The sequence below is a fragment of the Bemisia tabaci genome, chromosome 5 (genome assembly GCF_918797505.1).
Source record: "Bemisia tabaci chromosome 5, PGI_BMITA_v3".
Classification (NCBI taxonomy): domain Eukaryota; kingdom Metazoa; phylum Arthropoda; class Insecta; order Hemiptera; family Aleyrodidae; genus Bemisia; species Bemisia tabaci.
The window spans coordinates 25,397,390-25,519,285 of record NC_092797.1 but is presented as its reverse complement, the minus strand read 5'-3'; the positions used below and the strand labels follow the sequence as shown (position 1 = coordinate 25,519,285).

General features: G+C 41.0%; 3 protein-coding genes and 1 non-coding gene across 6 annotated transcripts; 2 read left to right on the top strand and 2 right to left on the bottom strand.

Moving 5' to 3' along the window:
• The first annotated feature begins 1,882 nt into the window (after positions 1-1,882).
• LOC109037465 (uncharacterized) lies at positions 1,883-49,963 on the top strand. The gene is made up of 17 exons (XM_019052153.2): positions 1,883-2,052; positions 15,568-15,645; positions 18,805-19,003; positions 19,910-20,075; positions 22,397-22,785; positions 25,472-25,591; positions 27,609-27,823; positions 28,795-28,959; positions 29,762-29,937; positions 31,143-31,260; positions 32,003-32,126; positions 33,153-33,295; positions 41,342-41,545; positions 43,878-44,012; positions 44,588-44,748; positions 46,199-46,433; positions 47,874-49,963. Exons 2-17 carry the CDS (start codon positions 15,591-15,593, stop codon positions 48,032-48,034), a joined length of 2,766 nt encoding a protein of 921 aa, XP_018907698.2. The 5' UTR covers positions 1,883-2,052; positions 15,568-15,590; the 3' UTR covers positions 48,035-49,963.
• A 1,189-nt stretch (positions 49,964-51,152) lies between these two features.
• LOC140224612 (uncharacterized) lies at positions 51,153-62,922 on the top strand. Of its 2 annotated transcripts, none has more exons than XM_072300475.1 (6): positions 51,153-51,294; positions 53,126-53,292; positions 54,272-54,448; positions 54,998-55,090; positions 56,263-56,514; positions 60,936-62,922. In XM_072300475.1, exons 2-4 carry the CDS (start codon positions 53,218-53,220, stop codon positions 55,088-55,090), a joined length of 345 nt encoding a protein of 114 aa, XP_072156576.1. In that variant the 5' UTR covers positions 51,153-51,294; positions 53,126-53,217; the 3' UTR covers positions 56,263-56,514; positions 60,936-62,922. The 2 variants fall into 2 exon arrangements, with proteins under 2 accessions (XP_072156576.1, XP_072156577.1); XM_072300476.1 differs by having other exon boundaries at positions 53,111-53,292.
• A 16,245-nt stretch (positions 62,923-79,167) lies between these two features.
• On the bottom strand, positions 79,168-87,207 carry LOC109034000 (uncharacterized). The gene is made up of 3 exons (XR_011899892.1): positions 85,492-87,207; positions 85,102-85,254; positions 79,168-84,861 (listed from the first exon to the last, which is right to left on the bottom strand). It is a non-coding gene; the product is annotated as an uncharacterized protein (transcript).
• A 19,374-nt stretch (positions 87,208-106,581) lies between these two features.
• On the bottom strand, positions 106,582-116,833 carry LOC140224610 (uncharacterized). Of its 2 annotated transcripts, none has more exons than XM_072300471.1 (2): positions 109,847-116,833; positions 106,582-107,897 (listed from the first exon to the last, which is right to left on the bottom strand). In XM_072300471.1, exons 1-2 carry the CDS (start codon positions 110,175-110,177, stop codon positions 107,728-107,730), a joined length of 501 nt encoding a protein of 166 aa, XP_072156572.1. In that variant the 5' UTR covers positions 110,178-116,833; the 3' UTR covers positions 106,582-107,727. Both variants share the same exon structure in this region; 1 of them encodes a protein (XP_072156572.1).
• Between the last annotated feature and the right edge of the window lie 5,063 nt (positions 116,834-121,896).

Here is a 121,896-nt window from a genome sequence, read left to right as displayed (position 1 = left end):
GTGAAAGTGGCAAAAATCTGAAAGAGAAAGTGGGGAGGTGGAGTAAGAGGATAGAAGGATAAGAGGTAGGGAAGGGGTAGCGGATTGAGTAGGCGCATTCTGCGTGTGGGGGGGGGGGGCATGCAGTGGAAGGGGTAGGTAGAGGACACGCCCAGCGTCAAAAGTTACGCGTTACGGTTTCGCATTTTATACTATAGAGTATTGTACAATTTGCATGATCCAACGGTGTTCTTCCTCAGCGTGGCAGAGAAGGGGCGTGTGGTTGCTGTTCTTGGTTGGCGAATTTTCTGCCACTGTGCGTTACGGTGCGGCGCGACATGGTGGTGAGAAGGAGTGGCTCAACAGTCGATACTGAATAGCTCATTTCGAAACAAATAGGATGCAACTAATCTTATCAGGTGTTTACCTCGGGCCGAAACTGGAAGGTGTGCCGCCGGCCGTGGCCGTCTGCCGCTACGGCTCAAGCTCTCGAGTATGAGTGTAACCCCACCACCTGCCCGCCGAGCGCTTGTCGCACAGTTGACCTGATTTCCACACACCTGAAACTAGGGGCGTAGCTTCGGCTCAGGTTTACGATCCCCTTGGCCGAAGCTAGAGCAATTTTCTGAGGGTGGCCTGGCCTCATAGGCGGATTCAGGGTGGGGAAGCGTAGCCTCCCCCCCCCCCCCGTTCGCCCGGAAAAAATGAGATAGAAGAAATAAGGAAGGAGCAAAGGAAAGAAAAAGGAAAGACGCTTACATGTTGTAATTATTCATGACGAAATTGACTCAAACTGTATATTAGATGCTTCACAAAATTTCGGGGGAGAGACCCCCGGACTCCCCTTACGACCCCCTCCCCCTTTGAGGTGTCTGGATCTGCCTATGCCTGGCCTCCACTTTTCAGGAGGAGTAGAGGTCCTACCAATACAAGGGTGTTGCGGGGAATCTCCCCTAGGTTATCTCCGGAAATGACCCCAGGTTTAGACACCAAAACTCACATTTTATGTCTTTCCTTGGACTTTTCTTTCCCTGCCATTGGCCACAGAAACAAAGAGGTAGAGGTTAAAATCAAACTTGATTAGGGAGCTTACAATTGTGGGAGTACCTCCTATAAATTAGATTACTGGCCCAACTATTGCGCTATACTACTAATCGATTGGAAATGCCCATAGCTTTCAACAAAACGGAATAGTGCCACAATTCTAGGGGATTACCCCCAACACTTTCATTTCCGTGACAACTCCTCTGTGCCTATGAGGTACTGAAAATGAAGTCTCTCTAACAAAACATCTTAGTCCTACAATTACCAACACCTTTTAGTTCTACAATTATTTTAATACGCCTTTTTGTGCAGTAATCCTAGAAGCCACCTTTCGTGGAACTCATAACGACGAAAATACGAGGTTCACTACGAAAATCATTTCCACGAGCAAACATCATGAGTGTAATATAGTACTTGCGCTTTGTCTTTAAAAGCTTGAATTAACGTAGATTTCGCCTAAGAGAATCACTTGCTGTGAGTTCGCATGTACACTGCGTGAATAAGCAAGTGTCATTCAGGGAGAGCCAATCAAATGTTTGGGAGCCGTCGCAGGAATATCATAGCGTATGCGTGCATATTTGATGACATCCCTGTTGACGTAGCAACAAAGCAAAAACAAAACAAAAGTGTGATTCATCCAAGCATTCATCATCAATTCGGAGAGCGGAAGTGATTTTACTGTAACTTCAAGGAAAATTCTGGTTGTGCATTTTAGATGTTCCGACGTATGTTCCGATTCCCGTGGTTGTGGCGCCTGGTGACGGAAGCTGACGTACGGATACACTGAGCGGAGGGGCCCCTCTTTACCTCTCGCCCCCGCCCTCCCCGCCGCCCCGTGGGAGCTAAGTCGCGGCTCATTCATCGGCAACATTTTCTGTCATATCCAGTGAAATAATGACTGCCAGTTCTAGCCCGGGCAAGTACGCAGTTTACGTGCCTCGTTGTGAGTGATACTCGCCGTTTTGATTTGGATAATGTGATCTTGTGCATCGACTATAGTTTTTCCTTTTGGATTTTTCCTGCAACGTGGTAAGTCTTCTCCACAATAAAAATTGAAGGTTTGAAACGCTTGGGTTGGGGAGGGAAGGGCTTTCCTTGTTTTTTGTGTGATAATGGGCGGGGGGTGGAGGCACCTTGCTTTGAGATCGGCGGCAATTTGAAAATGAGAGCTCCAACGGAACTAAATAAACGAATGGAAAACATTATCTTAATTATCTTGGTCAAGAAATTTAAATTTCAGGGCGTCCAGCCAAACGGTGGGTAGAGGGCATCCATAAAGAGATGGAGAGATGCCAGCTTCCTGGAGGATCTCTACCATGACAGATTCCTGTGGAGAGTAGGCGTCGCAGAGCGCCCTAGCGCGCCGTAAAAGCGGCTTATACATATAAGAAATTTCAATTTCAATAAGATGCAAGTTAGAGGATTACCAGTGACGCTCCTCAAAGTAAAAAAATAGGTAAAAAAAGGCAAAAACAAATTCCGCAGAGATCCAGGATTCCTCCAGGAGGAATTTTCCAGGAATCAACCCAGGAAAATTCAATTCAAATTTCGCGCTAGATACGAACCTAAAGTCTACTTGAGGCAAGTTGGACACAAAAACAATTTTAGTTCAATAACATTTTTAGTGCAATGAATTTTTCTGGATACCTTTGTGAGTACCGTGTATCAAAAAAGGAGTGATATTTTTAGGGGAACAAATTTGTTATTCAGCAGACATATTATTTCTTTAATAATGTCCCGTTTAACCTGCGTTGATTCCTTGTTCTTCTTTGGCGGGAACTTTGAATTCGTTGCTTTTGAAGTAAAATTTTAATACTCGTTCCTCATTTGTAAGTTGACTTGGGACTTTTAAAATAAGTCCAACATGACTTTCGTAAAATTTTGTTAAGTAAATCGTATACGTTGATCCGTTTTTATTAATATACCGTCTTTCGATTGGTTGATTTAGTTCTAACATCACGGTTTTTATTTCTTACAAAGTGATATTAACTATATTAAACAAATTCACTTCGAAAGGAGAGGAGCTTGTGCTATTCACACTCATTATCACTTGGCCACAGAAGAAATTAGTGAAATCAATTTCTATCTCAATGTCATGCGTGAAAAAAATGGTTAAAAAATCACTGCAAGAGGATCAGGCAATGCAATTTTTTTCATGAGTGACACAAACAAATTCATCAATTATGTGCAACTGCAGACATTTTAGCCTCGTAATTTACGGTAAGCTAGCCGGCAAGGCGCGTCCCTCCACATGTTATTGACACCGCTTGCGCACTCGTCGTCTCTCTGACTTAAGGACGTATCACAATTTCTACGTGAGCCCTATTTTACGTATGGATCTATGCTTTTTGGGGCTCATGCGGGAACCGAGTTACGCCCTTACGCCAGAGGAGCGACGCATTATGGACACGCATGGCGAGTGAAAACGCCCATGTGACATGCTACACATATGATATGTATTACAGCATCGGCATCAACAGACCAGTCTCAGTTCCCCCAACGGATTTCAGGTTTTGGTGGATGACTGTACGGTTACGATGGCCACGCCAATCAAGAAAAAGTTACGGATTAATTTTTTAAAAAATCAGGATTTTAATCCTGATATATCTCGAATCAGAGGTAGACCTGACTGATTTTCAATCGAAGTTTCGGAGTGTTTTCACAGGCAAATGTTATTTAAATGAACGGAATAGAAGACAGTGCTAACCAAAATTAGTCACATTCCCCAGTTTTCTCGCACTTTTTTTCTTCTTCTTCATTTAAGAAACACGGGAAAAAATATTACGATCTCAACTATACTTCTGGCTGATTTTGGCGCTAGATAAAAGAGTGGTTACGCCAGCCAGAAGTACGGTCGAGTCAACCGAGAGCGTGGTCAGATAAATCATACTTCTGGGCTCTTATATCTGGCGCCAAAGTCAGCCAGAAGTATAATAATTGAGATTGTAACACCTTTTTTCAGTGAAACTATAAAATACGATGCTTCAAATTTTTTTCTGAATTTTACCCTGGAAATAACACCCATAGAATTTAAATAAACACTCTTGGTTTTCCACTTGAATGACTTAAACGTCAAATGAAATTAGGTAACATGCATGCATGTAGTAGGTTGATTTTGGCCAATGCTCTTAAGTAATGTTTTTTTTCAACCCAAAGTTCACTTTGCGCAAGGTTGAAATAATTTTTTGAAGTGCAATTCAGTGCAAAACTATAAATTAAGTCAAGATTGGAATCATGTAAGGGTTCAATTTTCCTGTATGTAGACGTTTGTTCTAGTCGAATTTCAAAGCTTTGAAGAAAATAAGAGCCAACTCAAAAATGACTGAAAATCGTTGGAAATTTGAAAAGGCTTGAAAAGCTGCCCCTAATCCCTATGTTATAGCCGCGCCTAAATATGTATTTCACTTTGAGTGAGATAACAGGAGACAGCACTAAAAGATAAAATGTCGAGATTCGAAACTTCCCGTCACTGCCTCTCCCGTCGAAGATGCGCCCTTTTGTGATCTCGTTACTCACTCCTCAAGCATGTTGTAAAACTTAACCCGATGAAAACGGATGAGACAATGCGTCATCGTTTCCGCCCACAAAATAAAGATCCGAGGTAATGACAAAACTTAAGTTCTGTCTCCTCTTTACGCGGAGATGAGGTCTGAAGATGTTAGACGCTCGTTTGTAAAGCCTGTTATAGAAATCAAAGGCGCAATTACAGAGTGCAATGTCTTCGATGCACCATTGAAAGTGCATTTTCAAGTCGATTGAGGTTAAGAATAGATCCATCGTGATCCTCTTGTAGAGATGCACTCAGAGTTGGTTTGTTGTGATTCATCATTCCACTCAAAGCAATTCTCTTAATAACAGAATTGAACGACTCATCAAAAACTGGCAGAAAGGAGTTAGAACGCTAGGATACCAATTAGGTGTAAATGAGGAGCATTCTTTTAAGCTCATGATCAATATCCTGAATTATTCACTTTACAAACCTTCCAGCTGAAAAATCTACAGATGCCTGATGGGAATGACCTTATTATGCACTTCTTCATCGAAGGTTCGCGGAGATCAATGGGAATGCTCGAAATTAATGACAAAAAGAAACCGTTGGCAGTCGATTAGGATGATAAGTAAGATGAAAATAGTTTAGGAGGAGGAGGTCATGTAATAGGACGAAATCTGTGCCTTGTGACTTGTGGATGGTAGGAAACCATGTATTTCCAAAAAGCCCATTTTTCAATATAGCGGAAACCCCGAGTTACTCCATTTTTAAACTAAGAGAATTTTTAAGATGTGCGGACCGTTCGCTGACCCATTAAAGTGGCGTTAAGTGTAAGTCAAGCAACTGTTTTGACCCACTGACTCAATTTCTGGGCTTCAGAATATTGGAGGGCAAGGGGAAGCGTAGTATTCGTGAGTCGTGACCTCTCGCCCGTGTCGAGTCCTTAGTGTGATTTTATACGCTTGGAATGGACATAGCGTTTTAATTCCTAGCCTTCGTTTCCGTTGTGCCTTAATTCCTGCACCGGAAGCGCTCATGAATTGAGGTGTTTAGAGATCAAGGTGCGGGTTCGTCTCGAAGACGTAAATAATCAGGGCGTTTAAAGAACATTTCTCTTCTGTTCAACTTCTCAGACAAAATGGACCGATTTTAATTGAAACGTCAAATTATATACAACAAAGTACATACTTCTGTTATACCTTTTACAACCAGCACGTTACTGATCAAACTTTCAACTCATAAATACCGCGCTTTTACTTTAATATCCAGACCTAATTAATGACCTTTCGTCCAAATGCATCCCTATATGCAAAAGGAAAAATTGAATTTTCTTTGTTAATAGCAGCTCAAGATTCATATTTTTGGCCCATCCGTGTTCAACAAAATGACCTGATTACTTCTGATTTTATCATATACTTACGTAGAAATAATTTATCAAGATTTCAGAAAAAAAAAATTATTATTAATGTTATTTTGAGGGGATGATAAAAATTAGATAGATGAATGTCACTACGGTAGGTAACAAATATGTCTAAGAGGATACATGAATTTTCCAGAATGGATAACTTGATGAAATTAGGATTGCTGATTCCTAAATTAAATCTCCGAGAGTGATGTCTGTAATATTCGGTTTGGAAACTCCTCTTCGTGTGTCACCTCCTCCGTTTTATTTTTGTAGACTAACGCGGCTCGAATATTAACACTTCTATAAAAAAGAATAATGCACAGGAAAGAAAGTGTGACTTTCGCGTCAACCGCTTCGCTGTCACGCCTCGAACGCGCCGATACAAACTACAGCACCCCTCCCCTTGCCTCTCCCAGCATTAAATCTATGAGTGGCTCTCTCAAGAATGAGTGTACCCTCAAGATTAAAATTAAATCCTGAAAATAAGTAAATTTTAAATAACTCTTGCCTTTCCATTCTGTAGAATTTATTCTTGAATGTCTAACTTTCACTCGTTGCGTGTATCAAAATCATATCTGATGGAATCATTAATCTGTAGCCTGATTTACAGCTGCTGCGCCACTTGTAAGTGTATATACAATTAAATGAGAGTTGCTAGGTATTTATCTTCAATTAGTGCCCCATAATATTCAAAACTGAAAAAAATTAATGATTCATGGAAACGAATTAATTATACTTTGCAATCTTTAATCCAACTTGAATACTACACAGTATGGATTTCATTCATCACCAAAATACTTGTTTAAAATGTCCCCAATTCTCTCGACTAGCTTACCTATGCCTCAAAAGGCACAAGTTTAATGGCTACCATGCTGTAAATATAAAGGTATCGAACTTATTCTTCTCATAAACTATTTTAACTCCACGGTGGGTCGGGTTACATACACTCGATTTTGTGGGCGAAATCTGAAGTTTGCCCATGGCTTTCGCGAAATGGGGTATGGGTTTGTAATAAGGGTTTTTCCTAGGGCCTCGGCAAACTATTTGGACAGCATCGGTGCGGATAAGTTGCGTGCATTTCGAAATTCATGGCACGAGTATTAGGAGAGCAGAAGAGAGTGGCAGGTAAAATGGTGGCAGGTGGCGGTTCTTGGTGGACGCTGATTGGACCGTGTCGCGGATTCTCTCAACCTGTTGACCAATAGGCATGAACCAAGCGAATAAACATGTATCTTCTAATTATTTATCCATCTATTATTTATCTATTGCCATTGAATATTTATTCTCTTTATCCATGCTATTGGGGACGCCAACTGTGAGCCAGATGTATTCATTATAGATGGATATAACATTAAATTGGATCCGGATACTGTTACGGAGCAGCAGGTCGCGTCGCGTCAGTTATCGATCATCGATTCTAGTCGGCATGATGATCCACGAGTAATTCGCATACCTGTCCTAGTTGGAGGATGGGTGACGTATTAGGACAACGGACCGGAAATTTTGTCCGTGGTGCAGCTTCCTGCATTCAGTTTTCCTTCATTTGGGAGGGTAGGCAATATGCGCTCTCAAGAGTTTGAATAGTGGTATCAGAATACTTGGTACTCTTGAAACGTGTTACTAGTGATTTAACCCTTTCCACAACAATACGTATTCTTCTCATAAAGAAACTAATGACATTGAAAGGTTAGAATGTGCGCCTCTAAAATGCTTTGTTTCAGAATACCATATTAATCCGGATTCCGGTTCCTACTCCAGATAGAGCGAACATTAGTGTTAAGTCAGAATTTTTCTCATAAAAACGGACTGAAAGCTCTGCCCTCCCTCAGACACAATAGTTTCCGCGACAGAGGTGTCACGGGTCACCTACTCTTTCTTGTAATCCTGCTGACCGCTACTCACGGATGTCAAAACTTTCCGTGTTTAAAGTTACTCTGTGCTACTTTGTGTTACTTTTTTGTGTCAGATCAACCCAAAAAATTTGGTTGCTCAACACAATTTTGTGTTCAATTGACTCGAACCGCATGTAGGTAACTCTGAGACATGGAAGCATGGAGAAATTTTCCTGCGGAACTTATTTATCCTCGTTTTCCTCCGAATTGTCAGAGGTCGTGGCTTGCGAATGGCTAACGCATCAGAGTACCAGAAATGCGATCCAGATTCAGCAGGGTGGCAACATTTCATGAAAAATAAAATCTTGAAATTTCACGTGAAATATTTCATGAAATTTCAGAAATTTATGAAATATATTGAAAAAAGATTGGTTCCTTTCTGTGTTTTTCAATATATACAAATCGTGAATTTCCTCTATTTAAGTGTGTTTGAGTGCGGGTTGCAATCGCAAATTCCTCACACATGCAACATCTCCATTGTAACAGGGGCGGAGACAGCGAAAGGAATCCCTCAGTTCCGATATCTGGCAATGTAATCAGGTGTGGCAAACGATATGTTCAGAGATCGACTATATTGTTTCCCTACATGGTAACTGAGCATTTTGAGCATTTTACTGTTCTATAATTGCAGATAATATTGTTGAATCGGGGGATTTGCAAAGCAAGTTGACAAAGTAGTTGATCTTGCTTGCGAAATAGATTACCTACTGATCATCAGGCATCATTAGGTGAATGTGAGCGTGGACCTCCAAAAATAATCCATACACCAAAGGAAAAATAGCAATGTGGAGTCTCTGCGGTATGCTGTCTCCAGTAACAGAAGTAGGCATAAAACTTGCCAAAAATCCAAAAGCCGCCAAAATTTGTCTACCGCTTGATGGTCGCAGACGGTCGAGGAACGGCGACTCGGCGCCATTTTGAAAGATTCTCCGAGCCTGGACCGTTGAATTTTGGAACAATATAACTCGAAACAGAGCCATTTATCCGGTAACACGTCCTCTCTCTTTCCCTCGCATCGGGGGGGGGGGGGGGGCCTCTGTTCCCCTCCGTTTTAACAGCTTTGGGTGATTAGTATTTTGAAAAATGAGACCATATTGTCACACTCGCGTGGAGGTGCATGCATACTTTGCAGAGGTCATGAACCCCGGCTCTCTTACCCCCCCCCCCAACTCTTTCCCCTCTCCAGTATTTCCCTTGCCTCCGGAGTCCCATTCTACTTTGGTTACACATAATGACTCTTTTCAACTTTCAAAAACGCGGAATATTCAGACTCCAAAGTGAATTCTTCACCAACGGCGCGGGGTTGGAGAGGAGATCCGGAGGTTATTTCAATGGACATACGTGCCGCGTCGGTGAAGGAATACTGCTGAATGGCTGGACGCCAGGGAAAATTTGGGCTCCTTCTACCATATGTCAGTTCCCTTGCGATATAGTAGCGCTTTTAAAGAAACAAAAATTGAGCTTTTAGCCGATTTTCTTTTAAAGAATAAGTAAACTTAGGCCATACTTTAAAAACAGCCTGTGAAAGAATGTATATTTAAAATTTACCTTCGCATGTTAAATTTGTGTTAAAAAGAAAATCGACTAAAAGCTCAATTGAGAGCGTTGAGGTCGGACAAGGCGCGTAAGTACAGATTTGAAAAAAGTGGGATTTTAATGATTTCAAGCACAACTAGTCTTTTGCAGATATTCTGTGAAAAATTTGCTCCCACATTTCAATTTTAAAGCATTGAAAAGTCATTTCGAACTTTCTTTCAGCCATAAGGACTCATGCACTTTCGAAACTTTAAACACGTATTTCTCGAAATAGCAACAACTGCACTTATGCACCTTGTCCTCCAAGCCCTTCCATTTTTGTTTCTTTCGTCACGAGCACGGAGCAGCCGAGAACCCAATAATTTTGTAGTACTTTTATGTATTATTATGAGACTATTCTTAAAACTCATGAAACTCCAAAAAGTCCTGCGTATAAACGGGCAAGTGCGAAGCTACAATCCAGAGTTTCGTGGCGGTAGAGATATAAAGGACCCATTAGCGAGTATGGGAGTTCTGCCTGTTAGGATATACTCGTCCTGTAACTAAAACATCTTCTGTCTAACTTTTCACTAAATGCGCCGTGGTATGTAGGCAAAAAGTCAATCTGGCCCCTAAAAAATCTTCAATGGCCCCTAAAAATCGAACTTGATGCACCATTTGGCTCCTGAAACTCAAAGGTGAGTTTCGAACACTGCTCCGGGACGAGTACAAGTGCTTAGTTTTAGAAGTTTCCGCATAGAATCATGATTGATCTCAACGCAGGCAGATCAAGGGCCTCGCTGAGGACTTACTCACAATCGTGCAATCTACTGGATTGCTGCGATATGCAACAAGCGACGTCACCGTCCGTCGTAACGCAGCAGCGTGTCCAGGAGTCCCCCTTCCCCTCGATTCCACAGGACAGGACAGTGCACAACACACCTTGAAACGTGAGCCGCGCGCCTCCGGCCCTCAGCCGTCGACGGGGGAGGGGCGGCCGCGGCATGGCCTCCGGGTCGCGGTTCGTTACCCGTGTCATCCCGCTTTTCGGCTGATTGTCGAGTGCGTTGAGTGTTGACCGATGCGGCACGCGCAGTGCGACGTTGCTGGGATACGTGCTCGAGTGACTGCGAATGTTGCCGGGAGTCCATGCGAATGCAACAGTGGCAATGCACCGAGTGGCGCCCCCCCCCCCCTTCGGTGCCCCCCGCGGGGGTCGTCACGCCCCACTTCCCGCTCCCGGGCGCTCCAGCTGTGGCTCTTTGATGCGCGTGCATGCCGCATCCAGTCACGCATCCCGCCTCCCGGGAGTATCCCGTTTTGCGGGATTGATTTCCAGACGATGAAAATTATTTTTTCCCGGAGGTTCCGTTCACTTTCCTGCGCAGTGAGATTCACTTTCGCATAACCTGCATCGGACTGCATTATTTGATGAGGAACCGGGGAAACCAATGAAACACATGTTATAAGAGTCGGAAATAGTGGTTTCTTATTGCAAAAAGTCCAACCAGCGGATCGCTCGTTGAAATTTATAGACAAAGCTATAGACAAGGAAGACATAAGTATGAAGCGAGCCTATTGGTTGAAATGGGTGGTTCTAATAGACTAAGGGGGTAAATGACGGACTTATATCGGTGGTCTCTCGTGGGTTGTTGTCAGTTACACTGGAAAAAAAAACATTGGATCTTGAGTCCAGACTCTTAAAAACATCGACAGGACAAAGTACCCTTGATTCAATCAGAATCTAGCTTAAATCAAGAACCAAGCCTCTTAATTTAAGCAGATTTCGTTTTAATTCAAGCAAAAATCCGATTGAATCAAGAGTAGTTTTTCTTGTCAATGTTTTCAAGAGTCTGGACTCTAGATCCAATGTGTTTTTTTCCAGTGTAGTCCATTATCTACGTCCTTTGTCCAGTGCAACCACCCGCTTCCACCGATGGGATACCTTCATATCCGTTTTGTCATCTTTGTCTATCGCTTTGTCTACCAATCTCAACAATCATTCCGCAGGGCCGAAATATAATGATAGCTGAATGTAAATTTTCAGCGCCCTAGGCTGAACTTTGGTCGGCGCCCTAAAAGTAAGCGCTCTCAAGGGGGAAGGGGGGTGCCAGCAAAATAGCTGGACTTAGAAAATAAAAAGTGAGAGATGACTCGAAAAATACACGAAACATACACAACATACAAATATATACATACATAATGCATAAGCAAACACGTTTTAGAATGAGGTCTCAAAAATTGTGCGCTCCTTAAAGTGTTGCGCCCTCAGGATACTGCCTATGTAGCGTTACTGCAAATTTGGCATTGAGTCCAACTATAGACTATGTTAAGAGATGATATTTTTGACTCATTTATGAAAGCTTCTACCTGTAGGACAATTAGTGGCATTTAATGTTTTCTGAAATGATTCAGAAATAGTGATGCCTGAGTGCAAAATGTAGTTCTGTTGGATGACAATGAACAAAGGAACCATAGTTTGCTAGGAAAGAGGAAGTCTATCCGTTTCGTGGCGACCGCTTTTTAAAAAACCGCGTAAGTGCGAATGGGAACTCATTAGTACGTACGCGGTAATTTATCGGGAACCAGCTGGGAGCTGGAGATTCATCGTACTTGCTTTCAACGTAAATCTCCGATGCCGCACTAAGCAAACAGGGACTTCGTCGCGTATTTGCCAACGGGTTTTTTTTGCGCTCTTGTGTTTTTTTCCAAAACACGGTCGCATCGAATCAGAGTCCAGCCATTCATTAAAATGCTGACAAGCTTACCACTTTTTTCCTAATACACATTGATTTTTCCTCTTCTTCTCCTCCTTCGTCTTCTTTTCGTCGTAGTCTTCTTCCTCCAGTTCTTCTCATTCTTGCATTAATCCATCCAATTGCCAATCTTGAATTACAAATGAAGTAAACATTTTGGGTTAAACGTGAAAATTGCACTGAACAATTAAGCTTACAAGCTCGAAGTATGTGTGTCAAAAATGTATAAGGTGCGTCACTTTTGGTGTACTCTGATTTTGAAGGCTCCGTTTTCGGGCAACTGCTGAACGGTCATGCATCAACTCTAGATACTATCAATACAATACAGAACAAAACTGAAGAATACAAGATGAAATTCGGTTTTCATAAAGGAATGCAAAGCCAATTATCTTTATATTTTTAAACAGAGTCTCGTGTGCACAACGGGTTGATCTTGAACAGAACATCGTTCATCATAATACAGTCAGAAAATAGAAGTTCAGATTATCCGCAAGTAATTTTCTCACTTCGGAAGAATATCAGTTTAAGGCATATTTGGACATATGTATTTCTGTCTCAGGTTAATAGTAATTATTCAGAACCTTGTGTCACGGAACCCATAAACACGAAGTCTTTCCGCAAATTTGTTATCTCTTACCCTTCGAATCAGACTGTCGGTCCTGAAATTTCCAGTTTTTTCTTTTTTTTCTTTTTTTGAGGAAGACGTGTGCGTGATAATTGATGAATGGCCCGTAGACAAACGAATGGGAAAAGTGAGCACGTTGATGAGAAACAAAATGGTATTGCTCACACGCCAAGTTGGAAGTCTCGAAGACCGGAATATACTTAAGCACCTGAATAAAGATGACCGTGTCCTACTAGTACAAGACGAACAATAACTAGTGTCGCAAGCCCCCCCCCCCCTCACACTTTTGGAGGGGCGGGGGAGGATACGGTGCAGGGCTCACAGCTAGATGAATCCATGCATGGCTGTGCACGTCTATTAGTTTTGAACAATTCACTATGCGCGGTTTCGAGGCATTACGGCCGGCGCTTCCCTACGCCCCGAAAAAACTCACCAGCATTGAGCGTAGCTTTGAGCTAGTGACAGTCGCGATGGACATGGGATCTTAAAGATAGACTTTTCTTGGTTATCATACTTACGTTTTGATAGTAGGAATAATATGCAACTTTAGCTCTCCGTCCATATTTTTTTTACAGATGCTGTGTGTATTAAATACTTATGAGACCGTCCACGAAGGAATTTGGTCCAAAAAGACTGAACACTCAGCTACGAATAACTACGCATAAAGGAGAGTTCGCCAAAAATTTGGAGACTAAAAGCGCTTGAAAAATTTAAACTAGGTTGAAACCATGCGATTCGAAGTTTTTAGTTCTAAGAAAGTATTTTTCAAGGAAATCTATTTAAAATTAAACGTACTCATGCTGGAAGGAAGTATGCAGCTCGCGAACGCCGTATGAACATTCGAGAGTTGCCAAATTTCCCCGATAAAACATGTATTTTTGACGAAATCTATGTATATTACCTCAAAATTTTCTGATGTTTTAGATTAAATTTCGTACAAACTGGTCTAAAAATGATAAGGGAGCGAGAGACGCAATAGCCCGAATGCAGACAACAATAAAAACACACTAAGATACAAAAACAAATGGGTATACAAGGCTATAGAGGATAAATAAACAACCAGGACGTTTCGGGCCAATAACATGCCCATTCTCAACTGGAACAAAAGCTAAAAAATGTAAAAATTAAAACAAGAAAATGAGCATGCAACTGACCGAAGTAGGAAAAAAGCTAGTCTAAAAAATTGGAGCAAAAACGTTTACAATTTCCCCAACAAATTCGTATCTTATCAGAGGAAATTTGGCAACGCCTGAAGGTTCATATGGCGTTCTTCCTTAGCATGGCAGTACAATTAGTGCACATGCGCGTGCACAGGCATCAATTAGTACACACACTGAAAAGCAACCGAGCGTTTCCCCGGGATATCCTTCCTCTGTTCATCCTCAAGTCTGAAAGTGCCCGGGAAATTTGAATCCCGAATTCTGAATCTTATGGGCAAAAGTTTTAGATACTAAATTGACACGCTTAGCTCCCCTCGCCGGGAGTTCGAGATCGATATCACTAATCGCTGCTTGCTGGTTTTACCTGCCCCGTTACGCGCCTAATCACCGGTTGCGGTGTGGTGTGACGTCGTGGCCGCTGTCCTTTCACCCTCCACCTCCACTAGACCAAATATTGTCGCTTAATTGATCTCATTACCTCATCATGCACCGGCACCGTCTCACTCGATATCAGCCGAGTTCTGTCTCTCTTCCTCCTCAGTTCGAGAGTCGCAACTTTAGACTTGATTCTATTGGCAAGAGAGAGAGACACAGCAGGAGTCCTGATTCCTAGCTCTCACTGCTGCTTCCTTCCCTTTCGAGAATTCTTTCGGTGTGCGTGCCTATCTCAACCTGTTTTTCGTCTCAGTCAGTGATGAAACACCTAAATATTCCGTCTCTATTCTGAGCTCTTGGTGTTTTTTTGTTTATTTTGTACGTTTCACGCTCATCTTCGGGTAAATTACTCTCACTAAGTACGGGGGGCTTTTCAACCGTTCGAATGGAGTGAAGGAAAAAGGTGCAATCGGATATAAGTGTGGGCACTTCTGGAATTTTTTACTGTGAAGCACTATTGACCTGGGAGGTATGCAAACACCCATGTTTTTAAGTTCCGTAGCTTACGAAATTGAGCAGCGTTCGGGGGAAGCGAACTACGTGACATCTTCAATTAAATTGGGTTAAGGGTACGGTCGAAATCTGCAAAAGACGTTTAGTGTAGGGAAATTCACCCTGGAGATCGTATTTAAATTGACACTCATAGACGAATGAAACTTTTAACTCATTTTTGCCCATTCTACGTTCATGTCACATCGTTGATTTTCACTAAAAGCCGTTCATTCCACGCATAGCGGTACCTCTCTGGCGTAAAAACGTAGGTATACCTCGATTCCTACATGAGCCCCAAAAAGCATGGATTTTCATGCAAAACAGGACTCACGGGGAAACTAAGATACGCCCTACGTTAGAGGGGCGACGAAATGTGTGACTTGTTATGTAATGTTGTATTGTCGCGCGTCTATTCAAATTTTTAAGCAATAATTAAGTCTCAATAATTGATTTTTTTAGTAACATAATGAAATCAGCCCCCCGTAAAGAGCTTGGTCGAACTAAGAGATTTTTCAGGACTCGTATAATTATAAGTTAAAGTTATTTAAGCGGAGACCTCGGATTAGTTAGTATTTTCCAAAGGCAACGAATCTGATGTCTGATGAAACGATCTATGTCTCCATAAATTACGTTTTTTTTGTTTTCGTGGAAAATGTCATTTACATTTCCCGGAGCAATCTTTTCATTGGAGAAATATATTTCACAAAGATAACTCATACCTCAATTTTCCACCTACACCGTCCATTAATTTGTACACCTTTTATTCTGTTGCAGGTCAATAGATCTAAATTGGTGCCATGGAGCAAGGCATAGTTGCTTTCCTCCTCACTTTTGTTACACTTTTCACATCAGGTACGTACAATGATCATGTAATTTCTGTCGAAAACTTTTACTTCGTGGCCTTTGCGTTTTTGAAAAATTTAGGAAACTTTTTGAATGATTGTGAAATTGCGTCTACATGCGATCTATCATACACAATACATGGTTATTACAGCCACACTTAAAAAGACATGAGCTCTAAGTCTGAATGAGTTCTAAGTCAAACTTTTGAAGAAGAGGCCGCAGTTAGGACTGGGGGCACTTTTAACAAAACGATGTAAATTGAAAAGGAGGAAAACATTATTTTGGCCCCTGAAACATGATCGTTCAGTTAGGCTCTTTGGACCTCAAGACAATCTACAATGCGGTATTTCTACAAAACGTTGCCTCTAAGAACTGCCAGCCGAAGCCGAGCTTCGCGACTTTCGTTGGACGCTGAACAAACGCAAACGGCGCACAGTGGAACGGGTCATTAGAGAAGATCTGACATAAGATTTTTGAGAAAAAATTGCAAATTTTTAGCTTCATTTCCAGAGACGGATCCAGCAACTTGGCAACACCGGATTTCCTACATTTAAACCTATGGAAATGTATCGATTCTTGTCGGAGCACCTGACCCTCCAAGATCGATACATTTCCATAGGTTAAATTGAGTAAATCCGGTGTTGCCAAATTGCTGGATCCGCCGATGTTTATTTCGCCAAAGTTTCAATTTCAAGAGGTGCTTCTGGAAGGAAAGTTGACGAAAAAAACTAATTGAACCACTTTTAAACTTCTCCGTTTCATATTTTCGATGATATAAAATTTGAAAATTCCCAAATTTTTTCCGACCTCTCCATTCTCTCGTCCCAGTGTGCGGCGTCTCAAAAACCAACGGAAACGCGGCGCTGATCGCACTGTGCTTTCGAGCCGGCGCCGACCGGGCCACGGCGGATCTTCCACATTTTTGCGTTATCTCCCAAGTCAAGTGGGTTCTCGCAATCTCCGTGACGCAACCCAATTTGAACCACCCCTCTGCCAGCGCATCGCATCGTGGCGGGTATTAATAACGCAGACCGGGTCGGGGCCGGGGCGTTATCGAGTGTCAATAGGTTGTCGATGTTCCATGTGCGCTAGGTCTCACTCTTTGTTGCTTGTCCGCTTCCTCTTCCGTCGGGTCGGATGGAGTTTCGTCACCTGACAATCCACAACCGCTGACTCACCAGCCACCGAAAAGACTCATCGCGGAGACCTTGAATCCTGAAATTATGGGGTCTATACTGCCAGGTAGAGTACCTGTATAGCGAGAGTATGGACAGATCGCTTCATGGAGGTCTTAGGGCCCAAAAGTGCAGCCATCCTTCTAACCAACTTCTACACCAAATTTCACGGCCAGTCTGCAGAGTCTGAAAATTCCAATTCTGACCAAGAATGTACAGAAATGAGCGTTCTTCCGCAAAAATGAGTAAATTTATGCAAAAATTGAGTCAAATACGTGCTTTATAAACGACGGTTCGTAACAATAGCACTAGTAATCGTTCTGAAAATTGAAATTCATAGGTTGGCTGCATTTTGGGCCTAACTTTATCGCAGAAGCATCGTGATGGCTTGATGGATTTCGGAGTTTCACATCTGTCCATACTCTCGCTTATAGGTACTCTACTATCATGCTAAGGAAAAACGCCGTAAAATTCGAATGCTGCCAAATTTCCTCTCAGAAAATATTCATTTTTGAAGAAAGTTATGGATATTTGAATCAGTAAGAACGAAAACACACCAACTCTGTAACTCGAAAATACTTAATTTTCATTAAAGACAGTCAATTTTCACAAAGGTCATTAAAGTTAGCGCATTTGATCCAGCTTGGACTTTTAAAGAATCCTTTCGTACTTGTCCTTCGAAACCAAAAATCTTCTTCTGAGACTAACTTTTTCAAGAACTGTGCAGTTTTGTGTGTATCTTGATTATTTTCATTTTTTAGAGTTGGTGTGTTTTCGTTCTCACTGATTCATTTTTCCTTGCAATTTTCAGACTTTTTAAATCATACTTCGAACAAAATGCTCCGAAAAATCGGAGGGGAAATATTCATAAATTTTCCTGAAAATTCGTTGTTTTTTTTTAAATGAAATTTGGCAACGCCTGATGGCTCATACAGCGTCCTTCCTTAGCATGGCAGTATAGTATGCTAACACTGCTGTGCTGAGGGAAAACGCCGCGCCGTATGTACATTCGAGAGTTGCCAAATTTCCTTCTCTCGAAATTTCCAGATACTTAAGATCTAGTAACGAATAATGATTCCCTCAAAAATTGGAGGTAACTGGTTCACGGATATCCCTGGAAATTTGTGTTTTAACAGAGAGAATTTGGCAACGTCTGATGGGTCATACGGCGTTCTTCCTGAGCACGGCAGAATAGTAACAATACTTGTATCAATGCGATAATAATACCGATTTTACTACTGGAAGGCCTTATCTTTACGGGACATTTCATGGAATTTGTCGTAGAGAAAAATCTCACTAGTGAAGTTGGGAAAAATATTGGGCTGGTCAATACGAGTCATTGTACAAAGTAGAGGCCTTGCGAGGTCTTAAGAACGACTCAGAGAGAAGGAGAAGAAATTTTCTTGTGTACCTATAGTTCAACGAGGGAAAAGCCCGGAGAGTTTCATTCCAGCTATTCGAACTTGGGACAAATCCCTTGAAACATACCAAGGAGACGAGGCATTACAGTGACAAGGTTGATTGACTGCGAATAGAGGGCTAATTTTGCTGTTTTATTGGAATCATTAGTGCGATTGAATTAAACCGGTGAAATTTTGAAGAAAACAAATGTGAGAAAAAGGGGAACAAAAGATGAAGTTTTTTATCATGGAAGTATACGCACTGGAAAAAAAACACATTGGATCTAGAGTCCAGACTCTTAAAAACATCGACAAGAAAAAATACTCTTGATTCAATCAGATTTAAGCTTAAATCAAGAACCAAGCCTCTTAATTTGAGCGGATTTCCTTTTGATTTAAGCTAAAATCTGATTGAATCAAGAGTCCTTTTTCTTGTCAATGTTTTCAAGAGTCTGGAGTCTAGATCCAATGTGTTTTTTTTTTTTTCCAGTGCATCAAAAGTTTGAGCCGAGGATAGGCATGACGTCATCGTCAAAATGGTCAATTTGTAAATTTCCTGTCCAGATACATTACGATGATTTGTCTGTTTGCAGAGTTAAATGCTCAATTCTCTCAGATCCGGTCGGAGATTCCTGCAGCACTACTCGACTGCTACAGGTATCCGGAGCTCCTCCAGAGGGAACACCTCCTGCCGATGACCACCAATGTCCTCATCGCACTCATCAGGAAAATCGAGCGCTATCAGGGCACCAATTTAGACGCTCGCACCACTTCCCTCGGCCTAATTCACAAGTATGATCATCATATAACTCAAACATGTTATAATTATTTTTTTATGAGGGGTCATAGACGGATCCAGCAAATGGCAACATTGTTTTTTCTCTATTTAATCCTATGGAAATGTATCGATTCTTTGAGGGGCTAGCTGCTCCGACAATCGATTATTTAGTATAGCTTTAAATGCAGAAAATCCGGTGTTGCCAAAATGCTGGATCCGCCTCTGTGAGGGGCTCGGAGAGGACAAGGCGTATGAGAGCAGTATTTGCTATTTCAAGAAGTACGTGTTTAAGGGTTCAAAAATACATGGAGCCTTAGGGCGAAAATAAGGTTTAAACTGACTTTTTGATGCTTGAAAATTGGAATTTGAAAGCGAATTTTTTCACAGAATAGCATTATGAATAGTTGCATTTGAAATCAGTAACATCTCAATTATTTCAAAAACTGCACTTATCGCACCTTGTCTTCAAAGGCCCTTATATGATGTTTAATGCGTGCTGACATTGAACGTTGTGTTCTGTTTCAAGAAGACCGGTCAGAATTTTTTTTTTAAATTGTTGATAATTATAATTCTGAACCTAAGCCCCTTTCACCTCCTATAACGTAGACTCAAAACCATTCTTCTGAAAGCTTTTCTCAATACTTGAAAAATCCTCAAAAACTGAAAGGGATTACTGGGAGCTGATTTGGTATGCTTTTTGTTTTGGATTCCCTCATATAATGTTCAGTGTGTGCTGATACTGAACGTTGTGCTCCGTTTTAGCAAGACCGATCACAGGTTTTTTTTTTTTGATTTTACTTGACTTAGCCTCTTTCCTTATAACGAAAAACTTGTTGATGATTTTCACTCTGAACTTAATGAAAATCTTCAAGAACTGAAAGGAATTACTGGGAACTGATTTGGTATGCTATTTGTTTTAGATTTCGAATTGACGGCATCGAGCGACAACCAAATGTTGAGCACACAGAGCACATTATACCTTACGCGACAAAGAGGCCGGAATTCTTTAAGCAAAAATTACTGCTCGAAAAATTCCTGCCAAGCAGATATGATGTTCTTTTAGACAGCCTGAGTCTAGTTGAACGGGTAAGTCACTTCATTGCAATCCATCTCTCGAGGACACAGGTTTTGCGTGGGGTAAAAAGCGCCTTCATTTACGGTGATACCGCACCGTATAAGCATTGAGGCCGCATGAGTCTGCATCTTTCTTTCATCGAAACCTCATGAATGAGTGGCGAGTGCAGATACAGCATTTTAATCGTGGAGTACACTAGATGAATGATTGACAGAGCCTTTGGTAACGTGCACAGAAGGTCTGATCCATTATTTTAGGGCAAAATAAGACGTAAAAAGGGCAAAAAAAACCGAGTATAAAAAAATAATTTAAGAAGACATTGATGTTTTAAGATAATTCTAAGCATTTTATCAGTTCTTTTAAGCATCATTTTGAAGATGACGCAAGCTATTCACCAAATCTTATGAGACTTGTTTAAACTCTACCATAGTTCAAAATAAATTTAAAATTGACATCTAATCGGAAAAAAATATGGTGAATGGACTATGATAGATACTGAGAAATATTATGGCAAATGCTACCAAACCTCAGATTACCTTCACCCAAAAGTTGTGGATTCAAATTCAGGTAGACGTGTAGCCATAATTACCATACTGTACTATTCTTACTATGTTTCTTTGCCGTGTAATTTTGATGAGACCGATGCCAGTGCATGTTTGATTATACTGTACAGCCATAACATAAAATTTCATCTTAAAAGTTGGCGATAGAGAGTAATACACACTGAGTTGTCCTTAAAATATAAAAGATAATTCGAATTTGGATATGTAAATCGAGTATTGAACTAATATGTGGGAACTCTCAAACCTCTATTATATTCGTCCGAAGCAATATGCTAGGAAGTATGCCACTGGGTTCTTCGGACTTTTAAACCACCTATTTGCGACCGATTATGCGGGCCCTAATATCACAATCGATCGCATAATACCCTCAGTTAATCATTTGATGAAATCTTTACTGGTAGCGTTTGAGAAAGTGATCGGTTGCCACTCTGCTAAGCCCTTCATCATCAGGAGGTGTCACCTGGCAAAATTTTTGACAGCATGCCATACTATCTGTACTTCGTGAGGCGAGGCTTCATGATTTAGGTGTAAACTGTTCAAGTGGTGACGTATTTTATTACCTATATTACGTCCTTCACTGTACAGAAGAGACCTGCATCTTATCAGTCGATATCATAAAACTATGATGACAACTAGTCCTAGCTTTTTGGAACATCATTTTATCTTCCACACGCACTCTAGAGATCATATGAGTTTCGTGAGGATTCACGGGCCTCAAATATACATTTGTAATACCTGTACGAAACCATTTGACCACGTTATTTAGATGTTTTGTAGCATTCTGCAAGAAGTTCAGATGAGATTTAATAAATAAAGACATTCTAAAAATAAAATGACTTGCAACTTCCTGAGGATTTTCTCAAGATTATGAAGATGGGAACCAAGAACATTCAAATGTTGCTAGGATTGTGCGACTTATACTCTTCGTAAAAAATTACTAACAGCATGAAAAAATTACATTTATAGAGGTAATTTTCGTATTGAATTCATTGGAAATAAAGATACAATTTGTTTAGATGATCAGTTCACATTTACAAGATGAAAAAATTCGCACAATCTTAGCGACATTGGAATGCTCCCTGTTTCTCTTTGCAAAGCGCAATCCAATTATCTTTCGCAATTTTAGGTTCAAATTTTACTTATTAGTTTTCTGTAAAAAATAAAATATCAGAGAAGACCAGATATGATGAGTATTTTTATGGGCATAAAATACCCAACTCAACTTAACGTAACTTAATTTTGTTTTATTCATATCATATCTAATGTTTATAAAATGATCTCTAGACTTTTTAAAATTTATGATCCATATACAATCTTTTCTAATTGAATCAGTGAGAACTAAAACACACCAACTCGGAAAAATGAAAGTACCTAATGAAGACACACACAAAACTGCACAGTAGATGAAGAAATTAGTCTAAGAAAAAGATTTTTGGTGCCGAAATACAAGCACTTAAGGACATTTTAAAGGTCCAAGCTGGAACAGATGCGCTAACTTCAATGACCTTTACAAAGATTGACAGTCTTTAGTGAAAATTGAGCATTTTCGAGTTACCGAGTTGGTGTGTTTTCGATCTCACTGATTCAATTGTAGTTTCAATTGATTCCCTAACTTCATTTTTAAGTTTCACTGAATTCTGATGTTTAAATTCTTTCTTTACTTTTATATTTTTTTATTTAGTGCGGCTTTTGCTTAAGAATCCATTAATATTTGGTTAATAATTTTTAATTAATCGACATTAATCGTGGTCCAATTTTGTGCCCGACAGTGCTCTCTACACTGGATGATGAGCAACTCGGTAGATCCGTGGGAGCGAGGTGATGAATCCTTCACCTGCAGTCGCATCCAGACAGGTGAGTACCGAGAAGGCGGCAGATTCAAGCGGTCCCCAAAACCGATCCCTGGGGACCCCGCTGTACAGCAGGGCTGGGACCCCCTCGCTTCCAGGGACCGAGACCCCCTTGGCTCCCGGGACCAGCAGTATTCCAGAGACTCATCCTTCTCTAGAGATCCTCTTTCTCGGGACCAGCAATACTCGAGGGACTCCCAGTACCAGAGGGACTACGAGGGAGCCCTCAACCGGGAACCATCCTGGGATGCTGGCTTCAGACAACAGCAGCCGCAGCAGCAACCTCAGGACCCTCAAGTCTTCCAACGGTGAGATTTCAATCAGCCGTAATGGAGATGTTGCATGTGTGAGGAATTTGCGATTTGACTATTCATTCTTATGAAAAAGTTGGCGAGAAACACGATGGTACCCATAGAGTACATAGAGTCGTAGTGTAAACTAGGGGGTACGCCCCCTGGCCGCTACGCGGCCCAACCCCCTGAAGGCGCTCCGCGCCATCAATGGGCCGCTTCGCGGCCCTATTTTTACCCTCCTATCAGTGTTAGTTTTATTTTTCCCGTAAAAAAATACGATATGAGGTATACTTTAATTTTAAACTTTACTTAAAATTACTTTAAAATTAAAAGGACGCGTTTTGGAATGACTGCTTGATGAAATAATGCAGTAAAACAATGAACAATGATAGTCAGGTAATAATTAAATTATACGGTTCGGGGATCGAACTCACTCTGCGATCAAAGCGGACGCATTTGATGTATTAGACGACTCGGCCACCGCTCGACGTGAAGTCGCAGGTGCGAATCTTGTGTAGATAAGTGTAGAGCTGATGCGCAGGCTACCTAGCTACTGCGCAACCTCCCGCGCATAGCGGTGGCAGTACCGGAGCATTCTGTAAACTCACTCACTTTTATAACGTGATTTTAAAAAAACCTGGGTCCTTTTTCCAAAATCTGATTGCAGCGGGCTCATCTAGGGCCTATTACCTGTCGATTTACGCAAAAATCATGGAAATCGGCCCGGTAGAACGCTCAAACGAACTATGACAAAAAGTATAAATTTACATTGTTTAAATGGAAGAATTCGCAACTTTACCACGTAATATAAAAAAACTTGGGCCATATTTTGAAAATCTGAAAAGAGTTGGCTTATCTAGAGGCAATTGCCCGTCGATAGCCGCAAAAATCATGAAAATCGGCCCGGTAGAACGCTGAAACTAAGCGTTACCAGTTTCGCAAAATTAGGAGGTCTTGGAGCTTATAGTATAGATGGGAGAGCTGGCGCCATGTGCTGCTCGACGAATCCCGAGCCCGGTGTGCGCCGAGTTCGGGTCGCTTTTTCGATACATTTTCGATCCAAAATGGCGGTGTGGAATACGTGGTAATTCCTATCTCCTTTGTTGTTGTTGTTGTTGTTGTTGTTGTTGTTGTTGTTGTTGTTGTTGTTGTTGTTGTTGTTGTTGTTGTTGTTGTTGTTGTTGTTGTTGTCATCGGATGGCCGGATACCCGTGTATCGTAAACAATCGATTATGTATCGAAAAAGTGACCCGGCGTCACACAGGAGTCTCGGAATTTGGGACATGGAAAATGCTTAAAAGTGGCGCCAGCTCTCCTACTTACATTACAACTCTATGTACTCTATGATGGTGCCACTGGTTTTCTCTGAAATCATCTCCCAAGCTCAAAAAAAGCTCTCAAGTTGAGGCCAAAATGGAGGGGATATCCCACGCTATCCCGAGAGTCCACCTCTACATCAAGACGAACTCTCCATGGAAAGATAGGGAGCAAATACATTAGCTTTTTTTTGAGCTTGACAGTTAATTTCAGAGAATACCAGTGGCACCATCGTGTTTCTCGCGAACTTTTGCATACGAATCAACAGTCAAATCGCCAATTCCTCACACATGCAACATCTCCACTATTTATTGAAAAAATCGAGCCACAAGCCAAAATAAATTATATAATAGAGTATTTCAAACTACATGTAGATGAAAACAATACAACTTACAAAAACAAAACAAAGCTTTTAATACTTTATTATATTACTCATTTTGGCTTGTAGCTCGATTTTCTTAATCAACGATTACGTCTATAAAGCTTAATCAGCCAAATTAGGCGCAAAAATGTATTTCAATTAGCTTTGTAGCATATTTCATTTCAACACTGAATTACACGATCAAGTTAGATCAAATTTTTGGTAAATTGTAAGACTACTGTTCAACGTTTGGGGTAAAAAACTAGAGCTTTGCGGATATTTATAAACTATAACTTTAATCAATCAATCATTTTTTATAATTTTCTGCGGCGATTCTGTCAAATGAGGCTTTTTCGTGGAACACCCTCATTTTTTTTAAATGCATTTCGACGGTGAAACTACTGGACCACGTATCTCGTTTGCGGTGTTTCAAAATCTCTGCTCCCATTTTATTTTTTCGACGGAAAACAAATCTATTTTATACCTTGAAGTTTTCGCAGAGTTTTCTTCGCAAAGAGAAGAAAAATTATGGAAGTTTTCAAGCATTGATGTTGAGTAGTTTTTCATTTAAAAAATGATGTATGACAGGAAATCTGCAACGCCGCAAACCGAGATACGTGGTTTGGTAGTTTCACCGTCGATTTGTTTTATAATCAAATAGTCAGAGTATCTAGGAAAAAGACAAAAAACAGTATTGCTAGGATAAAACTAAAATTTGCTAAAAATTGAAAATAATAGTTTTCGTGGAATTTTTTGAACTCTTAATTTCAGAATTGTTTTTTGTAGATCGAGCAAATCTTATCACTAGGAAAATGTGCAATGGCAGAGGTGTTTGATTAAATGGCATCATAGATTTTCTACATTTGTCAACTCATTTAAGGTGCAATATGTTCAACAAATTCAAAGCATGTCGATATTTCAAAGCAAAACGTCATGATTGTTTTGTATGATATTTTTTTAATCCGTCTGTCGGTGTGACTTTATTTCAGTAACTATATTCTAATATTAATTATCATGTTTCAGGGATCCAAGCTACACAGGGAGTAGTTTTGGATCAAGAGTGAATCAGGGGAACTACGAAATTCCGTACAATCAGGCTGGACTCAGTACATGCCCCACCGAAAACGGTGTCTTATTCAGCAAGTGAGTCTCCATATTTTCCATATAAGCTGATTCATACCATAAGGCTTTTTTCCAATTGCTCCTTTCATGATGAAGACGACATTTTACACAGTATTGATTATCATAGGATTCCTAAATAATTGAAGCTCAATTCAAGCTGTAACTCTCGTCTCAATTAATAAATAGGTGCTTGTGAATGTGAAAAGGAGATAAAACTTTTTGTCACCTTGATTCACAACATGCACACTCTTTGAGCTTTGTCTACTCCAGGTGGAAATTCTGGCGAAAAATTTGAACGTGGGTTTACACAGAAAAAAAGCATAATTTTAGGCTGAATTATCTTCAAGAGAATGTTTAAACCTTATTAACAATCTTTGTAAGTAAAAAATAACATTCATATTAAAGAGTCTTGATTTTCTTCGATTTCATTATAGCATAAAATCTCTAAGATCACTTAAAATTGATGGAAGAATTCAGAAAGTTGGCATATATTTTCTAATACGGACATTGCCGCGCTTGACAAAGACGTCGTAAGAAGATTTCAATGTTGCCAAATCTCCAGCTGAAAAATATTTAATTTAAGGAAAGTTTTCAGTAATTTCCCTAAAAATTCTTGGATTCTTAAGATAAAATTGTGAGTAACGATTTCGGAAAAACTGGCTGGGCCGGATTAAGGTGGTGGTCACGTGGGTCGCGGCCCATGGCGGCAAATCTAAGGGGCGGCGAATTTTGCAATTTTTTTAAATGTAGGTATAAAAAAAATCGGATTTAGAAAAAAAAATTACAAACGAGAAAAGGCTACAAAATCTCTCATTTCCTGAGAGTATAGTAATTTCTTGTTTCGTCGCCTTTCAGTGATAAGAGACAGCACCTTTAATTAGTCGAGTTAAGAGAGAAACCAAACACACAATTTGGCCTGGAACGGCGCGACTTGGGGAGAAATGATGACGAGGACTTGAGATGAAAAGGAGGAGCCCTCGGCGCGGCAATCGGCATGTAACACATATTAGCGCCTACAAGACTGCACGAATACTTCACGCATTGCATCAAATACAGTGCGGTTATTGTGGTCAGCGTGAAACGGATAGCGCCTACAAGAATACATAAATACTTCACGCATTGCGCCAAACACAGTGCGGTCAGCGTGAAACGCATAGCGCCTACAAGACTGCGTGAATACTTCACGCATTGCGCCAAACACGGTGCAGTCGGCGCGGCGCGGCGCGGCGGCGGAAGTTAAAATCATTGAACCAAATTTTATTTGTTCTTTCATAATTTTTTCGCTTATTTCTTATGAATGGAAGGCCTTGTCCATTAGAGATAGGTTTACGAAACTTGACTTTCGCGCAAAGTTCCGTGACCTTTTGCTAGTAGTGTTGACAGGCTTTCCCAAAAAATGTGTTCAACACGAGTAAACGCGTCTTATGCACCCCTCCCCCGCTGGCACGTCCAGTTGATGGTTTTTACTGATGTTTCAAAACGAATGAGAAGGGGGCGGCAAAATACAGGCGGCCCATGGGCGGCAAGTAGGGAAATCCGGCCCTGAAAACAGGAACAAAAAAATCTACAAGTTTATTTTTAAAAAAAATCAAAAATTGACAATATCTTTAGGCTCACACGTCTTTTATCTTCACAACGACATGATTCAGATTGATTGTCTATTACAAGTGCGCCATTTTTTCATTATTTTCCCCTTTTTCAACCCTTTATTGCACAGCATTGCATGAAAGCAACAAATGGTTTCCAGTTTTATTTTTATGCTGGAGTATTAAATTGAATCAAAGCAAAAAATGTTTTTTAGGGAGCATTATAAGTCTGATCTCCTAACTTTAAAAGAAACTACAAAGATCGATTCCAACTGACTTTATTGTCGAAAAAATACTGTATAATGTAGATTTTCTGTCCAAAATCAACGATTAGCTCATGCAACAAAGGGTTAATTTTCCCTTGGCGAATTTTGATGCTCCTTGAATGGGCTTGAGTTTGTCGAAATTACGATATAAGCAAGATGAATAACATAAGGACTTTGTTGTGCAAGATATGGGGCTTACAAGGCTGGTATGGTGATAGCAGGAATAGCAGCCGGACTCCAGCCGCAGAACGTGACGTTGGGCAACGTGCTCTCCAGCCGGGAGCCCTTCGGTGGCCGCGGCACGAGCAGCCTCTACCAGCAGCAGCGCCCGGGCTCCGTGTATCGAAGTCAGCAGCAGTATGGACTCTCCATCGACAACAGATGGGCCGCCACAGTTGCAGGTATGCTCTTAAAAAAAAAAAAAAAAAAAAAAAAAAAAAAAAAAAAAAAAACAAGCGGGAAAGTTCTAATACTGTCGTATTAGAAAAGCGCTCAGGTGTTAGTCAATGTATTTAGTGAAGAAAGGAAGTATAAACTCCGTCGACTTGGCTGGGTAATGGAAATAAAACATCAGCTGATAGCAAACAAAGGTTGCCAAGGAAACCGTAAACGCGTTTTTTCGTTTCCCGAAAATGATAGTCACCGTTGAGCTCATCAGGCGCGTTTTTTTTAGGCTTCATTTGAGTTCAACGATCAATTTCGATAAGAATTACTCTACTGCTAAGGAATTTTCTTATAGACAAACGATCGAAACTACCTGCGCATTACGTTAAAAGCATAAAATACAGTTTTCACAGCTTTATTTATTTTAAAAATGGACCCCCCCCCCCCCAAAAAGCCTACACATCGATGAGCTGGTGCGCCATTTAAACGCATTAGCACTAGTATACTAGTACTCAGAGGCAAGTCGAAATCAAAAAGCGCTGCCTATCGGCTGAGCGCTTAAAAAGGGGGGAAAACCGCCTGCGAAAATGTGTGAAGCAGCCATTCCGACACGCTCACTCTTCTCTTGAAGATAGGATAAATCCCTAGGGGTCATTGCTATGAATTGATAATGTGGGCCTGAAAGTACGGAGCGAATCATGAAGATGTGTCAGCCCCAAGAGCGTTTTACTCTTATTCTCAACAATAGATTTTACATGATTGAATGAACTCCGAAAATATCTTTTCTCTCGCATCAGACTTGCATGCTGACCAATTATATTTTGATCGTTGAGTATTAGATTGATCATGAGTAATCAGAATAATATAATGCACAATTGCACATTCTCAGAGACTTCTTAGAGACTGCGCTTGAGGAGTTTTTTTTTTTTTTAAATTCGGTTACCCAGACTGTGAAATTTAATTGGAAAACTTCGTAAAATTTTTTCAGGTGAAGTAGCTCTTATGGTGCTGCTGAAGACACCAACTGGTTTGCCGAGCATGCGTGTGGGTTTGAGCGGCGGATGGAACGACACTTGTGTGCCCAAATGGTATTTCCTCAGAGAACCTTACCATGAGACCATCACCGACACACAAGTCCGTGGATCCGTCGATGGTAAATACATTTTATTGTTTGTCATTCATTTTTCTTTTCTTTTTTGACGTATGGACTACAGATGCGCGTCGATCGAAAAAAAGTACATGCTTTCGAAAATTTATCTTTAGATCATTGCGTATCGATTATTCAGATTTGTGAATAATTTTTTTTCTTTCCATGCGAATGTATGGGTGTTTCGTCTTCTTCACTGGTACCTTCAGACATCCCCCTGTTTTCCCCGTTTTCTCCGTTTTCTTCCCTTTTATCCTTTTTCCCCCTTGTTCACCCTTTCTTTCTTAATTGTTTATTCAATTTTCTCCTATTTTTCCCTTTTTCTCTCCTTAACTCTTTTTTATAATTTTTCAGACAAAGTTTAGAGTGGACAATTCTCTACGGGGGAAAAACCGTGATAATTTTTCTCTTTATATGCTGATATTTGTTTTTCCAATGATCAAGTTCAAAAAATACAATAATTCTGATACAAAATTTTCCCGCAACTGCAAAGAAAGGACCAATCACAACAGACTGAGCCAACCAACTTAGTTATAGTCGCACGTAGCCATATTTGAAGAGTCATGTCTGAATACTAAGTTCCACAAACAAATTTTTCCACCTCGCAAAGAAAGATGAATCATTTTTAAACGTGTTGGGTTTCGTGGGAAAAATTTCAACTTGCTCACAAAACCATTTAACGATGGCTCATTAAAATATAATTTTACACTCTCAGACTTAAATCTCACAAATTAGAGTCCAATAATTTTGTTTCTACATAACAACGTATTGAGTCAGCGGAGGCTAATTTAAATGCTGTATTGAACAGGTATCGTGCTAGCTTACAAAATGAACGACATCACCAGGATTGACAATACGATCAAACTTTCACAGATTCTGGACATGTACTACTCTGAGCAAGGAGTGTTCGATTCTTTGATCAATGCTGGAAATCGGGCCCAACTTTTCGCCAGTCTTGCTCCACCGTCTTACGTCCAAGACCAAGTACTATAATTTTTTTTACTTCAGCATAGGTTTAATTTAAAATACTTAATATTTGGACGTATTTCTGCGAAACGGAACTAAGCGCCATTGGAGGAGGAAGGTAGCGGGGGGCTTGGATTGGCGGCGGAACCGGGCGTCGGGCTCGTTCCGTCCTATACGGACGCGGAACGAGCCCGTACGGTTTCCGTAACGAACGTCCGGTTTCCGTAACGAACGCACGGTTTCCGTAACGAACGTACGGTTTCCGTAAAAAACGTACGGTTTCCGTACTCGCAATGCTTTTCCATGGCGCTTAGTTCCGTTTGACAGAACGCGCTTCCCGGCATTCTAAATTCCTCAAAAGGAACTCAAATTGGCGCTTCGTTCCGTTTGACAGAAATACGCCCATTAATGAATCGTATTGTTAAAGAAACGTATTTTTTGACGGAATTCCCTCTTAAAACAATAAAAAGGCTGATTTTCCTGTTTTACGAATAAAACCAATTCCCAAGGTACGTCGTTATTGAAACGAATGTATCATATCAATAAAATCGTGCATTTGAAGAAGATCGCAGACCCTAAATGATGGAACGGTGATGTCAAACCATACAGGGTGATTGTTCCTGGTAAATTACATCATCGACGAAGGATGATGAAAAGCTTCATGCAATTGCAAGGGAACAGAGGAAGGGAAAGTCAAAGTCGCATAGCAACTGTAATTGTTTTACGATCATATACCCAAGATCATTTGCTGCAAAATATGACTATCTGCTACCAAAAATAGTATCCAGCAGTAAAAAAAATTGGAACATTAATGAACAAACTTGCTACGGAAGATTAATAAGTTAGATATTTCTAGAAAGAAGGGCTAGAACCGCCAAATGTAGAAAACCCTCGTTGCGCATCGACAAGTTTTTTGAACCCTCGCACTGTAGAAATTTTATTTCGAGTATTCATGGCTAAATTGCTACCAAATCTTAATAAAAATAGGCAAAAATTGATGAATCTAAATGGAACGCATTTCGTTCTACTTTTCATGTTGTAGAATATGGGGTTTACTATTTTGAATATTGTGATATTTTCTACTAAAACATATATTCATAAGATTTAATGTCTATTTTTCGTCTTGGGTATAGAGTCTCTTTTATAACCCTCGGGGATGGTTACTCATTAATTCTCTTTTCTACTTATTTTATTTTTATTTTTTCCGTTTTTCCTTTCTACAGTCGTTCAACTTCGCATTAAGTTTGAACCCGGAACTGCCATCATCTGTCTCATTTGCTGACAACAATATCATCAGCACTGCAACGCAAACCGTTGCATCTAGCTTTAGCGGTTACCTAGGTATGTTTTCAACATATTAAAAAGTATTTCGTCCCAAAATGTATTGGACATTTTTAAGAGGCGGTGGCTAAAATCAAGAATAATACATAAGTTGGTTAAACTAATGAAAACTTGTTCAACAATCACGGTCACCTGATCGAATATTTTACCGGAAAATGGCTGGTAATAATTTGAACATAGTGTGATATCAAGTCTGCATAATAAAATAACTTAGAAGCAAAAAAACACGCAAAGACGAAGAATGCTTTCAAATTTACGGAGGCATGGGCAAAAAAGGGCACCGTAATGCTCTCAGTCGTCCTTTACCTATAAAAAAAAACTTTCCTGCAATAAGCATCTCTTGGTCGTAATTTCATGATAAAATAAAATCGAAAAATGCGGACCTTCATTGCAGCCATTGAAAACCTTCGATTGGGTTTTGTTAAAGAAAAGTAATCAAAATATCTCCTTCAAATTTTCTGCCGCATCTTTGGTTGTATAAAACTTAGAGAAACTTTCAAACAAAGCTATAGGCTAGAGGTGGTTTTTTTAAAAAAATGACAACGTTACATCGAACGGAGATTCAAAACGTCTCAATTCAAGTTACGCATTTTTTCGACTTTGTATAACCATCGAGCCACACAGCTGGGACATTTAAAATGGATTACTTCACTTTGAAAAATCACATTCATTGTTTCTTAGGTAAATTAACAAGGGAGGTTATTGCAAAAATGAAATTAATCTTTGATAATTTCAATTTCAGCCAATTTGTCGCCTCGATCTCAGCAACAAGGATACAGAACCGGGCCGCAGACAGAGAGCGTCGTCGATCTGTACCTGGTCCTCGACTTCATGTGGGAGTTTCTAGAGGCTCGCAGGATCCTCACGTGAGTGCGCTGTCGTTTTCGTACGACTTTTGAAAATGAGCTTTCCTACAGAGTGATTTTATTCTTACATTCACTTTAAAAGCCTTGTTTAAATCATTCTTTTTTCTTGGAGGAATATCATGAAAAATTATTGGAATAATACATAGAGAGAACTTTTGGTGTTAGGCTACTACGATAATACACCCGAATAAAAAATACTATCGTAGTTCCCTCGTCAGTGCCTTTGAAATTAAATTTCCTTGCTTTCAAACTGAATTCGATGGGGGATTCATGATGCCTCAAACTAAGCCTTATATTTCGTCGCTCCTCTGGCGTAAGGGGGTATAGGTTTTTGCACGAGCCCCAGAAAGCATGAATTTATATTTAAAATAAGGCTCACGTGGAAATTGAGATACACTGTTATGTCAGACGGGTGACGATTTGTTAGGATTTATCGTGCAACTTTAAATCGTATCACACTCGAGAGAAAGATGCTCCATTAGCCTTAAAAGGAAATTATAATACCAGATACCATAGTTGGTTTTGGAGAAAAAGTGCAATAAGTGACGGAGCGGGGAACGACGAATGCAGTTTTTGAAAATAAATAAATAAATGAATACAACGTATAAATACAATACACTATACAACAATTCTTTCGTGCTAGTTGCACGATCAAATGTTGACTCTAATTCTAACTAAAAATATTATTAAATAAGATTATACCAGTCTCCTACAGAAATTGAACACCTCACTATACATATACCCACAGTTTTAAAGCCAAAAGTGTTTTAACTAAACTTTCCAACTATTAAAAGTGTCCTATAAACTCATATGTCCTCTATTTTTAAGGGGCGAGACTCGCCCGGCGAGAGTAAAATATCACCAAATTTTCCGGGAGTCTCAAGTTTTCACTCGCATGTATGAAACTATTGATGGTAGAATCAATTCCTCGTGGATGGACACAATTCGATTTTTCAGGTATGGTCGACGAAAGCATTAATTCTCAGAACATGCTTCAAGGCTCATTTCTGTATGTTATTTTTGCAGATATTTGGTTGACCAGTTCGACATCAGCCCGCAGAGCAGCAGATTCTTCCTGGTTAATGGACGGGATGGCAACATAGTGATAAACGCAACTTATTCTTGCTTGGATTTCCATCTCAATTTCACAGAAAACGCATACCGAGCTCGTAAGTACACACCTCTCCGATTTTTATCGAAAATTTGTTTTACAGGTTTACGAAACAATAAATTTTATAGTATTAGATTAGACGCTAGAAGTAGAATAATGATTCAAACATTAAATAATTATTAGTGGATCAATGACACACTTGTGATCGTGCACAAAAAAAAAAGAAATTTTGAGACGGGAAAATAAATAAAAAAACATAATAATTAAAGGGGATACTTAAAAAGACTCGAACGCCAGAAATGACAACGCGGGTAAAGCATAAAGAAACTGAGATTATCTCGTTTTAAATCGTAGATCATGCAAACATGTGTTTAAATAATTAATCGATTTAATACCTTAAAGCTCTGAAGTTTAGAACGAGTCGATTAAAACTGTTTTGCTGTTATAAATTATGGTACTTAATGTTTTTTAGAGTGATCAATTCAAATCGGTGATTATCTCGACGCACAAATACTACACTGATCGTGAGTTGGTTGTGGCGCCTTCGTGCAACTATTCGTGTTCCACGGATGCGCGTGTTGCATGTTCAAAATTGAAGGCACTTTCGCTTTTCTCACCTCTTCAGAAATGCATGAGAGTCGTCGTTCGTTGCTACACCCGAATAACATAGTGCCCTTGTAGAGGAACTAAGTATTGCATCTCAATCCTTTCAAAAAAATTGCCACTCTCTAATTGTCGAGCGAATTTCAAGCTTTCATGGATTTTCTGATTTCCAACTTTTGAAATCATTTTCGAACATATATATATATATAAAGTCGCTTTATAACGCACTCTGGCGTTCTACGACACCCAAGCGCCACATATGCCTGTCTTCCCAGAGGTTATCGGGCAACTGACACCGCAACATCTCTTTGTCAACGCCCTGCCGCCAACCCTTTACGGGACGTCCCCGTCGCCTCTTCCCAGGTGGTACCCAATCCAAAACTTGTTTGGGCAACCTCTCCTCCGACATTCTTTGCACATGTCCATACCAGCATAACTGCCTGGACATGACGTCGTGCACGATATCTTTCTCAACCTTCATCACCTGGCGAATTCTCTCATTACGGACACGGTCCCGTCTCGAAATGCCGGCAGATCGCCGCCAAAAATCCATTTCAGTTGCCCTCAACATTTCTTGCGTTCTTTTCGTCAAAGGCCACACTTCACTACCATAGAGCACGATACTTTTAACGATGGCGTCATATATCCGGTGCTTGTTTGCCTTTGAGATGCTCTGATCCCAGAGCACCCCGTTCAGCATCGCGATGGCTCTCCTGCCCTGGATGATCCTGTCCTTAATTGCTCTATCCATCCTTCCATCCTGATCGAGCCAAACACCGAGATACTTATACTCGTCACACTCCTCGATGCGCCGTCCATCCTCAAGCTCTATGCTTTGCCGTTGATGCGCTGCTCCCACGACCAGCTTCTCTGTCTTGGACACACTAACGTCCATGCCCCATTTCCGATATTCTTCGACCAACTTCCGCGTCATGTAATCTGCATCTTCCTCATCTTGAGCTACAACGATCTGGTCATCGGCAAAGCATAGAGTATAAAGGGTCTGCCCATCAAGGAGTGGAACGCCCATTCCTGCAACCTTCTTTTTCCATTCCTCTAAAACGTGCTCTAGGTATACCTTAAATAGTGTTGGTGACAAACAACAGCCTTGTTTTAGCCCTTTTGTGACGAAAAAACCTCCGGACAACTCTCCACGACATTTAATTTTTGCTATCGTCCCGTTATAAAATGATTTAATTGCCCCCACAAGTCCTTTGCTAAAACCCCTTTTTTCCAAGGCTTCCCAAAGCTTCACTAACGGCACGCTGTCATAAGCTTTCTGAAGATCCACAAACACCAAGTGCAGCTCCTGGCTGACCGCCCTTTTCTTCTCGATGACCTGGGTAATGGTGAACAAATGGTCGACGGTAGACCTACCGGCTCTAAAACCAGCCTGTTCTTCGGCTTCCTGGCCGCTCCAAACCTCTTCGACCTTTGCCTTGAGAATTTTACCGTAGACCTTGCTCAAGGTTCCTGTGACCGATATACCTCTGTAGTTGTCGCAATCTTGCTTACTACCTTTCTTATGACTGGGAGTAATCCAAGATTCCTTCCAATCCTTTGGTATTTCGGAACCATGCAAACAGTCTTGCATAAGTTTCCTCAGATGTTCAAATAGTTTACCGGTACCACATTTTATCAACTCCGCCGGTATACCCCCAGGTCCAGGAGCTCTGCGAGTTTTCAACTCCCTCACAGCCTTCACTACATCTTGGAGCTGGATCTCCACGTTGGAATCTTCTTTAGTGCTTATGACTCCGCCTTGAAACTCGGGTCGCCTCTCCGTTAATAAATCTTTAAAATAGTCCTCCATCTTGTCAATTGGTATCGGAGATATGATGTCGCGCATTTTATTCCGTCGCAACCCTTTGATCACTTTCCAGCCTTCCGTACTTTTCCGGCCTCCAAGGTAGGTATTTATCTTCATGCAGCTTTCTTCCCAAGCCTCATTTTTCTTCCGAGTGATTACCCGACGGACTCTTGCTTGAGCCTGTCTGTACATGATTTTATCATCCAACTTTTGGGAAGAGAGAAACTGATGATACCTATTCCTTTTCACATTTATTTCCTCCTCTACCTCCGCATCCCACCAGTACATTCGATAGATAATTTCGCCGAGAACATCCTCCTTCTGTTGATTTCATTCAACTCTCCCCCGCGACAAAACGAATCTCTATCGATCTGTTTTGTTTACTCGGGTGCCGGGTTTAGAAGAAAATCTCGTGAAATAATTGAAAAAAATTAACTGTAAAGGGTATCCCGGGATAAGCATGTCAAAATGCCCTTGTGAATGGATTTTTATTTTAACCATTTTAAGTCATCAAGGGGGTCCTAAAACTTAGGTTTTGGGGGGTTTTAGCCCCCCAACCCCCTCCGCCCCCCTTCAGACCCCCAAAAACCGCTTTTTTGGGCTATTTTTGACTATGCTAACGTCATTTCCTCATAACTTTCGTAATTTTCGATAGAATTGAACCAAAATTTGTCAGAATCTACATCAATTAGCTTAGTTTGTGTAGAAAAAAATTCATTATCATCGGATAATATTTTAGCCCCTAAAAAAATTCGTAAAATTTTTGAAAAAATCATTTTTTTCCTTTTTTCGCGGCTAGGTGGCGTATGGAAACATGCACACAAACAAAAATTGTCTCTTTTCTTAATTTATACATCCAATAAGATACAGGAAAAATTTCGTGTTGATCGGAATGGTGCGCCATACTTAAAAACGCAATTTTCTAACCTCAAAACGGCCTAAATGCCACCATTAGCCTCCTTTGATGACTAGGCGTGGAGAAATGTAGAGAGAAATATCCGGTTTTATCGTCTCACCTCTTAAGTGATCCACTTAAGTACCTAGAGTCAAAATTTCGAGTCGATCAGAGTGGTGCGCAACACCCAAGCACGCAATTTTCTAACCTCAAAACGCCGAAATTGCCCATTTCGGCACCCATTATCACTCCGTGTGAAAAAATAAGAAGAGGTACATCCGATTTTATAGTCCTACCTCATGAATTAGACACTTAAGTGCATTTAGTCAAAATTTCGAGTAGATCAGAGTGGTGCGCAACAACCGAACGCGCCGATTTCTAACCTCAAAACGCCGAAATTGCCCATTTCGGCACCCATTATCACTCCGTGTGAAAAAAAAGGAGAGGTACATCCGATTTAATTGTCCTACCTCATGAATTAGGCACTTAAGTGCATTTAGTCAGAATTTCGAGTCGATCAGAGTGGTGCGCAACCACCGAACGCACCGATTTCTAACCTCAAAACGCCGAAATTGCCCATTTCGGCACCCATTATCACTTCGTGTGAAAAAAGAAGAAGAGATACATCCAATATTATTGTCCTACCTCATGAACTAGACACTTAAGTGCATTTAGTCAAAATTTCGTGTCGATCAGAGTGGTTCGCAACACCCAAGCACTCAGGGAAACCTCTAAACTCCCAGGATATATATGACGGTAGGGAGGCTCGCCCATCCCCACGAAGAAGCGTTCCCTCCTCCAAACTTCCATAATACGTAGCGGTGCAATGAGTACTGGCAAATTCAAGTCAATAAATTAACAAGCGGTTAGAAAGAATCCTAAAGTGAAAGGAAAACACTTTTTTAGTAAAGAAACTTTGTTATGAGTGAAAGAAACGGGTTTTTTTTTAAATATAATTAATATAAAACGGTAAATACGACTATATGTATAGTCGGTAAATACGACTATATGTATAGTCGTATTTACCGTAGTATAGCATTTGCATTTGCATTTGCGTGGTTTACCCTTCAGCTCGCCCAGAGGGATTCCCTTCATGAATCCCCAGACACATCACGTGAATAGTCTGACCCACTTCAGAAAAAAAAGAAACCACACCTTCAATTTGTTTTTTGTTTTTGTTTTAACCTAATATACGTACAAATTGTTTCAGAGGTAAACAAAAAAAATTTTAATGAGCAAGTGTTTGTTGACAAAGTCTGTTAAAATGAACCTTCTTTGCCAATAAGAAATCATACCAAATACCCACCAAATTAGGTCAAATTTATCTCGTGCTTCTTAAAAAAAAATCTATCCTGTAAATTCAAACGCAAAATTGCGATTGACACCAGCAAAATGGAGCAACTTAAAACCATTGATCACTCGTCTTTATTTCTTGCCACTGATTTTTGTTTATTTTCCGATTTGTATATCATGTCTTACCTTAAGTAATAATTTTGTCATCTCTACAATTGTAAATATTAATTATATTTAAAAAAACCCGTTTCTTTCACTCATAACAAAGTTTCTTTACTGAAAAAGTGTTTTCCTTTCACTTTAGGATTCTTTCTAACCTCTTGTTAATTTATTGACTTGAATTTACCAGTACTCATTGCACCGCTACGTATTATGGAAGTTTGGACGAGGAAACGCTTCCTCGTGGGGGATGAGCGAGCCTCCCTACCGTCATATATATCCTCGGAGTTTAGAGGTTTCCCTGAGTGACCGGGTCTGCTACGCGGCAGGGTGCCAAAATAAACTTTGAAATGTGCATCATGCTATTTTCAAGCTGGATCTTGGCTGACATACAGTGATAATGAATGCCAAAATGGGAATTTTGGGAGGTTTCAGGTTAGAAAGCGGCGTGTTTGGGTGTTGCGCATCACTCTCATCAACACGAAATTATGACTCTAGGTATTCAAGTGTCTAATTCATGAGGTAGGACTATAAAATTGGATGTACCTCTTCTTATTTTTTCACACGGAGTGATAATGGGTGCCGAAATGGGCAATTTCGGCGTTTTGAGGTTAGAAAATTGCGTGCTTGGGTGTTGCGCACCACTCTGATCGACTCGAAATTTTGACTCTAGGTACTTAAGTGGATCACTTAAGAGGTGAGACGATAAAACCGGATATTTCTCTCTACATTTCTCCACGCCTAGTCATCAAAGGAGGCTAATGGTGGCATTTAGGCCGTTTTGAGGTTAGAAAATTGCGTTTTTAAGTATGGCGCACCATTCCGATCAACACGAAATTTTTCCTGTATCTTATTGGATGTATAAATTAAGAAAAGAGACAATTTTTGTTTGTGTGCATGTTTCCATACGCCACCTAGCCGCGAAAAAAAGGAAAAAAAATGATTTTTTCAAAAATTTTACGAATTTTTTTAGGGGCTAAAATATTATCCGATGATAATGAATTTTTTTCTACACAAACTAAGCTAATTGATGTAGATTCTGACAAATTTTGGTTCAATTCTATCGAAAATTACGAAAGTTATGAGGAAATGACGTTAGCATAGTCAAAAATAGCCCAAAAAAGCGGTTTTTTGGGGGTCTGAGGGGGGGCGGAGGGGGTTGGGGGGCTAAAACCCCCCAAAACCTAAGTTTTAGGACCCCCTTGATGACTTAAAATGGTTAAAATCAAAATCCATTCACAAGGGCATTTTGACATGCTTATCCCGGGATACCCCTTGATTCAAATAATTTGCAAGGTGTAAATTTTTTGTGAATTGTATTGTTTTTCATTTTAGAACTTTTTATAAGTTTCGTTAAAAATTTCGAGAAATGTTCACAATCGGCCCCCGTTGACGTAATTTTCAGACTTCTGAACGGCCATTCCGCACGCTAGCTGCGTTATTAACGGACTGGGCAACGAGGCTGACTAATCCGCGGTGGCGGGGGGGGGGGGGGGGGCCGTCTCAAAACTTTTCTGACAATCAGTCAGCGGACTGGAAAATTTTGCCAACGGGGTGTTATAACACTGTATACATGAAATAGAACATAGAATACCGACACAATGGGTTGTGGGTATATTTTCTACGTATTTTTTAAAAGATTAGTTCTTTAGCACTTTTATCCGTCGCTATTTACTGCATTTCCTCCATAAAGATACAAAAAAAACTTGGATTCATTTCTTGAATCTGGACGTCAGCGCAGAAGATGCGCAGAAGATGTCCAACAGTACGTGTAACGGCGTAAATTGACGTTAAGAAACGTGAAGGGCATCACTTCCCGTGACTGATTGTGTTGATGGAGCGGAACCCATCGTAACATTGCCCTTGATCAGTTTTCTCGCACCCATGCGCTCCTCTAACCAGACATGTCTAGCACCACGGTGCTAAACCGCTCTCTGCTATCCATTCCCATATTATCATGCAGCGTAGATTTTGGTGGCAAAAATAAGCATTTGGGCGACAGTTCGTTTCTTGACTAAAATTGAATCAGCGAGAACAAAAACACACCAACTCGGTAACTTGAAAATGATTAATTTTCATTGAAGACAGTTAGTTTACATACAGGTCATTGAAGTGAGCGCATTTGTTCCAACTTGGACCTTTAAAGTGTCCATAAGTACTTGTGTTTCGGCAGCAAAAATATTTTTTTAAACTAACTTCTTCACTTTCTGTGCCGTTTTGTGTGTGTCTTGATTATTTTCATTTTCCCGAGTTGGTGTGTTTTCGTTCTCACTGATTCAATTCACACCATCGCATATGAATTGCATGCTTTCCTTATAACTTCTATGCGTAAAATTTCAAAATTCAACTATCCTCGTGAGTGTTAAATGAGATATAGTTGAGTTTTGATGTGTTCTTGATGATTCTCTTTGAATTGGTGGAAAATGACAACCTAATCGCAAAAAGTTCAGGTTAAATATCAACGCCCTTCGCACATGGCCAATGGTCAAACATAGTAGATCCTCAGTAACATCATTCATATAGATGTGGAAAATTCGGCGTTCAATTGATCTAATTATTTCACGCACACCTCACCTATGCTGTCGTGCTAAGGAAGAACGCCGTATGAACATTCGAGAGTTGCCAAATTTCCAACGCTAAAATGCTCATTTTTTAAAAAAAGTTATGAATATGTTTCTTTGACATTTTCAGGAACTTTAAGTTAAATTGCTAACAAAATTATCTGAAAAATTAGAAGGAAAATATTCATAATTTTACCAGGAAATTCGTTTTTAATGAAAGGAAATTTGGCAACGCCTGAAGGTTCATCCAACGTTTTTCCTTAGAACGGCAGTATGTGACCATCCACAGGAAAAGAAATCTCGCTCGGTCAATCAAAATTAGTCTGTTCTTAATCAAATCAGTGACTAACAAAACAAAATCAACAATCGACTCACCGCGATGGATGAAGGGTTAAGTCGCCTTCAATTTGAGGAGATGCAACACTAACTGCAGTGCGTCATTCAATTTCACCCACTGAGTCCATAACGTCATACGCACACATGTAGTTTCTAGCTTGCAGGTTCGTGAACGCTGTGAAAGTGCAATGCTCCCATTTCCCGAAACTAGTTCCGAATTCCGGAACTTTTGAGATTTTCCCGAATTTTACCCGGAACTTTTGAAAACACGAAATGTTCCGGAACTTTTGAAAACATCTAAAAGAAATCCCGGAACTTTTGACGGTCATGCAGAGGAAGAAATTGGAACAAAAAAGTTCCGAGCCCCGGAACTTTTGACGGACATGGGATATGAGCATTGTGAAAGTGTATGTATCCGATGTGATATCCAATATATGACTGTTCCAGAACCGACGGGCTATGACCAGCTGCGAGTGCTCATGGAGTTGCGGCAGCACTTCAAATGGCGCATGGACGTAGATCGAATCAGCAACCAGGGCGGTGGACCACCGCGCGTCGTTCTCTTTATGCCCCATGTCACTTCCGTCACTTATGACAAAGACAGAGACGACCTATGGAGTATCACAGAGGACTTCAGGCGAAACCTTCCAGGTGTGTATGTCCTTCTTAGTTAAGATAGGTCCTCGCTCATGACTCATGGGCATTATTTAAAAAAAAAAACGCTTTCCAGCCACAGTGGAAACGAAAGGTAGATTTCGACTAATCGTTTCTATGAAAACAATTGCGCCTAATGAGCCTGACAGGTCGGAAAATCGTCCCCCTTGAACTTGAGATTTTCCGGATAAGGGGTGGTTTTAGAGGGTAGTTGAATATAGGTTGTTTTGAAGGCCACGACGAGACGAGTTTTTTGACGTATCACCGACCAAGATCGGACGAGTTTGAAAAATCATCCTCCTTTGGACTTGAGATTTTCCGGATAAGGGGTGGTTTTAGAGGGTAGGTGAATATAGGTTGTTTTGAAGGCCACGACGAGACGAGTTTTTTGACGTATCGCCGACTAAGATCGGACGAGTTTGAAAAATCATCCCCCTTTGGACTTGAGATTTTCCGGATAAGGGGTGGACCGATTTTCACGAAAAAGGAAACTTGATCTAGACCTCATAGCAGTGAAGAACCATGCTTAGTTTCGTTTTGATCGTACGGATAGTTCCGGAAAAAAACGGTCGCAAAGGTTCGTTAGATCCCAGTTTTATATATATATATATATATATATATATATATATATATATATATATATATATATATATATATATATAGTTAGTTAGTTGTTAGTTAATTTTATTTAACGACGATCAGCATCTAGGCTATTTACGTCGGGGACTAGGCAATTTTAAATTTTTAAATTTAGTTTCTTGAAGAGTTTTAAAATTTCTGTTACTACTATTGGACTATCTGAACACAAAGGGTGCATATTAAGAGGGAGGGAACTTCGAATTTTGATACGTGTGGCATAGGTTTTAGGGCAAGAATATATATATATCGTACTTTTTTTTATGACCCACATTTTTCAACTCAGGGCTTCAGGATCGATGCTCTTTGAGCGAAAATTCCGGAAAATTACGAGGTCGTACCGTCTGCAATAGGTAGATATTTCTTCGAAATCTACCTAATATCTGAAAGGAACCGCACGATGCGGCGCGGCTGTCTAAATCGAACTTCGATGTTACGATATACATATGTGTGGTCTAAATCTGCGCCTGCTCGAAAGAGTCTAGAAGTTTTATTCCTGCGTGAAAAGTTGTCATTGGTTCATCTAATTTATGTCAGTTCATAACTCATCCTTGATTTGGCCACGGAAAAACAGAATGTATCATTAACAAGTTAGTAGACTTTGGGCATTATTTAAAGAACCACAAGGAGCTTTAGCAGCTCTTTTCTTGGAACAACAATATCCGCTTGCTTGGCTACTTCTTCTCGAGCAGAATATATGACAGAATTCCTTGAAAGTGATTTAACCCTCAAAAAATGAAAAAGCGATTCGTCAACACCAGCATTTCAACGGAAAAAAAAAAGGTAAATATTTTTTCCGAGTTCCTGAGCGGTACATACTTATGGGAGGTATACAATGTTCAGAGGTTATAGAGATAGACAATTTTAATTTTGACAAAATGAACTGGAATATTATAGAGGGACGGGTCTCCTCGTGAAATTTTCTGTTAGAAGTGCCCATTAAAATTTTAAAAGTGACGAGGTAAACATCAAAATTTGCGGTTTTAATCAAAAAATTCATATCCGACTTCTCTGACTGACTCAATCCACTGTGTGCCGTTCTCAGCGCAGATTTACTGACATTCGCGGATGCAGCAAATTGGCAAAATTGTCTTTTCTCCATTTGAATCTATGGAAATGTATCAATAATTGGAGGGGCCATGTGCTCCTACAAGAATCGATTATTCAGCATAGGTTCAAATGGAGGAAATCCGGTGTTGCCAAATTGCTGGACCGCCTCTGTTTACTGAGATAACTCGATCACGACTCATTCGAGCGAGTAGAATAGGTGCGCGCGCCTTGCGCCAAGGTTGCTGGCGGTAATTGTGGGTGCATAATATCGTCGCTCTAGTCATAACCATGTACGTTTGTGTGAGATGAAGCACAAGGAAGGAGGGGAGGGCCGGAGGGGTAGTGATTAGAGAGTAATAACTGTATTTTCATTATCCGTCAGTGCAACGTTGCCTACTTTTCCAGCTAGTTAGTTAACCCGCGGCTACACCTGACGGATAGACTGCTACTGGAAAATGAAGCATGCTTTAATATCTGCCACCATTCTCGCTTCAATCCGCTTATTTCAGTAAGGTCATATATAAAAATAGGGAGCTCCGGGGTGACATCGCCATTTTCATGTGTATTTTTGTTTTTGTATCATTACCTCTCATATTCTATTTTTTATTATTCTCGTCTCTCATGTTTTTTTCTGCATTTACAGATGTGCATTTTATAACTACTGGTGCCAAGGACGGGTCCGGTCTCAGTTTGTATGATGACTACAAAGACGTGTTCACTTTATACCTAGCAGATCTGCGCGGCTCCGTGGAGCCGATTGTAAATAGGATTAATCAGAGTAAGTATCCTTGTTGCATTTTTTCAGTTCATTCCAGTCATCCCTTCTTAACGTACCATCCACATTTCAATTGCGTTTGTCTAAACTTCTCACTTTACTTAGGGGGTCAATTCTGCCTTCAGTAACCCACAAAAATCAGCTCCTCCCTCACTGTTCGATTGCGTCAGAGCAACTCCCCTGTTGAAATGTGAATTTTCAAATTCAGATCCAATGTACCCATGCATTTTAATTTTGCCAACTACGAAAATCGATCTCTAAGGATCAAGCTATCCTCTTTCAGAGCTGTTTTTGACCACAAACCTTTTAAAAAAGAGTGAATAGCGCAGACAGTTCTTAGCACAAAGTGATGCTCGCCCTCATTTCGTCGGTCAGGCAAAAACATTTCCTACACGCTGAATGAATCACGTTCTTAGGCTCATTCCTGTTTTCTGACAGAGCTTTCAGAGTAAGTGTGCCCTGATGGGCATGTGGGGTAACGGGTTATGATGGCTTACGTTGACTGACTTTTGAGATACAACTTTACTTCATTTATTAGTTACGTTCAGTAGTACACAGTTTTAATTGTCTGATTTCAGTGCCAAAAAGAATCATCAACCCTCTATGCGGAGCCAACTGGTATGCTCAAAGCTGGTCGGTTCCAAGAAATACTTACTTCAACTATATAGGCACCAACAGCATCCAGTATTTCAGATTGCATCCCAACTACTTCTTCAACTCGGAAGTGTTCAGAATAAAGGTAAAGCTCGACAGTGATTTCTGTTCATACAAAATCTGTTACGTAACGAGCCATAAGGTAGCCATCTCTCCCCCTTTGGAATAAGATTTTAATGCACAAATCGCTGTTTACTCACGAAATGACAATTGACAGTTTACATATTATTACTCATCATCATTGATACTAATGACTGCACGCATGCACTTATGTGCAAACTTAATGTATATTTAGTGACTGCCAACATTTCTTAGTTCCATAGTCGATGAAAAATCCACAGTATATTAGTGGCGTACGTTATAGAATCATCTTGCTATAGTCTTTTATTCCCTCCGAGTATTATTTGTTATTCACGACAGAGACCAGTTGCCGCGCGAGAACTTTTGGGTTTCTTACAGACAGGATTCTGTGAAGAGGAACCTTTACAACTTATAATGCCGTGCTGAGGAAGAACGCCGCATGAGCCTTCAAACTATGCCAAGTCTCCTCCGATAAAAATCGAATTTATTGGGAAAATTTTGAAAATTATTTTCTAAAATTTTCAGAATTTTGGAACGCAATTTAATTTAAAATATCTGAAAATGCCAGGTAAAAATATGCATGGATGTTGTCAAAAATACATGTTTTATTGAGGAAAATATGGCAACTCTCGAATGTTCATACGGCGTTTCTTCCTCAGCACGGCAGTATGGGCGACAGATCGGAGCGTCCTCTTACGGAGTTTTCCACTTCGTCTTCCAGCCTCTATGGTGCAAGCTCCATAAAATATTATTTGGTGGATTCATCAGAATTCTCTGCCGCGGAAAGACGCCTTTAAAATACCGTACGTTTAACTGGACTACATTTTGCAATTAGAAACTACGAATTCTGGCTCATCCGTAAAAAAAAAACATATGCCTATAGGAAAACTAATGGTATATACGTTGTTTTTAAACTGAGTAAGAAATTTTAGTTCCTCATTATAAATTGTAATCCAATTGATGATGTCCTCATGCTTCAAGTAACTCGTGAGTTTGCCGGTGCGCCTACTTTTCTACGCTGCGTTAAAGTCTCTGAAGTGATTCCCGCAGTTTGCTGGCTTGGCGATCCCTTGTGTGGTCCAGCATGATCAAATGTTTAAAGAATGATGTCTCCGTGAGTCCAGCAACTCTTGTTTGTCGGCACGCCTACTTTTCTACGCTGCGTTTAAGTCTCTGCGGTGATTCCTCCATTTTTATCCAATTTTAAAAATATTTGGGTTTAAAACCGCAAACGATTCCGAGGGACTTTTTTTTTCGACGCCACCCAGCCCATTCTATTGCTACTACTAATATGCCGCTCTTATAGCGCTCCCTTGCGCTCTGCGACACCAAACCACCACTGATAACGATCCTGCCAGAGCTCCTCCGACAAATCGCATTTTCTCATTTCCTGCCTTATTCTATCAACCCGCCCTATTTTACAATACTAAATACTTTGATGCTTGGTTTTTCAGGTGCAAGGCTTCGGATATGGCATGATAAACGTGTGCCATAGTCGGACGAACGAGCGACCGTCGGCGAATAGCACCTACTTGCAGGACATCACGTGTCGGCAGATCAACACGGACTCGTACATCATCGAGATCGGAGAGCCGTGCGTCGATTTCGACTACGCCATCCAATGTCCACCGCTCTTCATCTCCGTTGCCTCCGGTCGGCCCACCATTCAACAAGCCTTTAGATGCAACGGTTAGTCAGCACTCAGCAATCGGCCATAAAAGATGCTTTCATGATAGGCAATAGAGATTTATTTCTGAAATCGATTGAATCACTCACTGTCCAACTTTTGTCAGGTTTTACGGGCTATAACTTACTCCTTCAACGCTTTCAACTACTCCAAAGATGGTGATCTATTATGGGGTGAGCGGTGAGTCTCCATGACAGTCGTCAAACAGTCGGATGAAAAATGTCATCTAAACTGTGAACACACTCACCGGGTGCTCACAGTTGAGGCCTGTTGTCTTTTAAGAAAGCATCTATAAACTAATTATTTCCATGATGATGAAAAGAAAGAAAGAAAGAAAAACACGGGTATTAACGTGGTAGCGATGCAGATAATCATCATTGCAATATTAGTTGCAACGTAATAGTCGAAAATGTCACCACTATGAAGAAGAACACTTGGTTACAAACACCAAATTTCGGGCACCAATATGGGACACTATAAAATTTTTAATCAAGGTAATCGATGTTTTCGATTGTAGGATCCCAATTTCTGATTGGAAACCTGGATTCCGAAGTCGTCGGCAATAAATATGAAACTATAGAGTGAGCTAAGTTCGATAAAAACTTTGGCTACCTGAACCAAAATTCGGCTCCTATGATTGTAGATTTCGATTACCTAGAAAAAAATGCTGTTGCCTCTAATGAACCAAAAATGCGTGGAGGGGTCGTTATGCAATAATTTTAATCTGGCATTCTCATTACTAGAATTTCAACACGCACCTTGAAACCTCCTTGATTTGAAATCACCTGGAAGATTCCTCACGTGATATGAAAGCCTTGTCATTTCAAGGTGGGCGATTTGAGAAGCGTTTAAAAAGTTTGACTAAAATTGCCGTTCTCTTATATCTTTTTGTATATAGAGACAATTTTGAAGATTTAGACTAGAAAAAGAATAAGTGAGGATTCAAAATGCGTTGATTCATTTATGGTATTAAAGGGTTTCGTTGAGCCATTAAAGAGAACTGGCGGGAATTTTTAGGTGTACATCCGACGCGACGCCTTCAATCTTACGTGATACACACTGAGAAAAAACTATGGCTTATAAACCTATTAGAGGTAAATATGGAACACCACTAATAGTAGTACCTCTACATATAATAATAGCACATATACCTTAGTTATGGTCTCTGTACCTTAATTAGGTACAGAGACCTTAGTATGGTTCACAGACCGAGAATCATTAGTTTATTTACGACTATTATAGGTGTTCCATATTTACCACTAATAGGTTTATAAACCATAGCTTTTTCTCAGTGCATCTAATCATGCACTTAGATCCGTATTATTCTTTCTCCGTTATTCTCCGGTTTTTCTCCGGTCTCTTTTATTGTCATCGCGCATCAATCGAGCGCTGGGACTTGCGAGTTCCTGTGTTTAATCGTCGATTTTATTTTCCATTTTCAGAGGACAATTGCAGAAACCCAGCTCAGATCAAATTCTCCATCAGCTCAGAGGGTCTCACGTGCCACAGCGGAGCGGCGTCCATGAAAATTCACCCTCACTCAGTCATCTTCGCCACTCTTGCGTCCCTTCTTGTGTTCTTTTCGAAATCAAAATTAGTTTAAGAACTTGGTAATAGACAGCGGCATGTAAATCATTCATTACGTGCCTCAGACTTGGTCGATGTTCCATCTAGTAATATGAAGCTTGAGGATGTGCTTATGTGTTGTGATCTCTGCCGAGTGACTAGAGAAGTCCTTGCGGTGTGACGTTTGAGTAAAGTGTGTCATTATGCTGTCATTCCGCAGCTACATCTCAAGTGATAGTTTTCTTCCTTCAATTTAATGTCATGTTACCTTGTATCGATCTCTCTTCTACCGTTTTTCCTTGGGTCTTTTTTTAAGTACGAATGCATATTCCGATTGCATTTTGGAACAGACGCACCCTAGTAATGAAGGGGGGGGGGTTAATTGTAATGAATCCGTCCAGCAAAAGCACCCCTAGCGGATGAAAAAAATGATCGACGTATGGACTGAATTAAACAGATAAGAACCAAGTCACATTTTAGGGGGAATAGTAGTGAGAGATGATAGTTTTAAATGGCCACAAATTTTCTTTTGTCAAAATCCAAACGCGAAGATAAATATTTTGAACGCATCTCTGACTATTAACTATCCTAGCGAGTTAGTGACGCTATCTTTTTTCTTTTATCTATTGATTCTAGATGACATAGAATGCTTCAAATGCTTCATCTATATGTAAAATCAACGGTTTTGATGGCTTTCATTAAATGGACAAAAGATATGTTGCTAACTGTCAAGAGTAGCCACTGTCTTTGGCACTGAGTTTAGTAAAGAAATAAAACTTTGAAGCTCTGATCCTTTCTTTTATTCCAGGATTACTTGGGAGTCTCTCTGTTGAACGCAATTATTATTTGTATTACACATGCGATAATCATCTACTACGCCTGCCATCCTTTTCGAAACACGTAATCCAAATAGACTAATTGAAAAGAGAATTGAACCTTCAGATTTTTGTAATAAAACGCATATCTTCTAGAATAATTCAGAGTGGTCCATAAGTCCCGTACAGCTCGCAACAGGCATCATCCTAGCGTGTAAATTTTGAGCAAATTGAGTCAGAACCTTATAATTTTGTGAGTACTCTTAAGTCAAAAGAAGCAACTTTCGGGATTCCCCAAAATTTTTAAGGGGGGCAAGAACCTAAGTGGTTTCAGGGGTGGTGCAGGACTTTTGGATCACCCTGTGTACTAAAACAAACAGGGAAGCAGACGTATGTCTAAACCTTGTAATAGCTGTTCTTCACGATTTCCTGCGATCCTTAAAATGCCAAAAAACCAACGCAGTGTATGTGCTTTTTCTTTAGACTTGGTTTTTCAAAGTTCCAAGCCCAGTACAAAAAATCAGCACTGAGTTCCCCTGCTTTCCAGCAATATGGTAACTGGTCGCCTCAAAAAAGTTTAAACTTAAAATGTTGCTTCAGCGGCAAGTTCAAATCCAATTCGAACTGAGGATGTACGGTAACTAATCTTAGACTTAAATTTTTTCTTATCCTAAAATTCCCTATGAAATGTGACGCTGCTTGTTTAGCGCAAATGCGCGCGAGATGACTCAAAACTTCGAGGCAAGACCACAGACCACAGGTTTGAATAATTGCCCAAGATGACCTCAAGACTCCTAGCTCGAACAGACTACAATCCAAAGAATCTGAAGATGTATCTCTTTATCTTCGTAGGGAGTTTAAGGGAGACCGCAGGGTGAATCCTAGTACACCATGGGGAGGCTTGTTTACAGGAGTCTCAATGAAGCCATGACGAAATCATCACCGCGTATTACCCTCCTGTTTAAATACCTACCTCTAAAGGTCCAGAACCGGCGGAGAGTTTGACTGCCGTTTCGAAGATCAATTGAATCAAGTTCATATACTTGAATATTTCTACTTTTTATACAGTTTTGTAATTCATTTTAGGTTTAAATTGCGTGATTATTAATTCATATTCATTTTTTGTAAAATAAAAATGGTACAAAAGTCAATTTTTTCCGTTTCAATTTATTCTGTCTCAACATTACCTCAAAAAAGCTTGGCAAGGGTGGCCTATAGGACACCCTGTGTATGACGCGGGTGTATTTGATTTGTGAAAACCTAGGTTTGTCAAACGCCATTTAGGCAAACCCCGATTTTTTCCCCTCCAAATATATCCGTACCGCTTAATTTTTTTTGGGTGTTAATCGTGCAACATATAGGTGATGTATGGCCAGAAGAAGGAAATGTTCTTATCAATTGGTATGCAAAGACGCCTCAACATGAAAGGGACATAGAATGGAATGTAAATTGTTAACAGATGAGCGTCAAACATTTTTATGACATTTTTGACAGTGCTTATCGACGGTGTAAGTCGGCAATCACATAACTCGTTTGCGGTGTCTAAAAATCTCCGCCTATATGTTATTTCATTAAAGGAGAACAAATTGACATCATTCCTTGAAGTTTTTGCAGAATTTTCTTCGCACAGAGGAAAAACACCACTGCAGTTTTAAAGAATTGCCTTTGAGTAGTTTACCGTTTAAAAGATTAAGTATGATAGGAAGGCTGCGACGTCGCAAACCGAGTTACAGGATGTGATTGCCGACTTACACCGTCGTTATGTAATTATCAGCTGTCCTCCTCTTTACTTGTAGCCTTTGTCAGTGTTTTGCATGTTCCTGAAGTAAAGACTACTTCAATCGGTAAAAATCTGGTCTCCACAATCCGCCTATCAACGTTACATACCTATACGGTAAAAAAAAAGAAGAAGAACAAAAAAGTTAAACAGAACGGTCGTATTTGAGGTAAAATACAAAATCGACGTTTGCCGGTAACATAATTATATTAATAAAAAAGTGACCTGTCAGAGACGTCTTTGAGAGTGGAATTAAGAAGTTTGATACCACTGATCAATGACTTAGTTCACTGCCGTCACCTGCAGTGTGCGTTCGGTTTTCTGCACATGGTTTAAATCTATGGATTTGAACAAAGCCGCAAAGTCGTATTTCCCGCTGCATCTTCCACTATCATTCAGTGTAAAAATATTGCGCTTCGCGCCATACTGAGACTTCCCGCCTTTTCATTGCGCCTGCGCAAAGGTGAAAAGTTGGAGTACTATTCATTCCACAAACATACTTTGCAGGTTATGTTTTGTCCGGCTCCGGCCATGCCATGCTTTCCCTGATTCACCACTCAAGATTTTTCACAGCTGCGTAATTAGAATCAGATCCCTTTCGCTTCGTTGGTTTTCCAAATTGAATGTGCAATGTGAGAGCGAGCCATCTCTAACATCAACTCCCATTTTCCTGTAATTTTCTCGTATGGAGCGTAGTTGCAGCAAGTAAGTATCTAGCCCATGCACTGCCATGTGCTTTCATATTATTTTGATTGTCATGTCTGGTTTTACTCGGCGCATCTCCTATGTTCTCCATCATTGTCTTTTTTCACTCTATTAAGAGCCGTGGTGGCATTAAACTGTTCTTGTCACTGTTAATTATATCTCAAAGTAATGCAAAAGTTGAACAGGTTCGTGTAAGATACTTTGGCGGCTCCCATTCTCCGTTGTTGGAGATCTACGTAGGCTTGACGGGATCCCCACCGCTCCTAGTAATTCCAAATTTTCAGGGAATGTCAGATCGTGATAGTAGCGGTCGATGTGGCTAAACTGTAACGATTTCAGTAGGCTTACTACTGAAATCTTGTGGTGAAATTGAGTTAGGCAATTGATTAATATTGATGCATCATTCTTCTATCCTCTCTTAATGAAACCAGTTAATTGGCTGCTTGCTGGTCCTGGAAAAAAAGCCTGTATCTTGCCGACTCACGTGATGGAGAAATTTTGTTGCTAAGTGGTCGCGTCTTTTCTGTTGAGCAGCATAATTGACTGCTCATGTCATTGCATAGGTGACTCTGGGTTATTCATTATCTGTTATTGTAACAACACAACCTGGAAGATGTCACCTTGCAGGTTTGAAACTGACCACTCATCCAATTCCATTTCACTCTAATCGTGTCCATTTTATAAACTGAAGATTTCACTAAACAGCTTGTGCTTACTTTAGATAAGTATTCCTACCCATAATTTTTCCTCTCAGAGGTGTGGTCAGATAAGTTGGCTGTTGTTTACTTTCGGTTTGCATGTTTTTGGTGTCACTACTATCCATGTGAAAACATCCGACACTTTCAGAGGCAAGAACACAAGCTTTGATAGGGTTTTTACCACTTTCAAAACTTGTAACTTCGACGATATGATCATGTTACGGATGCTTTTAAGGTGGATTGTAGTGAACGATGATCTGTGTTGAGGCCTAACTTTGTCATCTGTGCTTGCAAACTGAAAGTAAGCAATGGCCAACATATCTGACGACACCTCTATCTGAAGCAAACATAAAACGGAATAAACAGTGACAATAGCTTTACGGTAGAATGTACATCTAATAAGTTACCAGTCCTTAACTTTTGGTTTGGAAGTGCCTGCACTGCCTTTGTCCAACAGCAATGGAGGATTTAAAGCCGACGCTACTGCTGATGTGCAAACATGTATTACATGTGTATCTGCCGTTACAGCGTCTATTCAACTGCAATTTACTCTGATGCATGTTCTCTGCCTCTCTGTCGATGCTGATAAGGAAGGAGGTAGAGCTGACACATCGTACTTTGAGACAAAAGTTAAGTATCGCTTAGGTCACCACTCATCAGTGGTGTCATCTGACTGCTAGTATCAACCTGTTGAGTGGCGCTGATGCGGAGGTAATCAGATTGACATGTGTCTCAACATATGATGCGTCCGCTCTAGAGGCACTGTGCATGAGTCGATAAATAGAGATGTTTTAATATTTCCCATCTTTATTACACAGTAAAAATTTTCATCCAACAAAGTAGTCATAACTGCAACCATTCTGCAGGAAATTCAAAGCCCACAAATTGAAATTGAAATCACAAAATGATCCATGATGAGTTTGAGGGCAAGGCTGAGGGGAGCGAGTGTTCAGTTTAGACAGTAATATTCCAACACAGATTTCCCGGTAGTTTGGAGTAAACTGAGCTTTATCCTACTACTACTGTTACTTCTAGTGTTTGGACTATGTTTTTGGTGTTTTTTCTTGTCCTGTTTCTTTTCCTGTCCATGAAGAAACCTTCTGCTGAAGTAACCAAAGTTTCGTTTTTCACAGAGATTTCACGTAACTTCGGATTCCATGAATTGTAAAAAGTATCTGCAAGGAAGCGCAACATTGCTCTAGATGAGGCACTCTTAATCTTAACCATGAGAACGAATTTAGCTGGCCAGAAGCTCTGCAGAATCATCTCTATCAAATTTGGAAACCTCCCTTTATTTTTTGTAAGTATAGGTTTTTATCATATATTTTAACCAGCTTGGCTTCATGGTTAAAAGATAGTAGGAGCTTTAAGCAGTAAGAACGATGCTGGAAATCGGTCCCCCAAACATTCTGTTCGACTAGCCACTAAATCGGCAATTTTTGATCAATTCTAGATGAAAAATATCCACCTCCATCCATTTTTCATCTCAAATTTCCAAAAAACATTGCCAAGGTGAATTGAAATTTCAGGAGTAAACTCAAAGTGGTGGCTTCGCTGTGTGTCCTTTCCAGTAAGAACTGCTTTCTGCAGATCTGATATACTGTTTTTTCCCGGAAGGATTTATCCTCTTCATTTTCCTGCCCTCTTTGCAATAGCCCTAGTTTCTCCTATGAATAGTATTGGATACACCAAACAGGCATTCTATTGCTGAGATTGTATCAATAAAGATTGGTTCAACTTGTAAACATAGCCTCAAAAGTCAATCGAGTAATCCGTGGGAAAGGGTTTTTGTGGTTGATTCTTTATTCTTTAAAGTACCACATGGCAATGAAATTGAAATTGTTAGGAATTTCTTGCTTTCCAACTTTTCTAACTTTAATCCTCAATTTTTGTTGAAGGTTTTTCCTATACTTTTGATTGAACCAAAGGATACATTGAACCATCATTGAATACGATCAGCTCAGGGTACTCATAGTCAGAGAAAGAACAAGGCAAAAGCATTGGGTCAAGGCAAAGTGACCTTTAAATTGGAAAAAAAATTATGTTCACAAGAGGGAAAAATGATTTTATCCATGAGGTCAATTTAGGGTTGGTGAGGATTTCATGGGATACTAAGCTGGGTTTACTTACTGAGTGTGATCTTCTTACCTGCTCCGAAAAGAGCCAAACTAATGCAGTTCTCTCAGCAGAACCCCAGCTAAGTATTGCTCTGAAACTCGAAGTTAATTTTCTAACACTAATTCTAATTTTTGGTTTTTCTGTCTGTGGTTTCCCTCCAGGTCAATGTGGATTCAGCACTACAACTTGCACATCCTCTCACCCTTATTGTGAGGGTCCTAATTTTAGTAATTTTCTTTGCTTCAAATTCGGGAAGTCACATGGCTTCAACTGGTTTCCAAGCATCGTCAGATGATTTCAAAATCATTGATCATGCCACATACTGTCTCCCAAGTCAGGTAATTTTCTCAAAATTAATCTTTGAATTTAAATTTAAAACTGTGACCCTTGGCTTGACTGATGACTATTTCCATTTTATTTCAAATTACTCACATCTTATCAGCCTCTCTAAGTTTAAGGGAAGGGGTATAGCAATATGAATTATCAAACCATTCTTGAGGTTCCTTATCTCAAGTCGCCGAAGTATTTTATTTGCATGCACACAGGGTTCAATGTGCATTGTGTATTCCATTCTTTTGTGACCCTTTCCAATTTTTTTTTCTTTTTTGAGAAGCTGGCATGTGTTTTTATTACTTTGAACCGCCCACATTTGCCGAAACATCTATGCAGTGTTCTATGTACTTTATTTACTTTTTTTTTTGGGTGGGGGGGGGGGGGGGCAAAATTAAGGAAGCAATTTTATTGCTAGACGGTTTTTGTTTAGGCCTTTATCTTGGCTCATCTGATGCATCAGTATTTTTTTGCTATAATTTTTGGCAATGGCTGAATAGTGGAACTGTGCCTCCACAACTAAAATCCATTTTATCTCTAAGTTTCTAATTTTTTAGATGAAGGATATGCCAATCAAGCAAATCCAGCCATCAAAATCAGCCAAACTAATCAAGGAGACACACCAGCATCGTCTGAAAAAAATTAAATGAGTAAGTAACATCTTTTAACCTAACATACCATTCTATGACAAAGAAATAAAGACATTAAGACGGAGCGCCAGAAGAAGAAAATGGTGCGAATTCATACAAACTCTCCGATTGGCTAGAGGATTGGCGGCGAAATTGGTACAAATTTGAAATTCAAGTATAGGGAGGGAACTGAATAAAATTGCATAAACAAAGTATTCTAGGTTGATTTTTGCTCAAATTCACTTACCCATATATATTTTTTTAAGCAACTTTACCCAAGTTATTTTTGGTCTGTCATCGACCGATTAATCTCATTTGGGAGTAATAGTCATCTAGCACTGTAACGGCCTGTTTGAACCAGCAGGACCACCATGAGCAGAAGAAAAACTAACTTTACCTGAGATCCTTGCTTGTTATCAAGCCAGAATAGGTGTATTACAACAAGTACCATCCCAACTTTATTTATTTGTTCATTTTAGTGACTTAAATGAGTTCAGAACAAGAAATGTGTAAAAATCGAGGGCACAAGTTCAAATCAAGTTTCCGTTTGCCGCCATGGATTTGCGCGCTTATTTACATACAAACGCAGAGCACCAGGACTGCATCAATTAGGTCGGTACAACCTGGTCAGTAAAATCTGGAATTCAAAGTATGAAAAACGGACCGTAACATCCAATTTTTTTGCTTAAATCAACTGATGATATTATTTCAAATATTTTATGTAGTATGCATTTTTTCCATAAACTACACCATTTCCAAGAAAATGGCTGATAAAAGTTGCCGTACCGACCTACGTCATCAAAAAAATTCCAAGATGCATGAAATGCAAACACCTCCTTTTTTTTCTCTATGCTGATCCACCATAGAATTCAGAAAAGGATCATGTGCCCTTACTTTACAAGAGGAAGCCCTGGGGGGGGGGGGGGGTGGTTCAATTTAAAAGTTCCTCAAGCTATTGCAATGTTGAGGATAAGAGAAACAGAGAATTTTCTGTTACAGATCATTTTCATTAGTTGCAGAAAAATAAAATGGAGAAACTTTTTGGTAGAAAAAGGTTGTAATTTCCCATCAACATATATGAGGAGATACCTACCTCAATTTTTACATTAAAGCATTGTTGTGACTCTTTTTCTATCAATCTTTTTAATCCTTTACATTCTTTGTTATTATTTGGTTTTCTTTTATCTTTTCAGTAAACTATTTAAATCAGAAATTGAATCCTTAACTGAGGCTGAGTGCAGCCTTTTGTCTTCCAAAATGGAACCTAAAGAAGGAAAGGTGCTCAGAAGGAATGAAAATATTTTGTTCATCTTGCTTGAATTTTCCTTTTTGCTTTACCATGAGGTCAACATTAGAGAATGATTTAATGACTCTGATGTGGGGCCCTCTCAAGTTAGAAAATCACACCCGTCGATGCTGGTTTTAACTTCTCTCCTAACCTGCAGGTATTTTATTCGCTTTTACGTCATGCCTTTTATTTGCATAATCTCAGAACAAAGAGGCTTCCCATTAAATATAATTTTTAATCAAGAAAAATGAAAGAAAAAAAGACATAAAAACAGAAATGAAAGAAGAATCAATAACTAGAAAACTTGATGAAAGTTGGAACTCATCTTGAAAGCAAGAATGTTTTTTTCTTCTTCCACTTTTTTTTGCTTTCGATCACAGGAAAGCATTTGTATTCTTGGTTGCACTCATTTTGTAGAAAATGAAAAAGAAGAGGTGTCGTCAGCTAAGTTGACGGTTGTTTACTTTCGGTTTGCAAGCACCAACGACAAATTTGGGCCTCTGAACAAAGTAGCGCTCGCTACTATCCACATTGAAAACATCAGTCTCATGATCGTATCGTAAAAAAACTACTTATCAGTTATGATTTGTGACTTTTTTGTGGTTGTGATTTCTGTGTGGCTAAAAATTAAAGTGTTTCAAGGTTTGAAAGTATTAAAAAACTTATCTAAGGGTCATTCCACATAGAACCTACCAGCCATGCAACCGCCCGACTCGGATTTTGATGATACATTTTTTTCTTGATCAGACCACCAAATAATGAACTTTTGCAAAATATTAGGTCTCAAATCGAAAAACTCACTGAGATATGAACTTTGGAAGTTTTAAGAATTTTCAAGAAAGAGACGTTTCGAACTTCCGAGAAAGAGAGGGTCATTTTCCCCTAAAAAATTCACCCCTGGCCCATTTTTCGTCGGATTGAAGTGAAAATTTGACACAATGTCCATGAAAGTATGTAAATTTGAGAATAAAATGCATAAAATGTTTGACTTCACTCATTGATGTGTTGCGGTTGATTGTTCGTTGTGATTTTGTCTGATTTTAGCGACAAAACCTTCCCCTCTTCAAATGCTCATAACTTTTGAGCTGCAAGTTATTTTTTGCTCCAATTTTTTTTAAAATGCTCCTAAGAGTATTAGAAAGACGCTTAAAGAACAATTCTGATGGCGTTTTGGGCTTTAGTATCTTTTTTTTCACTTTTGTCCGAAAAAGGCCTAAAAAACTGGAAATAACACCAACATTGTTCCGATAATCGACCATTACCCTGAAAAGTCAACTCAAAAATCGCTCAATTTTTGCCTGAATGGTCCTTACTGAGTGTACAATATGTTTGAAAAATAAAATCAATGGTATTTCGGGTTGAAATATCTTTAACTTCGAGTTTCTTCCGAAAAGAGGCCAGCAAAACTGAAAAACACTGAAATTACACCAATTATCGGCGCTAACGTTGGAGTAGCAACTCAAAAATTGCTCACATTTATACTGGATGGTTCTCACTGCATGTGAAATGCGTCTGTGGAATAAAAGTGATGGTATGTTGGGTTTCCATAACCCTTTTCCCAACATTTTTACTCAAGAGAGGCTCGCTCAACTGAAAAAAGCGCTAGGAAAATCTCATTAACCGACCATTACATTGAAAAAACAATTGATTGGGGGCCCAGATTTTTCACCAAAGGACTCTTGTTGTATGGGAAGCACACTAACTTGAGGAGTGAATATAGCAAGGGATTCACTCTCAAAGGGAGGGAAAAAATATGTACAAAAATCATGTATTTAGATATTTTGCGATAAAAAAATAGAATGTTATCAATAAAGTAACTGTAAGGTTTGCCCTTGATTTACTCAATTCAAAACTTAGTTGCTTTTTCAACTCGAAGCATTAAATTTACTCCAAAAAACTGTTTAATTCACGGACGCGGATGGATACATAAATGAAATTTCAAAGTCGTTTTCTTCCTCTGATTTGGATAGAACAAGCCCAAAGAACCAATGCCTATCATGCACACACGCAACAACGAATTTGTTGAGATTTCTAGCATAACTTTAACTTACTCTGGTTTAGAGTAATTATTCAGGGCAATCAAGATCGTGATCTATATCAGCAATAGTCTAATTTATAGATCTGAATATTAAAAAGTTTTTTGAAGTAAATTTAATGCTTTGAGTTGAAAAAGCAACTAAGTTCTGAATTGAGTGAATCAAGGGCAAACCTTACAGTTACGTACTTCATTGATAACATTCTATTTTTTTAACGCAAAATATCCAAATACATGATTTTTGTACATATTTTTTCCCACCCTTTAAGAGTGAAACCCTTGCTTGAGATGTTGAGGAAATAAATAGGTAACTCAATTTTTCAAAACTATAATTACAATACTTCAACTCTAGTCAGCATGAATAACCTCCCTCAATTTTTAACAATTTAATGTGCTGATAATTCCTATTAGAACTTTTTATCTTTTCCATTTATTTTTATTTCAGAATACATTTGAAAGTTATTAACCTCATTATGATGCCATCCAGGAGTCAGTAAATCACATTTAATGTGAATAGGGATGCTGTCAACACCTTCTCATCTTTTTGCCTTACATTTTCGAATATTTCTTATTAATTTTAGAACACTCATTAGTGATGGCTGGATTTCGTTCACTTTTGTCTTCTTCACCCCTATCTCCCAGCCATCACCAAGAATCACCCATAAATTTAATTACTAAACTTGCAGCTGATAACTACATAGATTATAGCCAGCCAATCTTGTGTAGGCTTGTTGTCTCACCACCCGTGACCTCAGCAAGTCTATATAAGCGTGCGCTGCCCTCAAATCTAGGTCTGTCAGTCTTTTCTCATCTCTTAGACCCCAGGTTCTTTACCATCTAGACCCGTACAAGTACATTTGTGCCCACTCTCGCCTTCTTGCACATTTTCTGAGTGACTATTTTCTTTACTGTTTAACTCTTGTGATTCTGTGCTCTCTCTTTTGACTCAGTTTAACTCTAAATTTCATCTCCAAAAATTCAGTGTCTATAATTCTCAATCCATTCTAGTAGTTTGTTGATTCTACCTTTTATTAAAAATCAACTGGTGCCGAACGGTCTCACGAACTTTCAACCCGAATTTGAGTCTAACACCCGTGACATACTCATATTCCATAACAGATGCATATCAGTTAAGAGATACCTACAGTTTTATTTCCTTACTTTGAAGCCGATCGTAAAGATTGGAGGGAAGGGGAAAACTACTACAACCAAGAATACACTATATTCACTCCTCAAGTTAGTGTGCTTCCCATACAACAAGAGTCCTTTGGTGAAAAATCTGGGCCCCCAATCAATTGTTTTTTCAATGTAATGGTCGGTTAATGAGATTTTCCTAGCGCTTTTTTCAGTTGAGCGAGCCTCTCTTGAGTAAAAATGTTGGGAAAAGGATTATGGAAACCCAACATACCATCACTTTTATTCCACAGACGCATTTCACATGCAGTGAGAACCATCCAGTATAAATGTGAGCAATTTTTGAGTTGCTACTCCAACGTTAGCGCCGATAATTGGTGTAATTTCAGTGTTTTTCAGTTTTGCTGGCCTCTTTTCGGAAGAAACTCGAAGTTAAAGATATTTCAACCCGAAATACCATTGATTTTATTTTTCAAACATATTGTACACTCAGTAAGGACCATTCAGGCAAAAATTGAGCGATTTTTGAGTTGACTTTTCAGGGTAATGGTCGATTATCGGAACAATGTTGGTGTTATTTCCAGTTTTTTAGGCCTTTTTCGGACAAAAGTGAAAAAAAAGATACTAAAGCCCAAAACGCCATCAGAATTGTTCTTTAAGCGTCTTTCTAATACTCTTAGGAGCATTTTAAAAAAAATTGGAGCAAAAAATAACTTGCAGCTCAAAAGATATGAGCATTTGAAGAGGGGAAGGTTTTGTCGCTAAAATCAGACAAAATCACAACGAACAATCAACCGCAACACATCAATGAGTGAAGTCAAACATTTTATGCATTTTATTCTCAAATTTACATACTTTCATGGACATTGTGTCAAATTTTCACTTCAATCCGACGAAAAATGGGCCAGGGGTGAATTTTTTAGGGGAAAATGACCCTCTCTTTCTCGGAAGTTCGAAACGTCTCTTTCTTGAAAATTCTTAAAACTTCCAAAGTTCATATCTCAGTGAGTTTTTCGATTTGAGACCTAATATTTTGCAAAAGTTCATTATTTGGTGGTCTGATCAAGAAAAAAATGTATCATCAAAATCCGAGTCGGGCGGTTGCATGGTTGGTAGGTTCTATATGGAATGACCCCTAAGCTTGTGTTCTTGCTTCTGAGAGAGCCAGATGTTTTCATAAGGATAGTAGTGACGCGAAAACGCCTGCAACCCGAAAGTAAACAACCGTCAACTTGGCTGACGACACCTCTAATACCTAACATCTATGTAGGTCCTTAGAGTATTTTCGTTAGTCTGCTGTTTTTCCCTCAATATTGATTATATAATAGGACAATTAATATTTTTGATTTTAAACTTTGTTCATGCATTCTCATCTCTAATTGGATCAATTGTGTGTCTTTTTACTCTAGACTTTTACTATTGACTGTCGGCCTTAGCAATATACATGTGATATTGCCAAAATTCTTCTCCGTTATTGTACCACAAGACGACCTCTTTCAATTCGTAGCTTGATGGATCTCTAATGGTAAGAATTTTCTGTACCATTCTCACCATTCAGAAGAAGCGATTGTAAGAGAGCAACTGAACTGGAGTTGCACTCAAAATAGTTTTCCTGCAGTGTGAAAAATTCTAGCTTAAGGCCTGTTTACTGTCATGACAGCATTTGTGGAGGATAATTTTGTTCACAACACAGGTTAAATATTTCCCAGTCTCATCTGGCGGCATAGCTGAAGCAGAGCCATTCCAAGTAACTTTCAACTTTCAATCTCCAATTTTTTTCAAAAAAGTATTTTTTCATCTCGACTAAAGCTCGTGATTCTTTTATTGCTCATAGCATGTAGGAACATGTGTTTGGTTTGGTTATGCTTCAATAGTAACAAATAAAGGAATTCTGAGCCATGTAGAATGAAAAAAATTATCAGCTCAGTCCAAACTGTCCCGGTCATTCTCACCTTATTTATCAAACCAAAAATGAAGTAGGAACTTGCTCTTCTTGCTTCAATACTTTTTCTTAAGTTGATTCTTTGTAAATAAAGAATCTTTTATGACACTCTTGGCTGAATGTGAGCAATTAATTCCTACAAAAGAGGAAAAAATCTATTTTTCTCTCAATTGTCAATTTTTCACAATTGATCGTTTGATATGTATTTTGATGATATATTTTGCTTATATATCACATCAAGCCCATTAAAACAATTGGAAAAACTATTGCGAAGTGCATAGTACACATATAAAGGAGAACTATGCTAGTGAAGAAAAGGGACAGTCGAAAATAGCTGGGATAGTCTGGACCTACTGAGATAATGTTAAGGAGGTACAGTTTAAGGATCTGATACACTGAATTACTGATGATGTAAGAGGAAAAATACTTTACATTTTATTTTTCCTTCCTTGTATTCAAGTGAAACAATTCTTGTCCTAAAATTGGATTGCATTTTGCATGAAAGAGCCGAGAGCATTCCACTGTTGCTGAGATGTGCAACTTTTTTCACCCGGCAAATATAAACTGATTAGTGATCATCTCAACAAGTTTTATCTTTACTCTCGATAAATTATAAATTCAAGACCAAAATTACCTTGGTAAAATTAATTGTTGACATGGTTTCAGTATTTTATTGCAAAGAATGTAAGTTGTACAATCCTGGCAACATTGTTATGCTCTCGGTTTCTTTTTGCAAAATGCAATTCAATTAAAGTTGTGAATGAAACTAGAATAAATTTTTAAGTGAACCTTAGGAATAATATGAAACAGGTAACGAAAGTGTAATAAACTTAAAGTATTGGAGGAAACAAGAATAGTGCTTCGAACCAAGAATAGTATACCACAAGTTTGAAATACACTGTCCAGGGGGAAAAAAACCAACACAATGCAGCACAGTAAACATGAAAAATGAGAGCAACTAACTTCATCACAACAGCCTTGCTCTTAGTATTTGTCTTATTTGAGGAATCTAGGAACAGTAGGATAAGGTAGAGGAAAATACTTCCTTAGATTTCATTAGAACACAAAATGAGGTTATAATCCTACTACACAGGGTGTCTCACGAAAAAGGAGGCACACGACTATCTTCTAAGCGCGTTGGTATGTACTTTGAAAAAAGGTTGAATACGTGTTTGTCTCCATCGAGGGTGACACCTTTTGGCGCATTGGAAATTTTTCCCGGAACGGCAAAGGGGAGCAGGGAGTTTCCTTTCCCCCGTAGATAAAACTTTTCAAATGGCACCCCTATTTTTTTTATTTCCGAAATCAATTCTGCGTTAAAAATCAGCCAGTGTATCCAAACCAGATGAGGATTGGACCATCTGTCAACAATTGACAAAGGCTCCTCCCCTTTTTCCACCTTTTTTTCAAAAATTCCCTGCGCCGAGTGAAAGTGCCATATTAAAGCAAACTCTTCACCGAAAAATCCCTAAACAGTGCCCTTTTAATAAAATAAAGAAAGAAAATCTACTCTACTTGAACACTGGAGCAAGCGAAGCCCTTTTTATCATATTCAAATGCGCTTTGCTGATCAATTCCAAGGGGCGCTCATCGGAATAGGATAGTTTGGACACAGTGTTTGAGAATGAGGAGTTTAAGAAAAAACGAGAAAAAACTAAGCTATGAGTTCAAAAAAGTAGAGAGAAATAAATAGAGAATGGACTGAATGAGTTATATAAAGAGAGGTACCAGGCTGCACGGTGCCAGCTACAGAATAAATCTGGACTGAGGATCCGAAGGGACTTTTTTTTTTTGTTTAAAACGGAAGTGAAAATCTGCTTTCTCCCGCACTGGATTGAGGGGGATCCGGCGGGCCCCGGGGGGGGTTTTCCAGGCCCACTCCCAGGTACCAGATACCAATCGCGGCCCAGACCGAGTGGAACGTCCCGGGCAAGCCCGGAGACCTCGGTCTGGGAGTGTGACTGGGTATGTGGGTTTGGCCTATGACGGTAGGCCCGCCAAACACTAACGACACTCCCCTTGAGATGCATCCGCACTACGCATCCCCTTTTGTCCGAGTTTAATTCCCACCCAACGGTCAGCCTACGGCCATTACCTCGTCAGGCGAGAGGGCCCCCCGCAGCAGTGTCCAGCCGGACCCCACCCTCATAGGAGTACCCCGTTGCCTCCGGAGTACCTATCCCCCGCCAGGAGGGATTTAAACCTCCCAGCAGCTCTGAGGATGGGAATCCGTACCCCGAAGGGTCCGTCAGCACTGGAGCCTCTGGAGCGGAAGGTTGCCTCCCGTGAGTGTGCGGGGGATTCCAGGTGGCACTCGGCCAGGACTCCGAGGAGTCCTGTGTAACGCCGACGCTCCAAGTCCTACCCGCTGCACTCATGGGACCCAGACTTTGCAGCCCCCCTCCCTACAAGTAGCGAGGGACGCGGCCGGCCAACCCCTTCCGAAGCACTAGTCTAATTTTGACTTGCTCCTCCGGTCCGGCCCGCTTTCAGCCCCCGCCAACCACCAGGGCCGGATGCGCGGACTCAAGGTCCGCATTCCGGGATCCTGGGGGGCGCGGGAATCACGAAACCAGACACGTCAACGATCCCGCTTGATCTGTCGCCGCGTTGCCGCCGCGACAGGATGTGGGCTAACGACCGAGGACGCAGGCACATAGGAGCGGCAACATCAGGGGATGCCATTCCCACCCGAAGGTGGGGGGGAGAAGCCCGAGAAAGTCACCTAGGTGGCAGTCTACGGGGTCAAAGGGTAACCGACTATCTCTAGCAATTTGCCGGCTAACTCGGGTACGGGGGAGCGTCAAGCCCCAGATCCACAGACAGATCCCCTGCGTTAACAAGGGGAGGGGAAGAGAAACCTCTACCCCTCTCCTGAACAGGCATTTTAGAAGGAAACAACCACGAACTCTATCACATAAATCACATATATAGCTACACTGCATTGCCACTCACCCAAAAACGCCTTAGCAAACCGAGGAAGCCCCGGTCGCTGAAAGGGCCCGCAGGGCCGTTTCACTTTGTACGTGTCGATGTTCATTACGTACACACCATTTTCTCACTAAGTATAATATAAACAGTGTAAAAAGGGCAACTATAAGAAAACCATGAATAGCGAGTGGATCTATCTGAAGGTAAATGTTTCCGTTTCTCTCCGAGTAGGTATTTTCAATATGGTTGTCTAAGATACCCATTTTAAAGGAAAACAGTCAATATAAAAAACTGATTAGAAAACTCAGCACGCGTACAATACGCACAACACTAAAGTTCGCACTGGCATCGAACAGGAAGCGGTCGGAAATCCAGAAGTCAGAACAAGATAAAAAATTGGAAAGATGACTCATCGCGCACATTACAGCACTTGTTTACGTAACAGAACTGCGTAGGTGCAATTAAAGCTCTCCGTGAGGAACGGAAGTCGCAATCTCGAGTGAGTACCTCCAAACAATGCATGTACATATTTGTAAATATAGACATTCATACAAATATCCAAATTCAATTTTAAATATTCAAACATTTATACATCCATATATTTATTTATAGCGCGATGGACCAATCTTGGAAGTGAGCAAAAACCTTGTGGGCAAAATCTCAAATTCTCCCATGACCCGACCAACCGTAAAGAGTATTATGGGTAATCAGAAACATGTACAAATTAACATAAATTAATGTTCTGACCAACCATAATTTGTTTGGACGCAAAATCACGTCACTTCTTTGATAAAACTGTTTCCGCAAAAATTTCGAAGGCCCTCCAGTACCTCCGCTCCTCCAAAAGAACCCCAACTAGCTCCCCAGGTAGGCACGGACCGCCGATCACTGTGAATAGATCCCGGCGCGCCCGATCCCATCGTTGGCAGTGAAATAACACGTGTTCTGCTGTGTCAGTTAGACCGCAATAACCACACATTGGTGAATCACAGAGATGCAATTTAAACATGTATTTACTGAAAACACCGTGCCCAGTCAATAATTGTGTCGTGAAAAAATTGGGATAACCAAACGACCGTTGGCACCACACGTCTAAGTCTGGGATTATTGTTCTTGTCCACTTTGCTACTTTATTCGGATTTTCAATCCATCTCCGATTCCATCGTCTCATTAGGTTTTCTTGTGCGAGCACCGGATCCTGTAAGTTATATCTATCTGCAACCATTCGTACTAGCAGGTCAGCTGGCGGAATATCTGTTAAAACGTCTAATGCCTCATTTGCCACCGTACGATATGCCGAGCATACTCTGATCTTAACCGGTCTCATAGCGCTAATTACTTTCGCAACATTAGTTTTAACTTCAATCGCACTAACCCAAACAGGAGCCGCATATGTTAATATACTAGTTGTAACAGAGGCAAGCACGCGTCTTTTCCTAAAGGAGCACCCACCATGTAGAGGCATTACCTTGGTCAGGAGACCGGCCATCTGTCTTGTTTTGGCCATAGTCATTTTAATATGATGAGCAAATTTCAGACCCCTGTCAAGCCAAACCCCCAGATACTTTTCGTGCTTCGATGGCGTGTGCACAGTTCCCTTCACCTTCACAAGTACATTTAAGTCAGCCTTTTCACAGAATAGTAGAACTACTGCTGTTTTGGTAGCCTCAACGAACAAATTTAGGGCCTCAATTCGCTGTACCGTGTATCGCACCGCTGCAGTCGCTCTGTCCCCAATGGCCCATGCGCTGCGCTCCGATGTTGCTACGGCTATATCATCGGCATAAGCCGATAGAACGCTACTCATTGGCAGAGCTCCCTTGACGACAGAGTCATAGAGCACTATCCATAAAAACGGCGCCAGGACACTCCCTTGTGGGACCCCGCAAGAGAGCTGTCGTAATTCATCTTCAATTACCAAATATCTATCCTGAAAATAATTTTGAATAATTCGCAGTAAGTACGGGGAGATGTTTCTTCGTCTAAGTGCTTCGAGAATCAAGTGTCATTGGGCACTATTAAAAGCATTTTTTATATCTAACATTGTCAGAACAGTACCATACTTCCGAAGGGACTGATACTGAACTAATTAAGAGTTTTACTTGTTGATGCTCGTAATGAAAAAAAAAAGAGGAAAGAATCAATTTTGTGGTTACAATTGAGAGATACGAATACTTACTATGAGAGAGTAGAGAGTGATGCAAGTCCAACTTCTGGAAACCAGAAAGCCTTGTGCTTTTTCAACACTGAGAAAAGGGGGGAGATTCCCAATCGACTGCTGCTTGGGAGTAATAATAAAAAAAATAGTTCCCTATTTACTCTACTGGAATCCAGTAGGACTTTGGCTTTGTCAGAAATTAAGATTGAGGCACCATGTCAGAATTGGGATTAAAATAATAGCTGCGAGTTTGTGGGAGAGCAATAAAGAATTGAAGATTTTTTGATTTTGGTGCACGAACGAATTATATTCAAAAAAACTTAGAATGATTCACAATTTTTACAATTCACACAGTGTATGTATGGGTCTGAATAAGAGTTGTTAAGAGGTGACCCGGAGAGGTAGATGTAGAGAGACAGACCTAGATTTTAGGGCAGCACAAGCTTTTATAGACTTGCTGACGTCACAGGTGGTGAGACAACAAGTCTACACGCCATTGGCTGGCTATAATCAGTGGAGCTATCAGTTGCAAGTTCAGTAATTAAAGTAATGGGTGATTTTAGGTGATGGCTGGGAGATAGGACTGAAAAAGAGGAGAGTGTATGAAATCCAGCCATCCCTAATGACTGAACAGAATTATGTATTAAAAAATTAAGAGTTTAAGAAAAGAACAAGTTACTGGTATTTCGATACCTGTGACAGGCTTAGAGAGAGATGAAGCCACTTAATGTTTGAGCACAAGGGGTAGTGGTGAAAATAGAGATTGGCTTAAATTACGTGTGTGCTCAAGACAAATTAAAGAATAGCCTTCTTATAGTTAATATCTGAATAAACCAGGTGATGCAAATTAAAGAAAGGACTTCCCTTTTGAATGTATGAAAAACGAAAAATAGCAATTGCTGAGATTTTCCGTTTACGCGTATAGTTTTTTAGCAAATTTTCAACTTCTTGAGAAATTTTCTTACAAGCATGAGCAGCAATTAATGCTAGAGAGTGGCATGTGCAGTAATGTACACTTTACAGTGAATAATCCTGGACTTTCATCTTTGAATAGTTTGTGCAGCCCTTTATGGATTTCTAATTTTACCTAATTTTACCAGTGCCTGTATTCCTATCATACTGGACCTCACTGTTACGGCGACTACACATTTTCTTGTTTCGCCTCAGAGAAATTCACAAAACCATGTTATTATAGAACAACCAAAAAATTAACACCAGTCCTTATCAGTCATTTCTGACGTGACTGAAATGTTTCACGTGACAGAATAAAATCAATTTTCTAGTCCGTGGGCTCCAGCTGTAACCAATCCTGATCAATCATCCACACAAATGCTTTTGCCGTCAAATTTCCGTTATGAAAAAGCGATCATTTGAAAATTCCTACCTACACAAATTTAAGATAGCATTATAGGTAGTTTACACAAACAAGAGCCGCACATCGTAGAATCAGCAAGCCAGAATCAGCACAGTGGTCAACGATACCCTGTCAATTTACTTCTGTTAGTGCGCCTTCAATTACGTTTGATACTGTGCAACACTTCCGAGGCGGAATAGTTGCTCAGAGCGCCTTCAAGAGTTTCGCTTCAATTTGACGGCAGAAGATCACGATTGCGGCTGAAATTACAACCTTGCGCGTGTGCAAGTACACATTCTCTCCTCGCCGATGGCGAAATAAAAAATTCACATCTAAATTTGCAAAAAAACTCCCGCAAAAACTTGCAAAACTCCCTCGAGCTTTTGCGTTTTTACTGAAGCAATTCTTAAGTCGCCACTTTTCCTCCTTTCAGTAAAATGTCGTCTACGCCACGTGTCTCGTTCATGTTCTAATTTTTTTCACCCGGGCCCGCAGCTGCCAAACAATGCAATAGTTTTGTCTGTCTTTGGCTTCTATTGAAAACATGACCACAAAATGGTTGATCAAATTATTGACCAGTGAAACCATTGAAGAAAATAAGTCAACCCCTCTGACGATTTGCTGTTTTGAAAATGAACACTCATTGATCAGTCTCCAGGGTGTCTTTGTGTAAATTGTACGCATTTAAATGCCCGAGTTTTTTTTTTTTTTTTTTTTTTTGTAAGTCAGGTAAATATCGAAGTTGTGACACTTTCTTTTTGTCGTCCAAGGAAAACTACCTATTTCACAGTTGTCAAATTGTGTGATAAAATATGGATAGTTTATATGGGTTTAAATTGGGAAAAGTGCTGATTTTTCAGCACAATCTGGTAACTAATCATATCAACGAAATCGGTAATCCAGGATTGCGCGAATAGAAACCTTAACATCTGCTACAGGAATGCGCGAATTTAGAATGAAGTTAATATAAGGTAAAAGTTTTGGTAACACAGGAAACAGTTGGAAAATGAAGGAATTCTTATATTAAGTTGGTTAGTTGACAAGTCATCGATGTCTTACCTTCTGACGATAAATGAAGTAAGAAGATTGATTAGGTCGTGGGTTTGATGAGCTTTCCAAACTTTTCTCGGAAAGAATATTTAATCGGGAGAAACGAGGCAACGTTGGACTGCTTATACGGTGTCGAAACATGAGATAGGCATCTTAAGCTCTAATATTCGATGCCATGATTTTTCTAACCCGAGTTCGAATAATCGCACCAAACACAGTGCGGCCGGCGGTAAACGTATAATAACGCCTTCAACACCTCAGAAATACTTCACGCATTGCACCAAACAGTGCGGTCGGCGTCAAGCCCATATTAGCGCCTGCAAGACTGCATGAATACTTCTTGCATTGCGCCAAACGCAGTGCAGTCGGTCAGTTGGCGTGATACGCATATTAGCATCTACACGACTGGATTGCATTTTGCAAAAAGGAACCATTAGCATTGCAATGATGCTAAGATTGTGCAACTTCCTCTTTTACAATGAAATTGCGGAAATCGTGAAAAACTATGAAATTTAGATGGTCATTTTCGTCTTAAATTTACAGTTTTTAGCGAGTAAAATAAAAACTATTAATGAATAATCGGGTTTTTCCTCCAAGACGAAAGAAGTTGCACAATCTGAGCAACATTGCAATGCTAGTGGTTCCTTTTTGCAAAATGCAATCCGACTGTAGGACTGCGTCTCATCATTCTTGACTCTCTGCCCCAGTTTTAACTTAATTGAAGGGAACGTATGTATCCACATTGTAACGATTCAAAACTCGGATGATATTTAATTTTTTGTTAGGTCACATAAAAGAAAATAGAATGAGAAAAAAATCACGTCAAAATTTTCAATACTCTTATTTGACATCATTGAGGTAAATTCGCGGAAACTTTTCCGAAAAACTGTGTGTAGCTTTGTAAAAAAATTTGCTAAAAATGAAATTTAAAAATGGTGCATAACGTTGCAATCAGAGATTTGGGCCTCGGGCTCGGTGGTGATCTGAAGTGTTAATTACTTATTTAAATGGCGTGTAATGAGTAGGTAAATAACAATGAAAATACAAATAAAGAATTGACCAAATTATGAAATTCTGAGAATTGTCATGTTAATCGATCTGAAAAAAGAAACGAAATTTTCAGCCATTAACAGCCTTTTTAATTCACTAGAGGTTGCTGCGATCAAGTCGAATATTGCTTCATGATTAACACGTGATCTACGTGCAATAGCATCAAGAAAGCCAGCAGATCTTGACCAATTTGCGATCGAAGCCGTGTTTTAGTAAGTTTTAACTTTGAAAAGACTCGCTCACATGTTACCTGGGTGCATGGAAGGGTTAAGACGTACCTAAAGACTAGCAATAAACCATTAAAGTGACTAGTCTAACTTGACTGCCCAAATAAGATTTTATAAGCGCAGTGGAGACAATTTTCGCGGACTTTTTTGTCAATTTTGGTGTATGCATGTGTACATTTGCTTACATTCCCCTCCTCATCCTCTCTATCTGCATCACAGTCAGTTTCAAAATCATCTTCATCTATCAATTCGTCGACCCAATCGGCTGGGCGAAAGTTAAAAAGTTAGAAAAAAAGAACCAAGAAAGAGACGTCACCGACTCAACTATCAATGGAGTAATTTACGTAGTCTAATAAATATATAAAAGAACAAAGAAATAGACGACTCAATTTTCAATTGAGTAATTTAGGTAGTCTGATAAATATATAAAGGAGCCAAGAAATAACTTTGGTTAAATAAACTAAGGAAATATATAAAAAATTGTTTACTCAGGAACATTGTGTGAGGTTAGTGCTAACTAGTCTAACCCGAAATTTGTCCCTTCCAAGACGGCATAACTCATAAAGTATTCAAACATTGTACAGTCATTGTTTCTAACAGGATGACGAAAGGTCATTCCACATGTATTTGCTTTTGGCATCAGAGAGCTTTCTTCGTCATCGTGTAAAAACTTCAATTCTGGCTGAATCCTGAATCCCATGGGTGGGATGCAGTCGACAGCTTATGAAAATTGCAGCAATCGCTGCAACGTTACAGGAGTTTTTCCTACTGTAAGAAAGAAATTCAGTGTACATTGAAGCCGGGGCCCGTAAGCCACAGATGAGATAGATGAAGGAAAAGTGTGGGTAAGTATGAACACGAGTCGGTTTAAGGTTCAATAGCGGAGCAAGGACCTTGAAGCACATGACTAAAGACGAATTATAATCTAAAAAACACTAGATGGGGCCGAAGCCCCACCTTTCTAAAAAGATGATGAATCCTCCATCACGTATCTCTAGGAGACGGTAAAAGACTGAATGGCGGTCGGGCCCCCCACTCCCCAGGCAATGCCAATTGCCCTCTCCCCACTGGCCGACAGCCCGTAGAGAGAGACCAATCAACGTGCCCTGGGACCAGAAGGACCAAACCGTGCGTTATTCAAATTATAAGTCGGGAGACCGGGTTAAAACATATTAATACAGAGATACTGAAATCTCCTGATGGTGGGGTAATGATCCGAGGTTAAGGTGTATTACTTCAAATTTAGATTCTCCCAACAAAAAGATTTTGAATTTAAATAGCGAACGTTCTAACTACGCCTGAAAAACTTTTTTACGACAACAGAGTTGCGAGTTTCGTAATTGATGTATTCGGCAATGTTCGAAATTTGAAGGTAATAATCAACTACATGACTGCCGATAATATATTTACCGAACATGGTACGTGTCTATCCCACTATTGCGTGGCGACTCGTGCCAGAAATGAAGATGGATGCAGTTTTTTTTGGAGGGGGGGGGGGGGGAAGGACACTGTTTAGTAGCCTAGGTCTTTTTGCACAAATTCTAACACTGTATTTGACGGTAGGGCCTTCAATACATCAATCAATGTATCAATGCGCGCGTCAATGCCCTGTGCAACGAGGTGCAAACCGTTTCAACAAGGGGAGGAGTTGCTTAAAGCTTACTTTCACTGAAATTTGGTTGAAAATCAGTGTGACTGTATGCATCGACGTCGCATTTTCTACGAAATTTAGCCACACGAAAAGTGGCCCACTGGATTCGGGCTATCGCGACCGCGACCGAAAACACGCAGCAAAATACAACCAAAATTACAACAAAGCACATACAACAAGTAATATAATCTTAATTGGAGTGTTGCTCGATTTCTAAGCTCAACTTCCGTCTTGTCCGACCATTCAGCCGATTTTCCCCGCCACGCGTTCTGAACCTGCGCGATCTCTAGCGCTGCTTCTGACCATTAAAAGTGTTTTCTATTTTTAAAACTTCTTGTTGTGTCCTGTGGCTTTCTAGTAATGTTTCAATGAAGAAGGAAATCCGCCTAAACTCCCTTAGCAACTTTTCTGCGGCGATTAAATTTTTTTCTGCTCGGGGTATACCCGAATTTGGGGGGTAGCACCTCAACAACAACAACAACAACAACAACAAGATTTGCGTTTAACGTGCCGATACCTGACTGACAGGAGAATCAGTCTTACTCGGGCACGGGGTGTCTACCCCTCCTGCCGAAAGGGCTTTTACGCGTCCTCAGCGCGTTAATTTTTCTCCCTGCTAAATAGTCCCTTATTAATTTATACATGTTCCCCGGGCACTCAAATTCCTTCAGGACACTTAGCACCAGAGGCGGCCACGCATTATCAAATGCTCCCTTTACATCCACAAATATCCCCGCAACGTATGTTTTAACCGAACCCTTTACTATTTTCTTTAGTTTATGTAACGCGTCTGTAGTTCCCTTCCCTGGCATAAACCCGCACTGTTTCTCACTTACGGCGCCCTTTTCCCCCATCCATTTTCGTATCTTCCTTACAATTATTTTCTCAGCCAATTTGCCGAGGAAGGAGCGGAGAGTGATCGGCCTGTATGAGCCGACCTCGTCCGGAGGCCTCCCCCCTTTCAGCAAAATTACCAGCTTTCCCACCTTCCATTCACAAAATGTTTCCGGAAGATCGAAAGGAAGGGGAGAGCGAAGAACAGAGGGTAATAAGGGAGAATGCTGAAATAGACAATGCAATTGAAGGAGATTTCGAAGCCGAAGAAGAGGAGATATACGAGGGACTTATGGAAATGAAAAATGGAAAGGCTCCCGGGGTGGATGAAATTGAAGTGAAAGTAGTTAAGGAATCCTGGAAGATAGTTGGAGAAGAGCTGCTCTGGATTGTGAAGGAGATGCTAAAAACCGGTAAATATCCAAGGGGTAGCACCTCAGGGGGAACGCCGTGGTTGGTTGAGAATCTTCAATTTGAACCTCCCAAAGTCTTACAGAGCCGCCAGCAACTCCAGTCTGCACGCACCCAAGTCAAGCTTTTTTCAGTCTTCAACCGCGAAGTCTAAAAGACGTTAATTCGCAGTCACCAACTGAGTTTTACTAGTGTGGCCAGGTGAGGCGTCACTTTTGGGTGAAAAGCAAAGTTAGGTCCAAGTTAGAAGTTCCAACTCGTCCAGGTATGTAGAAATTTCAGTCTTAACCGCGAGGTCTAAGAATAGACGGCAATTCGCAGTCACCAACTGAAATATCTACAATCGATACGCACAACACACGGACGCCTCTAGGTTACTAGTCTGAGAAATTTTAGAGCAAAACAGAACAGAATAGCATGGAATTCCCGGACGGAATTTTTGAGAACATGCTGTAAAGGTCGGCTTTTCCCGCTAGGGGAAAAGCCGCCTCTTGGGATCGGAGTCCCGAAGGGATGATGGGTGAGACATCAAAAAGAAAGAACAACGGAGTTAGGAGGAACCCTTCTAACTTGTCCAACCTCCACGCGAGACCGCACAATTCATAACACACTAAAAAACTTAGGAGAGAACGAAGATTCAGCCCCGAAGGTCTGATTTCATAAAACAACTTACATCTCACGACGCGGTCACGAAAGATCCAGGAACGGTAATGGCTGAAGGCCTCACTTGTGTTTTCGGGTTCTGGCGGGAGGGCTATTGACTCTTTACAATGCTTTAAAACTTTAAAAACGAACTCGTAGATTTAAGGTTTTAATAAAACAAGGAACAAAAAAAAAACGAGAAGATTCAGAGGGAAAACGGCGATTAACAGCAAAGCATTGAATTGAAATCTGGCCTCAAAAAAGCGAATGGTTCAGAAAGCAAGACCTTGACGCCCTGTATGACGAGAGAACGACTAGAGCAGATGAATATTCAAGTGTAGTTCCGATAAATTTCCAAAGTAATAATTCAGGTAAAAAGCGAAATGCAAATTAAAATCAAAATTCAGATGAAAATAAAAGTACAAGTAGAAAAAAAATCAGTAGGCATGCGAGAGGTATCTAGAATCTATTTACTTCTAAAAGAAACCCAAGTCTCCACCATGCGACGTGGGGGACGATCAGGCCAAAGTGAGCCCACCAGTGGGGGGGGGGGGGGGGGGGAGGCCTCAAGTGGTAGAGGGTTGCTTACCCGCAATGCGGCGGCTGGTGATAGCAGGTGGCAGGGGGTAGCAGGACACAGTAAAAACATAATGAGTTGTGGCATAAGTCTCAAAATTTGCCCAACTGGGATTTGGATTTCTTCACTGTTGAGTGTATATGATAGACTGGAAGTAGTCTTGATTATTGAACCAGCTAATTTTTATGGGGAAAAAGCAAATTCCATACCGAGTGCCTTTTAATTAGCCATGTCAAAGCTTCGGATAGTATAGGAGGTACAAAAAATTCGCTTGTCAAGAGAATAATAGCCGTGATATGGTCAGGTATCTCACATAGAAAACTGCGTTAGATCTTCTGACTCGGGATTCATTTCAGAATCCGTGGGTTGACTCAGATTTTTGGTTATCAACTGTATGTGACCCTGTGGCCGAGGTTGATCCCGACGTCTGAGACGAAACATTTCTGCGGAATTGAGAGTTTTTTCAGAGGTGGAAGATTTCGCCTCCTTCCTACGCTTCCTTTCTGCCTTGTACCTACAACAATTTCATAATAATAAAAATAAAAACTGTCCAGATTTCCACTCGGTTAGGTTCCAACAGGTTAATACATGTAGTCAGGTGGCACCACTGCATTTCTCATTTGCATTTCTCAATGCCTCACTAACAGAACTAAGATCTGATACTGAAGCATGCACATGTAAATAAGAACTAAAAAGAAGCATGCAGATGTTGCAGTACTTACTGTTGTGGAGTTTTTGGATGAGTCCCTCATCAGCGATTTGCCACTCAACCTTTCCGTCTGTGGTCTCTATTACGAGAGACATCGCGAGCCTACAGGAGAAGAAAAAAACAAAATGGGAGTTTGTGGATGAGTTCCTCATCAGCGATTTGCCACTCAACCTTTCCGTCTGTGGTCTCTATTACGAGAGACATCGCGAGCCTTCAGGAAAAGAAAAAAACAAAACGGCAGTTTGTGGATGAGTTCCTCATCAGCGATTTGCCACTCAACCTTTCCGTCTGTGGTCTCTATTACGAGAGACATCGGGAGCCTTCAGGAAAAGAAAAAAACAAAACGGCAGTTTGTGGATGAGTTCTTCATCAGCGATTTGCCACTCAACCTTTCCGTCTGTGGTCTCTATTACGAGAGACATCGCGAGCCTACAGGAGAAGAAAAAAACAAAACGGGAGTTTGTGGATGAGTTCCTCATCAGCGATTTGCCACTCAACCTTTCCGTCTGTGGTCTCTATTACGAGAGACATCGCGAGCCTACAGGAGAAGAAAAAAACAAAACGGGAGTTTGTGGATGAGTTCTTCATCAGCGATTTGCCACTCAACCTTTCCGTCTGTGGTCTCTATTACGAGAGACATCGCGAGCCTACAGGAGAAGAATAAAACAAAACGGGAGTTTGTGGATGAGTTCCTCATCAGCGATTTGCCACTCAACCCTTCCGTCTGTGGTCTCTATTACGAGAGACATCGCGAGCCTACAGGAGAAGAAAAAAACAAAACGGCAGTTTGTGGATGAGTTCTTCATCAGCGATTTGCCACTCAACCTTTCCGTCTGTGGTCTCTATTACGAGAGACATCGGGAGCCTACGGGAGAAGAAAAAAACAAAACGGAAATACATATAAAAATTTTAGTCCGGTGAATGAATTAAAGATACTCCTAATGCAATTATGTATAGTACATAATTGAACTAATGACCGCTAGTGCTTTGTCTACTAGTAGCACTTCTGCAGGACGTCTCAATAAGCTGTTAGGTGCGCACAATGAACTAGACATTGAATACCCATCATGCACTTAATATGCTGAATGAATGTAAGCAGAAGTTACATTTGCCTCAATGAATTTCGAATTACAGTGAAAGGCAATCGGCCTTAGGCATCACACTTAGGCCACAGCTGAACTCCGTCAGATTTGGGATTTTGGTGGAGCAAAGCATGGCCTCACTTTTTAGTAGTACACACAGGGATTTTATTCATTGAAAAGGACAGAGGCTTAGGGAGACCTTACATCCTCGATAGATGGTGCGAACGATGACTGAAGGGAAACGTATGCCCAGCCCCGGCCAACTAGGCATCAATGCAACATGAGACTCCTTATCATTTCGCCGTAGATATATCTTGCACTGTTGTCAATTTAACTCGTAAGGAGACAAAAAACATTCATCTCAACGCTTCCCCTTGATTTTTGGATCCTTTTCCTTCATTCGTATTTTTTCCTCTTACGGAGGCCTATTTATTCCCTGGTCTCTGTTAAACAATAACAAACATTAAAACTACCCACAATTGATTCTTAATTACGTTCTCAAACAAGCAAATGAAACATTAAAGATAGATTTCCTGTAAATATGGAAAAAACATTGAATTTATGAGTGAAGAATACCTAGCATTTAACCTTTTCGCCTATTTCAACCGATTATTCAAACAAAAATAATGCGTCTTCTTTTCCAAGGCTTTTGTAAAAATATCCGCAACCATTTTTTCGGTACCGAGGAATTTAATGCTTATAAAGCCCTCTTTGACAACCTCGCGCACGAAATGGTGGCGAATTGCGATGTGCTTAGTTCTCCCGTGACAGATGGGGTTTCTAACACGGAGAAAAAACCTTCGGTCGTGAAACCCAATCTTTGGTTTTCAATACCGAACCCATCGTGAGCTATGGCCCCCCAATCACCTCGGTGTCCGTGCTCGAAGCGTTCCGGAATCAACAATTCGGCGTCCAGGACCGAATCTTCAGTGTCTTAACCACGAAATCTTCGGTGTCCCTTATGAAAGGTTAGGTGCCCTGTTTTGAAGGTTCCGTGAACGGTGTCGAAAGTTCGGTTACTAGTACCGAGAATTCGGTAACCAGGCACGAAAATTAGAGTAATGCCAACTTTTCTAGAATCCTTTTCATTGAATCTTCGGTTAGTAGCACAGCAGGTTCGGTGATCTGACTTGAAATTTCGATGACCAGACCCGATGGTTAGGTATTCATTGCCGACGATTCGGTCACCATCACCGAATATTCGAGGGTCAATAAATGTGTACGTTCACCACTACAGAAGATTCGATGATCTGACTTGAAGTTAGACATCAATAATGATAGGAGTGGCTGGAGCGGAGGTGGTCCACAAAACGTCGAAGTTCCTCTTGAACAAAGTTTGTTGCTGCAGTTTCAGCTTGTCAGCAATAGGTTTAATTTCCTCATAGGTACATGTCCGCAAAAAATCTAAACTGAACTGTTCCTCTGAAAAATAAAAAAATTATTTAACAGACAGTCCTTACAGTTCTGTATTGTTAAACTACTAACTACCTCATCTATAATAGGGCTTTAAATGTAAGTAATTGGTTTCTATTTTGTTACTCATTCAAATTTTTTAGAAAGTTGAACAAAAATTTACTTTATCCATTAATGCTCCTGCTGCTGGTACATCGTTAGGAGGCGGCTTGTTACTGAGAGCCCTTAGCTCTAAAAATAAAGAGGATGGCTTTGGTAAAAAATGTGAAAATTCTCATTAATGAACGGAATTAAAACGGGTATGAAATGTCTGCTAAAATAATGTGATACGATACTTTCTTGGGTGTCGTCGCAGAATAGACTTCCAAATCGGAAAAATGGATTTTCCGCTTGGTGACTGAGATCTTCTTTTGTATCTGGTGAGCATTTTCCGCCATTTTGAAAAAATTGCCTGAACAGGCCTTTTTTTGCGGTGTTTTTGATATAGCGGCTACGCACGAGAAAAAGTCCCGGATTTAGTTAACGTTTTGAATAGCTGACATAATTTTGAAGAAAATGGTATATAAATATGCCAGGTTTGCTCAAAAATTGAGGAGCCTCGGATCTCGGAACTTTGGAACGCTTCGGAACTTGGCTGATCGCGGCGAGCCGGATCGCGCGTTGACGGGTGCGCCGCGAAAACGTGAATGGACACGATGTTCACGATGCTGTATCTTTCTCAATTTTTAAGCAAACCTAGCATATGTGTTCCTTCCAAATTATGTCAGCTATTCAAAACATTAACTAAATCCGGGACTTTTTTTCATGGGTAGCCGCTATATAAGAAAAAACACCAAAAAAGGCCTATTTAGGCCGTTTTTTCAAAATGGCGGAAAATTCTCTCCTGATACGCGGTAGGAAACTTTAGATTCGGATTCAGCGACCCAAAAAACTTTCAGTAAGCCAAAAATAATCGCCGTGTACCCGAAATTCCAGGTAGCCTCATTTTTAGCTACCAGTCGTCTAGTATAGGCCGAGTATAGGCTTCCGGGATATCCCTTAAGCTTAGGCAAAATCGTCACGAGCTTTGGTAGTTGTTTTTGAACAACACCATGAAACGAAGCGCCCATGTTGACCTCGCGGGGGGCCAGAAGTCCGGTGGATTCTGCAAGACGTCGTTTTGATCCCAGATGGCACGGGGGGGGGGGGGGGGTTTGAGAAGTTTCGAAATACCTGTCGGTAACGAGCGGGCGTATCCGCGTTGGCCGGAGATGAAACGACAGCCTCCCATGTCGAATGGATAACGTTTTCTGGCAACGGTACCAGGTTGTCCTCTCTATCATGACGTAGCGGCGCAATGCTCGGAGAATAAACCTTCTCATTGGTACGGACAATACCAATTTGGGTTAAGATCAAGGAAACATACTCTGGTGCGGATGTCAGCGAATACCACTATATTGTTGCATATTGCACTTGTAAAATTTTATCGGCACTACACACAATTATATAGACTTAAAACTTTTTTTGGCAAAACCGATTACTTACTTATTTACTTATGGCCATCGTGAATAGTAAATAAGTAAGTAATCGGTTTTGCCAAAAAAAGTTTTAAGTCTATATAATTGTGTCAGCGAATAGATCACGTTCGATAGATCAGCGGAAAGTAAGACGACTTGGCCGATGTACCTGTCGGCAAGCGGTTTCTCAGAGTTTAATTGTCGCATCCGAATTTCGAACAGCGCCAGGTATACACGATAATACGTGTGTATGTCGAATGATCCATAATTGATTTTATTAATGAACGTGGTGTTAGAAAAGTAATGGGCAACCGCAAAGCCAATCTCTCTTGTTGCGATGGGCAACTGGACTAGGTGGGTAATGGCGTTTTGCTCTATCCTGGGAAGTGCATCATGTTCTCATTGGTACGGACAATACCAATCTGGGTTAAGATCAGGGAATCATACTCTGGTGCGGATGTCAGTGAGTACACTACGTTTGATCGATCAGCGGAACGTAAGACGACTTGGCCAATGTACCTGTCGGCAAGCGGTTTCTCAGAATTCAGTCGTCGCATCCGAATTTCGAACAGCGCCAGGTATACACGATAACACGTGTGTGTGTCGATTGATCCATGATTGATTCTATTACTAAACGTGGCGTTAGGAAAGTAATGGACAGCCGCAAAGCCGATCCCTCTTGTTGCGATGGGCAACTAGACTGGGTGGGAAATGGCGTTTTGCTCTATTCTGGGTGAAGAACACCAATAAAGAACTCAGTTTTCAGAGAGTATGAAAAGCTTCTTTTTTTTCGGGAAAACAAAAGGTTACAAAGAATTAGATCACTAAAATACAGGGATTGGACTGATCAACCAACTTTTTCTGACTGCAATGCAATACCACTTTTTCTTTTCGTTCACTACCGTGGCCCAGACCGTTCCAGCTGATATGTCTTAATAGCGGGAACATTCCTTCCTGTGACTAGATTTTTTTTAAGTCTTACTTGCCTGAAATGGCGCTAAATGCTGCATCAATCTAATTAACTTTCGGACGTCATTTAAGTCTCTGTTTCGGTGCGCTAGAGTGCAGTCTTTGTGTATCTTTGAATCATTTATATCCAGCCGTAAGAGGGAGATCATTGCAGCATTGACATCAGCGCAAGCAGGCATTCCTAGAAGCCAAATCAATCGTCTAGCTTCAGAAAAACCAGCTCCACGTGTTAGTCCTCCTAAACTTTTGATATTTTTCATCAAGATTTGCTTGATAAGGAGATCTGCAGACAAGCTGCTCCAAAATCGATCGGATCTCCGCCCTACATGGAAACCGCTCATAAAATTATGTATAGATTTATGGCTTTGTCTAAGTTCATGCATGTCTTGCAGGTATAGTCTAATAGATTTGCAGTACAGGAAATGACCTGCAGCTGCAAAGTATGGAAGCATTAAACGTAAAGTATGCAAGTGTAAAGTCCAATCACCGGTCCTTTCGGCGCGTAAGAAAGTTCTGAGAAGGTCCATCATGTCCATAAATTGGCACCACAACTTAGCGTTTTGGGACGAATTAATAACTGATTCCTTGACATTCTTCAGCATATTCACAATGTCAGGCCAAACATCTGAGTTGCAAATCTCTTCTGCTGACAGTGATTTTTCACTGAGCCCGGTCAATAATATTGTCACATCTTGCAGGGTCTGATTGTCCAGATCCAAGACAAATTCATCGTCATTTTGGTCACTTTTGAACGGAGATCCAAAGGTCTCTCTAATTAGAAAGTAATTCAAGGCAGCGTCCAGTAGCATAAAAGCTTGGATAGCACGAGAGACACTGGCCGTTCAAAATTTTGGCGACGGTGTTGCTACCGTAAATTTCTGAAAGTATTTCACTGATTCCAAATGACTCCATGAAGTAACCAATACAACCGAGGTAACTCATAATCGTATGAAAGCCACCGAGTCGCAAAACAATATTTTTTGGTGGACTGTCAATCGGCTCGTTTTCAATTATGGTTTTAGCTTTCCAGTAAAGTGGCTGATCGAAAGTTAACACAGGATCCACTTTAAATTTTCTTGACTCTACCTCGATAAAAAGAAGCGTCGTGTAAACACATGAGAAATCGCTAGGATTTGAATCAATGATAGGAAAAAGGAGAGCGCTTGATTTTCCTGGAAAGGAAGCAGAGGTTGAACTTCGCATCGAACCAGACCAATTAGAAACATCAGGGCTTAAAACCCATGAAGTTTGATGAACATATCATGCGCTGTCGTTAGGGTCATTAGGTGTATCAGGATACTCTTGTCCACCGTTGATACTATGAATTTTCTTCCCATCGCATCGCGTTTATTCCACTCCGCTAGTCTTACCTCAAAGACTATATTCTCTTCTGTTGCACCTTGTATCGGTTTCTTTGTGCTTCCGTTTACTACGTTGAGTATATTACTGGATTCGAAATGTATTTGTATTTCGAAGTCCCATAGTTGATAATTTTCTTTATTCTTCGACCTCGTTACCCGGTTCAATTCACTGTTGTTGTTATCTGTCATTTTTATTATTTGCGTTACACTTATCAATAATCAAAACATGTAAGAGTCACGTTAAACTCTTTGTAAAATTAGTTGTACTTTCATGAGCTGCGTTAAGCTCAGAAGGGTTTTTGTTGAATTACGAGTCTCGTTAAACTCAAAAAAAAAAATGTTGATAAGTCCCGTTAAACTCATTCGATTGTCCGTTACATGTATCGCACTTAATTTCCACGCGAGGCTCGGAGTCACGCGATTTCTCGTTTCATCGTCTTATTCGCTTGCATAATTTTCCTCACATACCTTATCGCTAAGGCTAAAATTGTTGTCACTACAATGAATAAAATTGCCGAGATGACCCACCATTGGGCTTGGTCATGGTTAAAATTTATGTTAGCTTGTCCCGATACCACTACCGTCTGGCTTTTATCTTCTTTTGACGAAGAACCACCCATTTCTTTTGTTTCAATGTTTAACCACTCTTTCGGAATTCCAGTCATACTTAATTCACGCGCACTTTCAAAACGACATAGCGTTAACTGCCAGTCTAAATTCGTTAAATAATGACTTCACGATGAAGTAGATCGCTACCATAAAAACACTGATGAGAATCACGCTAAGGCACCCTACGCGAATTTCTGGACCCCTAACCCTTTGATTTTATAAGACAAACATACAAGAAACAAACTCCGAAGATAAATGCATAAAGCATGTTGTATAGAGATGATAAAGTTACATTACAGAGAGACCGACGACGACTGGCCCCGACCACACCTAGAAAAGCAAACTGTATACCGAATGTTATGAATTTCAGCATAGTTGTTTTAATAAACACACGATTGGTCTTACTCCAATCTCAACATCCTCGTATAAAAACCACCCATTTGCGAAATACAATTCTAGCTGGAGCGCAATTCAGCTTTGCAATCACCACTGCAAAAATGTCAAAGGAAATCGAAAAGGCCAGCGTGCATGTAGGCTATTTCCATTTTAATCTTCCGTCACATTCTTACGGCGCAATGATACAACTATTTGAACTCTCCGGAATGCGTGAGGTATCACGCCGCATTTGAAGGCGTTTTCAAAAACAGCCAAGTTCCGATACCCGGATTATCGTTTTGCACAGTTCATATTATTTTGTTATATTCCGTACCACTTGTTTATTCTTAATCCTCGTATATCAACCACCCATTTGCTAAATACAATTGAGGAGCTTTCCGGGAAATGGGCACATACCGAAAAAACAAGTTGTGAGAAAAACGCATTTAAAGTTTTCATTCCTACTTTCTTGGCGCTGATGATGACATACATCGGAAATGGGGCACCCATATCAACGTCCATACACATACACCCTAGAATGAATAACGACCATTGGTAAAACTTACACTTCTTTCAGTGTTGTGGGAGGAATTTTTTAAAATTTTCCGTTATGTGCCCTTTTTCCGGAAATGGACCGGTGGTTATAGGTTTTGGCTTTCAAAGCTAAATTTTCAAGACTTTAACGAGTTTCTAAACGAAAAGAAATCATAATTTCGATCGTGAACGTGCGGGTGGATCATCTTCGATCATCGTTAATAAAAAAGACAGCAAAACACGCGAAAAAATCGAAAAATTAAACCCACAAGAGACCATTAAAAATTGAATTATTAATAATTACAGAATTTCACGTGTCTCAAGTAAAACGCGTAGACAAAAAATTGAATTATTAATAATTACAGAATTTCACGTGTCACCGGTAAAACGCGTAGACAATCACTGCAACCCGATGATATTGCATTGATTAGTAGAATCAGTGCGATGCATCTGTAATGAGGGATCCTTACTTATATCAGTACCCATCACCTGCCTGCCTGCGCCCTACGCGCTATCTCCTCAACGTCGCGTCGCGGCGACCGTACACAGGGGCGAAAACATGAAATACGCCTGACTTAGCCTCACGAAACTTGGTCTCTTAGCTCCAAAAATTGATCAATTAAGCTGAAACTCGGGACATTGGTACATTAGGATGCGAGGAATCCGTTTCTGCCATTTCCGGAAAAAGGGCTTATACGCGTATGTGCCCCTTTTCCGGAATGCTCCTCAATTGGTATCATCTGCATACGTAGCGATGATCGTTTTTCAGTGAACTTAAATTTTTTTTGCTTGGTGCAAGTATCCAAGTTTTTTAATATATTGGAATCGACTTTCGTGCGTTTTAGGACCCGCCTCGTAGGTTCTCCATAGCTGTTGTATTTTTTTGCAAACGGTCAGCAACACCTGATCTTGGCACATTTTCTTTTCCACGAAGAATTGACGTTAATTTCGTATAGGTTTCTGCTTGGATTCCGCGGAGAACTCCAAAATTGGAGGGGGAGGGTAGATGTAGCCGAAAGAATATCAAACGGACGCCGAACACAGAAGTAACAAAAAAGGCCACTCAAATTTATTTAATTTTGAAAAATACATAAGCACAACACCTGAGCTTCAAGGAGAATAGCCTTAGCTAATTTAGTCTATGACCACATAAATAGGGCTCGAAAAACTTAGTCTAACATACACGAAAACTTCACAACTCCGAACGTAAATGTAACTCTTCCAACCTCTAACTTCTCAAAATTTTAGGACGCTCAAAAGGAACAAGCTGAAAAACCCAACACTTGGTGTTGGAAGAGCGCGCCGTAAGAATATATCTGTTTTATCATATTCAGGCTGATCCTTCTTCGAAAAATTGTGGCTTATATATATTAATACCTCACGGATGGAATATATATTGCATACTCAACATTGACGTCAAATTCCTGTTGTACCTATGGATATAGTAGTACTTATGAAGCAACTGGTAATTGTGAATTGAATGAAAGAACTTCGTTGAGAATTTGAAGGTATCAATTTAATGTTTGACACATATCGGTTATAAGTAGACAATGAAGAAATCAACATGCTTATCATAATTACAAGTATCGTTGAAGGTAACAATATGGCTACTTCCTTCATGGGAAAGTTTTGTAAATATTCTGCATTTAAAATTGTCATTTAATGACCAAATGCTCCAAGAATCTTGCAAATTGTTAGGAAAAATCTGAAGTTCTTTGTACTAAATTGAGAGGTCAATTCATAATTGTCATGCCAATTTGCTATTTGCGATTGGGTACTAATCTACTGAGAATAATTATTGAAATGCTAACTGGACATAAATAGGATAGTAATCACTGTAGAATGATGTATATTTGTATCCGTACACTTGCGTTTCGTTATGGTAAGTCCGCCTTTGTCTTGGGTAGATAAGACTCTCTTTAATTCTCCTTTTTTGGGCTTATTCGATTCTTGGTGGCTTCTGCAAAAAAGATGGGGAAAAAAAAGAGAGGTAAAAATCAGAAATAATGCTAGCTGCATTTTTTATTGGGTCATTTCATGTCCGTTAACTGTATGATATAAGTAACCAGTTACATCTATAAGGATATATGTTGGTTGACTTTAATGAAAACTTACAAACTTTTAATTATATACACGTATTAAATCATATTCCTTCAGAAGATAGGGTCTATTACTTCAGGAGTGTGAAATGAGTAATTACCTCTTAGTAGCTGATGATGGTTCAGTATTTATTTTCACTGTCTCTTTACTGTCAGTACCTTTGCTCTTTGTTATGTATGGATTGCCTTTTTCTTCCTTTGATGAGGCTTCGTTTGATTCTCCTTTTACTGGCACAATTGATTTTCGGCACCCTCTGCAAAAGATGAGGTAAAATAGGTGAAGAAATTGGACATAGTACTAACTGCATGTAATTATTGGTTCATTCTATGTCCGTCGATTGGATTATGTGACTAACGAGATTACATTTGAACGTAATTATTTTGGTTGTCTTTAATGAAAACCTGCCGACTTAGGATGGTATTCAAGTATTCAGACTTACTTTTTGAGAAGAAAGGGTCAATTAGTTCAGGATTGTAAAGCGAATAATTACCTCTTAGCAGTTGATGGTTCTTCAGTATTTACAACAGTTACCAGTTACCAGTACCCTATACGGTCTCCACATTTAATTATAACGATGCGAAAATTCAACTACGCTCCCGCCACGAGGAGGCTTTAAAATAACCCAGGATGCAATGGGACTAGCATCTAGATTCACCGGCCGCCTTGAGGGGTATTCCAATGAGCCCGCTATTATAGCATAGCGCGCTCAACAAGAACACGATCCGACGATCACTCAACCAACCGAGTCGGCACTGTCGAAACTGGGGGAGGGACTGGGCTATCGCCTCTGACACCCTCTTCAACGCCCGAGAAAACACGACTGATGAACTGATAAGTTTTCGTTTTTTTTTCGATAAGAAATATTCTGGCAGATTATCCCATCGTTTTGGGTCGAACGATTTTTTTTGGAATCCCTTGCGAACACGGCGTCCTCCGAATCGCTGTCGGATTCGGTCGGAGACGCCGCAATTGCAGGTCGATTTTCTGAAATTGCAGAGGTGGACGCAGTGGACATGTTGGCCGTGTGTGGCGATGAGGCTATTTGTTGTATTTTGGGTGTTTCGTGTAACATTTTAAAAAGGCCTCTTTCATCGAGGCTCCCATCTCCAGCGAAATACACATCGTGGACAACTCTTTTTTCATTAGATGATTGAATAAAGAGTCGATCCCAATCTGGCGTAATTGCCGCGGAGAGAAGTTTTCACGGACAACTGCCGTGTAATGACCGGAATGCTCATCTTCTCCTTGATGCTTTACATCGGCGTGCAATTTATAATGATCAGACTCGCTGAAAGTGAGCTTCTTCGACGGTAAATTCACCATCCGGAACTCGGAGTCTTTGATTTAAATGCGTCTGCTGATCTCCTTTGCGCGGTTGATTTGCACAATGATTAGATCGCTTGGATTTCGTATGAGTGTCCGAGAGACACACTTTCCTGGACAAGCCCTATTCTCGATATCATCAGAGCAGGCAGGGTCATCATCTGACGGTTGGGACCACTCTGCAAGGCTGTCGATAAGTTCGGAAATCATTTTTTCTCCCCTTCAATGGGCAGAGGCAGTATGTTTTCGACGGATGGAATTTCCCTCAAGACATTGCACGAAGTACATTTCAACTGGAGTTTCTGTGTGATTTTTGTCCTTTCGAACAAAATAGGGTTTTGCTGGATCAAGCTACTCGTGAAGTCTCGAACGCATTATGTTGGGGCTGCAAACATGTCGTCCGTTGCCTCTCGGATCGGCCACGCGGAAAGTGTTGAACAAGAAAGAGTGTTGAACAGAATACAAATATACAAGCTTACAGCGCTTACAGCAATCAGCGTTTGCGCCCACCCTGAAACAAAGGATCAAGAAATGAGGAAAATTAATTTTAGATAAAAAATATTTGTTACATAATGAGTATATAAATGAGAATATATAAATTTCCAAACCAATTTTAATGCAATGACAACTGAATATTCATGATCTATTCAGTCACGATTTTCCTGTGCAATTTGAGTAATCAAGAGATTTCACCGAGAGAAACTCAACAGTAATGTAGAGAAGTGAGCAAATAGGCACATCTATGCTATCTATTTCATCACCCATTCACAATTTAGACCGACTGTTCATCAATGTTGCCTCTCACTATGTAGAATCTTGCGATGTTGCGTCTCACTACACTATGTAAAGTCTTAAAAACCAAGTAGGTATGTTTTCTCTACTTCTGAAGGGACACCTTTTTTTATACAGGGTTATTCAAAAGTTACGCACCACTGGCCATAACTTTAGTTCTAATTATGATATCGATTTGCGGTTTGTGGCGTCCTTCCTCATATCGAGGGGGAAACTTTTTGAGGTACTTTTCAGTTCTTCACCCCCCCAGGGGGAGGGGGGGCGGGGGGCAACTCAAAAATTTCAAATGGCAACCCCCATCATGTGATACATCGTTAAAAAGAGCATGAAAAAAGAAAATTTTTGGCGCAAACCGGAAGTCGATCTGACCCCCCTGTCAAAAGTTAGGGGGGTCCAAAGGTTATTTAGAGGGTCCGTACCTTCATTTTTTAGAGTAGCTTCGGCGGCTCTTGGACATACCGTTTCTCTTTTCAAAGAGTCCTCGAATACCCCAAGTCTGATACCGAAGTCTTCATATTGCCCCCGGGCCACCACAGCCCCCCCGTAGGGGGGGATGGGCCTGTTACAATGAAACATTGAATTAAAATGCGAAAAGTCACAGAAGAGCTTCTAACTTAGTATCAAATCCGAGTGGAACTTCTTGCCAATGCTAACGCAAACGCAGCCTGCGACTTTAAAGTGAGTTTTCAAAACTCTTAGCCCCCTGCCCCCCCTCATTTTTGGTTGCAGAGCGGGTAAAAACCGGGAAATTCACTACAAATAATGCCCGAAACTAATGTCCAACTTGAGGAGGACCCTTGAAACGTTGCGATCAGTCGGAGAATTGAAATAAAAGGACTGCCACCCTCTTAAAGTGCGGAAACATCCAAAACACCCCCGCTGCCCCCCTCATTTTTCGTTGCAGAGCTGGTAAGAACCGGGGCATCATTTCTGGCGATTTTCCCGGTATTTACCCGCTCCGCAACGAAAAATGAGGGGGGCAGCGGGGGTGTTTTGGATGTTTCCGCACTTTAAGGGGGTGGCAGTCCTTTTATTTCAATTCTCCGACTGATCGCAACGTTTCAAGGGTCCTCCTCAAGTTGGACCTTAGTTTCGGGCATTATTTGTAGTGAATTTCCCGGTTTTTACCCGCTCTGCAACCAAAAATGAGGGGGGGCAGGGGGCTAAGAGTTTTGAAAACTCACTTTAAAGTCGCAGGCTGCGTTTGCGTTAGCATTGGCAAGAAGTTCCACTCGGATTTGATACTAAGTTAGAAGCTCTTCTGTGACTTTTCGCATTTTAATTCAATGTTTCATTGTAACAGGCCCATCCCCCCCTACGGGGGGGCTGTGGTGGCCCGGGGGCAATATGAAGACTTCGGTATCAGACTTGGGGTATTCGAGGACTCTTTGAAAAGAGAAACGGTATGTCCAAGAGCCGCCGAAGCTACTCTAAAAAATGAAGGTACGGACCCTCTAAATAACCTTTGGACCCCCCTAACTTTTGACAGGGGGGTCAGATCGACTTCCGGTTTGCGCCAAAAATTTTCTTTTTTCATGCTCTTTTTAACGATGTATCACATGATGGGGGTTGCCATTTGAAATTTTTGAGTTGCCCCCCGCCCCCCCTCCCCCTGGGGGGGTGAAGAACTGAAAAGTACCTCAAAAAGTTTCCCCCTCGATATGAGGAAGGACGCCACAAACCGCAAATCGATATCATAATTAGAACTAAAGTTATGGCCAGTGGTGCGTAACTTTTGAATAACCCTGTATACATACACATACACATAAATTGCCTGTACATCCCTACTAAATGACTCCACAATTCATATGAAAAAGACATAATAGGTATGGGAAGTAGGAGAAAGCAGATTCCCAAAAATATACAAAATTAGAAAAAAATCACACTGCAAAAATAATAATAATAATAAAAAAAAAAAAAAAATTGAATTAAAGAAGGCGACCAGAACAACAACCTTTGAAGCGTGCAAGGGCAGAAAATCCTCAAGAAAAAGTGATAATGTGGGAGAAAACGCAGGCAATGTAATAACTGTTAGATGGTGAAGAAGCCACTCTCATATTATACAGCTCACTACAGTTGGAAATCCATAAAATGTAAGATATGAATGGAGCCACCCTGGTATAAACACTGCGACACGGTGGAACTCCAGGGCCGGGAGAAAAAATCAAAAAGTTAGAGGAATCTAATGAAAAAAAGTTTAATCAAAGGACCAAACAACCAGTCAGAGAAGCGGGAAAAAAGAATGATCAATAAGTAAATCACCGAGTGAAACTGGAAAAAAGGAAATTATTTACAGCATTATCATCATTCCAAGCCTTAAATCCACTCCATTTATGATAAGGGTGATGCAAAGCCTGTTATCTTTACATCACATTTTCTTTCTTACTTGCAATCATGTCCCCTTCAATGTTGAAGTACTAATGCAAACGTTGACCGTACAGTAAGGAGAGATCCGCCATGGCTTATTGTTAACCTCCCAGCCAATTAGGTATGGCCTTGTTTCAGTTCCCATTGTCCGACTGTGTGCCATAATAAATGTGAGTTGTAAGATTGAATAAAAATTATTTAAAGTTCTCGATGCGATGATATTGACAGGAAAAATTTGGTATGAAATACCAATCATCCCGCTGGCGCTGCTATGGAAAGCTGGAATAAATCAAAGTCTTTCGTTGTATTAATTTGTAGCATTCGTTACCACCAAGGTAACTGAAAATCATACCTGAAATATTGTGGATAGCACAATTTGGAAGACCAAAAAAAGAAATTTTACTGTTTTCATCTTTCGTACGGAATCCAAATCTTATGTTGCTGTTCAAAAATAGTACAAATTGCCACCAACTCTACTTTTCTCACGGCAGTATTTCTCCAATACAACCTTTCCCTCAAAAATGACTTGTAATTACTTTCTTTGCCTTCAAAACCGTGATGCTGAACTGCAAGAGGGGGGGGTTTTCCTTTTTTAGAGACACTTCTCATACAAAGAGCGACTTGTAGAGAGACCCTTAAACTAATTCTTTCCTCATATTTATGGGAAGAAAAGTAGTCAAGATAAATAACAATCAACTTACACGTTTTTTTTTAGGGGGGGAAGCCTCCTTTTGGGACCTGAAGCTCCTCCTTCTTGGGAAGTTGAACCACCTTTGGACTCCTCTTGTTTAGTTTCCTGAAAGCATGAAAATAAAATAAATGTAACATTACTTCTGTCGAATACACCTGCTCGCTGCTGAGGTTGAAAAAATGGTACCAAGGCCCGTAACCATAGTCAGTCATATTGAACAAATTATCCATCTAAGCATAAGTATTAAGAAGTGAGTCGCCCTTTTTGATTCAATAACAGACTCCTGCCTGTTCTTGAACTCCAGTCAAGTATTAAGAACAATTCATCAAAGAATAACTAATAACTGGAAGCTAATTTCAAATTTTCAACTTTCCTTATGTTTCTTCATGGCATGAAAGAGCTTTCTTGAATTCCTAAAACATGGTTCGTGCAGCCTCAAGTTGAAGAAAATCAATCACTTTTCAAGCATTTTTTAAGGAATTATCAAGCCCTTTTTCTTAATTTTTCCCTAGGCGTACGGTTCTGGCCCTGTACCTATCGTAATTTTTGATAGTGGAATTTTGTCTGTCTTACTTCCCTCAGCTTCTTTTTAATCATTATCCTATGTTTACAAGGTAACTTGTGCCTATTTTGGTGTTCAACGACGTGTAGTAGATGGGGAAATAATCAAATCTAGTTCTGGTTTCCGAAAGTAGGTGAAAGTTTCAAGGTGCAGGGCGGCGGTGAAGGCTTGTAGGTGTGAATTGAACCACTGGAAATGAAGGAGGAGTAAATTTCGAGCGCTATTCAAGCATCCTTCCTAAAAATCAAGCACTTTCAAGGCCTTGAAAAATAATTTCAAAATCAACCACTTTTCAAGGCTGCATGAAACATGCAAAAATCATAATGACTAGAAAACAATTGACTAACAACACCAAAACAATAGTAACATGAAATCCTTTGCTTTTAAAGTAGACAGCTTCAAATTAAGAATGAGTCTGTTGCAAGCAACAGATATACAACCAACTGATTACATTTATTATGAAGGGAAAATTTGCTCAAAAATCACGTTGGGCACAACAAAAAATTCTGAAATCCACTTCTTCGCCAGATCTGCATAGTTTGTAACACGCCTTTTCAAATTTGCCGAGTATAAGGGTAGTTTTTCTTGGTGGCTGGCAGCCAGGATGGCCTGAAGAGAGACCTAAGCTCGAGTTAACAAACAATCTTGGAAACTGCTATGAACTCTCCTTCTAAGAAATCCGAATGATTTCAATTCGTTCAAAGCTTTACTTTGCAAAATAAAGAAGTAAAAGGAAATAAACCCTTGAAAACAAGTGAGATCATACGATAGAAAAAGTTAGTGAATCGTTTGTTTACTTAGGGTAGTTCTTTCTTACTCCTCGGCACAGGCAAACTTGGTAGGTGGTGACTGAGAAAAACTGCCTGCAGCCGCGGGAAACTTGGAAAAGCGTATTACAAACTAAGCAAACTAAGGAGCCGATTTCAGACTTTCTTCATGTGTCCAATATGATCTTCGAGAAAATTTACCCTTACCGACTGCATTCAGTTGGTTGTATCTCTCGCGTGCAACAGACCCATTGCCCAGTTTTTCATTTTTAAAAATATTTGCAACAAAACTGTTGCGATTTTTCTTTCATAACCCACAATTCAATTTAGTTCCTTTTATTTAGTTATTCAACCCTAGAGTTGCTTTCCCATGAATAGGGTGGTTCATTTTCAGTCAAAACTCTTACCGTCACTTCTTTGTCTTGATATCTTCGTTTATAGTCGAGGAACTCTTTAAAAAGGTTTTCGTTCTGAAAATAATGAAAACACAAACACATTAAAAAATTAGTAAAAAGCAATTAAAATATTATTATTCTACCACAATTAGTTGCCTATCGATTTGAATGTTTCCTGAAAAATTCTAAATTAATGTCGCCTAACAGAGACTTTGACCACCTTAATCAGCACAAAATTTTTCTTATCTCAACACAGGCCATGCGTATTAATCTACCACAATTAGTTGCCAGGGAATTACCTATCGATTTGGATGTTTCCTGAAAAATTCTAAATCACAATGTCACGCAACACAGACTTCGACCACCTTAATCTGCACAAAATTTTTCTCATCTCAACACAGGCCATGCGTACAAACATTATTATAATGCCACCATTCAGAGGAAAAAAATATTTTTTCAAGAACACATATCGACGGTCTAAGTCGGCAATCACATAACTCCCTTTGTGACGTCGCAGACTTCCTGTCATACTTAATTTCATAAACGGGAAACTACTCCATCGCAATTCTTTAAAACTGCCGTGATTTTTCTGTTCTGTGCGAAGAAAATTCTGCAAAAACCTAAAGGAATGGTGTCAATTTATTTTTCTTTAAAAAAATAATATGGGTGCGGAGATTTTTAAACGCCGCAAACGAGTTTTGCAAGAAGGAATTACTAAATGTACCTAAAAGTAAATATAGCTTTCTCTTTAGACGGCTAGTTCTTGTGGCATGTTTGCCTCCAGTCGAATCCTGGAGAATACACAAACCACCAAAAGCCCTCCAAAACATTTTCAGGTAAAAAATCCGGTCGAGAAAATTGATGTGTTACATCCTAACCAAAAACATTCCCTTTCATTCCTCCAGGAAGGTTGATAAAACTAACTATGAGATAGGTAAAAACCTCTCCTAAATTCTCAGGGTCCACCGACACTTAAACTCCAACTCCACAAGAACTTACTCTAGGTTCAAAACAAAAAAGAGGAAAAATTAGATAATCCCTTAACAATAAGAAAATTAAAAAAAAAAATCGAAAAACGATTTTGTGGTCCACAAGTAGGTACCTTGATCCCTCGAATGAACCTGAAATTACGAAATCAGTCGAAAATATCTAACGAATTTCCCCTTCAATTATGAGTTCTGCAATAAGGACGACTCACTTGGACCTTACCATACCCGAGCAACACGAAACTCATTTCTTCTTTCTTACCCACTGATCGTGAGAAGAGCGGGAGCATTTACTTTTTCCTTCATATGTACAGGATGCAACAAGCATGACTCTTGCGTTTTCAGAAACCCTTTCTTTAAGAAGATCGCGAGAGCCTATACCGCATTTATTTCAGAAAGGGATTACTCCAGAATTTCACGCTTTTTAATAATTTAAAATGATTCATCTGTTCTCACATCAAACATCTTCATTGTCAAAACTGTAGGGAACAAATTCATTTATCGTGAAACGTAATGTTAATTAGTTCAGGATATTTCCGAGGGCATGAATTTCAGATCATACTTTCTTCACTATCGCAATTTTGCAGGTACTTACATTCAACAGGGGATGAAAGGAAACTATAAAAAATGAGTCATATCAAACAAAAGTAAATTGAGAACTTCATTACTTACCCATTAAACAGGAAATTGTTAGCGCGGGAACATTATGAATCTGCCTTTCTACTAGTTTACGCTTGATTTTATGCACTTTCTGTGCCAGCAAGTCTCCCTTTGACCCCTAGATAAGAAACACAAAGGTTAAAGAATTTCAGAGCTTCAAACACTAATATGTCAAGTAGGCCTAAACGCAGACATAGCATCTAGCAATGAAATTAATAATAAAGGGACATGTACCTACGCATCGAACTAATATTATTTTTCCTTTCGATGCTACACAGTATGCTCAAAGTTTAACAGTGGCTTTTCTTGGAGTTTGGCAATACTGCATTTCATCCTCCCCAAAAAATTATGTAGAAAAGTTGATAATGCTTGGCGAAGCAGTCAGCTATCACTCATTACTGATGGTTTGAAATGGAATTTTAAGAAGAAAAAAACTGAGATCAGCTGATTTTCTATCTCACTCAAAAAGGCGTAAACTAATTTCGACCTAGTTCAGTCACAGGATTCTTTCACTCTAAAATGGCGTAAACTAATTACAACTAAGTTGATTCACAGGATTCTATACTGAGCAGCTCAAAAATATTTACTTAAAATTGCGAATAAACTGATTTTATAGTGTCTAAGGCTTCTGCTGTAAGTGACATTGTCAAACTCAGTCGTTGGTACCAAGCCTACGAACATAATTTCTTGTAAAACTCTGTGTGAGTTAATTGGGACCGTTCGTTGCATTGCAATTCAGTACGCAGTCATTAACATGTCATGAATCAGTTACAGACTCTTTAAAATAAGAAATTTCAGATTCAAGGATCACTTAGGCCACCTTACCGTGAGGTCCTTATCAGAGGAAAGACCACATGTTTGTTTACAAGGCGACAATGACGTGGCCACGAAGTCAGTCTACTTCATCAAAACGATTCCGATGAAGCAATAGTCTCTAACCATGCTGTTCCAAGATATTTCTGCAGGATTGCTAAAACCTCTTTGAACATTTCATTAATCATTTGGACGTATTTCTATCACATGGAACTATGTCCATTACAACGTGAGCTCTGATACGCACATATTCTTACGAGTCTCAGGGCTCATGTCTTCATTCACACAGTTCTGTTTAATAGAAATATGTCCATGTTTTCTCTCTTTCGGCAATGAAAATGTTCCATCCAGCATGTGTTAGACATCACTTCTGTGCTTAACAAGACACCTCAATAGGGATCCACGTAATACAGAAGTTTTTAAACTCCTGTGGCCCAATCAATTGAACTGTCAGCACGACAAGTCAAGATATAGCCCTATCGTAACAAAGCAATCACCTTTCGATGTCTGATCGGGCTGCTTAACCCTTTCAATGATCAGGCCGCTGCTGACTGAGGTTCATAAATAAATAATTCGGCACTGATGATGCATTTACGTACACAAATTGTTGTCATCCTAGAGACACATTGTCGGTGGATACTGATTTGGTGAAAATCAATTCGTTTTGAAGGAGCATATTATTATCATACTTACTTTTTGGATAAGGCTATCAAATTTACGTCCTTTCTGATGATCCATTACTTAGGTGAGTTACTTCACTTTCACTTTAAACAAAAATCCACGATCACAAATAGAAAGAAATGAAACATCACATTCGGGATCGGGGCATGGAGCATTCGGCAGCTATGCTATTGTTCATGTTCAGAACAGAGTCCGCCAAAACGAAAATGACGTAGCCAGCTCACGACTTGGTACCAACATAACTTTTTCCAACCAACGGAACACACTATCCGGGACCCGTAGGTGAAGGGGCTTCCTTCCCCCTGATCTTTAATCTGGCGTCTTTTTTTACATAAAAGTTGCGATGATTACATTATTATTCATTAATTCATCATTATGAAGATCAATGGCGGTTCCGTAAACGTTTAATATAATTTAACATTCTTCAGTGAAGAATCGATTGTGGTTGCCACCTTGGTAATGACGTGGTTTCTCGTCAACCAATGAACACTCGAGTCGTCCTAACTAGAGTAGCGCCTTTCGAAATCAATTTCTGATTGGCTCCTTTTTTTACGTTTCCTCTGTTGAACCGTGGAACCAAGCAAGACAGCAAATAGAAACCAACAACAGGAACAAAACATAACCTGATCACTGATTAAATCCATTTTAATTTTCACACAAAGAAAAATCATTTCAACCAATTTTGAATTAAATAAAGGAAAACCTTCTCTTGTTGGTGCATTTCAAACGGTGTTCGTACTTTTTATATTATCGTTTTGTCTTATAATAAGATAAAACGACACGTTGATTTCATCTTATTTTCCTCATTCCGTCTCCTTCTAGTGAAGTTTGAGTGAACACTGTGTCACTGTGCCATTTCTTTCTAGTCTATTAATTCTATTAGTGATCTATTAATTATTTGTGCGTTCATTAATTAGGTAAAATATCTAAGCTTTATTACATTCCATATTTTGCTTGAGAGAGGAAGTACACTCAACTTTCCAAGTCCCTTTTCTAACACTTGGATAACGTGTCTCCTCGTTTCTCTGGACAAGAAACCTATTTTTCCTACTTTATATGAGTTAAGACTCTCTTCTTTGTGCCAATCCATTTGTGGGCAAGATCCCACAAGTTGAGTTTTACTCTTTATACACATGTTTTGCTATGGTATAAGTTGAGACCTTTCTCTCTATACTGCGCATTTTATCTTGTCCCATAAGAAGAGTTTCTTTATGCAAAATATCTGCACTTGTGTAATTTGAGTTTCTTGCTCCTTACACTCACCACTTCTTATCGCATAAGTTGAGTTCGCTCTTTATGCAAATATTTTGAAATCGTATAAGTTGTATCAAGTATTCTTGGAAACATGCTCAAAGCTTACCTGAACCAATCACTTTAAATTTTTTTAGTTTTAACTTTTTCTATTGTATTCAAATTTTTCTTCTTTTCCGACCTGCTACTGCTGAAAAAGTATATGCATATTCAAAAAAAAAAAAAAAAAAAATTACCTGTTCTCCATTCAGATGCTCATCACTTGCTGAAGAATGGCATTTCCTAATAGTGTCAGACCTTTTCTGTTAAGATGGACAAGATCTGTCTTTCCACTAAAATACGTTTTCTCAAACAGACTGAGATCTACAGCTGATTGAGGATGTCTAAATTGTGTGGATTCGATAACTGTGACTTTTTCCCTGACCTGAGAACCACATGTCCACTCGTTCACCTTACAAATTTCTGGGTTGAACTTTGGCAACCGTGGGATTGTCACCAGCAAAATCCTCGTGCTAAAATTCCAGGCCATGTTGACGATAAGCTCATACCCTTTAAAATTGAACTGCCTGTTGCGCAGAAAATCATTGGTTCCCAACAGAATTATTATCATTGAGTTGTTTAATATGCAAGGGTTTGAGTGCAGCTCTCGATCCAAATCTTGAGGCCTCTTCAATCCTGCTGCCAGATACTGATAAATCGATGATCCTATGAGTTTTAAACTTTTGTACAAGCGATTCCACTTTTAGCAATGGAACCAAAAGGCTGTCCCCAAGAAATACCAAGTTCCTCTGAAACACAAGCTTCTTCTCTCAAAAAAAAAATGTTGCACCTCATCCAAGTTGCATTGATTGAATAAATTGCAATCTCGATACTCTTTTACGAGCTGTCATGGCCTTGGAAAGTGCACTGTCCTGCTTGGCCCACGCTAAACAACAATGAGTGAAAATTGTGCTGGCCACATTTAAGGCCATCGGCACCCCCGAGGACCCCAGAAGTAATCCTCGGCGTTACCGACGTCACACCAAAACGCCTCCACCGCCGCGCCTCCTTACAAACTATTAACCTACTTTCTGAAAACAGTACCCGCTGCGGTGTCTATGTCGAAGGCTGACTTCGCCATAACCAAGCGGCAAGCCACATACTCCTCCAGTCCCGGCGACTGTGGGACCCTCAAAGCCTTGCCGCAATAGTCAACGAGCTGTTGAAATGTCAGGTATTCTTTATACACACATATAAGTCGCTTTACAGCACTCCCTCGCGCTCTACGACTCCTAACCTCCACTGCTCTCTTTCAAACCACAAATCTTGGGGGATTGAGCACCTTAACATATTCTTTATAAGGCACCAATTTGAATAGCCTGCCTCTAGCCGTCTCACTCAGTTTCCTTGCGAAAAGTCTACCGCCCAATCCTTCAACAAAACCTCCTTGAAGATTGTCCGCCTTTTCGGGGCAACTGTTGAAATCCTGATGGTAAAGCCTCGCCACAATATCCCAAGGATTCTCGCCGCACTTAGCCGTGCTGCTCTCGATGCTCTGCGGCTTTGCACTAGGTGCCTCATCCCAAACTGGTAGAGGGGGCAATTTGCGATAGCGGTCTCCAATGGACCACTAGACAAGGTACGAATTTAAGCATTCTGATACATGAATCTTAACCAGAATTTCACGTAAAACACGATTCGCGCAACGAAAATTACTGGAAGCAACTCCTAACGGAGATATTTACATTTTTATTTCACATTGGTTAAGAGGAATTTGAACTGCCCGCTCACAAGAAACTCAAAGCTCTACGTGAGTCAAATCGCGCACTACAACGGTTTCAGCAAGCTTCTCATAATCGAGCAATGTTCATTTACCACCATGTGTTGTTCCAACTATAAGCAATTTGCTATAGCTGAGCCAAAGTGTCAAGATTGAGGTTGCCAGATTTTTATAACGCAGAGACTGTCACGATAAACGTTTAGCGCGATGTGTATCACGTAGAGCATTGAGTTTTCATCTTCGTAAGGAGTTGATTTCAGTAATTTTCGTTGTGCGCATCGTGTTCTACGTGAAATTTTGGTTAAGAAGCATGTATCAGAATGCTGAAATTCGTACCTTGTCTAGTGGTCCATTGCAGCAAAAACATCGACAGCGCTATTGCAGTACACGTTCTCCTCCTCCAATAGAGTATACCCACCCAGCTGCTCAATGGCAGTGCGTTCAGTTGGCAGTTGCTGCGGAGACGAAAAGGTGCGGCAATTCACCTCGGGTCTTGAGCCACCCATTGAAAGTTAAACGACCCCTGGTCAAATCTGGTGGTCCTGAAATGTAGATCGGTTCTCCGTGTCTCCTCAACTGCGTAAATGACGACAAAACTGTGTTCACTGAAGTGACACTCTCCGCGTCAATGTCAAGCTCTGGAGGTGCGAAAGCGAGCGCCTTGGCCATTGACTCGGCGCCCTTCTTAAACCTTTCGTTTATGCCCCCCAACCGGGTGGCGGCCGCCTTCAACAACTCACGATCAATGGCGTCGTTCAAAGGAGAAAAATCGGGAGTGTACCGCCTCCCAGCAAGAAAGCCTGAAGACGACGAAGGTGCATCTCGTTCTCTCGCCTCAGCAACTAAAACGCACGCAACGGTGCTGCCCGATTGGCTTTGTGGATTCATTTTATTCGCGCAAGTCAGGCACCTGACCGTGCCACAAATTCCATGTTGCACTTGAGCACACGCACAAGAAGCAGAGGGCCCATAACCTGTCGGGGCCAAAAAAAGAGCACTCAAATCTTGAGCTGAATGTGATTTATTGAGCGAAAGACATACTCGGGCATTGCAAAACAACGACTAACTGGGGCAGGATCAGCCCCAGCCGGACCGAACTCTAATCAGTAAATTCTTGCATTCCTCCGCTCCCGTCCTCCATCACCCCATGATGAAGTCATATGTCTAACATTGATGTTGTTATCGGTTCGCACAATTGAGGTTAGGTGAAAGTTAACCGCCTGGTCGCACTGCCGATAGATCGTTCGATATATCGCCTGATTCGAGATAACGCGAAATCGAATTATTAGGCTTTCAATGCTAGGTTAGGTCTAGCACGTTGTCGTCGGAAACGAAAAGTTCGAATTTCAACAGTTCAAGGAAATTGAATCACACAAATGAGGCAGATGATCACACTAACAGTTAATTGATTAATTCACAAAACGGGGAAGACGATCTGTCAAGAATTTGACAGCCACGGGTTGGGCGCCGACTGAGACGGTGCTGCCTGTGCAGCGCAGGGAAGAGCCCGCAAAAAACCAGAAAACACTGATATAAAGACGAAAAAAAAGACTTGCCGACCGGCCTGAATACAAAGTGAAGAAAAACATAACTAAAAAATCACCCGGAAGGGTGATTTCCCCTTAAATAAGAACTCACATTTTGGGAGTAAAAAGAACCGCACGCACCTGCTAGGATGAAAGGACCGAAGAGAAAAAAATGGCGTCTCCGCATAACCGTCCCTCTCTCTCTGGTGTCCGCCTCTCCCATTGGTGGATCAAGTCATGTGACTGGATCCCCCAATAGGACCACAGACACCAGACAGAGACAGGGAGGGAAATGCAAATATCCAATATACATATTTATATGTCACAAGATCGTCGTCATCTGTCTCGAGCTTTAAAGCCTTATATTGGTAAATTTAAATACAGGGTTAGACAGACAGGGTTATAATCATAAATACAGAGTTAGACAGACAGGGTCATAAACATAAATACGGTGTTAAACAGATAGGGTTATGAACATAAATACGTTGTAAAAGTCCCAGGGTGTCTACTGGCACTTAAAAAAAAATGATGTTTTTAATATCGATGTTTGAAGTCTTAAATGACCCAATTATAATTTCCAATGCAGACGAGTCTACTTTTTTTGGTCTCCCAAGCCAGGGAAGGTTTTGGCAAAAAAGCGAATTAAAAGCAAAAAAACCTGCACACGTCCTCACACTGGCGGGAGCGCGTACGCACCCTCACACACACTTACATTAGCATTCTCAATTGGCAAAGATTTCTGCACAGGTAAATATTACTTGACTCCATTTTCTTTGATTCTGGCGGAAACTTGTGAACAGAAATGGTGCGTGGACAACTCTTTTTTCATTAGATTATTGAATAAAAAGTCGATCCCAATCTGGCGTAATTGCCGCGGAGAAAAGTTTTCACGGACAACTGCCGTGCAATGAACGGAATGCTCATCTTCTCCTTGATGCCTTACATCGGCGTGCAATTTATAATGATCAGACTCGCTGAAAGTGAGCTTCTTCGACGGTAAATTCACCATCCGGAACTCGGAGTCTTTGATTTAAATGCGTCTGCTGATCTCCTTTGCGCGGTTGATTTGCACAATGATTACATCACTTGGATTACGTATGAGTGTCCGAGGGACACACTTTCCTGGACAAGCCCTATTCTCGATATCGTCAGAACAGGCAGGGTCATCATCTGACGGTTGGGACCACTCTGCAAGGCTGTCGATCAGTTCGGAAATCATTTTTTCTCCCCTTCAATGGGCAGAGGCAGCATGTTTTCGACGGATGGAATTTCCCTCAAGACATTGCACGAAGTACATTTCAACTGGAGTGTCTGTGTGAACTTTGTCTTTTCGAACAAGCTAGGGTTTGGCTAGATCAAGCTACTCGTGAAGTCTCGAACGCATTGTGTTGGGGCTGCAAACATGTCGTCCGTTGCCTCTCGGATCGGCCACGCGGAAAGTGTTGTCCCTCTGTAATTTTGATACCGGGAGGCAATCCTTTTTAAAGGCGTATCGTTTAAATCATCCAACAAGGCGGACCTCAATGGCTCGTAGCTGAGCAAGGACTGTAACGTCGCGTTCGCGTAGCAGGAGACCAATCTTCTGCTCTCCGGTTTGTTCTCAAATCGGGGCCATATAGCAGACATCGTGGTATTATCCGCTGCTACGGCGGTTCTCGCTTCCAACGACGGCGCATGTGTAGGTAAAGCACATAGCACTTACTAACACACTGAGGGCGGCTTTCTGCTTGAAAATTGCACAGATGGCGTTGCTATCACCGTGTAACAATGTTTATGATTCAAACTACTAGAATTTGTATAAACCTGTTCTATCTCATCATTTCGTTGGAACCACATAAAAGAGAGATCATGGGCAATCCATACTGCTTCTCCGTTGGCAATGAGATGTCGATTCTGATTGATTACATTCCTCGTCCACCAATTTGCCTGCCCATGCTTGACCCAATGGGGCTTTGTGAACAATAGATACCTCTGCTGCATACACGCGTCGTTATCCAAGTTAGAGCATTGGTCGTCCTCTGTTGACAAGGCATTAAAAGTCTGGTTGTCAGACAAGAAATTATTTCCGCATAGCCATGTGGAACTCTTCATGTTTTCGCAGGTGTTAGCGAAACAAAAAGGTAGCATCAATAATAATATCAACGTATAATACAAAACATTTCTAACAACGCTTCGTTTAACTGGACTATGAATATAGCGAGCTTCCCCGCTACGTTCATCGCTCAGTATACCTACAAATTCGTTGTTTGTATTATACATTGGTAATCCCGGTGATTTCCAGTCAGTCACGTACACCATGCACTGGCGTCGCTATTGTTTTTCCAGTCTAATGTTTACGGTGTCTTAAGGAAACCACTTCAAAAGCCATCTCTCGGTGATCATAAGGATGTACTATCTCTCCAGCTCCTAGTGATTTTGCTTCTAAACTAGTGCATATGCCTTTAGCATTCGTGTTTTTTTGATGTTCCTCACAAACAGGATACTCATTTAGATAACACCATTCTTTCTGCATCAAAGCTTCCCAGTGTTTTGGATACTGGATATTATCACAGATATTCAATGGTGTTAGGGTGTTACATTCAAAAATTCCCAAAGTTGAATAATGATCTTCTCGATACATCTCGAAAAGTCTATATTCATCTTCGTCAAATATACAGAATGCCTCATCCTCACGACTTTTGATGAGTAGTAAAACATTTCCAACAACTCCCTTCAATTTGTCTAAAGATGACCAGGCAGTTTCAATTTACTGTTTCTGCTGCTTTTATTAAATACTCAATAGGATACATGCATACATTTTTAAAATATAAGTATGAACCACAAACCCACACAAGCATAATAGTGGGTACAGCAAGTATAGAATTTAACTTACTTCACTCTCCTCAAGTTTTTTGTGGAACTCCTGGAATTTGAATGTTGGTATCGAAGCGGCCTCTTGTGCTAGTGCTCTTTTCCTGTGGTATGACCTGCTGGAAGCTGGAACTACTCATAAGCTACGGAACCTTAGGCGCGTCTGGACGCGGCGTCCAGACGCCGATAAATGTGTCTAATGATTTTTGCGCGGGGACGGCACCTTAGCGGCGAAGAGACGCTGCGGAAAACGCCGATCGAGGACGCTCCGATCTGTCGCGAACAGATCGGAGCGAAGACGCCGAGAAAAGACGCTCAGTCCGCTGCCTTTCCTACCGATTTTTGAATGTGTTTAGTTCGACAAACCCACGAATCGATCACAAAGGCCGTGAATTGATCGACAAAAGCCGCGAATCGATCGAAAATTCCGTGAATCGATCGACAAGAGCCGTGGATCGACCGACCCACCCGTGAATCAATCGACAAAACCTGTGAGTCTATCGACAAACCTGTGAATCGATCGACAAACCTATGAGTCGATCGACAAACCTGCGAATCGATCGACAAACCTATGAGTCGATCGACAAACCTGTGAGTTGATCGACAAACCCATGAATCGATCGACCAACTTGTGAATCGATCGAATTACATCGATTGGTTCACGTTTTGGTTTTTCGATCGATTCATGTCGATTGACTAGATACCGGTTTTCTTTTTAATTGTCAATCATTTCTCGTCTATCGATCCACATTTTTTGTCGATCGAATCGACACCCGTTTTTTAGTAATTTGTCCATCGATTGGTGTCGATCGATTCACGTTTTTATTTTTCGGTCGAATTTTGTCGATCGAATCCACACCCTCCTAAAAAAAAGCGCGTACAACCATTTTCGCGGCCCAGAGCATACTGTCCGATCAACGAAAATTCGAGAAATTGACGGCGGACAGAGCTGAAAAAATCCACGGATTCCGCTCCTAAGGTGCCGTGCTCCAAAATGTGAGCGTCTTCTCGCCCTCGACTCGGTAGCAGCGTTTGACGCCGGCGTCCAGGACGCCGCGTCCAGACGCGCCTAAGGTTCCGTAGCTATAATGTCTAATTGAAGTAACGATGAGTGCACGTGATAATGATAAAAGTAAAGGTTCAAGTTTAACAGCGTGAGTGAAAGGGGTCCATGAATTGGGAACCATAGAACCGATATTAAATTCATTTAATTCAATAAAAAAGGACGAAGAGGCTCATAAAATGAAGGATGTAGGATGGGTGTGTGTTCGTCCCCGTGAAGTTGTGTGAGTCCGCGTAAGAAGAAGAATTGAAATGCCAAAACAACTACTATTTTGTAACAGTGTGAATGAGATAAAAAATTATCCACAGTTTCCTCTGTAAAACGCATAGTTTGGTCAGAAATAAGCATTTTACCTAAACTGCAGGTTTGCTTAAAGCGACTTATTTATGCTCCCTCGATAACTTAGTCAACCTACAACATTCAACTGAACCAAAAAATGCTGATAAAAGAGGTGACTGCAGTAAATTATTTTTTCTTTTTTACATTCCTATTTAAAAATCATACTTAAAATTCAAGAGGCAAAATAGATGTCTTACCAGAAGAGTCACATGAGCTGTCCATCATCAACTGTCGATCGTCATGATCATCATTAACATCATTAACGTCAATGAGTTTGTCTTCTTCAGATTCGGTGTTCCTTTCAGATTCCTTTTCATCCGTATCTTTGTCATTGCCAAAGTGCTCTTGAAGCTAAGGTGTGGAAATTTCTGGAATTTTGTTTCAAGAAGATTAGTCATGAAATAACACTGCTTCTGTAATGCTAGATGGTAACAAGATGAATTCTTACATCAATCAATTGTGATATTTGCAGCCATTATGTGAGCCTCAGTTATTTAAAGCAAATAGACTCGAATTAATGTAATAAACGCTCACCCACCAAAATAAAATGTATGTTGCAATTAATAGATGTAAAGACAAAGTCTGCTCATCTAAGTTCATTATTATTTCAATAATTGTTTCTTGAACATAACCTAGTCTTATTTTGGAGCATTTCGATGTTAGGAGCAATTTAAAACAACCGATCACACTCAGTAGCATTTGAAAGAAATACTGCTGAATTGTACCCGAATTATCAATTCATCGCAAAGTTAAAAATTGTTTTGTAATTGAGTGCCTACCCAATGAGCAATGTTTGAAGAAAACTTACACTTTGACTGCAGCACAACTTAGGAAGAAACTCATGTAAAACTGCAGAAAAGATGTAGAGTTGTCCGACAAAAGTCAGATTTTCTGATGTTAAGTAGGTAACAGTTAACATTCACCCATGAAGCAGTCTCTAAAAACACATGCCTTTAAAACAATAAACTTTAAGTTTTCCCAGGGTTTTCCTGTATTGTAATTTTCACACCAAACACAATGAAAATTTTTGAAAACTCTAGTTTATCGAATATTAATGACCCTTTATGACTTTTTACTTCAATAATTTGACACAGCCTGTATAAGAAATATGAGGCACCCTTTGCACATGTAATAAAAGAAAACAATCAGGGTTTCTCTTTAAATTTTAAAATAGTGTTAATTTTCAGCCCTAAAGAGTTTATAATAATCAGACGAAACTTACCGCTTCCACGTTTTCTTTTAATACTTAGGTGGCTTCGGCCTCGGTCTATATCGCTGTCATTACTTTCCGTTTCTGATTGAACTTGACATATGTACTCATTCATTTATGTCTCAGCTTCTTCATACCCTGAACAAATTACAAACACACACTATCTCTATATTTGTCATGTGTTTTACGTCCGTTAAACCCCAATTTCCCGTGCGCTCTGATTCAATAAATTTTTTAACTAGCGAAACCATGCGGAAGTATTGTACCCACAGTTTGGATGTAGGCCCTTGCTCTTCCAAGTTTTCAAGATGCTGCTCAAATTTTTTTTTCGAGCTTTTTGAAGTATTTATCTTCACCAACATTCCGTACGACCGATCTGTCTAAATTTAACAAAATTACTCGCATGGCGTAGGAAACATTTAAGGGGATTTCCATTGATTCAAAAATAATGTTCGCAAGCACAACATGGGCAAGAAGATGTGCACGTAAAGCTCGAGAGTACGAGTGTCCGCCCATCATCTTCTCAATAGAATTGACAGCATATGTTTTGGCCGCTATAAAATCGAAAGGTATATCGATCTTGGGGGCTTGAATTCCGATACAAATAAGTTGAGTGGGCTGTATATTTGGGGCCTAAGAAATTGAACTGAGATAAACCTGAAAGGGGGCGGGGGTGTGGGAACACATAGTACATAGATCATCATAAAGTCATAAAAAGTATGTCTGAGTGAAACATGAATCAGCTTACCACTGAGTATTAGTGTAGGGAAAGGGTGAACACTACAAGGGCGACAAAGTGGTCACTGGCAAGGGGCAGACTACAAAGACGAACGAAGGGGGTAGGCCGAGGCGGCTGCCGTTCAGCGTCTCGGGGCTGGAGCGCGAGGAGCGCTGGCTACTCCAGAGTGGAGGAACTGCAGATATGGTGTAGCGGGGATGGGGCGACGACCCCTGAGAGAAGCGCGAACCCCTGGTGGATGAGTGGGCGGCACCACTATCTGTCGGCTGCCGTGCAACAGCGGGTGATGTGGGGCGCGACAAGTGCATTGTGCCCTCAAATCACAGCGGACTCGAGGCCAATCGAGCTCGTGACGACAGAGGCAGTTCACGCACAGCCCGTTGCCATGGACCACCGAGAGTCGGTTGGCGGGGCTGAGGCCATTAAACTGGGGGCAGTCTCCTAGGAAGTGGAGCGGGCCACAATGAGGGGCAGGTGGGGGTGGGCCTTGGGGTGAAGGAGGGAGGCTCCTCCAGAACGGGCGGAGAGTCCCAGACTTCAATAGGCGGCAGTGGCTCCATTCTGAAATGAAAGTAAGGTACTTTGCTTCAGGTGGGGTTACAAGACAGATCTAGGCTGCTAGCCGCGATACCAAGGCGGGGGGAAGGGTGGTAAGCAGCGTAGCTGAGCGAGGGGCTTAGTGAACCTGAGTTAGCGGAGGGCACAGGAGGAAACGGTAACCAAAATGCGGCGTGATAACACGGGCGCGAGGGTAAATGGGTTCTTACAAAGGCGGCAAAAAAAAAAAAAAAAAAAAAAAAAAAAAAAAAAAAAAAAAAAAAAAAAAAAAAAAAAACGGGTACGGGTGTCGCACTGACTTTTCAACGCACCGATTCTTAGGTCACAGCTTGAAAAGGAACAGTAAACCGTAAAAATACTGTTCTGGCTTTTGCTTCGGGTCGCATCTGTAGTGCTGGATGATGTAGGGCCGCTCCTTTTTGCGCACATATTTCTGCGCATAAGGATAGATGGTAGGAAGTGGTACCCTGATCGGTCGATCCTTAACGATGTCCCAATCTTTCGCATAATCGTACAAACAGAGGTCGTTCATTTCGCATGGTCTGTTCGGATAGTGGGTATGGTTATATTAGGACAGAACAAGTCAACATCGCTGGGGTCCATCTCCTCTACCTCTTTCTTCGGCTTCACCCTCCTGCTGTGAAGGATACTGGTATCGACCCATTTGAAAGTCGTATCAGCGTCTGTTCCGAAAAGCGCTGTACTCATTAAAGTATCAGCATAATACGTGAAAACTGAGTTCAACTTAACAGTTCATAAATTGTATGTATACTGTTACACATGAACGTAATAAAGGCTCAGAGAAAGAAAGCTAGCAGACAATTAGAACGTGAAAGAGGATCCACTTCCTTAGTTCTTGCGATTCATGTTCAGTTCGATGGAAAATAAAAATTATTTTAAAATTTCGTGAATCCAGAAGAGATAAGTCTGCAAAGAAACTTTCATCCTTGGTGAAACGTCATTTGATACTGTTTGGGCCGCTATAAAATCGAAAGGTAAAATCGATCTTTGGGGGGCCTGAATTCCGATACAAATAAATTGAGTGGACTGTATATTTGAGGCCTAAGAATTTGAACTTAGGTAAACCTGAAATAGGCCGGGGGTGTAGGAACACATAATACATAGATCATCATACGTCATTGAGTGTTTTTGAGTGAAACATGAGGCTTAACGCTTAGGCGCTGGACAGCGTGGATGCAAGAAAGCCAGGTATGGCCTGGCTGGAACGGACCGCCGACCCCTGAAAGAGGCACACACGCCCGGAGATTGAGGGGGAGGCACCACCACCCTTCGGCTCTCATGCAGGAGATGATGATGAGGTGCGCCGTACTCGCACCGGGCTCTCTGGTCACATCGGATGTGAGGCCAGTCAAGTTCGTGAGGTCGAAGGCAATTCACACACCGCCCATTGCCGATAATGAAGGAAAGCCTATTTGCTGGGCTAAGGCCTCGGAACCGCTCGCAAGTTTCGAGGTAATGGCCTGGCCCGCAAAGGGGGCAGGAGGGCCGCTCGACGGCTGCGTGGAGCTCGTCCCACGCCCCAATCGGAGGGAGAGGGTCCATCCTGAAACGAGAGTAGGCCTTGATTTTAGGCAAAGGTACAAGAGTGAACTAAGGTTGCCGGCCGCGAGACCAAGGCCGTTAAGGTGGGGCGGTACGCGGCAATGTTGGGAGCTGAAAAGAAACCAACGACTGGTTCTAGGTGACATGGTTTGAACGACTGAGGCGAGAGTCGAGAAACGTGAAGCAAGCACACTCTAAGTAGGACATAGCATTTTTCCTTGTTTACATGAAACGAAAGATCGTTTCCCAACACCTTCTCTGAAAAAGCGGTAGTCCGCAAAAATTAAAGAACGGAGTATCTTGAAAAACTTAGCCCGGCTGCAAACCGCAGCTCACAAAAAAAACATAAACAACAAAATTACCTTCACGGTGCTCGTTTCATTTTTCTCTCGCTTTCCCATGTTCTCTTACTTTTATTTTGAAAATATACTTAACAACTATGTATACACTCTTGAACGCAGATGTCCAAGTGTCAATAAATCGCCTCTGAGGCCATATACTTTCACCAGATTACTTTGCAGTAAACAAATTTCCATTGATTAGGTAATGATTCCTTCACCAGAAAATACCGCAGGTGCTTAATTTCAAAAACACTTTCACATTCCTGCATGAAAAAACAAACAAAAAATATTTCATGAACATAAACACACATACGATCGACATGCCATCCTCATTATGAAAGAATCTTATTTCTGAAATATTCAAATTTCACCTTCCCTAAAGGTTTAGTTAGCAAATCGGCCAATTGTTCTGCAGTAGGACAATATTTTAGAGAAATGAGATTTTCTTCAATCTTCTCAATGATAAATTTATACCTTACATCAATATGCTTGGTTCTTTTATTGAAAACTCCACTCTCCATTAATTTAAGAGCGCCCTGATTGTCTTCATGCAGAACAACTAGCGTGTTCTCTCCAGTAATTTCATCTAAAACGTTTTTTAAATAAATCAATTCTTTGATGCATTCGGCTGCTGAATAATACTCAGCTTCAGTGGTACTCAAAGCAACAACCCCTTGTTTGCGTGAAGCCCAACTGATAGGTCCGTTATTCAGGAAAATGATGTATCCACTGGCAAAAGGGGGCCGGACGTTTCAAGCCTCTAAACGTTTCCGCGAACATGTGCTGAGAGGGGGGATGGGGGCCGCTCGAGGAGGGAGCAAAGTGCCCATCAGGGAAGTGCAACATTGTGTGATGCGCTCTGCCACATTGAGCGCATCGTTTTTTGCTTGCGCAAACGCCGTCGACGTGTTGCGCGCTGAGGCAGTTAGCGCATCTGTCTTCCCGCCTGACTAAGGACCAACGTTCCTGGGGGGTGAGGGGCGCGAAGTGGCCACATCGGAAGGTGATGTGCCCGACCTCTCCGCAGACCATGCAGCGAAATTGCCGATAAGTGGTCGCGGGGGGTGGAGGGCCTGGTCGAGGGGGCAAAGGGGGATGGACTGCATCCCGAAAATCTGGAGGAGGGGTGACAGGGCGATCAGGGAAGGGCGTCGTGGGAGGACTGGTGCCGCAAGAGGCGACCTCTAAGAGGGGGTGAGGGGAGGGAGTCCTAAGGAGCTCCTCTTCTTCTCGGTCCCAAGCAGAGGGGGATGGAGTGCCGCTCATGGTGGCTGTGGGTAACACTGAAACATAAGATGAGGGTCCTTTTAGGGGTCATTCTTGCCGAGGCAAGGGATAAAGTTTTAGGACCGGGCGCTCGTAAGTTCCGGAAATGGTTTTTACCGAAGCTACACGAACGCGCTTGTCCTTACCAGGGTAAACATCTAACACGCGGCCAAGCTTCCATTCTAGGGGAGGTAAATTGTCATCTTTAATGAGGACCAAAGTTCCTACCAAAGTTCCTACTATCTTTTACACTTGAATGGCGGAAAATTTTTTGCTGCCTCCCAAGCAGAAAAATATTGAGGGATAAGGACTAAATTTTGGTGAAGTAATTTTAAAGACTTACGCTGAACAATAGCCTCCTTTTGAGGAAGACCCGTAGGATATGAGGTTACTCCTGCCTGAATTGCCGTTTCCAGCAGCACTGCTTCCCTCAATTCTTCAATCGTTGAAGCACTCATTAGAGTTGCAAGATCTTTCGAAGCCATTGGGTTCCTGATTGATTCAGGAAGCACGTTTTCGATGTCACCTGATATTACTCCATTATAGAGGTCCGATGAAAAGAAGTTGGGCCCTGGTCCTTCCTGAAGCAGTGACATGGCAATTAATTGACCCGCCAATTCATAGTCATTAACATTATCTATTTTCATATTTGCTGGCCCATGATAATGGGTCATTCCACGTCAACTGTGCCAGGCTCGGAACGGCGCTTGTCCTTACCAGGGTAAACATCTAACACGCATCCAAGCTTCCATTCTAGAGGAGGTAAATTGTCATCTTTAATGAGGACCAAAGTTCCTACTTCTAAGTTCGGGGTCTCATTGACCCATTTGCCGCGAGGCTGGAGAGTGTGCATGTATTCGACGCTCCATCGCCGCCAGATTGCTTGAAAAATTCCATTTACAAGTTCCCAACGACGGAGGCGAGACATGTCTTGATCAAAGTAAATCGGTAAAAATCAAAGCATCAGCGTTGTGAAGTCTTCCGCCCACTCTCAAAAGCCCATCTTTGTCTAGGAAAGGCGTTAGCTTTCGTATTCTTAATGTGCAGAGAGCTTTAGGCTCACGCTGCAACAATTTAACGTCGTCAGAAAAATGGTCGGCCTCCCACCCCGAAATTTTAGAAAATTTGCCCGCTGATCACCTTGAATGCCCAATCATTGACGAAAATGATGAAAGCCCGCGGTTTTCGATTTTGGGCGTCCAATGGGCGCCACAATTGGACTGTTTCACTTATGTAATTAATTTGAAGCCTCACGCAGCCACGAAACGCGGCCTTCCGAACTTCGCACGCCAAATGCTGTCGCGATGTCGCAGGAAGTTCTTGCACTGCAGCTTTAATATTTTGATATTGGGAGTGTATCGTACACACGTGCTTAGTCCCTGGCTAACTTGGCCAAACAATGAGAGCACCTTTTGAAAACAATTTTACGCTTTTTTGCATTGCGTCGGCGTTTGCTTTTTAGGGGAAATGAAATTCCACTGCGCGCTATAGCACGCAAAGTGCACTTGCAAATATTCCCGGTAGCTCTTGTATTAATATTCACTGATGAAAAATCTGAATAATCTGGAAAATCTAAACGCCGTGGTGCCATATTTACCCACCTCTTTGGCAGTAGGTCTAGTTTTCAATCTCGTAAAATGTACCCCGGGAACTATAGCTTTTTTTGGCGTGATGACCTCGATTTCTCCCATAGCTTGGAAGGTGTTGTAACCATCAATTGTCCTACTATTGAAGCCTGCATTGTTGAACACGCACTGTACAAAATACGAGACTTCTGTTCGAAGGGGAGGGCTCATTATAGCTGTAAGTTGGAGATTGGCAGTTTCAGCGTAAGAAGCACAAACGCTGAGCGAATTAAGGGTATCAATTAAAGTCGAAATCCAAATTTTCGGAAAATAAATGTAGAAATTAAATAAGTTTAAGCGCAAGGAGTAACATATAATGTGTAATGTCATGTATATCCAAATCGTTTTTAATGTTGACCGTATTTTTCTCGTCGGAGTCGAAGAAGCCCATGATTACCGCACTCGTTTTTCACACTGGTGTTGCTCGCACTGGACGACGGAAAAAAGGTTCTCTATTTTTTGGCGTAATCGCGAAAATAACGATATCTGGGCCGCATAACCTGTTGTTACGATTTCTAAAGAGAACACATCGAATCGGTTAGACAGAATTTTATTTTGAAAACATCGTGCGGAGTGAGAGACTCATTACAAGCTATACTAACGGGTGCATTGCAAAACGGATGGAAAAGTGCAAACATGAAAGTGCATAGCAATGCATTCCTTATGTTACTGCGTTGTTGCTATGTCTAATTTTAATTGTTGAATTACTCATTCAAACAGCCCGGTCATCATATGTCCAAACACAACTAGGTTCATCCGGATCATACGGGGGCTAATCGTTTCTCACTATATTTAATTGTAAAAATACTTACTAACCACTGGGTTAACAGTAATCAAAGTACGCGGAAAAAAATTTAATTGCTGATATACCTAACAATTTTGTGATTAAAAAAGTGTCCAGCATGTTTGAATGTACATTGTACAATAGAAAAATGCCAAATTATCTACCTCCTGTTTAAATGAGCTTTTCACTATTATAAAATGTACGATTTAAACATGTCAGACTCATTTTTATTAACACAACAATTGTTAAATGAGCAATGCATTTTTTGCTGTGAAAGGTACCTCCGCACAATCTGTAAAAAGTTCAGAATGGTGTCATAAAAGTTCAATGATTCCTCTGTATTATATTGAACTGAGGCAAATGCGACGGAAAATTGAAGGACTCTTTGGTGTAAGACTGTTTCCCAATTTTTTTAAGGGCTGAATAATGTTGACCCTCTAATAAGAAATGTAGCATTTTGACGCTTCGATTGAGTTTTAGTGGCTGAAGTTACGTGGTATCCTTTATTAGTTCCTGCCATGTAAATATCAAAATGTCTCCCAAGGACATGCGATAAAATGTCCACCTCAAAAATCTCGGCGTATCTATTACTTTTAAATCTAAAACAGAGGCAGGAGTGGTTGTGTCCCCCCATTCTTGCTGTAATTTAGAACAGTATTCACTATTATGCTGTATATGCGCGGAAACAAGACCTCTTAGAGCATGAGTTAGGCACTCTGTGCCTGACAATAAAAGGCTCGCTACATTGTAAAGACAACTGCCATCGCCCGTTGTTTTTATTTTTACAAAGTTATTATTTAAAAAGTTACTTTTATTTCTCAACTCTTTCTCACATAGCGGTGAACGCCGTACGAAAGTTGTCAAGTTAGCAATGTCATCAAAATTATCTTCGAGCGACGAACCCTTTTTCAATTTGTGGAACAAGTGAATACTGTCCATAAATACATGTTGAAGTTTGGATGATCTGACAGGTATTTTCTCCAAGATTTCATGAGGTGGATTGAATGCAGGTTTCTCGATTGAACATTGTATATGATCCAGGACACAAATTATGGGTTTGTGGTAGCTGAAATAACATTCCGAATAGCTCGCAGTCAGGTCACAAGCAGTTGTTGAAAAACAAATATCAATTTGTGTTCCCTCATTTGTAGACGACTCCCTTGGATCAATTTTTGTGACAAAATTTTTGGAATTAAGCAGGTTTTCAAAGCAAATATTCTCATTCCTATCAAATTTACCGACATCTTGATTGAAGTCACCTAACAAAATAACTTTTTTCTTGGTTTTTAGTGTTACCTGTAGCATTTCAAGGAATTTTATTTTGACGGAGGAAAATTGTGTGGATGGGGGAATGTACCCAGAGCATATACCGTAATCAGCGTAGCTGAGAGCGACTAAATTGCACGCTTTTCCTTTTTCCTCAAATGAGTATTCGTACAATACATCAACCATCTCACCCTCTTGAATAAATACAATAGCACCGAAAGCATGATTGTCATTGCGATGAACATCTTGTCGAACAAGAGTTTGAAAATATTCTATTTTCGGAGTAAGTGATGGCCTTAACCAAGTCTCAGCTAAAATGAGAATTTTTGATTGTAAATTATTAGAATCACTGACAATATCTTTAAAATGAGCATTGAAACTTTGTACATTATGGTACAAGACAATATTTTTATCCTCGAAATCACTACTGAAAAGACAAGAAAATTTGATCGGCTTGTTCGGTAAATTTCTTAATGCTACAATAACCTCATCAAAAGGGTCTGGAGGAGGAGGAGGAGGTTGAAAATTTCCAATAATGTACAGTCCTGATAAAGCGGTGCGGCGACTAAAGGCTACATAAATGTCATTTCTTTTCAGATCTTGGGAAAGATAAACGCTAACTTTTGAGTAGGTACCACCCTGAGACTTGTAAATTGTTATAGCTTCGGCTGGTGTCATAGGGAACTGCTTACGCGTTACACTAACTGAAGCATTGGCAAGGGGTCTGATAGTACGCGTTTCTTTTGCGATCGGTGTAAAGTTCGCATTAATATTGTCTGGACGATCCTTCAAACTTTGACGTTGTAATTTACCGACTTTAGTGTACCACCACCCTGCGGCTCTCGTGTAGGAGAGGATGATGCGGGGCGCGGCAGTCGCACCTGGCTCTTTGATCACATCTGACTTGAGGCCAGTTCAGCTCATGCTGTTGGAGACAATTAGCACAACGCCCATAACCGATGATGACCGAAAGTCTATCTGCCGGGCTAAGGGCTCGGAATCGAATGCAGTCCTCTAGTGGATGGCCTGGCCCGCAAAGGGGGCAGGAGGCTCGCGCGACGACAGCGTGGAGCTCGTCCCACGCCTCAATCGGAGGGAGTGGGTCCATCCTGAAACGAGAGGAGGCCTTGACTTTAGGCAAGGTTACAAGAGGGAACTCAGGTTGCCAGCCGCGAGACCAAGGCCGTTAAGGTGGGGCGGTACGCAGCAAAAACATGAGGGGCGCGAAAGCAAACAGAGAAACGAGTAAATTACAAAGGCGACTGAAAACAAGGGCATATAACGACCGGGTAAACTACAAGGGCGATTAAGACATAGGCACGACGATAATAGGTAAAAACAAGAGGGCGAAACAGAAAGGGCGACACGCAGACCGGAAGAATAGCGCTAGCCGCGTCGGGCGAAAACGTATGCGCCAGAGCCCCTGAGCCGGACTCGTGCGTAGAGGGGGTCGCGTTTCGGGGATTGCATCATCCGGGCGGGCGACGGGGAGCGGCGCGATCTCGAGCTACTGAGTCGATACGAGACTCTCCTGCACTTGCTTAGACGACACAACGATTCATCGGTGTAGTTCCTTAAATAAGTTTTTTTTTCGTCGGAGAAATATAAATATAAATCTACCAGTCGGTTCTTATTTATCTAATGAAGAGTTGGTTGCAAGGATACTTCAGTCCTTCTTGGAGCCGTCACTCGCAAATTTTAAGGAACGATTGGACGGTGACGGAGAAAATGTCATCATGTTTACACATATTTCAACGGTGAGTTCGACGAGCGACACATCGCTTAGCTGACCAATTCTTTAGTTCAAGAGATTTTGCCTGTACAGAGCATGTGATAGAGAGCTCCCCGCGGCGCCCTCTATCCATCCCCGCTTCCATCGCCGTCGGTGGTACTTTATTCAATAATGACGGTCTCTGGAGACTAAAGTGGCAGCACAGTTTGAGTTTCCACCTTGTCCTCCAAGCTTGTGATATATCTAAAAAACAGAAAATCTACAACATCACAAACTGAATTGCTCCGAAAGTTGCAACTCAAATGATCCGACGGATGTTACGCCGTTAGATATTACCGCGTCATCGTTATATGACGGTTCCAAAGGTGCTCTGGAGGGGGGGGGGGGGTGCCTGGGTCGAGTTCATACACGGACGGCAGCGGTGATGGCGCGGGAGGGGGAGTCCGCGGGAAGAACCGCTCGAAGCCAAACTCGTGGAGCGGGTCTTCCGACCACCACGGATTGGCTGGCGGCGGAGACTGAGGTGGGACCGGAGAACAGGGCACCAAAGGCTCAGGCATTCTTAGCAAGTGCGGATAGCCTCGAGAAGGTGGCCTTGGTGTCGGCGGGGGAACCGTGGAAGGCCCGGCATGGGAGACGGCGCCTCGTAACCCGCAGGGATGGGGTTGGGACGGCGTCGGCGGAACCCTTCATAGTCCGGCGGCGGCTGGCAGAAGGGAGCCGGTCTCTTAAGCGATTTGAACATTTCAGCAAACATGAGCTGAGAAGGGGGGTCGTTTCAATTTCTACATTTAAATAACCTATGACCCGTATAATGAGTCTGAACCTTATGAAAACCGTTATTATGAAACCTTGTCTCGAGTTTTTATCCACTAACTATTATATAAAGCCGACTACTGACGGATTCAACCATAGTTTTGGAAATATTCTTGGCATCGCGTTTGTCACTTAAAATCGAATAGTAATTAATTCCATCTGACAAAACTGTCCCGACTGAAGATTTTTCCACTGCTTGGGTGAGGTTCACAAAGTGGGCCGTGGGCATGAATATTTCCAGAGGAAGCGCCGAACTCTAGCTTTTCATATTTGGCTTGTTAACGAAATGTACGCATCTCATATTCTGATCTGTGTGGGTGTTGAATGTTCTCTCATGCGTCGACGGCTGATCGATAATGGTAATTGATGCTTGCTTGTGCTCTCCAAATGGAGTCACTTTACATCTGGAACATACATTAAAAACCATTCCTAGTATTAATTCAAAAAGTTCCTTGTATTGTCCTTTCAATTCCTACAAGAAAAGAACAGTAGTAACTGAAGTACATACATAAAGCCGCTTTTATAGTGCCGCCTCGCGCTCTGCGACGCCCAAACGCCATTGCCCCCTATCCTCCCAGAGATCATCAGGCAATTGGCACCTTCTGATCTCCTCCTCCACCCCTTGTCGCCAACCTTTCACAGGACGTCCACGCCGTCTAACTGATAACTGAAAGTCTAATAACTGAAGTAATTCGTGAAATACTATCAATATACGTAAGTGTCCTGTCCCTAAGTATATCGAAATGGTGACCCCTGAATAAGTTATACGAAACAACTATATTCTCCACATCTTTCTTTACATATATTCTCCTCTTCAAAATTCATTCACAGAACATCGTCACCCTAACCGGAAATCTGCTAAAGTGTTTCAAAATTCCCGTACGTGTGATGCGCCCTACCCTATTGGGCGCAGCGCTTTTTGCTTGCGCAGACGCCGTCTGCGTGCTGCGCACTAAGGCAGTTCACGCAACGACCTTCCCGAGTCACTAGGTCCCAACGCCCAACGTTCTTCGAGGGAAAGGGGTGCGAAGTGGCCGCATCTGAAGGTAATGTGCCCAACCCCTCCGCAAACCATGCAGCGAAATTGCCGATAAGTGGTCGCGTGGGGTGGAGGGCCTGGTCGATGGGGCGATGGGGCGTCGACTACATCCTGAAAATCTGGGGGAGGGGTGACAGGGCGATCAGGGAAGGGCGTCGTGGGGGGACTGGTGATGTGGGAGGCAGAGTCCTCTAAGCTCACAAGAGGGTGAGGTGAGAGGGTGCGAAGAAGGTCTTCCTCCATCTTGTCCCACGCTGAGGGGGACGGAGTGTTGCTTATATTGACTGGGGGCAACACTGCTGAAACATAAGATGTGGGTCCTTTTAGGAGTCATTCTTTCCGAGGCAAGGGATAAAGCTTCAGGACCGGGCGCTCATAAGTTCCGGAAATGGTTTTTACCGAAACTACTCGGATCACAAACTGAATTGCTCCGAAAGTTGCAACTCAAATGATCCGACGGATGTTACGCCGTTAGATATTACCGCGTCATCAACCAAGAGAACAACCCCGGTAAAAGTCGTCGAGCATGTGAAAAACACCATGTCGTCAAATCAGAATTCAATGGATGTTGCGTCGGCGGATATTTCCAAGCCATCAATCAAGGAACCAACCTCTGTACAAGTCGTCAACATTCAGTCTCTCAGGCAGACCTCCGCAGTCGAGACAACGGAAAACACCACATCCTCAAATGATCCAATGGATGTTGTGGAGATAGACATAATCGAGCCATCGACCAAGGAAACCACTCCTCTAGAAATCGTCGATTTGGCGACCCCCCCAAGGGTGGTAAAACTGACGGAAACAGAACGCCCTTCCACCTCAACCACACCAACCCCCCGTTGCGGGAGGAAGAGATTGATCCCGACGCCGACCTCCGTTTCGGGTGCGAAGAAAAGAGTCAAGACCGACAAGCCGTTGATTGGGGCCTCAGCATCCATTTTCAAGGCTAAGGAACGAGTCAAGCCCGAGAAGCCACCGGTCCCAAGCTGGTTTCGGAACGTGTCTTTCACCGAAATCGGGAACATCACCGGAGGGAAGAGGGTCGTCAGTGTGAGGGGGAAGATCATCTTCAGCTCGCGCCCTCACCGTTCGGGCGGAAAGGGTCTCGAACTGTACTTCGACGTACGGTTCATTCAATACATAACTGCCCATTCTCAATTTGAAAGAGCACGAATCAACTATCCTTTTGTTGATCTTGTCTCTCCTCCCCGCGATTAAAATGTGCATAGGGATAGGATAGGATAGGATAAATGTGTGCAAAGGGAAGGAATCGTTCACTTTGAGGGGGTCACTTTTTCGGGCTTTTACGGTATTTCGCCCTGCACTTTGGGCACGTATTGTTGCATGGAGACGAATGGAAATTTGCACCAGTACACATTTTTTAGTGCTCTTTCTTGTGAAATCATCAGATTTGGGCTAAAAATTATGCAAATGCATGTTTCAAACCCTCAAAGTTACGCAAAAACACGATTATTCGGGCCCAAATGAGAAATCACGCAATGGATATTAAAAAATGACATGAATGAAAAAAACTACTTCGACCTCGCTAAACAATCATGAATATACTTTTTCCGGGCAAAATAATACAATACATGACAATGACATGACAGGATACCTACAGTAAATATTGATTTACAGGTAAGGTTTTAGAAGTGTGCTTTTCTTTACATCAGGATGTTGCTTCCTATGTTCAGCTACTACTTGGATAATGTGCTGCCGCTCGTTTTCATCTCTTGTCAATTTTTTTTCACTGTATTCCTCGATAAGTTTGATACCTCTTTCAGCCGTATCGTTGACTGACTTTAAGTTGTCTATTATTTTCAGATTTGCCTGAAAGATTTTGTTTTGCTCCCATGTTGACGGGTCATTTTGCATAAAATCCATCGACAATTTGAACCTATCAAAAAATTTACGCGTTCGGCAATCAATAAAATCTTCCAACTCTTCGGAATTAATGTCCTTTATTTTCATGAACGATACTTTTTTTCACAACATCATCTGTTTCGCTTTCATTTTCTAACGCATACTTTGTCTAGCCTCTGGAGTAGAAAACAAACGGCTTAATGACTTCGGGGTAACACATGGATCGGGACTGAAACTCGTACCATCTTCTTTTTGCTGTCAATTGGTACATTTCTATCAAAGAAAGCAAGAGCAACGGCCTCTTGACTTAGGTACCAAAGATGATTTTGCAGCTTTCCCACGGTGGCTGTAGAAATATCTTTATCGATTTCTGAAAATTTAAAAAGTTTCCTCATGAATGCTAAATCGTGGTTGGGCGCTTTAATTGTGTTTGGAGCGGTAAACCAGGCCTCCACGTAGAGTTTTACAATAAAAATACATAACTTTCTAATGTTTTGCCTTTCTACTTTCTGGAAAGTAAATTGCATTCTCAGGAAGGGGGGATAGCCTCGAGAAGGTGGCCTTGGTGTCGGCGGGGGGAACCGTGGAAGGCCCGGCATGGGAGACGGCGCCTCGTAACCCGCAGGGATGGGGTTGGGACGGCGTCGGCGGAACCCTTCATAGTCCGGCGGCGGCTGGCAGAAGGGAGCCGGTCTCTTAAGCGATTTGAACATTTCAGCAAACATGAGCTGAGAAGGGGGGTCGTTTCAATTTCTACATTTAAATAACCTATGACCCGTATAATGAGTCTGAACCTTATGAAAACCGTTATTATGAAACCTTGTCTCGAGTTTTTATCCACTAACTATTATATAAAGCCGACTACTGACGGATTCAACCATAGTTTTGGAAATATTCTTGGCATCGCGTTTGTCACTTAAAATCGAATAGTAATTAATTCCATCTGACAAAACTGTCCCGACTGAAGATTTTTCCACTGCTTGGGTGAGGTTCACAAAGTGGGCCGTGGGCATGAATATTTCCAGAGGAAGCGCCGAACTCTAGCTTTTCATATTTGGCTTGTTAACGAAATGTACGCATCTCATATTCTGATCTGTGTGGGTGTTGAATGTTCTCTCATGCGTCGACGGCTGATCGATAATGGTAATTGATGCTTGCTTGTGCTCTCCAAATGGAGTCACTTTACATCTGGAACATACATTAAAAACCATTCCTAGTATTAATTCAAAAAGTTCCTTGTATTGTCCTTTCAATTCCTACAAGAAAAGAACAGTAGTAACTGAAGTACATACATAAAGCCGCTTTTATAGTGCCGCCTCGCGCTCTGCGACGCCCAAACGCCATTGCCCCCTATCCTCCCAGAGATCATCAGGCAATTGGCACCTTCTGATCTCCTCCTCCACCCCTTGTCGCCAACCTTTCACAGGACGTCCACGCCGTCTAACTGATAACTGAAAGTCTAATAACTGAAGTAATTCGTGAAATACTATCAATATACGTAAGTGTCCTGTCCCTAAGTATATCGAAATGGTGACCCCTGAATAAGTTATACGAAACAACTATATTCTCCACATCTTTCTTTACATATATTCTCCTCTTCAAAATTCATTCACAGAACATCGTCACCCTAACCGGAAATCTGCTAAAGTGTTTCAAAATTCCCGTACGTGTGATGCGCCCTACCCTATTGGGCGCAGCGCTTTTTGCTTGCGCAGACGCCGTCTGCGTGCTGCGCACTAAGGCAGTTCACGCAACGACCTTCCCGAGTCACTAGGTCCCAACGCCCAACGTTCTTCGAGGGAAAGGGGTGCGAAGTGGCCGCATCTGAAGGTAATGTGCCCAACCCCTCCGCAAACCATGCAGCGAAATTGCCGATAAGTGGTCGCGTGGGGTGGAGGGCCTGGTCGATGGGGCGATGGGGCGTCGACTACATCCTGAAAATCTGGGGGAGGGGTGACAGGGCGATCAGGGAAGGGCGTCGTGGGGGGACTGGTGATGTGGGAGGCAGAGTCCTCTAAGCTCACAAGAGGGTGAGGTGAGAGGGTGCGAAGAAGGTCTTCCTCCATCTTGTCCCACGCTGAGGGGGACGGAGTGTTGCTTATATTGACTGGGGGCAACACTGCTGAAACATAAGATGTGGGTCCTTTTAGGGGTCATTATTGCCGAGGCAAGGGATAAAGCTTCAGGACCGGGCGCTCATAAGTTCCGGAAATGGTTTTTACCGAAGCTTCTCGGACGCGCTTGTCCTTGTCAGGGTTAACATCTAACACGCGGCTAAGCTTCCATTCTAGAGGAGGTAAATTTTCATCTTTAATGAGGACTAAAGTTCCTACTTCTAAGTTCGGGGTCTCTTTGACCCATTTGCCGCGAGGCTGGAGAGTGTGCATGTATTCGACGCTCCATCGCCAGATTGCTTGAAACATTCCATTCACAAGTTCCCAACGGCGGAGGCGAGACATGTCTTGATCAAAATAAATCGGTTCCGGAGGGCAGCACAACGGGCGGCCAATGAGAAAATGACCGGTCGTCAGAGGGCGAAAGTCAGTAGGGTCTGATGACATAGGGGTGAGGGGGCGCGAATTCATCATCGCCTCGATGCGACATATCAATGTTATGGACTCCGCGGCGTAAAGTCTCTCATTTCCGATCGTTCGTTTTAAATGAGACTTCATACTCTTAACAGCGGCTTCCCACAATCCTCCACTGGTACGATTGGAGGGCGGTAGATTCTCGAACCGAATATTATTTTTCAAAAAAAATTCCACTTGACTTTTCTTCCACAATATTTCTCGGTGAATAATAATGCTAAGGTATTTATAAAGTTATGAAATAATGACATGCATTTTCCAGTTTTTGCCTTTTGAAAGTAGCTAAGAGAATGTGGAAATTGGACCTCATCTATTTATTATAGAACCCCGTGGATGACCTGAGTGGCAACTATAAGTTAAACTTTTGTTATATATGTAAATAACTAAAACAATGAAGTAATAATCAATTGAAATTGAAATAGTGGTGCAGGTACAAATTTATGTTCTTAAGAATCCAAGAATCGCCCATAGCCACAATGCTACAAATTGTAATTAAAATAATTATGTTTTGTAAGTGAATAAGACATAATAAAAGGGTAGAGAATCTTTTTAACGTCTGTATGTTGAAAAGAATAAAAACTTAAGGAATGAAATAAGTTTACGCACTTTTAAACTGCGAAAGAGTATAGAGAGAGAGTAATGGAGAGTGAGTAATGGAGAGTGAGTAATGGAGAGTGGTG

Excerpts from the sequence above, each read along its gene's own strand:
- LOC140224610 (XM_072300471.1), bottom strand. The coding sequence starts at position 110,177 with ATGACCCATTATCATGGGCCAGCAAATATGAAAATAGATAATGTTAAT. Across the intron at positions 107,898-109,846 it reads AAAGGAGGCTATTGTTCAGC|GATGGACCCTCTCCCTCCGA; the intron begins GTAAGTCTTTAA and ends CTCTCGTTTCAG.
- LOC140224612 (XM_072300475.1), top strand. The coding sequence starts at position 53,218 with ATGAGAACGAATTTAGCTGGCCAGAAGCTCTGCAGAATCATCTCTATC. Across the intron at positions 53,293-54,271 it reads GAAACCTCCCTTTATTTTTT|GTCAATGTGGATTCAGCACT; the intron begins GTAAGTATAGGT and ends GTTTCCCTCCAG. Across the intron at positions 54,449-54,997 it reads CATACTGTCTCCCAAGTCAG|ATGAAGGATATGCCAATCAA; the intron begins GTAATTTTCTCA and ends CTAATTTTTTAG.
- LOC109037465 (XM_019052153.2), top strand. The coding sequence starts at position 15,591 with ATGGAGCAAGGCATAGTTGCTTTCCTCCTCACTTTTGTTACACTTTTC. Across the intron at positions 28,960-29,761 it reads AGTCCGTGGATCCGTCGATG|GTATCGTGCTAGCTTACAAA; the intron begins GTAAATACATTT and ends TGTATTGAACAG. Across the intron at positions 44,749-46,198 it reads CGGAAGTGTTCAGAATAAAG|GTGCAAGGCTTCGGATATGG; the intron begins GTAAAGCTCGAC and ends TTGGTTTTTCAG.